We start from the raw sequence: 144,179 nt of genomic DNA, 5'->3' as shown, positions 1-144,179 counted from the left end.
ACCTGTCTGTATCCCTTGGATAAATGCCTAGTAGTGCAACTGCTGGGTCGTAGGGTAGTTCTATTTTTAGTTTTTGAGGAACCTCCACACTGTTTTCCAGAGTGGCTGCCCCAGCTTGCATTCCCATTTGCTAACTCGTTTTAAATAATAATAAAGTACGGGGCGCCTGGGTGGCGCAGTCGGTTAAGCGTCCGACTTCAGCCAGGTCACGATCTCGCGGTCCGTGAGTTCGAGCCCCGCGTCGGGCTCTGGGCTGATGGCTCGGAGCCTGGAGCCTGTTTCCGATTCTGTGTCTCCCTCTCTCTCTGCCCCTCCCCCGTTCATGCTCTGTCTCTCTCTGTCCCAAAAATAAATAAAAAACGTTGAAAAAAAATTTTTTAAATAATAATAAAGTACATGTTAACATTTTTATGAAACATCACCATATTTTTCAAAACAAAAGAGAGTAGCTTCGTTCACATTTTTTAAAATCACTTTAATATCTAGCTTAGTGGAACTCATATCATATCTCATATCTACTTCTGCATTCAGTCTTTTGCAACATCACACATCATGAAGCCTCAGTAAACACTGCACTGTACATTCATGAAAAAGAGTGAAAAAGTCAAAAAATGCTTTATTATTATGAAAAGTTTTGAGGTTCCTGGGTAGTTCGGTCGGTTGAGTGTCTGACTCTTGATTTCAGCTCAGGTCATGATCTCACAGCTTGTGAGTTCGAGCCCTGCATTGGGCTCTGCACTGACAGTGCTGAGCCTGCTTGATATTCTCTCTCTCTCTCTCTCTCCCTCTCTCTGCCCCTCCTGCACTCTTTCTCAAAATAAGTAAATAAACTTGAAAAAAGAAGCTAAACTGTCCCAGGTTTGCCTGCCACTTTAAAAGTTTCTTTTAATGTTTATTTATTTTTGACACAGAGAGAGAGAGAGAGAGAGAGAGAGAGAGAGAGAGACAGAGCATGAGCGGGGGAGGAGCAGAGAGAGAGGGAGACACAGAATCGGAAGCAGGCTCCAGGCTCTGAGTTCTCAGCACAGAGCCTGACGCAGGGTTTGAACCCACGGACTGTGAGATCGTGACCTGAGCTGAAGTTGGACGCTTAACCGACTGAGCCACCCAGGCGCCCCTGCCTGCCACTTTTATTATCCATTTGACTTCGGTCAACTAATTTAACTACTTTGTGCCTTAAATAAAATAAAGATAATAATGAGGTGGTAAACATAAGGGTATATATCTACGACATTAGTAAAATAAAATAGAACCTTGAAAGGGAGGTGTATGCAGGTGCTCAGTTTAATCTTGAACTGGAAGTTCTTTTTACTTGTATTTCCTAGTTTATATGTGAAGTTGGACATTTTTGGTATGTTTATCAGCCATTCGTATTTCTGTTTTTGACTCATTTATTAGTTTACTTTATCTCCCTTTTTGTAGAAGTAGTCTTTTTACTCTTTCATGACCTCTTTATACACCATACATATATTCTCAATTCTTTTTTTTTTTTTTCAACATTTTTTATTTTTTATTTTTAGGACAGAGAGAGACAGAGCATGAACGGGGGAGGGGCAGAGAGAGAGGGAGACACAGAATCGGAAACAGGCTCCAGGCTCCGAGCCATCAGCCCAGAGCCTGACGCGGGGCTCGAACTCACGGACCGCGAGATCGTGACCTGGCTGAAGTCGGACGCTTAACCGACTGCGCCACCCAGGCGCCCCTATTCTCAATTCTTATATGTATTGCAATTATTTTCTCCAAATCCATAATTCATTTTGTAACTTTATCTGTGGTGCATTTTTTTATCATGAAGAAGTCTTAAATTTGTATGTCAGATCTATCAGTCTTTTTCTTCCTGGCTTCTGGTTTTCATATCTTGTTACACCTAGATCAAAAGTATTCCACATTTTATTTCAGTAGTTTATATTTTAATTTTCAATATTTGGAAATGTAATACACTAAGAATTGACTTTGGAGTATTATGTGAAGAGGGGATCTAATTTCTTTCTTCAGAATGGGTAGCCAATTGTTTCAACATCATTTCTTAAATATTCTATTAATTTGCTGCCGATGAGAATGTTTTCTTTATAATACACTGATTAGTTATAACCATGTGGACTTATTTTTGGATTCTCTGTTTTGTTCCATGTGGTATTAGTCTCTTCCAGTATCCATAACATACATTTTAAATTACTTTAGCTTTACAGTAAATTGTAACATATGGTATGAAAAACTCCCCTTCATTATTCTTTCTCATAATTTTGAATTTTTCCTGAATTTTAGAATGAGCTTGTCAAATACAACCCTAACTCCCCCCAAATTGTGACTGTGATTGGAATTGTATTACATTTATATGTTAATTTGGGAGCATCGTCCTCCTTTACAATATTAAGTTATCCCGGGTGCCTAGCTGGCTCAGAGAGTGGAGCATGAGACTTGGGGTTGTGACTTTAAGCCCCACGTTGGACTGTAGTTTAATTAAAAAACAAAACAAAACAAAACACAGATTAAGTTATGCCATCCAGGATTTTAAATGGCTTTTAATTTAGTCCAATTGTTCTATGTCCTTCAGCAAATTCTTAAGATGTTCTCAACATAGGTCTTGCTACTTTTTAAAAAACATACTCTTGGGTATCAAATGGGCTATTCTGTAGAGATCTGTCTGTGATTATTGCCCTCAATCAGGATAAAAACTGTAAATAAAAGTCTACAACTGTGAATTTTCTTATGCACCATATTTTTGTTTTGCCTCATCTTGAAAAATAGAAGTTAAGGCATTCAAAGTTTATAGGATGAACAAAATACATCAAGAATTAAAGAGGATTTTTTACTGCCTAAGATAGGTGAACTGTTTGTCTACTAAACTTGTCTGATCCATTAAATTTGTCTCCTCAAGCAAGATAAAATGTTTGAGTCAAAAGTAGATTCCATGCCTCTCCCTGGGTCTTGGAAAGAGAAAAGTTAGGAGTAAAATCCTTACTTTTAATGTGTAGAATCTCAAACAATCATGTGCATCAGACTCATTTGAAGGGATTATTAAAACAGAATTTGCATTGTAGCAAGTTGCCAGGTGATGCTGATGGTGTTAGTCCAATGATTACACTTGACCTCCGCTGATGTAGTGAAATAATGCTGGGAGAGAAGTTCCAGTAGCCTTGTTGAGATAGATGCAAAAGGAGATGGTAGAGAGAGCATTAAAAGTTAGATCTTGGGGCACCTGGGTGGCTCAGTCGGTTGAGCATCTGACTTTGCCTCAGGTCATGATCTCACAGTTTGTGGGTTCGAGCCCCGCATCAGGCTCTGTGATGACCACTTGCTCAAAGCCTGGGGCCTGCTTCGGATTCTGTGTCTCCTTCTCTTTCTGCCCCTCCCCCATTCACCCTTTGTCTCACTCTGTTTCTCAAAAATAAATAAATGTAAAAAAAAAAATTTTAAGTTAGATCTCTTTCCACAGTAAGGGTTATTATGTTTGGCATTATACTCCTTTAAATTTATGATTTTTTCCTTTGGGTTTAGGTCTTATTCATATCCCATATATTTTTGTATGAAATGTTCTGGTTTTCTGGTTTTTCAATTTGCATACAATTGGTAATCTCAACTTTGAATTCTGCTGTGACCCAAACATTATGTAGTAGAGTGCTTTAAAAATTAGTAAGGTTTTAAGTCTTTTTGTCTCATTTGTTCATTCATCCATCAAATATTTATTGAGCATCATCTGAGTCACATGCTTGGGATATATCAATGAGTAAAAGAGACAAAGATTTCTACCTTGTGGAGCTTACATTAGCGGGCAGGAGATAAGCAATCCACAATAAACATAGTAAGTAAGTTATATGGCATGCCAGAAAGTGTTCAGCGTTATGGGTAAAACAAACAAATAAAAAAGAAAACACATACACACACAAAAATAGAAAAACAAAACAGAGACAGGGGAATCATGGATGCAGGTGGAGGGGGCTGCAATTTTAAATATGCTAATCAAATTAAGCCTCAGTGAGAAGGTGAAATTTGAGCAAGGACTTAAAGGAGATGAAGGAGCTAGCCAAGTGGACATGTAACAGAAGAATTCACAGTTTATAGCTTGTGCAAAAGCCCTCAAGTAGTAGCATGTCTAGAGTATCTGAAGAACAAGGAGGCCATGGGAACATGCAAAGGTAGAGAACTGGAGATGGGTCAAAAATACGAAAGGGTGAGTTCTTTATAGATTTTGGATACTAGCCCTTTGTCTGATATGTCATGTGCAAACATGTTTTCCCATTCTGTCGGTTGCCTTTTAGTTTTGTTGATTGTTTCCTTTCCAGTGCAGAAGCTTCTTATCTTCATGAGGTCCCAATAGTTTATTTTTGCTTTTAATTCCCTTGCCTTTGGAGATATGTCAAGTAAGAAATTGCTGCGGCTGAGGTCAGAGAGGTTTTTTCCTGCTTTCTCCTCTAAGGGTTTGATGGTTTCCAGTCTCACATTCACATCCTTTATCCATTTTGAGTTTATTTTTGTGAATGGTGTAAGAAAGTGGTCTAGTTTCATTCTTCTGCATGTTGCTGTCCAGTTCTCCCAGCACCCTTTGTTAAAGAGACTGTCTTTTTTCCACTGGATATTCTTTCCTGCTTTGTTAAAGGTTAGTTGGCCATACTTTTATGGGTCCAATTCTGGAGTGTCTATTCTATTCCATTAGTCTATGTGTCTGTTTTGTGCCACTACCATGCTGTTTTGACGATTACAGCTTTGTAGTGGAGGCTAAAGTCTGGAAAGCAAAATCTATAAAGAATTCACCAAACTCCACACCTGAAAAACAAATAATCCAGTGAAGAAATGGGCAGAAAGCATGAATAGACACTTCTGTAAAGAAGTCATCCAGATGGCCAACAGGCACATGAAAAGATGCTCTAAGTCACTCCTCATCAGGGAAATACAAATGAAAAGCACACTGAGATACCACCTCATGCCAGTCAGAGTGGCTAAAATGAACATATCAGGAGACTATAGATGATGGCGAGGATGTGGAGAAACGGGAACCCTCTTGCACTATTGGTGGGAATGCAAACTGGTGCAGCCGCTCTGGAAAACAGTGTGGAGGTCCCCCCCAAAATTAAAAATAGATCTACCCTATGACCCAGCAATAGCACTGCTAGGAATTTACTCAAGGAATACAGGAGTGCTGATGCATAGGGGCACTTGTACCCCAATGTTTATAGCAGCACTTTCAACAATAGCCAAATTATGGAAAGAGCCTAAATGTCCATCAACTGACGAATGGATAAGAAATTGTGCTTTATATACACAATGGAATACTACTTGGCCATGAGGAAGAATGAAATCTGGCCTTTTGTAGCAACGTGGATGGAACTGGAGAGTGTTATGCTAAATGAAATAAGTCATACAGAGAAAGATACCATCTGTTTTCACTCTTCTGTGGATCCTGAGAAACTTAACAGAAGACCATGGGGGAGGGGAAGGAAAAAAAAAAGTTAGAGAGGGAGAGAGTCAAACCATAAGAGAGTCAAAAACTGAGAATAAACTGAGGGTTAATGGGGGACGGGAGGGAGAGAGGGGTGGGTGATGGACATTGAGGAGAGCACCTGTTGGGATGAGCACTGGGTGTTGTATGGAAACCAATTTGACAATAAATTTCGTATTAAAAAAAAAACACAAAAGGGGCCAATTCGTATATGGTTTTTGTAAGCCACTGTTATGACTTTAGATTTCACTTTGAGTGAAATAGGGAGTGATTGAGGGATTCTGAGCAGATGAATGACACAATATAATTTATATTTTAAAAGTATCACAGGCTGTTATGTTCTGCATAGACTATAGGGAGCAAAAGTAGAACCAGAGAGATCAACTAATAGGCAATGGAGCAGTAATCCAGATGAGGGATGATCGGTTCCTCAAAAAATTAAAAATAGATCTACCCTATGACCCAGCAATAGCTGGGTCAATAGTGGAATCAGAGTGGGGGCAGTGGAAGAACTGAGAAGTGGTCAGACGCTGGTTCTGGTTTATCACTCTGGTTTATCAAGAAATTTCACAGAATTTCTTGATAAAATGAACGTGTGGTGTAAAAGAGGGAAATCAAGGATGACTCTAAAGTTCTTAGCCTCAGCAACATGAAAGATGGAGCTAACGACAGTGAAATGAGAATAACAACTGAACAGGTTTAGGGTTGAAGATCAGGAAATTAGTTTCAGATGTCCTCTTGACATCTAAATGGAGATATGGAGTAGACAGTTAGATATAGGAAATTGGGTATCAGGAGAAAAGTCAAGGTAAGATATCCATTCAGGAATTATCAGCAAATGTTTTTGAAAGCCATAAAACTAGATATCATCACTGAGACGTATAAAGGACCAAATCCTGGGACACTCCAATGTCAAGAGACCAGAAAGAAGCATCAGACCAGTGGAGGATACACCAGTACTATAGGGAGAAAACAGAATTTGGCATTCTGGAAATTGAGTGAAGAAAATATATCCAGAAGTAAGGAGTGACCCACTGTGTCAAATATTGCTGTTAGGTCAAATAAGGTTAGGATTGAGGATCAATCATTGGGAGATGGTGGGTATTAGTGACCTTAACAAGAGTGGTTTCGGTGATTGGGTGAAAGCCTGACTGAAATAGGCTAAGGTGAGAACTGGAAAGGAGGAATAGTATAGACAAATAAAGACTAGTATTTCAAGAAGCTGTGTTACAAAGGGGAGCAAAGAAATGGAACATAACTGTCAAGGGAGGTGGAGTCAAGAGTTTTGTACTTTTTTTTAATATAGAAGAAATAACAGAATGCTTGAATGATAGTGGAGATAATCTAATATGGAGGCAAAAATTTGTTAACAGAAGAGAGAGAAGGGAGAATTGTTGAATTAATTATCATTGAGCAGCTGAGCGGATACGATCTAGCAAATTTAAAGGGCCAGATAATGACTATTTTAGGCCTTGCGGGTCACAAATATTCTCTGTTGTATGTTCTCCTCTCATACCCAGCCATATATAAAAATGTAGAAATCGTTCTTGGCTCATGGACTATGTGAAAACAAATAGTAGGATTTGGCCCACAGGTAGTTTGCCAATCCCCGAGCTAGTACACAGGCAGAAAGGCTGATTTTAATAAGAGCATGGAGAATATGCATAGCTTTTGTATAGTCATAGGCTGAAAAGCATAGTACACGAATCCAGCTACTGGTAGGTAGACACTTAGAGTAGCAGAAGCTCTCCTGATTTCTTCAATTTTCTCCAGGAAATGGGAAACGTTATCACTAAGGGTAAGATTGAGAGCAGAAAGTGCTGAATATCTGAGGAGGAGAACTGTATAAAATAGTTGTCTACGAAAAGGAGAACTTGGATAAACTTGGAGCCAACATAATTGTATTGCCTGCCAGCATTGTGAGATCACTTGAGGATTGTGTTCATAAATTTAAAGTGAGACCTCTTCACACTGTCATTTTTCTTCCAGTCATGGTCAGCTTCCTGGGAGCAAGAGTGGAATAAACAAACACCGATTAGAGTTACAGTTTTGCCAGGTGAGTACGATGAATCAAGAGAGAATATTAAGGAATTGTCCAAAGGAGTGATCAATAATAGACCGTGAAATTTAAACAGAGGGAAAAAAGGGTGAGAGGCAGTGAAACAGTGATAGGATCAAATATATTGGAATTCCCAATGACTTGGAAGAATTGTTGGGAAGCAGGTATTTAGATGAGGTGAGCTGGAAAGAAAGAAGAAGGTGGTCATAGAGGGGGATGCATGAAATTCGGATACTGGTGAGTTTGTAGTTACTGGTAATAAGTAGGGAATGACCAAGGGAGTGGCTTAAGTGCCATGGAAAGGAAAGCTAGTCTAGATGAAATCAAAACATTAGAAAAATCATTGAGGAGTGCCTGGTTGGCTTAGTCTGTTAAGCGTCCGACTTCAGCTCAGGTCATGATCTCACAGTCCATGAGTTTGAGCCCCACGTTGGGCTCTGTGCTGACAGCTCAGAGCCTGGAGCCTGCTTCCGATTCTGTGTCTCCCTCTCTCTGCTCCATCTCTGCTCATGCTCTGTCTCTCTCTCTGTCTCAAAAATAAATAAAAACATTTAAAAAAACTTAAAAAAAAAGATCATTGATATGCATATTAAGATCACCCAGAATGGAGGAAAGAATGTTGGAGAGACTGAAAAAGATAAATCATCAAGAAATAAAGGTAACTTTTGTTGACTTGAGGTTTTATTGTTTCGAGAGTTAAGAGTAGGTTTTAAGATTTGTACCTTTGGAAGTTTCACTCAGGTTTTCTATGTAGCCAAACTTGATTAATAGTTGGAAATGCTCCATAGACATAAGACAATATGAATTTCCTACTTGTAAGATAGAAAATTACGTTCATAATTATTTTTCATTAGGTTTTTCTCAGTAAATATGGAGAGATCAGTTAGGAGGACATTGTATAGACAAAAGAATGATGGTTTAGATGAGGCTGGTGAAAGGAAACAGATGGGGGGACAGAAATTAATGAAATCAAATCATCAAGACCTAATGATGAATTGGATATGGCATATAAAGGATGGAAGCAACAAGGATGTCTTCTAGGTTTCTATAAAAAGGTGAATGATGGTCTAGCATTATCATTAAGAACAGAGATTCAGGATACCTTGGTTCAAAGTTAGCTTTACTTACAAGGTGTGTGATAGCAACACGTTATTTTGCTTCTCAGTTTCCTCACTACAGAGAGCAGGTAATAATATATGAGATTTTTGTGAGGATTAAATGAATTAATGGATGTAAAACACTTATATCAGCACTAACACATAGTGAGCCTTCAGTGAGTATGAGCTATTTTTAGCCTTTACTGAAACATTCAAAGGTCATCCATTTTGAAAGGCAAGGAATGATCTCAGCTTTGTATGTTTCAAAGCATATACTGGAAGCATACATGTGGAGGTGTTAAGTAAGTGAGCAGTTGGATAGTCAGGCCTGGAATGCAGAAAAAAAAAAAGGACTGGGCTGGAGATACAAATTAGTGTCATGTGTGTTCAGATGGTACCTATCCACAGAAACCATTGGGGTGGGTAAGATTGCCTGGAAAAAAAAAAAAAAAAAAAACAGTGAGGAGAAAGACTGATTTTTTAAAATTATTTTTTTAACGTTTATTTATTTGAGAGAGAGAAAGTGGGAGTGTCGGAAGGGCAGAGAAAGAGGGAGACAGAGAATCCCAAGCAGGCTCCACACTCAGTGTGGGGCTCGGTCTCACAACCATGATATCATGACGGGAGCCAAAATCAAAAGTCAGTCACTTAGCATACTGAGCCACCCAGGCACCCCTGATTGTTTTTTAATTGAGGTAAAACTCAATTTTAATATGACATAAAATTCACCATTTTAACCATTTTAGTATAGAATTCAGTGACTTCCCAGTACATTCACAATGTTTGCAACCACCACCACTGAATTTGAACATCATTCAACAAAGGCAGTATTACTACCATTAGGCAGTAACTCCCAATCCAATCTCTTGCTAGCCCCTTGCAAATACTAATACTGCTTTTTGTATCTATGGATTTGGCTGCTCCTGATATGTAAGTGGAATCATACCATATGTGGCTTTTTGTGCCCGGCCTCTTTCACTTAGCATGTTTTTCAAGGTTGATCCATATGCATTGGTACTTCATTTCTGTTTATGGCTGGATAATATTCCATCACATCCATATACCACAGTGTGTTTATCCACTCATCAGTTGATGGACTTTGGGGTTGTTTCTACTCTTTGGTTATTATTTGGCTACACGCATTCCTGTGCACATTTTGAACACTTATTCTCAGTTCTCTTGAGTGTGTATTTAGGAGTAGTATTGCTGGGTCATACGGTAATTCAATGTTTAAACTTTGAGGGCCCCAGAAACTGTTTTCCATGGCGGCTGCATGATTCTACATTCCCACCAGCAATTTATGAGGGTTCCAATTTCTCCACATCACTGCTAATACTTGTTTTCAAATTATAGCCATCCCAGTGGGTGTGAAGTGGTATTTTACTGTGCTTTTGATTTGTATTTTCTTAATGGCTTACATTGTTGGGCATCTTTTCATATACTTCTTGGCCATTAGAATATCTTCCTGAAAGGAATATAGTCAAATCCTTGCCTATTTTTAAATTGGGTTGTCTTTTTATTGATGACTCACAAGAGTTATTATATACTTCAGATTACAGACCCTTAACAGATATAGGACTTGCAAATATTTTCTCACATTCATTGGGTTCTTTTTCTTGATAATGTCATTTGATGCATAGAAGTTTTAAATTTTGATAAAGTCCAATTTATCTATTTTTCATTTTGTCACTTGTGCTCTTGATGTCATATCTAAGAATCCACTGCTAAATCCAAAGTCATGAAGATTTACCCAAATATTTTCTGACATTTGTACAGTTTTGCTATTACACTTAGGTCTGTAATTCATTTTGAGTTAATGTTTTTACATGGTGTGAGAAAAGGGTTCAAATTCAGTCCTTTGCATGTTGATATCCAGTTTTCTCAGCAGCATTCATTGAAAATACTATTCTTCCCTCAGTGATCTGTCTTGGCATCTTTACCAAAAATCAGCTGATCATATGTGGTGCCTGGGGGGGTCAGTTGGTTAAACATCTGACTCTTGATTTCAGCTCAGATCATGATTTCATGGTTTGTGAGATTGAGCCGTGTTGGGCTTTTTGCTGACTGCACAGAGCCTGCTTGGGATTCTCGCTCTCCCTCGCTCTCTACCCCTCCCCTGCTCATGCTGTCTCTCTCTGTCTCTCAAAATAAATCAATAAACCTAAAAAAAAAAATCAATTGACCATAGATGTATGGGTTTACTTTTGAGCTTTCAATTCTATTACATTTACATATCTATTCTTCTGCCAGGACCACACTGTTTTCATTACTATAGATTTGTAGTAAGTTTTAAAATCAGGAAGTTGAGGTGCCTGGGTGGCTCAGTCAGTTAAGCATCCAACTTGGTTTTGGCTCAGCTCATGATCTCATGGTTCATGGATTTGAGCCCCACATTGGGCTCCATGCTGGCAGCACAGAGCCTGCTTAGGATTCTGTCTCCCTCTCTCACTGTCCCTCTCCTGATCTCTCTCACTCTCTCTCTCAAAATAGACATTTAAAAACACTACAAAAAATAAAAATGAAAAAAAGAAGTCAGGAAGTATGAATACTCCAACTTTGTTCTTTTTCAAGATTATTTGGGGATCCTTTGTTATTCCATATGAATTTTAGGATCAACTTGTCAGTTTCTGCAAAAAAAAAAAAAGATGTTGGAATTTTGGTAGGTATTACAATGAATCTGCAGATCAATTTAGGGAGTATTGTCATTCTAACAATATTTGGTCTTCCAATATACAGACATAGAACTGTCTTTCCATTCATTAGGTCTTCTTGAATTTCTTTCAAAAATGTTTTGTAGTTTTCAGTGTACATTTTTTACACCTCATTTAGACTTAGTTCTTGGTATTTTATTCTTTTTGATGCTGTCAATGGAATTGTGTTCCTAATTTCATTTTTGTAATATTCATTGCAAACGTAGAAAGGCAACTGATTTTTATAGGTTGATCTTGTGATTTTGCCAAATTTGCTTATTAGCTCTAATAATATATTTTGTGGAGGGGCGCCTGGGTGGCTCAGTTGGTTAAGCGTCCAACTTCGGCTCAGGTCATGATCTTGTGGTTCGTGGGTTCTAGCCCCGCATAGGGCTCTGTGCTGACAGCTCAGAGCCTGGAGCCTGCTGTGGATTCTGTGTCTCCCTCTCTCTCTGCCCCTCCCCCCACTTACACTCTGTCTTTCTCTCTCTCTCTCAAAATTAAACATTAAAAAAAATTCTTTTTTTAAATTAAAAAATATTTTTTGTGGATTCCAGTTAGTCATGGAATAGAATCCTTTTACTATGCTGCTAAATTCACTCTTGTTGAGATCTTTGTATCTATATTCATTAGAGACATTGGTCTGTAGTTTTATTTTCTCATGGTGTCTTTGTCTGGGTTCAGTATCAGGGTAATGCTGGCCTCATAGAATGAGTTAGTGTCTCCTCTTCATCTACTTTTTTTTTTTTTTTTGCTAAGACTTTGAGTCTTCAAAGAAGACTTTGAGAAGGTGTTGTTTTTTTAAATGTTTGATAGAAGCCACCAAGGAAGCCATATGGTTCTCGGCTTTTCTTGTTGAAAGTCTTTTTGATTACTGATGCAGTCTTGTTACTTGTGGTATTATAGGTCCATTCTATTTCTAATTGAGTCAGTTCTGGTAGTTTGTTTTTAGGAATTTGTTCCATTTAGATCATCTAATTTGTTGGCATATAATTGTTAAACAATTCCATTTATTTCAAGGTTGGTAGTAGTACTAGTAGTAATAGTAGTAATGTCCCACGTTATTTCTGACTGCAGTAATCTGAATTTTCTTTTTTTCTGGTTTATTCCATTTAAAAGTTTGTTAATTTTATTGATCTTTTTAAAGAACGAACTTTTGGTTTGATTGATTCTTCTGTTTTCTGTTGTTTATTTCATTTATGTCTGTTCTAATATTTATTATTTCTTTCCTTCTGCTTGCTTTGGATTTCATTTATTTTCCTTTTTCTAATTCCTTAAGGTGGAAGGTTAGGTTATGGGTTCTAGATCTCCTTTATAAATTTAGACATTTACAACTATAAATTTCCTTCTTAGCTCTGCTTTTGCCGCATCCATGTTTTAGTGTGCACTGTTTTCTTTTTCATTCCTCTTATTTTAAAATTTCTGTTGTAGTTTCATACCATTGTGGTAAAAGAAGATAAATGATATGATTTCAATCTTTTTAAATTTATTGAGACTTATTTTATGGACCAACCTATATTCTATACCGGAGACTGTTCTGCATGCATCTGAGGTATCTTGGAATATCTCCTTCCATCCTTTCAACTCACTGGTTCTTTGGTTCTAGAGTGAGTCCCTTGTAGAGAGGATATAATTAGAACATTAAAAACATCCATTCTAAAAAAAAAAAATCCATTCTGCCTGTTAATTGGAGTTTAATGCATTTATATTCAATGTGATTAGTGATAAAGACTTACTTTGCCATTTGCTTTCTCGTATGTTGTATATCTTTTATGTTGCTCAGTGCCTCCACTACTGACTTCTTTTGTGCTAGCTATTTTCTAGTGTATCTTTTACTTCTCTCGTCATTTATTTTACTACATAATTTTTAGTCTTAATAGTTGCCCTGGGGACTATAATTAGCAACTAATAACAATATTGTTCAAATAAAAATCAACTTAGCTTCAAGGGTATAAAAAACTCTTTGCTCTTAGGGTTCATCCTATGTTATTGCCAATTACATCTTTATACACCATGTGCCCAATCATATAGATTTATAATTACTGGTTTTTGTTGTTGTTGTTGTATTTTAAGTCATACAGAAAAAAAGCTACAAACCAAAAATACATTAACTCTGACTTTTACATTACCTATATAGTCACCTTTAACAGTGCTTACTCATGTGGATTCAAGTTATTGCCTAGTGTCCTTTCATTTCAGGTTGAAAAACTCCCTTTAATATTTCTTGTAGGGAAGGTCTACTAACGACAAATTCTCTCAGTGTTTGCTTTTCCGAGACTGTCTTAACTTCTCCTTCATTTTTGAAGGATAGTTTTGCTGGATATAGAATTCTTGACTGACAGTTGTTTTTTTTTTCTTTCAGCATGTTGGATGTCATTCCACTGCCCCCTGGTTTCCATAGTTTCTGTTGAGAAATCAACTGTTAATTTTATTGAGGATCCCTTGTATGTGAGGACTTGCTTCTCTCTTGTTGCTTTCAGGATTCTCTCTTTGTCACTGGCTTGTGACAGTTTGATTACAATGTGTCTTGGTGTGAGTCTCTGAGTTTATCCTACTTGGAATTCATTGAGCTTCTTGGATATTTAAGTTCATGTCTTTCTTCAAATCTGTGAAGTTTTTGGCCATTATTTCTTCCCTTTCTCTCTCTACTCTCCTTCTGGGATGCCCATTATGCATATATTGGTATGCCTGATATTGTGCCACAGGTCTCCTATATTCATTTTTCTTCATTCTTTTTCTTTTCTGCTCCTCACGTTAGGTAGTCTTAGCTGACCTATCTTGAAGTCTGCTGAGTTCCTTAACTGACAGCTCACACATATTGTTGAATTCCTCTAGTGAATTTTTAGTTTCAGTTATTATATTTTTCAACTCCAGAAGTTCTATTTAGTTCCTTTCTGTAATTTCAACCTTTTTATCAATATTATCTATTTGGTGAGACTTCAACCTCTTTATCAATATTCTCTATTTGGTGAGACATTGCTGTCCTCATTTCGTTTAGTTCTTTGTTCATGGTTTCCTTTAGCTATTCCAGCATATTTAAAAGAGTTGGTGGAAGGTCTTTGTCTAGTAAGTCCAGTGTCTGTGCTTCCTTGGGGACAGTTTCTATTAGCTTCTTTTTTTTTTTTTTTTCCCTGTATATTGGTCACGCTTTTTTTCTTTCTTTTCTTTCCTTTTTTTTTTTTTTCCTGCCTGGTTATTTTGTGTTGAAAACTGGACACTTTGATTATTACAATGTGGCAAGTCTGGAAATCAGATTCTTCTTCCTCCCTGGAATGTTTTCGCTGTTTACTGTGGTTGCTTTTGTTTGTTTAATGACTTTTCTGAACTAACTTTATGAAGTCTGTATTCCTTATTTGTTACCACTCAAATTTCTGTTCTGTTGGTTTAGTGGTCAGCTAGTGATTCAACAGAGATTTCCTTAAGTGCCTAGAGTCAAAAAATGAAGAAAACAATTTCCAGGCTTTATCAGAGGGCTCTTTGCGTGTGTTGGAGCATGTCTTTATCACCCAAATGGGCAATTTATAAATCTTAGATTTCATTAAGCAAATCTGAGCAGATCTTGAACATTAGCCAGAGGTGAGACTTTAGGAAGTTTGCAGGGTTTTTTCTGACCATTTGCCCCAGGTAGTCTTTTAGATTCCAAGGAATATGTAGGAGCTTTTCAAAGATTTTATTCTCCAAAGTATTTCACTCTTCAGCCTTTCCTCCCAGGCCTTCTGTTGTGTCTATTGTTTGCCCCAACTCTTCCTCCTTTCCCCAACTAGCAGCAGCTAATAAATTTGCCTTTAAATGTTCTTGACAAACATCCCCTCAGTAGTCACCTTTGACTCAGGAGAGTTCCACATCAGGCAAAATAAGGGCAAGCCCTTGCCCCAGTCCTTCAGGGAGCCACCAGACACGTCAAAATAAACTACTACAATTCTCCAATAACAAGGTCCATTTTGCTACCTCTGGCACCAGGAACCTACACCAGAAATGAGGCTGTTGTCTTCAAAACTGCCACTGAACTGGGGATGAAGAAATGGGGCTAGGGTTAGTTTAAATAACACAAAGCTCTCCTAATGGGATTCTACCACCTTGTTCTTGATTAAATGTTTGCCTGGTTACTGTAACCTTTTACTAATTTCCAGTTCACATAAACTTGCTTTTGACAATTATTGCCAAATTATTTGCTGTTTATGTGGCGGGACAGGTCCCTGGAGTTCCATAATGGACATTTGTGTTGACATAACCCACAAGAGACTGATTCACGGAGAACTTCAACATTTGGTAGTGGAGTAGAAGAGGATGAATCTGCAAAAAGGAATGAGAGGGGCTGTCAGAGAAGAAGAAAGAAAACAAAGAATGTGATGCATTATAGAAGCTAAGAGAGAATGTAATGCAAACAGTAGCTATTCCTGCCAAATATTCTAAGACCAAGTAGGAAAAAGATTGGAATGTGTTCAGTGAAAACAGGTACATAGAAGTCATTTGTGACCTTAAGACTGTTTTTCAAGAAGTTTTCTTCCTTCCTTCCTTCCTTCCTTCCTTCCTTCCTTCCTTCCTTCCTTCCTTCCATCTCTATGCCCAATGTGGTGCTTGAACTTACGACTCCAAGATCAAGAGTTGCATGCTCTACCAACTGAGCCAGCCAGGCACCCAAGACTATTTTTCAACATGATACTGGTATTTTGAGAAGGGTAATTCTTTTTTTCTTTCTTTTAAAAAAAAATTTTTTTTTACATTAATTTATTTTTGAGACACAGAGCACAAATGGGGGAGGGGCAGACAGAGAATGAGACACCGAATCCAAAGCAGGCTCCAGGCCCCAAGTTGTCAGCACAGAGCCCAATGTGGGGTTTGAACCCACAAACATGAGATCATGAGCTGAGCCGAAGTCAGATGCCCAACCGACTGAGCCACCCAGGTGCCCTTCTTTTTTTCTTTTAATAATTTTTTTAAAGTTTGTTTATTTATTATTGAGAGCACAAGCTGGGGAGAGGCAGAGGGACAGAGAGCTATCAGCACAGAGCCTGAGGCGGGGCTTGAACCCACAGACTGTGAAATCATGACCTGAGCCAAAGTCAGATACTTAACTGACTGAGCCACCCAGGCACTCCAAGGAAGATAATGCTTAAAGGTGAGGGACTGTCCTACACATTGCAGTATGTTAGGTATACTTGATCCCTGATAACTAAACAGCAGTGGCATTCTTCAGCCTTAAGTGATAACCAAGAATATACAAATCAAAACCAAGAAGTACTGCCGCATATCTCCAAATGCCCCCTAGAGAATAATTAGCACTATCTCTTCAAGAACCACTGCATTATAAAACTGTATTTTGGTGATATTATGGGGGCAGATGACAGTAACCTGGAATGAAAACAGTGAGGTGCCAGAGACAAGGCTTACTGGAAGTTTAGCTCAACTGAGGAATGGGACAGTGTAGCAACTGGGATCAAGGGGGGGATGGGGCTTTTTGACATAGGATTCAGGCATGTTTTTAAAAAAATGGATACAATCCAAATAAAAGGGAGAGTTTAAACACACAAAGAAAGGGGTAATTGTTAGTGTAAAGTAACTTAAGAGGTGGAAGGAAAGCATGGGGGAAGGAAATAACCTTAGAGAAGCTTAATTCCTGTTTTGAAACAGGGACCTTAGGACGATGCAGTAGCATCCCAGCTAATTTCTCTGGCTTCTTCCTTGCCATATAGACTATTCTTAACATAGTAGCTAGCATTACTTTTCTGCTTTTAACTCTCCAATGGCTTCCCATCTCACTCAGAATAAAAGCCAACTTTCTCACAATGGCCTGTTAGATCCTTCATGATCTGCCCCTTAATCCCCCTCCTTTAACCTATTTGAATGCATTTCCTAAAACTTTTCCCTTCTGCAAAAAGGAATGAGAGGAGCTGTCAGAAGTAGAAAGAAGTAACGACTCCCCCCCCCCTCCCCCCCCCCCCCCCCCCCCCGGCTTCCTTATTGTTCTTACACACCAAACTCCTGCCTCTAGACGTTTGCTTTTGCTGTGCTGTTCCTCCTGCCAGGAATACTCCTCTCCAAACCGTCAAACAGCTTGCTCTCTCACCACCTTCGAGTCTTTGCTCAAATGTCATCTGCTCAATGACTACTCTATTGATTACTTCTTAATCAAGTCCTTCTTATAACCCTCCACTCTTCTCCATAGTATTTACTACTTTCTAAATTGCCATACCACGTATTTGTTTTATTCCCATCTTCCCCCACTAAAAGGTAAGCTGGTGAGGGGGAAGTAAAGATTTTTCTTTGTATGGCCCATTCATGTATCCCCAGCACATAGTGGGTACTCAGTAAGTTGTTAAGTAGGGAGGATGCGTGTAGGGAGATTTGCAAATTTGGAAAGATAAAATTTCTATTTGATGGCTTCAGTTTGGGAGGAAAGTGATGATGTGATCTTCTGAGAGTGTCGGGGAGGTAGTAAAGTGAGGAGGGTAGATTTGAGGAGAGTGGAAGTTTGAAAACCTGGTTAAAAGTTGAAGAGATATATAAATAGAAGATTGTCTAGATGTACTTAGGGTTCATTTGATTTTAGTGATTATGAAATTTTAGTGGAATCAGACTGCTGTATTTTCCAATAGCCTTTGACAGTGTGCAATTGCTCAGATGTTTGGTCTAATTCAGGCCGCAGTTCTGCCAGACAGAGTCAAAGGGTTTAGGGTACAGTTCTCAGTCTTGGCTGTATTTTACCATCTATCACTTGGAAGGACTTTGAAAAGTGGCTAGTTTGTAAATTCAGACCTCACATGAGTAAATAAGGACCTCTGGACCTGATAACTATTTAAACTATTATCTCTGCTTAAAAAGATACACCATTTACTAATATGGTGCTGTCCTGGAGATTTTTACTCCCCTTTACTAAGTACTGATTTTGGTTGCAGCTTTCCCAGTTTTCCACATATTTGAATGAAAGCCTTACATCACAACTCTGAGAACTCAAACGGTTCCTTTTTAGTTACATATTGCAGTTAAAATACAAACTCTCTTGGGGGCACCTGGGTGGCTCAGTTGATTAAGCATCTGACTTCAGCTCAGGTCATGATCTTGCAGTCCATTAGTTCGGGCCCCACATTGGGCTCTATGCAGACAGCTCAGAGCCTGGAGCCTGTTTCAGATTCTGTGTCTCCCTCTCTCTCTGCCCCTCCCCTGCTCATGCTCTGTCTCTGAAAAATGACTAAAACCTTAAAAAAAATTAAAAAAAAAAACTATATATATATATATATATATATAAACTCTGTAAGAGCAGAAACTAAGTTAATTTGCTTAATACTGTGTTCCCAAGACATGATACACAGGTCAATAATGTTTTTGTTTTTTTTAATGAATGAATAATAACCACCAGCAATAGGGCATGTATATGCCAGGTGCTGCTAAAGTATTTATGTAATTTCATTTATTTCTGACAAACAGCCTTATACCCTATCAAGCCAATTTTAGAGACAAGGAAGCATAATCACTGAAATTTTAGTAATTTACCTGATGTCACACTGCTTGCTAGTCAGTGAATAATGTAGCCAGAGCTTTACATTATGTCATTCTGATTCCAAAAGCCATGCTTTTAACCACTATACTATGCTGTATGGGAGGAAGGCAAGGACAGAGAAAATAGGTAAAAATTTCAGGGAATACATTCTTATTTTGTGATCCTTTAGAAATTCTAGCAAAACCGGGGCACCTGGGTGGCTAAGTTGGTTGAGCATCTGACTGTTGATTTTGGCTCAGGTCATGGTCTCACAAGTTGTGAGACTGAACCCTGTGTCAGGCTCTGTGCTGGGTGTAGAGCCTGCTTAAGATTTTCTCTTCCTCTCCCTCTGCCCCTTCCCGGCTCTCTCCCTGTCTCTCTCAAATACAACTCCCACCCCTTCAAAAAACAAAACTAAAAAAATAAATTCTAGCAAAACCTTTTTAAGTCACTTTTACAACTAGAGGCTTGAGGACTTCACTTTTTGACTCTTCATGAATAGGATCACATTAAAATCATGGTCACCTACAGCCTAATGGGCCAATAGTTCTTCCTCTCTATTGGCTGATACGTTAATCTATTGGTTGAAATATGGTTCTTTTGTGCACATACAAACTTGCAACCTCTCAATAGAGAGGAATGTAAATAGTCTAAGATTTGTTATACATGTAAATTTTCAAATGTTATCTAATACAATATTTTATCCGCATTAGGAATAAGCCAGCTTTTCTCTATTTTATTTGTGACAGCCAGACTGGATCTTATAGCCACATGTCTTTTCTTCTCAAGATGACAATACTTTGCTAGTTTCCTTTTTTAGTGTTTATTTATTTTGAGAAACAGTGAGCCCAAGCAGGGGAGGAGCAGAGAGAAAGGGAGAATCCCAAGCGGGCTCTATGCTGTCAGCACGGAGACCAATGTAGGGCTTGATTTCATGACCATGAGATCATGACCAGAGCCGATAACAAGAGTCAGATGCTCAACCAACTGAGCCACCCAGGCGCCCCTTCTATTTCTTTTAGCAATTTTGTAGGTAAATATCCTTTCATTCAACATATTTTTCTGATGTCACAGAGATATCATTATAGTGGGAGACAACCAATAAACAAAATATGTATTATATGGCAAATAGTTAAAAAAAAAGAAAAAGAGGATGACAGAGAGAGAATGGTGGGGTGCCATACACAGACTCTTCAGAGGAAAGACCTTTCTAAAAGTGAAATAGTGTGAACCACTCAGGCGGCCCAAGTTTTTTTTTAAATGATGGCAGCTATTAAAACATGTTTCTAAGTTGACAGGAATGAATCACTTAAGAGTGAAAAAAATCGTAAAGTAGACAATTCCAACAGAATTCAAGGCAAAGGTGGCCAAGTTTGCTCTTAGTAATTTTGACAGTTTATCCACAGTTACTGGAGTATAGCAGCATATTCAGATATAGAAAGGTTGGTAGATGCAATGGTGAGTAGCAGACAGCTGTTATTGATTTCTGATTTTTTTTTCTATTTCCCTGGAGAGATTAGAAGCATAATAAGGATCTACTCAGGAGGAGTGGGATTAAGAAGTTAAACAGCTGTTTAAGAGAACAGGCATAAACGTATTAAGGAAATTAGACTAAGGGTATGGGGAGAACACAAGGAGCTCAATCCGGAGTTAGCAGGGCTGTGTTTTTCTCCAGCCAAGTTCAACTGCTCCGCATACAGTGATTTAACCAGGACTGTGGATTAGAAAGATAAAATGGAAGAGAGAAGGAAAGGATTGAAGGTATTCACAAAGGGTTTATAACAATGGATAATGGAATCTAAAAATAGGCAAGGGATTTTTTAAAACATGGGTATAACATTTAGATGTACCTTTTAGTAAATAACTGATTCTTATTTTGTGAGGTAGTTCTATGAAGTCACCGTGAACACTGATCTGTTCCTAGGGGAAAACAGGGTTAGGTTCTAGAAGCACTCTGGTCACAACATTTTCATCAGTTTCTATTTAAACATCTTATATTCATTATTGATTCCTTAACACTGAACTCATCACAGTCAAGAGCACAAATAAGAAGCCTGAAAGTTTATCTAGGGCCTGTGTTTTCTCCACAAGGCACATCACATTTTGTGTCTAGGGGTACTAGACAGCACTTTAGCACTACGCTTGGAGGGGCATTTAAAACAGCAAAACCAATAAAAAGCATGAAAAGTGCAAAAACCACAAAAGTATATATATTATACGGGGCGCCTGGGTGGCACAGTCGGTTAAGCGTCCGACTTCAGCCAGGTCATGATCTCGCGGTCCGTGAGTTCGAGCCCCGCGTCAGACTCTGGGCTGATGGCTCGGAGCCTGGAGCCTGTTTCCGATTCTGTGTCTCCCTCTCTCTGCCCCTCCCCCGTTCATGCTCTGTCTCTCTCTGTCCCAAAAATAAAAAAATAAAAAAAATCTTGAAAAAAAAAATTAAAAAAAAAAAAAGTATATATATTATGAAAAGTACATTTATTTACAATATGAGAGCTGAATTAATAAGGGAGTGCTATCTTGTTCAACACAGCTGGGAATGTTACATTGTTTGCCACTGTGTGCATGCCCATGAATGCTATGCACACTGATTTGGTGGTTACAAATTTTAGTGAGTAGGCAAATTTGCAAGTATGGAATCTATGAATAATGAAAACTGTACATTGCCTTGTAGTTTCCTCCAGTTCGCGGCTTTTGATCAAACGGTATATGTCAAAGTTTCAGCACATGATTACCATCAAGAAATTAGTAATAATTTTTGCTGCCGGTTTTCAAAAAGATTCTGCAAAGGATTTATATATTTGTGTACTCTGCTAACCTGTATCTTCAGTGCATTTGTTACAAACGTGTTAGAAATTGCACATAAGACTCTAGGTTTTTAATTTTTTCCATTTCAGTCACTAGCAGTTTTGTTTTAGTTACCAATAACTCACAAGGGGTATTAAGCTTTTACTGGTCCTCACAAAAAGCAATAATCTTAACATCTGGCAGGGGGACTTGACAAATGAGGGTATGGAAGCATTTTTTCTTCAATCAATTGTGATTTCAGGGCCTCTTCCCCACTTCATTCCTTCTCTTTATTAGGCCCAGCAATAAGGATCATTGTTGGAAACCAAGTCAGCTACTTTTGGATACTGGTTTTTGGTGGGGTCTTGTTTTTTTCTGGTTTCCCGTTTTACCTTTCTCTTTTACGCAAATAAGTATATACTTCCTTTATGTTTATTACAATCTATTCGTTAAGTTAATGCTGCCTTATAAGAAATTCAGCGCAGGGGAAAAAAACCCACCTGAATATCAACCACTAACCACCCCACGCTTAATTTTGGGGGGTACACCTGACTTTTCCCCTCCCAATACGCCAATGTTGGCACTGCGCCGGTAGCGGTTTATAAAATTCAATTCGTAGCAGCTCCATTTAGCACCCCCTATGCCTTTATTCACATGCAGAACGTTCGAATGAGTTTTCTTTCACCAAAGGACTTCAAGGACAAAGAGGAACTAGAAGAGAAAAATGGGAAACACAGGTGAGGGTGGGGAGGACACTGCCGCGGACGGAAAATACTCAAGGATGAGGCGGGTCAACCCTTTTCCCCTGGAAACCATCCCGCTCCAGATCAGTTTCGGTTTTAATTCACTGCCCCAAGCCGCGCGCGCGCGCGCCCGCGCTCCCTCCTCGAACCGGGGACCTTCGCCTTACAGCCGCTGGGGCGCCCGGTCTTCCCGCATTCTGTACGACACCCCGTAACGCCTGCGTCTTTCCTCGCCCGGCAAGCTCGCTTTCCTGCACGCCTCCGGGGGTGACACTTACTTCCAGCGCGTCGACGGGCGAGCTCCGCGCAGCCCCTGCCCACCGAAGGCCGGCCGCGCGCCCGGCTTCCGGTCTGAGGCAGGTGCCCAGGCCCGGGTTCCGGCTCCCGGGAGCGGGCCAAAGGGAGCAGCGGCACGCTCCCCACCTCCCCGAGGGCGGCTGCTGTCGTTGCCAACCGAGGAAGCTCCTTGGTAACCGTCCGCCCGCCGCCTAACCGGGGAGGGGGGGGGGGGAGTCCGACCACCCCGCCGGAGCCCGAAGGGGCGGGGGCCGGCGGCCGAAGAGCTCACTCAAGGGCACCCGCCCACCCCCGCGCCTCTGGGCGCACGCGCAGCAGCCGCAGACTCCTTTATTTAGTCCGCGATGGCTTCTCTCGCGCCCCACCGTCCTCCTCCCGAAGGCGGCTCCCTCCCCGCGCATCCCGGAGCCCCCGGGAACAGCCTCGAGCGGGTCCCCGAGCGGGACTATCCCTAAACTGGAACGGCAGCGGCCAGATTTGCGTGTGAGGAAAAGAAGCGGCAACCGGAAAGACCTGCCGGGTAGCGAGGAGGCGAGCCAGGCCTCAGAGGAAGAGGAAGGCCGGGGCGGGCCGAGGTTTGCCGAAGGCGGCGTTCCGGAGCCGCGCGGGGCGGGGAGGCAGGCAGAAGGTGGGAGAGGAGGGGCGCGGCGGAAACTGCCGAGGTTTTCCGAAGGCCGCGGCGTCCGAGTTGCCCGGATGTAGTTGGTGGAGCGGCAGCGGCGGCACCAGCGGCGGCGGCGGCGGCGGCGGCAGGAGGCGGAGGAGAAGGACCAGGCAGCGGCGGCGACGGGGGGAGGAGGGGAGGAGGCGGCGGAGCAGGAGGAGGAGAAGGCGGAGGAGGCGGTAGCTCTCCGCGGGGCTGAGCCGGACGCGTCTTCTTGCCCCCTCCCCCCGGTTCGCCGCTGCCGCCGTGTAGTTGGCGCCGCTGCCCGGGCTGAGAGTGAGCGTGGTGTCGGCGGAGGGAGATGGCCCGGGAACGCCGGCGCCACTAACGGGGAGGTGCTGAGAGTCGCCGAGGGCGCGCCGGGCCCTGGTGCCGGTGCTGCCGCCCGCCCGCCGCCTGCGCGCCCGCCCGCCCGCCTCTCGCGGCCGCTCTCCCCCTCCCCCGACACACACTCACAGGCCGGGCATTGATGGTAATGTATGCGAGGAAACAGCAGAGACTCAGTGATGGGTAAATTGTCTTTTCGTTTCGGGCCGGGCCGCAGCGCGGGCGGGGGGCGGTGGCGGCGGTGGCGGCGGCGCGGGGAGGGGGGGGGGGCTGTTCCTCCTTATCTGGTGCTGGCCGAGCCGCCATTTTTGTTGTTAACCCTGATCCGGATCGGGCTGGGGAGGAGGAGCAGCCGCGCGAGCAGGCGAGGACTGAGTGAGTGTGGAGGCAGCGGAGGGCCGGGTTCGCGGCGTTTCGCCCTCGTTACCGCCTTTCAGTCGTGTGTGTGTGTGTTCGTTGCCGGTACGTTTGGTAGGTCTCCCGCGGGGAGGGGCGCTGCGGGGGGGGGGCACCCGTTTTCTTCCTCCCCGCCCGAGGTGTCTCATATCGCCGTCTCTCTTCCTGTTTTTCAGCTGTCACGACCGGAGGGGGGACTCGCAGCCTTACCAGGTACCAGCCGAGGCCGGGGTGGAGGGGTGGGTGGGGGGACGGAGGGGGAAGGGAGGAACTGCTACTCGAGCGCAGGCTTCAGAAGTCGCTACAGGCCCTTCGGTGCAACAAATCTGAAACTAGCACCGCGGGTCCCCTTAAAATTTGTGTTTGGTGCCATTAGCGCTCTCCAACAACGTTGAGTGACTTATTTTGACAGGTGACTGGAGGAAGTTCAGGGTTTGTTTTTTCTTTTTCTTTCTTTTTTTTTTTTCTTTTTTTTTTTTGGAAAAATATTCCTAGCCAGGAAGGACCTGACTCGATTATTTCAGTGTGAAGGAATCGATGGGATGAGGTGATAGGTGACTTCTGAGCAGTATTTATTTATTGTATTTGGGCACTAAAAATAACGTAATGATATTTAAATTAGGAGAGCCTAGGAAGAAATGATTAATTGATCTGCAGCTCTTAGTATGTCCTAAACTATCTCCTCCCCGTTTGAATGGTTTTGGCGCAAGGAATTGCCTTACTAGGGAGAGAGTGCTTTTCTCTTTGTACGAGTTGAGATCTTTGGATACTTGGATAATTCATTCTAATATAGATGGCTCTAGGTATGTAAGGTTCCTTTTTGTTACTGCGGTTTCTGCATATCAAATTTTTAAAAATTATAGAAGTGGGCCCTGTTTTGAGGGGGAAGAATCTCATAAACGGTAACTATCAGATGACACCAGAAGTAAATACATTCTACTTAGTACATTTAATCGCTTAAAGGGGTTTCTAAGCTGATAGTTCTGTTACTGGCTAGCCGGAGTTGTTAAAGCTCAAGTTAAAAGCCTTAGGTCCCTTGAAGTGTAAAATCGTTGTTCATTACCTTTGGATAGTCAAGAGATTAAACTCTCTTGAATCTGCTCCTCTGAAACATTGTAATTACACACTGTGAAAGACTGGTCTATTATGGTTGTCTTAAGTGTGTGTTAGAATAAAACTGAACCATTTTTCTGAGGGAGTTCCATTAAGTTATGTTAGGAAGTAGGAAGTATTGACCAATGTTTTTATACCTTAAAATTATTTTTCCACACCTGCAAGAGTTAGGTGAGTTAGGCCTGAAATGTTTTATTTGAATCAGAAAGCTGGAGAACCTGATGCTTTCTTTTTTTGTGGGTTTTCAGAAACCTGCTTCTGCTTATTTATGCCTATCAGTTGTAGAACACAAGATTACACTAGTATACAAGATCACAGACTATGGAACTAGTACATGAGTTTCTACTTTGGGCTAAACTTTGTAATTTGCAGAAAAACTTACTATGGAATTAATGTGCCAAGGTGTTTGGTTTCTGGTATTTACAGTATATTTAATGAAGTGTTTTTCTGTTTCCTTTTTTGTTTTTTTTTTTTTTAAATTTTTTTTTTTTTTAACGTTTATTTATTTTTGAGACAGAGAGAGACAGAGCATGAACGGGGGAGGGTCAGAGAGAGGGAGACACAGAATCCGAAACAGGCTCCAGGCTCTGAGCTGTCAGCACAGAGCCCGACGCGGGGCTTGAACTCACGGACCGTGAGATCATGACCTGAGCCGAAGTCGGCCGCTTAACCGACTGAGCCACCCAGGCGCCCCTTTGTTTCCTTTTTTGAACATGATTTGTATGAGGAGCCTTATCATAACTCTGGGGCATTTAAGACTTGTCTGAATAACTTAGAGGCAGAATTGAAAATGGAAATTTTAATTTTATTGATAAAAGTTCACGAAACTGAAGTTAATACACCATATGCTAAAATTGATTTGGTTTATTGTTAAGTTTAAAGTTTCAATTCTTTCTCTCTTTTTTTGGGGGGGGTGATGTTTTACAGGCACTTAAGTATTCATCGAAGAGTCACCCCAGTAGTGGTGATCACAGACATGAAAAAATGCGAGACGCCGCAGATCCTTCACCACCAAATAAAATGTTGCGGAGATCTGATAGTCCTGAAAACAAATATAGTGACAGCACAGGTCACAGTAAGGCCAAAAATGTGCATATTCACAGAGTTAGAGAGAGGGATGGTGGTGAGTAGCTTTTTTAATGAAACTTCCACATATATTTAACAATAGCTCTCTTTAAAACAATAGGTAGCAGTGATCTTTCCAGCCTGTGGACATGACCATATGGTTGTGTCATCAAAATATTTTATTTCCATCAATTAATCCCTAAACAAGTCACTATAGAAGTAAGGTGCTGATCTGACGAGCATTTTAAAATGGATACCAATGGCATGTAATAAGAGAATGCCTTTATGAATATAACCTATCAAATGCTTTATTAATGATGAGAGAAATGCAGAACATTTTTCCAAGAAAGGAATTTTCACCTTTTCAAGTAAACATTTCAGTTTATTTGGCTCAGTTTAAAATTTTTATTGCTGCTTCATTTACTTTTATAAGGAGTTCAAATGTATTTCCTACTGATACATTATGAATTTAAAAGTTCGGTAGGGTTTTTGAGATCGTTTACAGGTTTAAAAAACCACTTGTGATTATAAAATTCTTACGGGTTTTTGTTGTAAGGATTTAAAATGTTACTTTCTGTATTCTCCAGGGTCTTATTAATGTAATTTCTATGCTGTGTTCATACAAATATTCAACTTTTTAAAAGTATGCCTCATTTCTTTTGTATAGTGCTGTTACCCTTAAGTTACTACCTTACCTCATCTTAAGTTCGTTGTGGTGGGAGGCTAAGAAAAAGTAAATAAAGTAAATTCAATAACTTCAGATTTAATTTGCCCAGAATTTATCAAAAAATGCAATTTCATGTCTAAAGCATGTATTGAGCAACAAACCAATTTCACTAAGGTGATTAAAACATGGTTTTTTCCCCACTATAAAATTTCTCCTTAATAGGTAACATGTTTGATATACAAATATTCAACAGTGATTGTGCTTTTAGAAGCTACTAAGGAAACTCGAGTCCATGTGGCTTTCTGCCTCTGACTGCCAACTACCTTCTCAATACTTACTTTTAAAAAATATCCTGCATCTTCTGGTCTTCTTTTTTGCCTCTTGGGATGGAGAACTGCTTTGTTCAGTGTGCTCAGATAACTCGGAAACATGGGTCTCCTCTGTACATAGTTACTGGGTTGAGGAAATTAGCGATGTCAGAAGATGGTCAGATTGTGTTGAGATGGAAGAATTTAGATGGGTTATTGGATGGGAGGTGAATATAGTTCTGATGAACATAGCTGTAGTTCTGTGCTACTTATGCAGATAAACTATTTTTGTTTGTAAGTAACCAGTAGCAGGTGGGTTTGGTTATTAAGTGTTAGAAGTTCTTTGATGGCAAAATTACTTAAACTATTAATATTTTTAATTTCGTGGATAAATTTTCCCTAGTGTTATGTACAGCCTGAGATACTATTCTCAATCACTCTTACGTAGTGGATTTCATCTTAAACGTTAGCTCTTGGAAGGCAGGTACTGTTTGCATTGTACTGTGCTTTATTTTTCAAATTTTGGTGATTGTGACAAAATAGGATGTGGCACTTCATCTCCTTATGGATAAGTATCTTGGGTTTTCTTTTAGTGATTGTGATCTGGTTTAATGTATCATCTATTTCTAAATCCAGGAAGAAGTCAGTTTAGGTACTCTAGGAAAGTTCTGTAAATGCTTTCAAACATTTATAGTTAACTGTACCTGATAATTCCTTTATAAGTGAAATAATCCCAAGACCATTCTGTTACTTACTCAACAAACATGGGGCAACAATTGTGTTGTATTCCTGGAAGTAAAGATAAAATGTGATCCTGTCCTGGAACCAAGTTTGGAAGACTGACTCTTGTCAACTAGTGGTGGTTTTAGCTTAACTGCTTACTTTCTCTGTACTCCTTTTTTCTTCATTTTTATTTTAATTTTATTTCTTATATGAATTCCAGATACCTTTTCTAGGCTTTTAGTTTTCTTTATTTGCATCTGTTTGCTGATTCTTCCATTTGTAAGAAACTTCCTTGTTTTTCTGATAGTCATTTGCCGAGTTAGGCCCCACTTTCTGATTCGCTTTTTAGCTGCTTATCTGTCTTCCTCTGGAGACTTTAATAGAAGCTGTGTTCTGAAGTTTGGAGTGCAGATTTGGTGTCCATTCTTTTAAAGATACGAAGTCATTTTCTCATTTTAATACTTATTTTGTCATTATACATTGACTCCAGGTGTTTGCCTTGATTGCTGATACGTGTTTGAAATGGAGTTTTTCAAAGTATATAAGTATCATCTTATTACAAACATTTGTATCTTTTTAGATTTTAATTTTTAAATATACATTTATGTATCGATACCTGTACATAGATAGGTATTTGTCTATTCATTACCCAAAGTCAGATGGAAGTGAGTTGGGTTCTCTGCCCATGTGTTAAGAAACAACTTGATATAAGAACGGGTTACTGCATTGTTTATTGATTTAATATCAGATGTGTTTTCATTTTAGTGTTTTAAAAAAATCTAATGAGTTTAGTAAATACCTAATAACGTAAAAGCCTATGTGCTATGCTTTGTAACTTGCATCTTACAAAACAAACGGATGTGGAACTTACAAAATGTGTGTGTTTTTTTCCGAGATTGGATTTTACTGGCATCTATCCACATCGCAACATATTTTTTTACAGTAATTACTAGATGTCTTCTATAGCACCTTGGATTTCCTTGAAAAGTGTCAGTTCAGATGTATAAAATGACTTTAAGTAATTTACCATGAAAAGTACGAAAGCAATTATTGAGAAGGATTGTCTATTGGATTGTTTGTCCTAGAAATCCTTAGCTAAAAGACTGACTGCAACATAATATGTGCAGTTAAGAGTTAAATTCTGTCCTTTAGGATTTATTAAAGGGAATGTGGTTTATTGTAAATAAAGGGAAGTTCTGTGAGAGGATAATATTTTAACTTCGTGAATCAAGCTATTTTTTATGTATTCTGTGATTTATTTGCAAAGCAGTCTTTTGTTTAAAATGTTTTGTTTTGGGGCGCCTGGATGGTGCAGTCGGTTAAGCGTCCGACTTCAGCCAGGTCACGATCTCGTGGTCCGTGAGTTCGAGCCCCGCGTCAGGCTCTGGGCTGATGGCTCGGAGCCTGGAGCCTGTTTCCGATTCTGTGTCTCCCTCTCTCTCTGCCCCTCCCCCGTTCATGCTCTGTCTCTCTCTGTCCCAAAATAAATAAAACGTTGAAAAAAAAAATTTTAAATGTTTTGTTTAAAAATAACCAAAAACAAGAATCTTAAGGGTTTTTTTTTTTTGTTTGTTTGTTTGTTTGTTTTTTATAGCTTAGACACGTTTTAAAAGTGCAGCTGACATCCAGACCTTAGAAGTATGAGCATAAGATTCAGGTTGAATTTGTATTTTCGTGGAATTTTAAAAACACTTTCTGTTTGGTTATGAAAGTATTTTTTCTGGAGAACAAGTTTCAAATGATTATTTTACCAAGTAACTAAATTTAAGAATGATGATAGTACAGATGAGTTTAGGAGGGAAAGGTATCTTTACAAGGATTCTGGAAAGCTGTTCCACAAAACTTAAGCCTTGTGGGAGTTGTTCCATTTTTCACACTATTCCTCTCAGAATTAACTGTTAAGAAACTTACAAGATACATTTGGAATACTTTTTAGAAACCTCTTTTCTGGGGAGACAGCTCAGTTGACTGATAGCAGAATAATCTTTATTGGTTTTCTGATTTGTTGGACTTCATTGAATTTGCATAGCTTTTTAGTTAGCATTCAAATATCTTTGAGTACAAAGTAAAGTACCCTTAGTGGTTTAGTAATTATTGTTCTAAAGATTTTAAAGTTTTTAGCTGCATAGTGAAAGCTTTTATCTTGTTTTGTCATTTAGCTATATATTTGGAGATATTCAGAAATGTATTTTCATCTAATTTTCAAACGAAGGATACTATAACATTTGAAATTGTTCAGTAGAAACTATTTGGGGATAATGGGTACTTTTATAGTTTTTAAAATATACTTTAGTAACGTTTGAAGCTTTACATGTTGGATGATAGACTGGTACTTGTGTAACATGGCCTTATAGTTACTCAGATAACTTTGTTTTGAATAGAAAGGAAGTATGCTTTGCATTTATAATGCTAGAAAGTATTATAAAAATAAACAGTTTAATTTGATCCTCATGTTGCTCTTGGGAGGTAGAACAGATAGCATCCCTGTTTTACAGTTCTACAAATGAGGGAAAATTTACTTGTATAAAATTGAATAGTGGACTCTAGAAATTGGTCCTCTATACTCTGGTAAATTGTTCACACTCTCAGATGAAACATTTAAGCATATTGAAAGCTTATTTGGTGGGTGTTTACTATAGCACAAATTAATTTAAAGTCAGTTTGCTTGTATCCTCTTAATGCTTTCACCCAGCATCCCCTGTGGTTACATCATACCTAATTTAGTACATTATCAAAACCATGACATTGACATTGGTACAATATATGTGTGTAGTTCTAGACCAAGTTATCAAGTCAGTGTTTTAGTTTTAGAAAGAGTTTCAATGTGAAAGTTGACCAGAGTTTTTGCTTTGATATTTAAAGGCTGTCTTGATTGAACAAAATGTTTTTTAGTTGTGTAAGATATATTTAAAGTTTTTGGTGTAACATATTTAGGATTTTTGGTCCATAATTCACAGGAAACTTATTCTAGATTGTCTCTGTTAAGCATCTGCTTCTTGTCTTCTGTTGTGCAGAATAGTTGTGGTGTATGTAGTTTATCATGTTATGCTTGAAAGAGTAAAGATAACAATGAGCTGGGGCATCTTTACAGGGTTTCTGTAAGTGGGACTCACATTCTATAAGTGGGACTATTCCGCTTCTGGGATTCTGTCCTAAGAACTGGAGATAACTCTTTGTTAATCATTTCAAAACCAGTTACTTAGGTCTTGCAAATGTATCCTAAGAAGAGTTTCCTTTCCATTTATGATTTATGTGATAAATCATAATTTTGAAAGCTCTTTTACATTGTTTCTCATCTCATTCTTTAACAACTCTTTGTGAAACAGGCTGATGAGGATTATTCCTGTTTAAGTGGTTGTTCTTAGAAATATAATTTGAAGATCAAGCTAAGGTTTCATATAGTGCTAAAAACTTGCTTTCCAGTTTCAATAATTAATAGTAGCCTAAATATTTCACTTGGATTGCACTTATAACCAGTTTTTAGTACTTAAGATGCAACCATTATACTCCTAGCTACTATCTTCTCTTACCGGGACTGTGTAAGAGCCTGCTGAATGGTGTTCTTTTTGCTTCACACAATCATTTCCCCCCACAGTCCAGAGTGGTCCACTAAAATACTGGTCAGTTCACATCACTCGTGCTCAGAACCCTCCAGTGACTCTCTGTTACTTACAAGGCCTATATGAAAATACTCTGTGTAATCTGGTGTCTGAGTTTCTTCAGCCTCTTCACCTACCACTCTTCCCCCTTGTTTGTGCTTCTCCATTCTGGCCTTACAGGAAGAAGTTCGTTCTTATCTCAAGGATACTGCATGTTATGCTCCTCCTCTCTGGGACATTCATCTTTCTATATGTCCTCCTGGTGCACTTTCACTCAATAATGTGCTTAAATGGCACCCTCTCCCAGAGGCCTTCCCTAGTGTTTGTTCCTGGTCGTTCTGAAACAGCCATCCCCAGCACTGTTTATCCTTTTCATTGCTTTGTTCCCTGCTCGTATTTAACATGACTTGATGTTATTTATTTATAGTCATTCTGCTATAACATGACCTGTGTTCCTGAAAGGTTTCATGCTATGCAAAATAGCACCACAGGACCTACGGGAAAAATGTGGTTAGGGGCACATTAAAAGATAGAAACCTAACAAATCCTAGCATAACATTAAATGGTTAAGGAGTCCATTAATAGTGTAGTACATATGGTACTTTGACAAAGACCTGGAGTTAGCTTGTGGAAGTGGGCATCTTTTGAAAGGGTTGCAGATTGTGAGTTATTGTGAATTGATGGGAAGAGGGTTACCTGAAATAACCCTTGTAAAGTTGTAACACAAATTGTGGATGGATAAGAAAGACTCCTACTGGCAGGATGAACCGAGGTAGCTGGCAGATGTTTGGGGTGTGCTTGTGAATTCCTGTGTAGCTTGGTTCAGCTGGGTGCAGTTAGTGTTTTTCATAGGTGAAACCACTCAGAAGTGGGAAATTTGTTATGCTCAAATAATTTCCTGATTTATCAATAGTGCTGGGACAAATTTGTGTTTTCAAAATAAGTGTTAATAGCAGAACTAACTGTATTTTAGTTTATTTTTGCTTATCTTCTGTGGAATACGCTCTAGAACAGAGAGTGAGTTTGTTTTGTTAACTTGTATTCCTATTGCTTAGAACAGTGCCTGACACCTTATAACACCTTATAACATTTCAGTAAATGGGTAGATAGTAGTGGGATTGTCAGCATAATTTAAGGGAAATGAATATTCTAGTTTTCTGAAACAGTGCTTCTCAAACTTCAATGTGTATAGTAATCACCTTGGGATCTTGCTAAAATGCATATTCTAGTTAAGTAGTGCTGGAGTTGGTTCCAAGGCTCTGTCTTTTTAACAAGATCCCACATGGTGCCCCTGTTGCTGGCTGCATGTGAGTAATGGATCTACAGCAGCTCTGTCCAGTGGAAGAAAATTGTGAGCCACAAATGCAAACCCCACGTATAGGTTTCTAATAGTCATAATGAGGTGAAAGTAAAGTACGATTAATTTTAGTATATTTTATAAACTAATTTGTCCAGAATACTACTATTTCAACATGTATTTGATATTTTGAAAACACTTAAGATTCTTTACATTCCTATTTTTGTGTGAAGTCTTTGAAATCCAGTATTTTACACCTGTAGCACATTTCAGTTTGGACTAGCCACATTTCACGTGCTTACTTGCCACATGTGATTATTGGCTACTGAATTGGACAACACATATTCTCCATATTCTGGAGAATATGATCATTCTGTTGAATGATCTAGCTTCACACATACTCCTGTTTCTCTAAAGAAATTTTTCTTTTTTTTTAATTTTTTTTTTTTTTTTTAACGTTTATTTATTTTTGAGACCGAGAGACAGAGCATGAACAGGGGAGGGGCAGAGAGAGAGGGAGACACAGAATCTGAAACAGGCTCCAGGCTCTGAGCTGTCAGCACAGAGCCCGACGCGGGACCGTGAGATCATGACCGGAGCTGAAGTCGGCTGCTTAACCGACCAAGCCACCCAGGCGCCCCACTAAAGAAATTTTTCATATGCCTGATGATTGAAATATGTAAAATGCAAGGTATGGTTAGAGTTGATGAATCCTTGAGCCATAGAGTGCTCCTGTACTGAAATTTTTCTCTGTTAGGACCCGTTTGTGATAGAAGAATTAGGAAATGTGGAGAATGGGGGAAAATAAAATTGCCTTAAATGCTGTCACTTGGAGTTAATCAGTTTTCACAGTATACATTTTTATGTCCTAAAATGTCAGTAGGGTTCCACAGGTAGCTTTTCCAGAATTTTTATTAAAATGGTTTCATATTCCATATTCTGTTATGCCCTTTTTGGGGGCTTGTATTTAAGATTTGTGTAGTGGATTCAGTGGACACTTGGTGTTGATGGTATCAGTCTCAGAGGACTGATCAGGAATACTTACACTACATACTCTGAATTTTTGTGTCCTCTTCCCCTAGGATTGTTGTGCCTATTATGTATCTAAAACACTTCCAAGCAGTTAGGTGAGTGCCTTGACTGTGGCACCCTAAATGATTAGGTTTACACGTATTCCTGTCACTAAGTTAGTGGTAGATCAGCAGGTGTAGGTCTCAGGCTACTGCTTTCTTTAGAGTCAGGAAGGAAAACACTAGATATTTTAGTTGCCGACTGAGGAGCCTGGCAAGTGAGAGCCGTGTCGGGGGCAGGGTGACACGACACGGCAATTCTAACTTGGTACCTGCTCCTACCCAGGACTTTGCAGTTTAAGGTTTTTAGGATAGATGTAAGGATAATTTCCCCCAGATATTGCTGCTTATTAGAATCACCTGAGAAACTTAAATCTGCAAGTTCCTTGACTGCCTCTGAATTACTATAAATCAGAGCAGTTTCTAGGATGTAGCCTAGAAAACTGAATTTTTAAATAAACATGAATTTATTTATGAAGTGCAGGTCTAGAGAGAGTACATGTAAGAGGAGGAGGAACTCTGAGCGAGATTCAGGAATCTAGAAGTTAGAGTGCTTATTTGCCAAATCATAACGTTAACGTGTTACCTTGAGTTTTAAAGAATTTTCTTCTCTTTAATCTTTCCTAATTTATAAATAGTACAATTTCTTTGTAGTTATACGTTAAATACCTAACCTAGTGTTCTGCGGCACATACATCTGATGCCCTACTGTAGAATTCCTGCTGGACAGTAGACAAGTTTCTAACCAGTATCAGTGACTGGGCAGGCTGCTAAGCTACTGGGGTGGTACCAGGAGCCACTATCACTGCGTGAGGTAAAACTGTCCTTGATACTCCATGTCCTCTGCCGGCACCCACCCACGCCGTCCCTGTGCGTTCACGTTGTGGTGAGACCGTTGAATGGTGAACTTCGTTTAGTTTTTGTTTGAGAAATAGGTTTCGCCTGTTGGCGTACTCTGGCTGACTTCAGTTGTTCATAAACCGTTTTCTTAAAATTGACTTTTGGGAATAAGTGCATTTTAAAAGAAACTTAGGATCTGAGTGTGGCTGGTATATTTACTTAGTGTTAGTCTTTTGTTTAATCTTTCGTTACTTTTGAATCGTGTGACAGTATACCAGAAGAGCGTGACATATGTTGGCTTCTTCTGAAAGATTCTGACCTGTGCTGTCTGAATAGAGTTAGTTGTTTTTAGCCAAAATGCAACGCTAGCAAAATGCGGTATTTTGAAATATTTTGGCTCATATGGGAGCCAAATATGGGAGAGCCTCATATGGGAGAGGATCATGGTAAAGTTTCTTCACCTAATATACTGCCTGTTGCCTTTTCTGTGGTGGTTTGGTCCAGTTTCTTTTATGCCGTTTTTTTGGTTTCCTCTCAGGGTTTTAAAGCATTTGTATATATAGTATCGTATGCATACATATCCGAGTCTCATTTATCATGGGACGTTTAAACTATTAAAAATGTTAAAGTCACAAAGCAGAGCTATACTTTGTACACCTTAATTTTATATTTTTGTATAATTATGATAGTTCCTCTTTTCTATAACTGCTAAATGTCAATGTTGATTATTTTGAAGAAAGAGGAAAAAGTGCTTAGCCCCTCAGTCTCCCCTTTGATTTGGGCCAGTTTTATTACTACCTTGAAAAGGAGTGGGTGAGTCCCTGACACTGACTCATAATTTTGGGATGTTCTTGATGTCTTGGGAAGAACAGGTTTCAGAATGCAGCAGTCATTTTAGTATTTCTGTGTTTAAATCCATTAGTGGATTTTCATTGCCATAGTTCGTGGAAAGACTTCAGTATGGTCAGTCTAGAGCAGAACTACTGGAGCTGTGACTCCTAACTGTTCAAAACTTGACTTTGTCAGCCCATGTTATTAGCACAGTGGGGGGATTATATACTGTTCACTAGTTTGTCCCCCCCATGCCCTTGTACATTGGCACATTATACATTTAGGATTTGAAATTGTCCTTTGCTGATTTGGGGGCACATTAGCTAAGTTTTGGTTATATAAAGCCTTATGTTACTAGCATTGCTTGTCGTACTGTAGATTTGAGGTAATTAGGATTTGGGTTAAGATAGTGGAAGTAGAATTTAAAGAGAATTGCGGTCCGTATGAACACTTTGGACGTCAAAATGGTTAGAAATGCTAAAGAACAGCTCAAGCTCGAACCTGATAGTCTGGGTGAATCCAAGAAACAACTAGTTTTATTCATATAGGAGTGAGGCCTAGAAAGTTAGATTTTGGACATGTGTTATTGGGTTACTTTGGTTGCTTTTATGGCCTTTTCTGGAATTTTACTAATATGGGAAACATCAAAATGTCAGTCACGTGGACACTTCTCATTTCTCTTTTGATAAGGTAGAATGGGTTGAGTTAAAAACACCTTAAATTTCCTAATTTATTTTTTAAATGTTTGTTTGAGAGAGAGCATGTGTGCACGAGTTGGGGAGGGGCAGAGCAGGAGAGCCAGAATTCCAAGTAGTACAGAGCCTGTCTTGGACCCACGGACTGTGAGATCATGACCAGAGCTGTGATCAAGAAGAGTTGGCGCTTAAGTGAGCCACCCAGGTCCCCCCACATTTTCTATTTTAAAACAGGTTTACTTAATTTTTACAGAATCAGTAGGACTGTATCCAAAGAGAAAGGCCTGTGCAAGGTTGCCATTATATGTAGTTTGTGCTAATTATATGTTTTGTTTCTTCATTAAAATTAGAACAGCAGTGTTGATGAAATGATGTACATTTCAGCTGCTTCCCCTCACTGTAGTTTTATATTAGGTTAATTTGTATAATGTTGCTATTTCTGTAAGTAAAAAAAAGAATCCTCAATTTCATGTGGTTCCACTTAAGTTATTATAGGTTTATAGCATATTTTACTGCTTATTAGGGCAGTCCTCATGTTTTCAAAAATATCAGGATATACTTAAATATATTTTCCTGCCTGGATAATCTTTTTATTTTTTGTTTTTATTTTTTAATTTTATATTTATTGCCAAAGATGGGTATCCAGATAATACTCATTGTGTTGATGGGGCATCTGGGTGGCTCTGTTGGTTAAGCATCTGACTCTTAATTTTGGCTCAGATCGTGATCTCACAGTTCTGAGGTCAAGCCCTGCATCTGGCTCCATGCTGATCATGGAGCCTGCTTGGGATTCATATTCTCTCTCTCTCTCTCTCTCTCTCTCTCTCTCTCACTCACTCACTCTCTTTTTCTCTCTCTTTCTCTCTCTCTCTCTCCCCTTTTCCCACCCCCCAAATAAATAAATGAACTTAAAGACCAGAAAAACCCGAAAAACAAATAATGTTTATTGTGTTGACAATGAACATCCTTGTCCATGACTTTAATGGGCATACTTCTATAGTTTCACCTGTAAGAGTACTTTTAGTTTTTTTGTGGGTATTTTACCAAATAAGACGGTTTCTTTTTCCTAGTTTGCCAAAGTATTTGTCAGGAATGGACCTTGAATCTCCTGCTTTTCTGCAGCCGTTAAGAGAGATGATTTTGTTTTTTTCTTCAGTTCATTAATATAATAAACTACAGTATGTTTCTTCATGTTGAAGCACCTTTTCTTGGTCATGATCTTCATGGTTTTGACGTGCTAGTGTTCCCCCCCCCCCCCCATGTTTGTTTATTTTTGAGAGAGAGAGAGACAGAGCACAAGCAGGGGAGGGGCAGAGAGAGAGGGAGACTCAGAATCTGAAGCAGGCTCCAGGCTCCCAGGTGTCAGCACAGAACCTGACACGGAGCTCGAACTCTGGAACTGTGAGATCGTGACCTGAGCAGAAGTCGGATGTGTAACCAACTGAGCCACCCAGCTGCCCTGACGTGCTAGTTTTTATTTTATTTTTTAATTTTGTGTCCCATTTCTTTATGTCCAGAAGTGAGAGGAGAAGCACTGTTTAAAATAGGTGAGAAATATTTTTTTTCTGTGTCTTGAAGCAGCTTAATAATTGGAATTACCTGTTTATGAAAGTTGTAGTTGAATTCTGCTATAAAATTCTGCTCTTAATGCCTTAATGAGTGGTAGAACTTTAGCTCTTCTCACGTTTTTTGTGCAGTTATTGATTTCCTTTCCCCCCCCCCCCCCCGCTTCCTTTAATATTTTATTAGAAAATGTATTGATACAAAGTTTAAAATTTGTATCTAACAACAGTTTCTCTTTTTTTTTGTATTAACATTGTATCCTGTACTTTTCAAGAGTCAGACTTAACCAAAGACTCTTTTCTTATATTGGTATTTTTAAACAAGCTACAGAGAAAGAACTCTTGTTTTCTATTTTTATTTTGTTTTTTATTGGATTCTTCTTTGGCCTTAATTTCTTCAGTTGAATCAGTTGGATAGTTTATTTTGATGTTTTGTTTATTGAAAACATTTAAACTTGTAAATTTTCTCAACTTGACTGCTTTGTTCATACTGCATAGGTTTTGATGCAGAGTGATTGCATTTTTATTCATATCTCGATGTGATTCCAGTTTTGTCTTTTTTCTGTTTTTTAGCCCAAGTATTTGGGAGTGTGTTTTAAAAATGTTTAATGCTGGGGCACCTGGACGGCTCAGTTCGTTGAGTTTTTGGCTCAGGTCATGATCCTGGAGTAGTGGGATGGAACCCTGTGTCATGCTCTGGGCTGAGCATGGAGCCTGCTTGAGATTCTCTCTCCCCCCCTTCTCTCCCTTGGCCCTTCTCCTGAGGGCATGTTCGCCCTTGCTGTCTCTCCCTCTCTCTCTTTCTCTGTCTGTCTCAAATCAAATGTTTAATGAATTTTATAAACCAGTATTTTAAAAATTACTATTTAACTTTCTGCTAAATTCTAATTTTCTTGGCCTGTTGGAATTATTTTTTCCTTACCTCAGGATAATTATTTTAAGTATTTTGTGGATGTTTGAAAATAATCTTCTTTTTGGTACAAAGGACTGTCAGATCAAGTTCTTTAGTTGTGTAACACCTAACTACATAATATCAGTCCTTAGTAATTTTAATTTTGATCTGTTTTCTGACTGGTGAGAAAGTTTTCTGTTATGATAGTTGATTTCACTTCTCATTTTTTAAAAAACATTTTTTGCCTTACATGTTCTATATGTTTGCATGGAGATTTATAACTGATATTTTTTATGAGTGGTAATCTGAAGCTTTGCATGTCTTCATTTTGTCTTTATACAAGAAGAATGATCTTTTGGCTAGATTAAAAAATACAAATCTTTTGTTTTTTTTTTTTTTCTTTTCTGAAGATACTTCTAAATTGGCGATTACCATTCATTGTTGCAGATGAGAAGTCTGATCTCAAATCTGGTTGTTATCTATAGGTAGTTTTCCATTGTGATGTGTGTCTTTTACTTTAATTCTCCTACCCCCCAGCTTGGGAGCCTTTAAGATTTTTCTTTTTCTTCATCCTAAAATGTAAAACTTCACCAGTCTTCTCTTGTAAGTGGGGTCTTTTTTCATACTTCTGCTTATGGCTCTTTTAGTCTAAAGAGAGCCCTTAGAGTTGTTCCTTACTCCTACTGCTACTTTCCCCCTCTTTTTTAAAATTGTTTCTGACTCCTCACCTTTTGGAATTCTTGTTATATGTTTTTTGGTTATATTCTACTTCCCTCTTTTCTGATAAACAGTAGATATTTGGATACTTTTTTTTTTTTCAAATGTCTATTTTTACTTTTTTGAGAGAGAGTGATCGGGGCAGTAGCAGAGAGAGAAGGAGACAAAGAATCAGAAGTGGGCTCCAGGCTTCAAGGTGTCAGCACAGAGTCTGACCCAGGACTCAAGCTTACAAACCACAAGATCATGACCTGGGCCGAAGCTGGATGCTTAACCAGCTAAGCCACCCAGGCACGCCAATTATTCAGATGCTTTTTGAGTGAGAATACATTGCACTCCCGTGGCATATTTCAGCACACTAATTATATTTAAAGATGTGTTCATATCATCTACCTATTGAAAGTTCTGTTTTGCACAATCTACTTTTTTTTATAGCTTTTAATTTTATGAATCTGATTCAATAGAAGTAGTCTGGGAATTTAAATTATATTTTCGTTTTTTTTCCATGTCAAATGTTTCCTCTGTTTGAGTTTAGTGCATCTCTTCCACGTTATTGGGCTCCATGAATTTTTTTTTTCTTTTTTTAATTATTTTTTTTTTTAATATTTATACTTGAGAGAGAGAGAGCGCGCGAGCGTGCGCGCATGAGCGGGGGAAGGGCAGAGAGAGATAGGCAGACAACAGAATCTGAAGCTGGCTCCAGGCTCCAAGCTGTCAACACAGAGCCTGATGCGGGGCTTGAACTCATGGACCACAAGACCATGACCTGAGCCGAAGTCAGACTAAGCTTAACTGACTGAGCCACCCAGGCGCTCCCCGAATTCCATGGATGTTTGCTGTTTATAGTTGAGTGTTCACATTTGGAAATGAGAATCTAGGTTAGCCACTGTTCAGTAGAATATGTGGTTGAAACGTTTGATGTTTGAGCTATCTATATGGTAGCCACTAGCCACATGTGCTCGTGGAACATTTGAAATGTGACTAGTGCCACTGTGAACTTCAGGTTTTAGTGTTACTTAAATTTAAATTTAGCCCATTGCCCATATGCTGTTTCTCTCTCACTTGAGGTTTTTTAAAAAATTTTTTTGCAACTGCTTATGATCTCTTTGTTTAACAAGTCCACTGAAAACCTTTCAGTCCATTAGTTTTTTGAAGTTTTCTCTTTCTTTATAATATTTCTTGATGTTGGTTTTCCTTTCTCTGTTGCTGTTTTCATCTCATTGCCTGCACTGAACGGTTATTATTCCCTGACACGTTCTGTCCTTGCTGCTTCTCATTCTGTAAATCCTACCCTTTGGTGTCCAGGCCCACATGTCTTTTTTGCTTATTAGGCATGTTTCAATATTTACCATAGTTACTTTCCTAAAATCTCTCCCTAAATTGATTATTCCCCGGTTAATGCTTAGGAATGCATCCTTGATTTCCTTTTTTTTCCTCCTGTGGGGAATTCTCCACCTCTTTATCTTCTTGAAGTATTGCAGCATCCTTTTAACAGATCTTTTGTCTCATTCCTATGCATTGCTGTCTGAGTAAAAATTTTAGACTATAATTTTAAACATATATTGCCTTCATTAACCCTTAGAAGTCTTCATTAATATTGTATTGCCAACACGATTGCCTGTGTATATGGCTTTCCTCCTTTGTCATGTACTTATCTGGGAAATCTGTCTGGTGTACATAGGGGACACTGAAACGAAAAGGGAACAGTTATGTTCATGCCAGAAATCTAACTAGCATCTCAGAGTAGATGTTTTGCTTGTAAATATAGCTTGAAAATTTGAAGAATTTAAAATCTAAGTCATCCTTGCCAAGAGTCCAAATTTCTGTCTCTTCTCAACCTACTGCCTCTCTCTCTACTACTGTCATGTAAATTTATTTACCCAGTCCTAGAACATCAAATGCTGTTGTCCTTCTGTACATTTTCACAGCCAAAACTGTCCTCTCCTATCCCATTTTTTTTTCTCTTGGTAATCCTTCAAGATTCCAGCTCTTTATTGTATGGAGACTTGCCTGAACCTTTTTATATTACAGTTTTTGTTTTTTTTTTTATGGGGAGGTTAATTGTTTGCATATGTGGTTTGCCTGCTATACCGTAAGCTCCTAGAAGGGAGAAACCGTTTTAATTTTTATTGTATCAAGGCCTGGCATATAAATGTATATGCTCAGTAATGTTAAATTAATGTCTGGTATGACATTTGACATGTCTAACACATGTCAGAAATAGGTAAGTGGTAGTAATCTTCAGGGAATTACTTGGGTTCAAGTGAGTTAATTTTTCAAGTGCAGTTGAGTAAAATAGTAAGAATTTACTATTATAGAATTCCTAAAGTGGTTGAACTTGCTTTTGTACTATTTGTGAAGAAAGCAAATAGTTTATTCAGATCTTGAGGAAAATATATGAAGTTTTAGTTATAAATTTAAAAACAAATTGTAATTGATGTGCTAATTCCATCACAATACTGCCAATCCCTTAAGTAGCCCTGATTTTTAGACTGGTACCAGTAGCTTTATTCTATAAATACATATATATATAATATATATATTCTATAAATATTCTATATAAATATATTCTATAAATACATATATATAATTAGAATAAAATGACATTTTAAAGCACTTTTTAAGTTTATTTTTTTAAACTTTTTAAAAAGTTATTTTGAGAGAGAGAGCGTGCACATGTGCAAGTGAGCACGGAGGGTCAGGGAGCGAGGGAAAGGGAATCCCAAGCAGGTTCTACACTGTGAACACAGAGCCTGATGCAGGGATCGATGCCATGAACTGTGAGATCGTGATCTGAGCTAAAATCAAGAGTCAGATGCTTAACCTGCTGAGCCACCAATGTGCCCTGACATTTTAAATGCTACAGACTTTTTACTAATTTTTAACTGTTCTTTTCCTAAAGCATAGTCTCTTTTCCAAATATAACCCTATATTTGAATATTCAGTTTTTCGAGCTTTATTGAAATTAAGAATTTCCCCAGAAATTCTCATATGTGGTGCTCCATTTCTCAAGGGTAAACCCTTGAGAATTACTGCTCTAGTTCTTTTTAATTAGTGATTCATTGTGTTGTGATTTTTATTCCTAAAATGATTAAAATGTTAAGATCATTTTGGATCAGGAAAAAAAGAGTGCCGCTATAACGTGGCATATTTGGGCTCATGAATTTGTGCCTCTTGACAATAAAACTATGACTTTTAAAAAGTAAACTCTTTGAAAGAATATAAGCTATTCTAGTCCAGCAGTGGCTCAGTTGAAGTCTTTTGGGGTTGAATACATATTTTGTTGAAAATCCAAGAGCCACAGTAGCAGATCATTCTTAATTTCTCTTTAATAACTCATTTTGTTTTTGATATGAAACATTAGCCAGTATTCCTTCTACCATATTTACCAGTATTTTAATTGAATTACTCACTTTTTTTTAACCCATCTCCAATGTTTGAAGAATTAGCTTAAGATATTTGAGTGAATATATTATAGGCTTTGAAATGGTTTCTCGAGGAGGAGTGATAAATGGTTTGAGAAGTGACACTGGAGAGTCTTAAGGTGAATACTTTGAAGGTTTCTACTTTTTTTGTATGTGAGTATTCTAATTTTTTTTTAATCACATATTTGTCCCTTTTCCAATTTTTTCTTTGTCTTTAGTCTTAAAGGATGTGTGTGGTTTTTAAAAGCTGTCTTGCTTTGAGGAGCACCTAGGTTACTCAGTCGATTCAGTGTCCAACTTGGGCTCAGGTCATGCATGATCTCACGGTTCATGAGTTCAAGCCCCGTTTCAGGGTCTGTACTGACGTCTCAGAGCCTGGAGCCTGCTTCAGATTCTGTGTTTCCCTCTCTCTCTCTGCCCCTCCCCGGCTCATGCTCTGTCTCTGTCTCTCAAAAATAAATAATCATTAAAAAATATAAAAGCTATCTTGCTTTGAAAAGCGCTGATTTATTTTTGTAGATGTTGGAATGGTGTGTCATAAGATTTTTCCTCTAGGCTCAGAATTGATCAAATTAAGTGGAGAAAGTCCATTTGCTGGGCAGAGTGGTACTTAAGTTTTGATTTGTGAGCCCTGTTTTGTTTTATTTTGGTTTTTTTTGTAAACATATTGTAACGCTTTCAGTTTCACTAAGATAAGTATCAATGGAGGAAGGCAGGGAGGCATATAGAGAACTTGCATTATGTGCAGTGTTATTTCCAAAGACTCTTACTGGTTAGCCTTTGAATATACGTGTCAAAATCATCATGTTAAGGAACTACTACGAAATAAAATTTACAACGTAAAGTTGTCGGATCACAGAGCCAGAACTCTGAATATTGACTGGATTCTAATTGTCTTATAAGAAAAGTACCTTTTAGGGACACCTGGGTGGTTCAGTCAGCTAAGTGTTCAACTTTGGCTCAAGTCATGATCTTGTGGTCTGTGAGTTCGAACTCTGCATAGGGCTCTGTGCTGACAGCTCAGAGCCTAGAACCTGCTTTGATTCTTTGTGTGTGTCTCTCTCTACCTCCCACGCACTTTATCTCTCTCACTCTCTCAAAAATGTTTAAAAAAATTTTTTTTAAAGAAAAGTTCCTCTTGGGGTTTGGATATATTTTCGGGATGCTGTGCTGCTAGAGATAGATCATTGTTAACTTGATAACAAGAATTAAGGTGGAAACGTGTAAAGCGGAAACAGATACCCATATCTTGAGATACGGGTTGTAGTTGTGTTTTTTGTGTTTTACTGGTTATTAGCTTTTTTAACCATGGGCAAATCATGTTCATATAACTTCTTGGCTACCGCTTTTTTTTTTTCCCTTCCCCTTTTTATAACAAGGTTGGATTGATAATCTCCAAGGTCCTTTCCAAATAAATGGCTTGAGATGTGTGCATGAGAATTTTCTGATTTTTGTGCTTTAATTTATTTATTTATTTTGAAAGAGAACTCACTTGCACACACACACACACACACACACAGGAGAGGGGCAGAGAGAGAGAAGCCCAAGCAGGCTCTGCACTTTTGGTGCAGAGCCTGATGCAGGGTGTGAACTCAAGAACCATGAGATTATGACCTGAGTTGAAGTCAGGTGCTTAACTGACTGAGCTACCCAGGTGCCCCCTGCATTTATGAAGTTTAAATTGAGAAACAAGATTGACATTTTTGAAGACTAGTATAAACAGAAGTCCTAGAGTTTTTACTGTATATGCTATATATAATATAGAAATCAGATTTTGTTTATATAAAAAGTGGTTTAGTTTTTAACCTTGTCAATATAAGCTTCTAGTTTATTAAGTCTTAAGTTGCCCACCAAATTCAGAATTCATTTTTTACTTTAAGTATTTACTTATTTTGACTTTCCAGAGTATTAAACATTTTAAACTTAATCTACTGGTCTAACACCAGTTTCTTGTGGGTTTACTTTTAAAAAAAGTGAAAGATAATATTTGCATGTTCTAGAAGTTCTTTTGTAGTCTTTGTATTTTAAAAGTGGAGCCTTTCTGGTTTTTATTTAACGGGTGAGAAATGGGTATTATAAAACAGGCATTATATAGTTACATAATGCCATTTAACATTGTGGGAAGAGTCCTTACAGATTTAAAATATAAAATTTTAATTTTTACATTTAAAATTTTACATTTAAAATCTGTAAGTGATGGGCCCCCGAGTGGCTCAGTTGGTTAAGTATCTGACTCCTGATCTCAGCTCAGGTCTTCATCTCAAGGTTTTGAGTTCAGGCCCCTGTTCTGGGCTCTTTACTGGTCCTGAAGCCTACTTAAAAATATATATAAAGTTTGTAAGTGAAGTGTAAATGTTAATTCCTAAATTTGGCAATTTATTTCCAGTGAAAATTGAGAGTCAATATTTCTAATGTTGTGTATGTTTCTGTAGCTGGGGAATGGAATGAGCACTGAGGCTTGGGTGAAGCATCCTGGGTGTGCATTTGTATGGTTGTATGAGCTTCAGTTCTCTTTGCATCTTGGTTTCCTTTCCTTTCCTTTGCTTAGCCCTTGATTTTCTTAATGCCCTTATCCTCCCTTATCCCCAATATCCAGTTTTTGAGTCTCTTAGATCGAGCCTCTGAAATAGCTTTTGAATCTATTCATTTTTTTCTCGGACCCTGATCCTGTTTTGCCTGAACTAAAGACATGGGATACTGCCCCTTCCTTCCCTGCTAGTTCATTCTCCCCAGCACAGCCAGAATCACCTTTTAAGGAAAGTACATTTGCTCTTTCTTTATGTAAAAAATCTTTCAGTGTCTTCCACCCCCTTAAGATAAGGTACAAATGTTTCACTGAACAGCTTGCTATATCTCTTTCTCATTTTCTTGCTTTCTTACATGCTTCAGTTCTTTGAGGATAATGAGTTCTGTCACACATGGGTACTTCACACATGCCGTTTCCTCCTAGGATATTGTCTCTCCTCCACCTCCTTTAGCCTAGTTAATTCCTTCCTGTTTTTTAGGGTTCAACTTAGAAGTTACTTCCTCTAATCTCCAGTCCTCAGTCTCGGTTAGTTAGCACATCTGTTACCACATGTAACACCTTATTTCTGGTGATTGTATGGTAGTGTCCAAAGCTTGGCCTCTCATTTTCCCCTCCCAAGCCTGCTTTTCCCACAGTCTGCTGTATATTGTTAAATAGAAAATACAGCCTCTCAGTTGCTCAGGCCAATAATCTTGAGCCTCCTAAACCAGTCTTTCTGCTTTCCTACTTTCTAGCTCTTCAGTTTATTCTCCATGCAGCAATCATATCAAGTTACCCCTTTGCTCAAAACCTTCTCACATGTCCTTACAATGGCCTACAGGCCCGGTGTGATTTGTTACTCTCTCCATTGTTACCTCTGACTTTATGTCTCTAGCTTTTACTTTTCATTTGTTTGGCTTTAACCACAATGACCTTGTAGTTCCTTGAGCGTTCTATGCACATTCCTGCCTCACAGTCTATCTTTGCTTTCTTTTTTATTGGATATCTCAGATGTCTTCTGTCATTTAGGTAGTTTGAAAATGACATACAAAATGTGGATTAAGAATACGTATCCGAGTAATAACACTGAATTGAATGGAATTATCAAAAGGATTACAGTGACATCTGTGGTACCGTGGTTCTTACCCAGGCCAGCAACAGATTGTTCAAATGCTGGGTTTCTCATGAATCTTTTTTTCTCCTGCCAGAGGAGTAAATCTCTAATCTTAAAGACTAAATTCAGTGTGGTAATTTAGAGTCTATAGTTTTTTTCTTTTTAACAAAAAGTGAATATACACTATCAAATATATTCCCAGTAACCTTAACAAGCCTTTGATATTCTTCAGAATACTTTAGTGTATTTTGGAGAAACCTATATTCATTATGTTTTTAGAGAAACGTTATGGCTTTTTTTCCCTTTCAAAGAGTCACTCGGAGTGTTTAAAAATGCCACTCATTCCCACTCAACGACTACCTGAATCAGAACTTCTAGGTGATGAAACCTGGATGTCTGCATGTTGGGGCACGTAAAAATTTGACAACCAGTACTTCGTGCTATAGGAATGGTAGAGTTACAATGGAATAGAGGAATTAAGGATTCCAGGACATGGTCAGTGGCAGAAAGTTTGGGGTAGACTTTTAATTTACAACTTGTCGGTGTTCCTGTGCCTTCTGATTCTGAATGACATTTTGTTACTTGAGGGTTACACTAGAGAACCTTGAGGAATACTCTTTGATTCAAATCAAAGAAACATCATGAACAGTTTGGTAAAGAGAGTTTATACAACTCCTTCTTTCTAGGGAAATGCCTGTTTTGTCTTAGTGCTTTGGTTGCATCAACAAATTTTAGGTGTGTGTTATACGAATTGGGAACTGTTTTTATATTAGCACTCAGTTTTTAGCCTGAATGTGAGTGGGTTATTTTGGGTTGAGGATGGCTATTTTTTCCTATGTGCTAGCAGTAGTTCTGTTATGTGAAAACTTTGTTGCTTTAATCCTTTTAGTGTATAACAGTGTTAAGTTGGAGATTCTCCTAAACGTTTGGGACTGGCAGTTGCATACTTTGGTTATATTTCTGTGAATGCTGCTTAAGTCAAAATTATTTAACTTGAAACAGTCTTTTTCTAGTAAAAACAGGTGGTTATACCCTAAGGTGTTTGGAAATTAGCTTTGAGTATCTGTGTAATTGACTTATAGGCATAATTTAAAGCATTTTCAGTGCTGGTGTAAATCCTATTGAGGCAATATAACAACAGCATTATAAAATTGTATTAATGTCATTTAGTATTATTGTTACCTATGTGAAGGATACGAAATTTAGAAAGCTCAGTCTTTAGAGAGAAAACTTTACCTCTGTGAAATTACTCATTTTTTTCCCTGCTGCCACTTTAACTTTCTTCTCCAGTGTTATGTGCAGCAGTCTACTTTTATAAAAATAAATTGTAAAAAATTTTTTGTGAGTGGACCAACCTATGTAAGTTAGGAATTTTTATTTTTCTTGGTCTTCATTATTGCACTCCATTGTGTTAAAAGACTGTAGTTAGGGGCGCCTGGGTGGCGCAGTCGGTTAAGCGTCCGACTTCAGCCAGGTCACGATCTCGCGGTCTGTGAGTTCGAGCCCCGCGTCACGCTCTGGGCTGATGGCTCAGAGCCTGGAGCCTCTTTCCAATTCTGTGTGTCTCCCTCTCTCTCTGCCCCTTCCCCGTTCATGCTCTGTCTCTCTCTGTCCCAAAAATAAATTAAAAACGTTGAAAAAAAAATTAAAAAAAAAAAAAAACCAAAAAACTGTAGTTATATTAATGAAAGCACATAAAAAATAACTGAATTTGCTTCAGAATCAATAAAACATGGCAAATTCAAGAACTTCATGGAATCCCAAGGTAGGACTGTCCCAAGGATTAAAAAGACGCTGCCAAGAGTGGAGCATAATATTTATGCATTGCAGGCTTCTTAGTTGATGAAATTGGTAGGCACCTAGAAGTCAAAGGTTGACCAGAAAAGAAGTTAGAAGATTTCAAGGAATTGTAAATTGAATCTGTAGTAGTGCATTGGTACAGATCAACGAACATGAATTTGTTACTGTAACAAATGGAATATGTAATTGTAAGAAAATACTGGGGAAAGTGATATTTTCTATAAGATACTGATATAGCAGGTAGAAATAAATTGGACGTCTACCATGTTAGAGAGTTCGAGAAAAGTGCTGCCTCATAGAAAAAGCTGAAGAAGAGGAAATAAAAATAATCTAGGGAAGTGTAGGGGTTGTTAATAAATGTTGAAAGTAAGGATTGCTGTATAGAAATGAGGAAGGTAGGATGCCTGGGTAGCTGAGTAAGTTAAATGTCCGTCTTCAGCTCAGGTCACGATCTTGCAGTTCAGGAGTTCGAGCCCTGCTTCGGGCTCTGCTTACAGCCTGGAGCCTGCTTCGGATTCTGTGTCTCCCTCTCTCTCTGCCCCTCTCCCGTTCATGCTCTGTCTTTCTCTGTCTCAAAAATAAGTAAACATTAAAAAAATATATATATTTTTTAAAAAAATGAGGAAGGTAGGCATATGACTGTGAGGGGAAGAAGTATGTTCCAGGCAGAGGATAGTAAATGGCAAGGGCTTCACATGAGAATGTGTTTGGAATATTTGTTTGAACAAGATAGCTACAGATGTTTTTAGGGTGAGGGTGATAGAAGCTCAAGAGAGGTGAGGCAAGGGCCAGATCAAGCAGGGTCTTGTAGGCTTTTGAAAGGATTTGGGGTTTTACTCAGATGAACCATTGGAGGATATTGAGTGACTTAATCTGTAGGAACAAGACAGACAGTATTGCATTAGGACAGTATTGCATTAGTGGAAAGAGACCATAGTGGCTTTGGATTTGGATGAAACAGTAGAAGTGGTGTGATTCTGGATGTATTTTGAAAGAATCAACAGATAAACTAGAAGAATGACTCCCAAGAGTTTTCGCTTAAGCATTTGGAAGCTGGAATTGTCCTTTATTGCACTGAAGAAGACTATAGAACGAAAGGTTTGGGGGTTGGATAGAATTGCGAGTTTTGTGGTTTTGGGTTGCCTTAAATCTGAGAATCTTGTTCAGACATCAAAGGAGTAGGCAGATGGCTGGGTCTGGAATTTAAGGAGGAGATTGGGTTTGAGTCCTCGGCATATAGAGTGAATTTAAAAACTAGGAGACTAGATTTCACCCAGACTAGAAAATGAGTAATGATGAGGGTTCTGCAGCCTTTCTTTTCCGTAAAGGACCTAGATAAGTAAATATTTTTGACTTTGCAACCATATGGTCTCTTACAAATACTCTGCTCTACCAGTGTAGTGCAGTACGCTATGATATCGTACAAAGGAATGAGTGCGGTCCGATGGCCAGATTTGATTAGCAAAAAGTTTGCACACCTCTGCCATCAACAAATTAAGATATAGCTGCAAATTTATCTGGTGGTGCCACCGTGTTTAGAAGTCAGGGACTCTCCATGTTTAGAAGTCAGAGAGTGACTAGGAAAGGAGATGGGGAAGGAACAGCCAGTGGAGTAAAAGAGAACCTTAGAGACAGTATCTCCTGGAAGCCAAGTGAAGAAAGTGTTACATGATGTTTATGATGACTTCTGTCTAGGTCTGTCAGTAGGTTGGGTAACGTGAGAACTGGTGTCCTAGAGGGTATTGACCTCCAGCAGTTTCAGTGGGCTTGGGGGAATGAAGACCTGATTGGAGTGTGTTTAAGAGCATAGAAGAGGTGAAGACATTGATGAACACAGGAGTTTTGCTATAAAAGAGTAGAGAACAGAGGTATGGCTAGAGTAGGATGTGTGGGTTAAAGGAAAGGGTTTTCCTTCCTTCTTCCCCCCCCCCCCCCCACTTCCTGCCTTCTCCTCTTCCCCGCTCCGTCCCTCTCTCTTTTTTTGAAGAGTCATTAAAATATACTGATAGGCTGATGGAACCGATCTAGTAGTGGAAGAACTTGCAGAGGGACTATTGCTGGAGCAGTGTTGAGATTTAGTATACAAAATAAAGGGTTGACCTGAGATAGGAGCATTAACTATTCATTGATAATAAATAAAGAGGACAGCCTATTAGTATTTGAGTGTATATACTGATTGTTCTTTGTCATTTAATTATAGCTGGAGAGATCACTATAGCACCATTTTTTAAGTAAATCCTAGGAAGATTTATTTGAAACTATAGTTGCTAAATTGGTTGGTGTTCTTAATGCTTTCAAACTGCATCCTTTGCCATTGGTGTTCTGCAAAAGTACCTTGCCAGGTCACTGTTAGCAAGGGAAGAGAGACCAATTCTATTTGTATCTGTTTTATATATCTCTTCTGGGTAAGATTTGTTTTTGGAAAAAGATTCTTCTTTAAAGGTTTTGAAAACCACTTGTCAAAATATTTTATATTTTGTTAATATGAAGTGATAAATGTCAGAGTTAAAAGAGGGCCGCCTGGGTGGCTCAGTTGGTTAAGTGTCGGACTTCAGCTCAGGTCCATTATCTCAGGGTTCATGGGTTCGAGCCCTGTGTCAGACTCTGTGCTGACAGCTCGGAGCCTGGAGCCTGCTTCAGATTGTGTCTTCCCCCACTCCTCTCTCTGCCCCTCCTCCACTCACAATCTGTCTCTCTCAAAACTAAATAAATGTTTAAAAATATTTTAAAAAAAGTAATGGAAGGTGATGATCTACTGCACCTCTTCAGAACTCTATGCTCCCCACTTAATTGAAGAAATACATCATTAAAAATAAAGGAAGCCTCTTGTGTAACTGCCCTTTTTCAATCATAGTATCCTCTGGATGTCACACTCTCAACCTTGTCCTGCTCCTTTCCTAGAATTACCCTGATTTTGGTATTTGTTGTTCCCAAGAATTTGTCTTCTTTTGATTTTGTGTCACCTAAAATGTACTTTTATAAATTTTCTTTTGACAGAAATGAAAAGTTCACCTTTATCTTATTTATTTTTTAAATTAAAAAAATTTTTTTAATGTTTATTTTTGAGAGAGAGGACAGAGAGTGCAAGCAGGGAACGGGCAGAGAAGGAGACAGAGAATCCGAAGCAGGCTGCAGGCTCCAGGCTCTGAGCTCAGCACAGATCCTGATACGGGGCTCAAACTCTGGAGTTGTGAGATCAGAACCTGAGCTGAAGTTGGATGCTTCAAGGACTGAGCCCCCTAGGCGCCACTAAACTACTGTTTTTAAAAACACTTATATTTAAAAGTAAACTTCTCAGGGCTTTGTGCTGACAGCTTGGATCCTGGAGTCTGCTTCAGATTCTGTGTCTCCCTCTCTACCCCTCCCCCACTCATGCTGGCTTGTTCTCTCTCTCTCTCAAATATAAATAAACATTAAAAAAACTGAAAAAACAGTAGTTCAAAACAGTGTGTATTAGGTAGGGTATGTGGATGTATGTGTGTTTTAATGAGATTTGACCCTAGATTGCAAAACTTAAATTTTTTCGTTAGGGGGGATGGTGAGTGAAATACTTTCTGGCTTTCTCTGCTAGACTATTGCATCAGAATCTTTTGTCGGTGGGGTGGTTGGGGAAGGGTTAACATTGAGACGACAGGAGAACAGAAAACAAGAACTGATCATGATACACGATATATTGCAGACATTTGAGATGCGTTGTTTTGTTTTTGTTTGTTTGTTTGTTTATTTATTTATTTTGAGAGTGTGAGTGGGGGAGGGCAGAGAGAATCCCAAGCAGACGCCACGCTCAGTGCTGAGCCCGACCCTGGGGTCAATCTCCCCATTGTGAGATCATGACCTGAGCCAAAATCGAGTCAGACACTAAACCCACTAAGCCATCTAGGCAGTCCGAGTTCTGTTTTCTAGTAGATTTTCTAGATGTTTTCCCCCCAAGCTCCTTAAAGACCATGACATCAGTTGAAAATCTGATTCAAATAGAGTGATCTCACCTTTTATAGCATGCTCTTTTGTCTGGTACGTGTTGTCCTTGCATATAATAGATGCTGAATAATATGATTTAATGAGAAAATAATGTTATGGTTAATAGTAGTTTTTGAATTTGAATATAACTTAATATACTTTTAGGAGATAAAGGTAACAAAAGTTAATAAAATTGACAATATTTAGGCATTTTCTGTTCCTTATTTGAAGGGGTCAGACTAATTGAATATTGGTTTTCCTATACCATAGGATAGGAAAAAGTTTAGTGGGGATAGTCAATTATGTTAATACCAGTGAGTTAGTGACATTGTGGTACAAGGAAAAGAAATAAAATTTAACATTAGGGCAAAGGACTCTAACCTATGTTTGTCTTCCCCTTATTAACTCTGTAGCCTTGGGCTCATTATTTAAAATTTTTCTCTGGATTTTGAACTGTAAAGTAGGTATTTTTACTACCCCTCTCAAAGACTTGTTTGAGGATTAAATGGAATAATGTACCTGACATCTGTAACAGTCCCTAACGTGTACAAGGTAATCAAAACATGTTACCTTGGTTTTTTTTCTGTTTTGTGATACTTTCTGTTTTGAGTAAAAATCTATTTGATTTAGGCACAAAAAGCCATATTCTTTCAGCATTACCCTTTGTAAGTAATCTCTTATTCCTCTCTACTTGTACCTAATATTTCTGTCTTCATTTTTGGCTTCTGCCCAAGCTTAGTTGTGTTCTAGAAGGTAGAACACATGAGATTTTGGATTTCAACAAAAAAAGGGAATGTTTAATGTGGCACTGTTTTTTATTGAAAATATTTCTTGAAATTTAATTCTTAAAATGCTGTATTTTATAGCTTTAATCAGTTAGGTTTCAGAATTTTACAGCGAGCTTGAGCTGAACTGTCTGAAGTCTTTTTGATTACCTTCTACTTTTAAAAGTTTATGGCAATATAATGATAGCAACACAAGAGACTTCTCTATTTTTAAGAATTACAGTAAAACCTTATTTGACTAAAATAAAGTCTTTGTGAAATGACATCAAATATAGAAGTGTAAAAAAGGAAAGGATGGTGTGAAGTTCATTGATGTGATTGGCTGGTGTCGGTGTTGTCTCTGCAAGGCAAGATGATTTATGTGAAGGTGATAGAATGAGAACATGGAGGTTAGACAAGTGAACAGGGTGATTAAATGTGAAACAGACTTTGTGGAGATGAGGAGGTTTAGTGGGGATAGTGAGGAGCAATGATGAAAGTCACCTTCCAACAAGAATGGCTTTATGATTAGGGACTGTGAGAGAAGAAAGCCACAATGTCCCCTCTACTTGTCATCAACAAGCAGGATATAGAAGGAGCTGTCACACTTGGGTTTAAATCCCAGCTGTTTGTTTTTAGCTGGTTTCCTTTTTTAAAAAAATCTTTTAATTATGAGGTAATTGTAGATTTGCTTGCAACTGTAAAAAATACTACAGACAGGCCCCGTGTACTTTTTATCTAGTTTGCATGCATGCAGATAATATCTTCTGTAACTATAGTATACTATCATTAGCAGGAATTTGACATTGTTACAGTTGTAGGTGTGGAAAACTTTTCCTTTCCCTTCTGAGGTTCTTTGGCTGGTCTAACAATTAAATTGGCATCAAACCGATAAATAGGAGAAAACAATTTGATTTCCTATTTACAAGAGCCCCAAACAGGGACTCATGAGTCCATCAGTTGAGGCACATACGATGTCTTGAGTCAAGGAATGGGATGGGGCCTGGGGCTTCATAGGGGCGGAAGGTAATTCACAGGATGATAAAAGCAGATGTTTGTAATTAGAAGTTTGCCCTGCCATACAAATAGGTCTTTTAGTTTAAAAAGTTATCTCAGGTAATTAGGAAGCTCGTACCAGAAAAAGACTATCTAAATTCTTTTAGGTAGTTATGGGAGAGGGAGAACTTTTTCATGAGTCTGTAGGGTCTTAATTTTCTTTAGCTCAAAAATATCCACATGCTGAAGTGGCATATTTTTGGGTGACGTATTCTGCTCTCCTTCACAGTCTCCTGTGGCCGTATTCAGATTTTTACCAATTTTACATGCATTGCATATGTGTGTTTCATGCAATTTTATCACATGAGTAGATTAACATGACTGCTGTCACAGTCAAGATACAGAACAGCTCATCACAGTAATTTCTTGTGCTTTTTATAGCCACATCCACTTCCCTCCTTCCACTCAACCTCTAGCAAGCTAACTGCTCTCAATCATTACGATTTTGCTGTTTGAAGAGTATTATATAAATGGAATCACAGTATGTATGTAACCTTTTAAGATTAAATTTTTTAACTCCTCATAATTCCCTTGAGAACCAAGGGGCTGTGTATCAGTGATGCATTTCTTTTGTATTGCTGAGTGGTATTCTATGGTATGGTGAACCTCAGTTTGTTTAACCGTTCACTTGGGTGGTTTGCAGTTTTGGGCTCTTACCAACATAGCGGTGTGTTCACGTACAGACTTTTGTGTGAAATAACTTTTCTTTGTTGCAGATAGCTAAGGTACAATTGCTGGATCATATGGTAGGTTAGCTATTTATTTAACTCTTATTTTTTTTAATGTTTGTTTATTTTTGAGAGAGACAGACACCGTGAGCAGGGGAGGGGCAGAGAGAGAGGGAGACACAGAATTCGAAGCAGGCTCCAGGCTCTGAGCTGTCAGCACAGAGCCTGACATGGGCTCAAACTCACGAACTGTGAGATATGACCTGAGCTGCAGTTGGAAGCTTAACCGACTGAGCCACCCAGGTTGCCTTAGCTGCTTAGTTTTTTAATGACAACTATAAGTAGAAAAATTTTCACTTAATGGTCATCAGTCATCAAAGTGTATTATTATAATTACTGTTGCCAGAATTTAATCCTCGTGTATTGTCCTCTCTGTAATTATATTCTTCTGTAAGTCATGATACAAATACCTGCATGTTTTTTAGGAAAGCCTTTAATCACTGGATGCTAATTTGATGTTTCAATATTTATATCTAATGTAGAGTGATATTAAATGTATCAGATTTGCTTTCTTCTGTTTTACTTAGAATGTAATATAAGCAACTCTCCTGGGTAACTTGTACTTTCATATTTGGTCATTATACTTATTGGAACAAATAACACTATTCATTTAATAGATTTAAAGCAATTTTTAACCTGTCAAACTCGAGCTGTTATATTTTCACAGAGGTACATATTGCTGCTACTCTGTTTTTAAGACATTTAAAAATTGTGTTCAAAAAGCAGTCACATACTCTAGAGTCAGACGTAGCACGGTGCCAATACCTACTAAACTGCAGTTGTCAAAAAACACACCGTAATATAAAATACAGTCAGCAGTAAAATTACTGGATGTTATTTAATCTGCCTTGGAAGATTTAGGAGACTTAAAGAGGTTGTAGTGTATGTTGTAGCCTTTGGCACGCGTCTGTCAATCACCTGGGAAGCTCAAACGAACTTGAAAATTCTCGTTCTTAAAAGTGGTGGTATGGGACTAGAAATCCCATAGTTTCTTTTGATACATAGTTAAGTCTGTGAAACTAAACAGAACTCCAGGGAAGAATGATTTCTGTTTTATTCTGTTAGTGTCTTGTACCATCTTTGGTATTTGCTCTTCAGTGTTTGTCAAATGTGAGTACTGTGTGCAGCAGGGTGAGGGGTGTAGCCAAGTGCTTTTATGAAATAAAATTCCAACAAAGGAAACATTTAAAGTCTATTTTGAGTAAATTAATATTTGCTGTATAATGTCATTTGGCATAAAAGTTTTCAAAATAATCAGTAATCATAAGTGGCTGTTGATTCCAGATGTTAAGCAGGTGCGTTTAGCTGCATTTAGTGCACACTGCTATCTTAGCAGTACAGCTTCTCTCCGTTTGAGATTTGTTATTAGTTCGATTTTTCTTACGATTGTTAGTCTGTGTTAATCTAACCCCATCTTTCCCCAGGTTATGAGTACTTTAATTTTTGAATTCTTAAATATTTGATAATGTCCTACTGTTGTTCATTATAAATGACGTCTTGGTTAGAAAGGTAGTTTTCTGGGTCACATCCATTTTCTTCTTTTAGCACAAGACATTATCACTTTGTATTCTAGCATTTAAGGTTTCTGTGGAGAAGTATGAGGTCAGCTCTTTTTTGTTTGTTTTATAAGTGACCTGCTTCTGCTGCCTGGATGCTTTAAGAATTCTTTCTTCATGCTTAAAATTCAGCAGCTTTACCAGACTGTGAAGGAAGATAACGCGTCAGTTTTATCGGTTTTTTATTTTTCCTCCTGTATGGTGACCCCCTTCAGTCTCCAGAATGAGATCTTCCTGTATTTCAGGAAAGCTTTTTTTTTTTTTTTTTTTTTTTTTAAATACTTCAGTGTCCTGTTTTCTGTTCTCTTCTTCAGGACCCTCCAGTTTTATGTATGTTGGCTTCATTTTTCATCTGTGGCATTTTATCTCTAAGTGCTAGCATCCCTGTTGTTTTGTCTTCTGTGCTTTGTGTTATTTTTCAGGTCTGTGTACCTCCTTATGGATGACATCACTTTCAGCAATGTTGATTCTTTCATTACCTCAAATGTTGTATTTGTTTCTTTGATGATTGCATCCTTAAGTTTTTCCTCTTATTTCTTCCAGCTCCCCCACCCCTTTATGGTTTCCTTTTGTTTCTTGTTTTGCTTTTGTTTCATAAAATTCCTGTTCTTTGTACTCTGAGATAGAACAGAATTTGTCTAAAAGTTAACTTCTTTCAAAGTTTTTTCTTCACCCTACTGATGGTATATACCATTACTTTGGTCTGTGCATAGGTTCTGTGTAGGGTGGTTTCTGTGTACTTGAGTGAATTTGAGTATGTGTGTGTGTGTGTGTGTGTGTGTGTGTGTGTGTGTAAATTGTGATTCATTTCTCTTCGATTCTGTTTCTTATTCTCCTGGACACTACATTAATTATATCCTTAGAAACTGTTTTTTTATCAAATGCTTGGCGATTAAGGAAAGGGGTATGGGAAGTGTCTTTTGGGAGGAGAGTCATGGAAAGGAGTGTCATGAGAAGGCAGTTCATTTGTTTTTTTTCTCAACCCACACTGTATGTGATTAACTCTCTCTTCAGAGCTCACTTTTGGGGTCAGTGCAAAGGTTTAGCGTGGCAGGGCCCTCCTTCCTGTGTCAGGTTGTTCTGTACTTAATTGGGCCAAAAAGTCAACAAATGGGCCAAGTGACCTTTCTCTCCCAGCTCTTCTGCCTGCTGTAGTTTTCAAAATATATATCCTAACAGACTTTAGAGGAACTGGGTATTGGTCTTTAGCACTTTTCTGTACTGAATATGGATTTGATTTTAATTTTCTCTTGAAACCATCTGTCAGTGCCAGTTTGTTGGGTTGTGACCATTCCATTGTTGGATTTGATTAAATTTTCGCCCCCCCCCCCCTCCGATTTTGATAGGTTTTATAGAGGGCAAATATAGAAACTTGTTCATGTGGTCATCCTTCTGAAAGTCTGTCTTTAATGTAATTTTCATTACCAAGTTTTTGTGCTACGTAAATCATTTAATTGTTGAAATATATTTATCATTTGAATCATTGAATTACAGGCTTTTAAAATCAATTTGGAAGTAGTCTCTTAAGATGACTCTTCATGGTTCTTTTCAGTGTTAAGGTATTGCTAACTCCATTTTTGTATGGGTTGGGAATTCTGACATCTAGGTAAGTGGTCACTAGAAGACACAAATATTTCTCTGATTGGGTATTAGGGTATTTGCATGCTATGTGGAGTATAATGTTGCCATTAGAAACAGTGATGTAGAACCACTTTTTTATTGAGTGAAAGTGTTTCTGGATATTTAGGGGAAAATCCACACATTAAATAAGTAGTATGCTTCTGTGTTTGGGTATATATGTACATGTAGGAAAAAAATCTAAGAGGATAGAGTTATTTTTCCTGATTTTTTTTTTTAAGATTATGAGTATAGTTAGTATTAATACCTGTTTCAGATAAGTTATTGCAATTTTTAAAAAGGTAAAAAAAAAAAGTCTTGATTGGGAGTGTTCTTGGTATTAAAACGTATTACTTGGTGATAAATGATCATTATGTATAAAGATCACCCCTTCTTGAAGTTTATCTTCTTCATACTAAGGAAACTACCTATTCCTGCAGTTGGTAATTTGTTGTTAAAAGTCTGTTTGAAATTTATCAAATGCTCTCTCAATCTGTTTTTGTTTGTTTTTTTTTTTTTTTTTAACGTTTATTTATTTTTGAGAGAGAGAGACAGAGCATGAACAGGGGAGGGTCAGAGAGAGAGGGAGACACAGAATCCCAAGCAGGCTCCAGGCTCTGAGCCATCAGCCCAGAGCCCGACGTGGGGCTCGAACTCAAAGACTGCGAGATCATGACCTGAGTTGAAGTCGGACGCTTAACCGACTGAGCCACCCAGGCGCCCCTCTCAATCTGTTTTTAAAAATCGGTGCATTCAAGATTTATATTCATGCAAGTTCGATATTCAGATATTGTGCTTTCCTGGCCTGAGGTGCATATATAGTTGTGAATTCTAACTTGTGTAACGCCCTATGGTTCTTGTTGTCTTTGTTAGAATTTTGTAATGGGTTTCTTTTATGATTGAGTCTGTTTCTGGAACACATGATACATTATAGGAATTCTTTTTCCTTGAAAGTTTGAAACAGTTCCTAAATCAACCTCTGTAATCTAAGTCTGGCTAGAGCTGTTATTGGACAGGGAGAGGGGTGAGAGATGGAACAATGAGACTGAAGGGAGAGTGAAGAGATCTGTAACATTTATCCAAAAAATTTTGCCATAAAATGGATACGTCGGTTAAACATTATCAGCAAACGTGATCTGTTGAACAACTCCTCTTCTAATTATTGAGCTTCTGTTTTTATTTTTAAAATCCCTCATAGTAAGCAGCATTTGCATCTATGTTTATAAAACTGGTTTAGGCAATGTGTCAGTGTTTACTTTTCCCTTTAATAGACACCCATTTCGCAGTTGGAGAACACCTAGACACAGTGTCCAATGTTACATTACCAGTAGCTGTATGTAAAACTTCAGCCCTGTCTCAACGCGAAAGCAGGATGACTTAGCAACAGAAACCAATGGGAGTTTTGGAATAAATGCTGTCTGTTTATGCGTCTCCACTAGGAGCCATGGAAGAGCAATATTAAAAATGTCTTACCTGGGCTCCTGGGTGGCTCAGTCAGTTAAGCCATGACTCTTGGTCTCGGCCCAGGTCATCTACCGGTTCGTGAGTTTGCACCCTGCATCGGGCTCTGCGCAGTCTCGAGCCTGCTTGGGATTCTCTCTCTCCCTGCCCCTCCCCTGTGCAACATGCTCTTTCACTCTGTCTCAAAATAAGTAATAAACTTTTAAAAGAGAGATATCCTAACTTAAAAAAAAAGTTCTACATGTAAGGGAAAACCCAATGTTTTCTTTGAGGTTACTCTTCTGTAATGTGCTGCCTTTTTCTTTTAATACCTCATAATTTTGGGAAAGCACTTTTCCAATTAATATAATGGTGTACAGGGAGGAGGGTAGAATAATTTTTTACTAATATGTACTAATTATACAGTTTTAGTGGGTGTTGGCAGGTAGTGAAGGTCATCTTAACACTTTTTTGCTGTGTCATATTAGTTACGTTTAACAAGTGAAGTTTATATACTTATATATAACCCACAGGATTTGTTACTACTACCTAGCTTTTTGATAGCTAATATATAGAATTTATCTGTATCATTCCTTTTGTTTGTTTTATTTATTTTTAAGAGCGAGAGAGAGAGAGACAAAGTGTGAGCCGGGAAGGGGCAGAGAGTGAGGGAGACACAGAATCCGAAGCAGGCTCCAGGCTCTGAGCTGTCAGCCAGATCCCGTCACGGGGCTTGAACCCATGAACTGCGAGATCATGACCTGGGCCGAAGTTGGATGCTTAACTGACTGAGCCATTCAGGATTCTGGGTCATTACTTTTTAAATGATACTGTATGGAGGCTAGAGGTTCCAAGGGTGGGACTGAGCATGTCTTCAACCCCTTATACTCCCATCACAATAAGAGAGTATCCTGCTGTACATATCGGGCTTTCATTCGTGCATGTGTTTTATTTTAGTCTACTGACAGACCCAAGCGCTGTTACAGGTATTCTAGCTGTGACATGAGAGGCAAAGTCCCTGTGTTCAGGGAGCTTTTCTCTCCTAGTAGAAGAGACAGACAATATGAAATAGACAAACAGGATAATTTCATATTGTGGTCTGTGCTATAAAGGAAATAGTGATTTGACATGGTAATGGAATGTGACAGGAGGTGGTCAGGTAAAGGCTCTTTTAGGGGGTAACTTGTGAATTGACATTTGCAGGAAGAGCAGCAAGCCATGTAAGGAAAGAATTCGGTGGCTTAAAGTTGGGAAAATATTAGGCAACTATTTCTTTGAAAGAATTTTCTTCTTTAATCTTTTGTGTTATTCTTAAAGATAAATACTCTTAAGTCTCCTTTTTTCATGGTGTACCTATTACTGTTCAAAAGCATTGGGGGGAGAAAACCAAAATACTCAAAAGCAAGTAACAGTTCTTAATATTTTGAGAGTTCCTTGTCTGAGAGATAAACTCTGTTTTTCCCTTAGTTTTGCTTCCAAGGTCCTTCAGTAGTTTTTTCTTAATTTAGCTTTACACCCCTTTTAGCTCATCTATAGAAAGTTTATGTTCCTATCCCACTAATTTTAGTGGGAATCGTTATTGCTCTCTGAACCCTTGTCATCCTGTGCTTTCCTTACGCCATTTCTCATACTGTTTTTCGTGACTGAAGTTTATTCTTCATTTCGTTTTATCCAGTTAAATCTTTTGTTAGATGATCTTTGTAATTTCCTTTACTATCTTAATATAAACTGAGAGTTACAAGTGTGTGAAACATATGAGAGCGTGGCACATACTTGAGGATTCCTTTGTTTTCATTTTTCGACCATTTCTAGATTGAAGAATACCATGAGGCTTCCAAAGTTGAAACTGATTACTTTGCTCAATTGATTATAGTCAGGAGGTAATTACTTGGAGACACATAGGCATGACAGGACCTGCCTCTCTTTCGCCGTGTTTGCTGTACTCTCTCTAAAGGCATCAGCTTGGGAAAGGATAGTTTCCAACTACATAGTCTCCTACCCACCTATTCAGAATCTTAGGATAATTTGGTTAAGTTTCCTAAAACTCAATTTTTTTCATGCTAACCTATGCTATATTCTTTTCTCTTTCAAAGGAATGCGTTCCTTATTTTGGCTAGCCACATTGTTAATATAAATACAAGAAAACAGAACAATGTGAGTTGTAATCTAATTACACTCCATACAAATAGCTGTTAAGGAGAGATATGTGCTATGAGAGGGGGCTTGTTTTAGGTTGGAGGATTAGGAAGGGCATTTTTTTTTTTTTAATTTTTTTTTTTTTCAACGTTTTTAATTTATTTTTGGACAGAGAGAGACAGAGCGTGAACGGGGGAGGGGCAGAGAGAGAGGGAGACACAGAATCGGAAACAGGCTCCAGGCTCCGAGCCATCAGCCCAGAGCCTGACGCGGGGCTTGAACTCACGGACCGTGAGATCGTGACCTGGCTGAAGTCAGACGCTTAACCGACTGCGCCACCCAGGCGCCCCAGGAAGGGCATTTCTAAGGATGTGGCTTTTAAGCTGAGACCGAAGAAATGGATGACCAAGAGATAGGCAGATAAAGAATGGGAGATAGAGGTGAGATAGAATGTATGAAGGATCTAGGGTAGGAAAGAACTGGCATGTATTCAAAAACTTGAAAGTGGCCAGGATAGCTCAGGTGTAGAGGGCAAGGTGTGGTTAGTGCTGCAGAATAAGGCTGGAAGGGTAAGTAGGGCCAGAGATGTTGAATGGCTTCCCACTGTAACCATTAAAATTCAAGACACCTGTCATGATTGAAGATACAGGCTTGAAAGATTACTTCGACTGCTCTGTAGAGACTGTTTTCAAATGGAGACCAGAATGAAAGTGGGAGAGCAGTTTGAATATTACAGTGAACCCAGTGAATTTCTACTGGAATTAATAAGAATGAAGAGATCCTTACTTCAAGATTAGTTCTACATCAGCCCTGTCTTGCTGTTTGCTCTGTGTCATACTGAATCAAGTGCTTGAGATCATTGAAGAGTCCAGAGTCCTGTGTTGATAGTTTTTCTAAACAAGTAGAAGTAATTCTGCACACTGTCCAACCAGTATCTTATTTGACAAGTGAAGATAATTATAGAAGGTGGGTGACCTCCTCACTTTTATTTAGTAAGGCAGAGGCAAAGTCTGGACTGAAGCCTATATTTACCTGCTTGAGTGCTGTTTTCCCCACATGGTTCTCAATTTTAAATGTCTTTTTAAAAATTGAGGTATAGGGGCGCCGGGGTGGCTGAGTCGGTTGAGCATCCAACTTCAGCTCAGGTCATGATCTCACGGTCCATGAGTTTGAGCCCCGTGTCGGGCTCTGTGCTGTCAGTTCAGAGCCTGGAGCTTGCTTCGGATTCTGTGTCTCCCTCTCTCTCTGCCCCTCCCCGACTCACGCTCTGTCTCTTTATCAAAAGATGAATAAACGTTAAAAATTGAGGTATAATTCGCATACCCACAATCACCACCACCGCCACCCCACCAGTAGCAGTCACTCCCCATTTCTTCCCCTCCCTGCCCACTCCCCAACCACTGATCTGCTTTCTGTCTGGAGAGAGTTTTCTGTTGTGGACGTTTCATATAAATGGATTACATGTGGTCTTTTGTGATTGGCCTCTTTCACTTAACCTAGTGTTTTCATGGATCACGTATGATGTGTCATGTGTCAGTACTTAATTCCCTCCCCCCCACCTACCCAGGTTAAAGTTTCTTTACTTCAGTAATTCTTAGATCCTTTAAAGTACATTTAAGTTTTCTATGAGAGAATATCATATACAACTTTTTCCAGATTTACATGACCATGTGACATTTTGTATTCAAAGCATCTCATAGAATTAGAGTTTAAGAAATGATGAATTCAGGGTTTCTGTCTAAGCTAGACAAGTCAAAGTCACATTTAAGTTACGGCAGATTTTTTTTTTTTTTTTTTTTTTTTTTTTTGGGTAAGTTTTATTGGTGTGTAATCCACCTCCTGTACAGTTGACTAATTTAAAGGGTGCAGTTCAGTGGTTTTTAGTATACTCCCAGTTGTGCAACCATCACCACCACCCGTTTTAGAACAATGTCATTACCCAAAAAGAAACCCAATAGCTTTCACCTTGCCCTCAGTTTTAGGCAGCCTTTATGTCTCTATAGATGTGCCGATTGTGGATGTTTCATCCTAGTGGAATCCTACAAGGTACAGCCTTTTGTGACTGGCTTCTTGGATTTAGCATAACATTTTCAGTTCATCCATGTTACACGTTGTGGCGGTACTTGTTCATTTTCATTGTCGGATAATATTCTGTATCTTATTTATCTGTCAATCAAGTAGACATCTTGTTTGTTCCTATCTTTTTTTGTTTGTTTTATTTTTGAGAGAGACAGTGCACAAGCATGGGAGGGGCAGAGAGAGAGGGAGACACAGAATCTGAAGCAGGCTCCAGGCTCTGAGCTGTCAGCACTGAGCCTGATACGGGGCTTGAACTCAAGAACTATGAGAGCATGACCTGACTGAAATTGGAGGCTTAACCGACTGAGCCATCCAGGCGCCCCTGGTTTGTTCCTATCTTTTGGCTGTTATGGACTCTGAACATTTGTGGACACATGTTTTCATTTCTCTTGGATATATACCTAGAAGTAGAATTACTGGGTCATATAGTTCTGTGTTAAAAAGAACTATTTAAAAGGTTTAAAAGTGTTTAACCTTTTAAGGAAATGCCAGACTGTTTTCCAAAGCAGCTTAGTATTTTATATTTTCAACACCAGTGTGTATGAGGATTTTGGTTTCTCTACATCCTCCTCAACACTTGTCCATCTTTTTTGACTATAGCTATCCTCATGGATGTGAAGTGGTGTTTCATTGCAGCTTTGCTTTGCATTTCCCTAATAGCTAATGTTGGTGACCATCTTTTCATGTGCTTTTTGGTCATTTGTATGTCTTTGGAGAAATGTTTGTTATCTTTTAGTCATTTAAAAAGTACTGTTTGGGGACGCCTGGGTGGCTCAGTCGGTTAAACGTCCGACTTCGGCTCAGGTCATGATCTCATGGTTGGTGTGTTTGAGCCCCGCCTGCGTCGGGCTCTGTGCTGACAGCTCAGAGCCTGGAGCCTGCTTCAGATTCTGTGTCTCCCTCTCTCTCTGCCCCTCCCATGCTCATGCTGTCTCTCTCTCTCAATAATAAATGTTTAGGGGCGCCTGGGTGGCGCAGTCGGTTAAGCGTCCGACTTCAGCCAGGTCACGATCTCGCGGTCTGTGAGTTCGAGCCCCGCGTCAGGCTCTGGGCTGATGGCTCGGAGCCTGGAGCCTGTTTCCGATTCTGTGTCTCCCTCTCTCTCTGCCCCTCCCCCATTCATGCTCTGTCTCTCTCTGTCCCAAAAATAAATAAAAAACGTTGAAAAAAAAAAATTAAAAAAAAAAATGTTTAAAAAAATTTTTAAATAAAGTACTGTTTGTCTTTTATTGAGTTGTAAGAGTTCCTACTAGTAGATCTAGGTAAATGTCCTTTGCATATATATGATTTGCAAATATGTTCTCCCATTCTGTGGATTGACTTTTCACTTCCTTGATGGTGTCCTTTGAAGCACAAAAGCTTTAAATTTTGGCAGAGTTTAATTTATATTTTTTCTTTTTTCACTTGTACTTTTGGCGATGATTTGAGCTTACATTTACTTATAAGAGTTTTAGTTTCATCTCTTACATTTAGGTCTGTGATTCATTTTGTATTATATGTATGTATAGTGTATAATGTATGTATGGGGTGAGGAAGGAGTCCAACTCAACTTTATTCTTTTGCATGTACACCTTCCCTTAAAATACGTTGTGAAATTCCATTTCTAGTCTGTAGGTGAATATAAATATGTTACCTACACGTTAGAGTAAGAAAGATGTGGGTAGTTCTTTTTTTTTTTTTTTTTTAATATGAAATTTATTGTCAGATTGGTTTCCATACAACACCCAGTGCTCATCCCATCAGGTGCCCTCCTCAACACCCATCACTCACCCTTCCCTCCCTCCCTCCCTCCCTCCTTCCCACGCACCCCTCATCAACCCTCAGTTTGTTCTCAGCTTTTAAGAGTCTCTTATGTTTTTGGCTCCCTCCCTCTCTAACTTTTTTTTTTTCCCTTCCCCTCTCCCATGGTCTTCTGGTAAGTTTCTCAGGATCCTTACCATCCTTACCATAAGAGTGAAAACATATGGTATCTGTCTTTCTCTGTATGACTTACTTCACTTAGCATAACACTCTCCAGTCCATCCACGTTGCTACAAAAGGCCATATCTCATTCTTTTCTCATTGCCACATAGTATTTCATTGTGTATATAAACCACAATTTCTTTATCCATTCATCAGTTGATGGACATTTCGGCTCTTTCCATAATTTGGCTATTGTTGAAAGTGCTGCTATAAACATTGGGGTACAACTCAACTTTGTTCTTTTGCATGTACACCTTCCCTTAAAATATGTTGTAAAATTCCATTTCTAGACTGTAGGTAAATATAAATAATATGTTACCTACACATGTTAGAGTAAGAAAGATGTGGGTAGTTCTAAAGGAAGTATGTAATACATACTTTTCACAAAGTAGTTTGTATCACTGCAGAAAAATAGGTAGCATATTCATTTGGGATAAACATAAAGGATAGCAGTACTGCTTTTAAAACAAGCTTTATTAATGAAATTCAGTGAAAGCTGCATCTTTCATTTATCTCTGCTAGTTTAATTTTTGGTCCTTACTCTTAACAAAGGAATCTCTTTGATATCATTTGTTTGTGATAGATACAACAGCAGGTATATTGTATGACGTTGTTGGTGATGAAGTTTTTCAAAGTGATGAGCATCTTGGTAAGAGTTTGAAACAGAACTAAGTACTGTACAGTACAATCTAAATTTCTAGAAAAATTTGCATATTGTGTTAAGCAGAATTAGGTTCTAGGTTTAGCTAATTATAAGCTAATTTTTTAGATGGGACAGATCTTTGAGAAATGGCCTCTGTACACTAGACATCTCTGGCCCTCTTTCACTAATTGTCAGTGGGTACCTTCATCTAGAACGGTGCTGTCCAGTGAGCCATGTATGCAGTTTTATTCTACCAGCCAACATCTGACATTAATTTTAATCATATATACTATTTAACCCAACATATCGAAAACAGGTCATTATGTAATCCATATGAAAATATTAATTGTGCTATTTTATATTCTTTTTGTATTGAGTCTTTGAATCCAGTGTGTGTTTTGTACGTACGGCGGATTTCCATTTAGAGTAGCCACATTTCAAGTGCTCAACAGCTGTGTGTGGCCTAGTGAACTATCACTTGTATAACACAGATCTCGAAGGAGTAACTCAACTACAGGGGACTGTCCAGTGCAAGCCTGTTGTCGACACATTATCTTATTCATTTCCACCCTCACCGAGAAACGAGAAACGTAGTCTGATTACATTTTGCTTTTCCACCACCATTGAGCTCGTGTACAAGTAGTAAATTGGAGAATGACACCAATATAAACTGAAACTGTGTTCGTTCATATGTGAAATTTTTTTTTTCTAGGCAGGGAGAATCAGAATAGCAGGAGTAGGTTATGACCTTCAAATAGAAAGGATAAAGCCCTCAACCAGCTGCTGTACAGGCAAGACCCCTAAAGTCAAGTCTCCTCCCCCAGCCTTCATGGCTCCCTGTCTGTGGCAAGTTGCACCTTCTTCTCTGTCCATTTTAACTGTAGCCTCAATGCTCAGAACTTCACTTCTCTGTTCTCCGCCTCAGCAAGCTGCATTTCTTTCCTAATTTTTTTTGCGTTTTTAATATCCCCTGAAACAATCTACAACTGTGCTGAGCTGCTTGCCTGTGCTATTCAAGTTTTTGTTTATGCTCTGGTTGTAATAAAGTTGCATAATTTTGAGTGATTTGCTCTTATTCTATTTTTCCCATAAGACTTATTTTTAGTGTGAGTTTGCAGAATTTAAGGGTTTTCAGGAAAATATTTGTCATGTTATGGTAAAATTACTCATTATAGGTGTGGCTTTCTTTGTAAAATCTCCTTATTTTTAACTGTTTGTGGCCTCTTTGAACTGTTCAAAGGAAGACTGAAGACAGTGGAAGGCAGTAGAGCATTTAAAATAAAAGTGTGGCCCGGATACTGACCATATTAAAACCCTCTTATGAAAAATTTATGTCTTGGGGGTCTCATCCCATATACCATGAATCAGAATCTTTGTGACGTTCAACCTTGAAATCTATATTTTTTTAATATACTAAAGTTTGAGATCTGCTGAACCTTATTCAGGCATACTTACTATCTGCTTTTATTAGTTTGAATAGCAGTTTAGGGTGGTTGAAATCTTGCATTTAGCATTCTAGGTATACCTTACCCATTCCAGTTATTTGTTGAAGGCATTAAGACTTAATTTCTAAGTCTGAGGATCTGATAACGGTTGTTCTGAATAAGGATACAAATCCTGTGATATTTATCCCTGAGTAGAATGAAAACTGTTGTTTCACTTTTTGAAAAGCTAGTTGCATTTCCCAGCCTTGTTTGATCATATAGAAGTTTATACCTGCTGTTTTTCCTCTACGCAGGCGCCCCTACTTTATCTTAGATTAACGCCCAATCTAGCAATATTTTTAGTATTGTAGGTCTCACAGTCATTGTTACAATTAAAAGAGAAACAGTAGCCATAGGTAATACTTAAATGGTTGGCTCTCACTGTGTTCTGATAAAACTATTGATGAAAACTTACATACAGCAGGTTGTATTTTGCTGATACCTGGATTCTAGTCTGACATTAGCATCTAATCATGTTGGTACATCTCTGTTTCATTTCTGCCTTTGGTTAAGCATAGACCTATAACCCCTTTATTCCACTCCCCACCCTACCTTTAAACCTAAATCTCAGTAATATCCTTTTCTTAGAGGTCTTTAAGACTTGCTTCACCAGTCCTCACTTTTAATTTTTTAACACTATCATTTAAAGTCGATTTTATCCCGCTTATCCATAAATACTACCTTTCTCAGATTTTTTAAGTAGTGAGCCCTTTTTTGGTAATATACAGAGAGCATTGGGGAGCCTGGGTGGCTCAGTTGGTTAAGCATCTGACTTCAGCTCAGGTCATGATCTCACTGATAGTGAGTTCGAGCCCCTCATCGGGCTCTGTGCTGTCAGTTCAGAGCCTGGAGCCTGCTTCAGATTCTGTGTCTCCCCCTCTCTCTGCCCCTCCTCCATTCACACTCTGTCTCTCTCAAAAATAAATAAACGTTAAAGAAATTTTGTTTTTAAATATACAGAGACCATAAAGGGTACCAGACCATATAAACAGCTTTTGCTTCTATTATTTTCCTGGGCCAGACAGCATCCGTGAGACTGTCTTTAACCGGCTTTATATATATATTTATATATTATATTAATTATTATATATATGTGTGTGTATGTGTATACGCATTTTTTTCCTCACCAGCATATAATCTTCCTTTGTGCCCTTGAATAGTCACTGGATATAGTATTAAAATTCTGAGTTCAAGGTTTATGCATCTTTGGATATATTGCCATCCACAAATCACTTATTTTTTCTCTCAGTCTTAGATTCTGCAACCTACTAATAAAAATTTGTGTTCTGGGGAACCTAGGTGGCTCTGTCGGTTGACTGTCCGACTTCAGCTTGGTTCATGCGTTCAAACCCTGCATTGGGCTTTGCTGTCAGTGTGGAGCCGACATCACATCCTCTGTCCCCCTTTCTGTGTACCTTCCCTGCTTGCTTGCTCGCTCTCTTTCAAAAACAAATACACATTAAAAAACAATGGAAAACTTGTGTTCTTACTCTGAAACACACAAACTCATTGTAGGGCAGTATACAAAAATTCATGTGAATTTTTAAGATAAAAGATTTAGAAGAAATTTTGTGATGTAGCACTTTTTGTATAGGTATGGCAAATGTAGCTCTGAAAATCATAACCGCCATCCCCATTAACTCTGATGCTGGGTGTGTATCATCACTATACTTTTCTACTTGGGTGTTACTTCAGTTTGGAAAGAACTACGTGGAGAAATGAAGACTCAAATGGCATACCCCCCAAAACTGCATTAGAAGATAATATAAATTGTAGCTTTTATTATAGAGAGTTAGTTTTAACTTAATATAATCATGTTATTCAGAAGCAAATCTGCCCTGCCTTAAGTTCTTAAGCACACCCTTCTGGCTAGAATGTACGGATTTATTGCCTACCATATCATATCATGCTTTTTATAAAAACCTCTTTTACTTAGTTTTGAATTCTGTTTAAGAATGTCAGTTTATTTTTAGTCTCTTACTAAAATATCTGTGTCTTAATCTTGCTTCTCACTTCTAAGTTTCAGTTGTTTTGCTAAGTGGTCTAGATAAATCTGTTTCACAGGATGTAGACTCTAATCCCTATTGAAAAAGCTCCTGTCTCTGAAAGTGCCTTCTCTCTTAACAGCTGATTGAGTTTTCTCTTCTCTCTCAAGTCTTAGACTGGTGTGCCTCTGTACTTGGCGTTTTTGGCGATTATGTTATGCCCTCTGAAAACACATACATCAGGCCTGAAAGCTCTCTGATACCATCTGTGTCAGACTTGTGGAAAGTACACTGTTTCTTCAGAGGCAAGGGCTTAGCTAATTGGGCGGTTGTCAATTTTTGAATTTTTGTTGATAGTAAGAATAACATTAAAGTGGAGTAGATTCATGGATTTTAACCTCATGGGAGGCTCAGTCAGTAGACCTCATTCCTAATATAGCTTATGTTTGTTTTTTTGAAGTTTGTTTATTTTGAGAGAGACTGAGATAGCACAGGTGGGGGAGGGACAGAGACAGGGTGAGAGAGAGCATCCCAAGCAGGCTCAGCGCTGTCACCGTGGAGCCAGACAGGGCTCACATTCACAAAACCCAGGAAACCGTGAGATCCTGACCTGAGCTGAAACCAAGTCAGATGCTTAACCAGCTGAGCCACGCAGGCAGTCCAAATATACCTTAACGTTTATAGAGTACTTCACTTAGCATGTCTTTTCAACAAATCTTTAATTTGGGTCTTTTATTTTATAGATTTAAGCATAGATTCTCTTGCTTACAAATAAATACAAGTAAATGTCAGGGCATCTAACACAGGCTTCTTAAAGGATTATTCTAGGATTCTTTTCAGTCTTTAAAATTGGCCTTGATTTTCTTTATTTTCAACATACCTTTGGAAATTTCAATGGGAATCTCTACTAGGGATGTATAAATATGACATTCCAAGTGTGTATTATTCTGCTTTTTATTTGTAAACCTGACTTTAAAATAAGAGTTCTAAAGAGTGCAAATTTTGGCATAGATCTGGTTTTCTTAAAAACCTGGGAGTATTGCCTTTTCTTTGTAACTGAGTGTGTTGGGACTTGGTGATTGTCTAAGAGGCTCACAGGACCCAGTGTGTAATTACTACCCTGGCTATGACCTATTATCGTGAAAAGATACAAAGCATAGTCAGCTAAGGGAAAAGATATGCAGAGTAAAGCCTGGAGGAGACCAGGTCCGGGCCTCCAAGAGTCTTCTTCCAGTAGAGTCAGAGAAGACCTACTTCTTCATTCCTTCAGCAGTGAATTGTGACAATACATGTGAAATGTTGACCACACGGGAGGCTTATTAGAGAATTAGTACCCAAGATTTTTACTGGATTTGGCTTGTCGTTACATAGGCACCTCTCCCTAGCACGTACCAAAAATCTGGATTCCCAATAGGAAAGCATATGTTAAGCATAAACCATATTGCATGCACAAACAGCTTAGAGCCAGTGAGCAACTGTCAGCTGTTGTGGGAACTCTCCAGAAATCTAGGTTCCCACATGTGAGCCAAAGGCCAACTGTGTAAGCGGGCTTTTCTAAGGATAGCAGTCTTAGCCCGGCTCTGTAACTTTTCTGCACACTGAATTAATCTTGACTGATTTCGTCTTGATTGTGTTTTATGTTGTTTATTGAAGAATGTTTAGCCAACTGTATTAAAGTTTAGGGTGTTTTATCTAAACACATGCCATAATGGGGCGCCTGGGTGGCGCAGTCGGTTAAGCGTCCGACTTCAGCCAGGTCACGATCTCGCGGTCCGTGAGTTCGAGCCCCGCGTCACGCTCTGGGCTGATGGCTCGGAGCCTGGAGCCTGTTTCCGATTCTGTGTCTCCCTCTCTCTCTGCCCCTCCCCCGCTCATGCTCTGTCTCTCTCTGTCCCAAAAATAAATAAAAAATGTTGAAAAAAAAATTAAAAAAAAAAAAAAAAACACATGCCATACAGCAAGAAAAAAATTAAAAACAAGTAGGTGAAGAAGTCATCAAGCAGTAGCCTTGTTGAGAAATTTCCTGTTATACCACCTCCGTTTTGCCAGGTTCTTAAGTAACCCTCTTTTGTCACTTCACTAGCTTTTTTGGGTCTTTGGATCTGCTTCTGGCATCCCTTGCAAACTGGCCCTTATCCAAGGTTAAGTGTTGGTCATTGCCTTTGCTCTTGCCATATTCTTACTTCATTCCAAGCTCATAGTGCTTGTTTTTATTATCATGCAAGGTAAAGTTAGAGTCTCCTACCTTTCACTTCTAATGGAGGAGACTTCTAGATCCCCTTCTGAATTCCTGGTTCTGTGTAGATCTGCTGACCACTTCCACTTGGGTATCTTAAAACTTTATAGTCCCCTTCTGTCCCCAGTTCACTTTCTTATCCACCTAGTTTCCTCTGCTGATATAGTTAATTCTTAATTATTTCTACTAATAACAACTCTGGTTCTAAGTGCTAATTCCTAGACCAGTCATCCATTTAAATTACTCTTCCCACTTTTTTGTTCATTATAGGGTACCCTCCATACCATTGACAGTGTAGTTGTTTTTCTTTTTTTTTTTTTTTTTTTAACAAAAGTTGAATTATGGTACCTTGTTGCTGAAAAATAAACATGTGGAATGAAATTTGAAATACTAGCAATTAGACTTTTATGATGAGCCTTTTCATATCCTTACCAGCGTTTTTACAAGTCTATGTTTTTATACCTTGGCTTTAAAATTTGTTGTTGTTTTTTGTTTGTTTGTTTGTTCTGGTTTTTTTTTGTTTTTTACTATTTATTTATGTTTGAGAGTGAGAGCAAGAGGGGAGAGGCAGAGAGAGGGGGAGACACAGCATCCGAAGCACTTCCAGGCTCTGAGCTGTCAGCACAGAGCCCAACGCAGGGCTAGAACTCATGACTCATGAGATCATAACCTGAGCCGAAGTTGGACGCTTAACTGACTGAGCCACCCCGGCCGGTGCCCCTCTCTTTTTTTTTTTTTTTTTTTTTTTTAAAGACCGTGAACACTTATCTCTGATGGTCTCTGAGATGTGTGGTTTATTCATAAAACTTATGAATTACTTTAAAAACCATTCTTAGGTAGAGTTGGTCCTGTTATTAGGGGACTTGATAACATTTCACCATCTTGAAAGGGAAGTACTTTCCCTAAGATTTAGTTTTCTTGATATTGTTTTAGTTAAAAAAATTGGCAGAACTCTTTAAAATAAAGTTGTAGGAGCTATTTAAGAAATTGAAAAATAGGGGCGCCTGGGTGGCTTGTCAGTTAAGCATCTGACTCTTGATTTCGGCTCAGGTCATGATCTTGCGGTTCTTGAATTTGAGCCCTACATCCCCACATCGGGCTCTGTGCTCACAGTGTGAAGCCTGCTTCTCCCTCTCTCTGCCCCTCCCTCTCTCTGCCCCTCCCTCCACTTGTGCGTGTACTCTCTCAGTAATACGTAAATGTTCAAAAATATTTTTAAAAAGAAATTTAAAAATAATTGCAAAAACATATTGGATATTTGTGACTTTTAGTTGTGTATCGCTTGAAATTTTGTGACTTTTTTCTTTATGTGTGGTTGTGTTTCTGTCTTTCCCTAATATAACTTATTTAAAAAAAAACACAAAAACAAGTTGCCAGAAATGATGTAGATTAGGTTTTGCTCATCTAAATATAGTTAACATTTTTCCTTAGGCTGTCAGCCATGTAAGATACATGCTCTTCAAGCCACATCTTTAGTTGGCTCACAAATGCTTAATATTGCAAGAAGTATGAATATGTATATATTCCTGATGCTTATGTAAAATGATTTCGGGTTACACGGTGATCTGTAGTATGGTAGAAACCAGTTGAAATTAAACATGAAATACGATTTATAATTCACTTTGCTCTTTATTTCTTTTAAGGGACCAGTTACTCTCCACAAGAAAATTCACACAACCACAGTGCTCTTCATAGTTCAAATTCACATTCTTCTAATCCAAGCAATAATCCAAGCAAAACTTCAGACACAGTAAGTATATAAACATGCTCACTTTTGGTTTTGGGTTTTTTCTGTTTGTTTCATTTATTGCCCTACCCACCTCCACTCTCCACCCCTTCAACCAAGTCTGTTGTTGTTGTTGTTGTTGTTGTTGTTAAATCTAATGTCTTTTTTTTTTTTTTTTAAGTAAATGTTGACCTTTTTAAAAATGTATTTGAAGTAATGAGTTTACCTTTTAGTAGAATTGAGAATACTTGGGAGACACCATTTTGATATTTCTTCACTTTTTTACTGTACAGAGCAAAATCTACCGTTGCAATATCTGAGATATAAAGATCTATAGGTTATGAAACTTCTATACTTAGGTAAAGTGGTTTAACTTGAGCTTGTTCTCCTTCTATAATATGTACACATCTTACAACATCTGTTAAGAGCATCTCCTGGGTTACACACTGTACTAAACACTAGTGATGTGAAGATTCCTGTCCTCAAGGGAATTTAAGTCAGGAATTTTAGATATTTCTAAACTGAAGTAATAACTCAGCTTGCGTTTTTTAAAGTCAGGGTTCAAATGAAAGTTGTAACAAGTCCATTTTACAAAAGTTGCCAAGCATATGCTAGGTTGTAGCTATATAGTACTAAGAAAATGTGGCCCATCCTAAAAGAACTTTTGGACCTGTGGTGAAAACTGAAGAGTGAACAGTTAAAACAGTGTGCGTTAGGGGTGCCTGGGTGGCTCAGTCGGTTGGGCGTCCGACTTCGGCTCAGGTCGTGATCTCGCAGTCTGTGAGTTCGGGTCCCGCAACAGGCTTTGTGTGGACAGCTCAGAGCCTGGAGCCTGCTTTGGATTCTGTGTCTCCCTCTCTCTCTGCCCCTCCCCTGCTCACAGTCTGTCTCTTTCTGTCTCTGAGAAATGAATAAACCTTAAAAAAAAATTTTTTTTAAACAGTGTGAGTTAAAGTTGCTTTGGGAGCACTCAGAAGGAGAACTCCCAGCTTGGATGAGAGTAAGATATTAAAGTACAAGTAACACTGTTGAGCAGATTGAATAGAACTTAGCCAGTTGAAGAGGTCTGGAATTTGTGTGCTATGCAAAGGGAACAGCATCTACAAAGACAGTGAAGTGTGAGATAGCCCAGTGTATCTGGAGAACGGCAAGGATTTGGTAGTGTGAAAGAATGGCAAGAGTTCAGGTTACAGATGTGAGTGGGAGCCAGATCACAAAAAAATAATATATCTTACCAAGGAATATGAATTTTATAGAAAGGCAGTGGAGAGCTATTGAAGCATAGAATTGGTGAGGTAACCTCATACTTGCAATTTACAAAATTCTATCCGGTAGTACCTTGGAAAATCTAGGAAGGAAAGAACAACTAGAAGACTGTAGAAGTGGAGGTTGAATCCAACAGATTTTGCTTTGGTGATCATCATGACTTAATCAGCATTGAAAGGTGCTTGGGATTGATTATTTCTTGTCCCTTGTTGAAGCAGTGTGGATAGTACATTTCTGCAGAAAGTCGAAACATAAATGGTAGTATTTTCATAAAGGTAGATTTAGAATGGTTTTAAATATTGTATTAGTCAGGGTCCAGGTAGGAGAACAAAACAATACTGGATATTTCAGCACAGAAAATTTAATAGTGCAAAGAATTTTATATATAGGATTAAGCAGATACTGCATGCTTTTGAGGACTGAAGAAACAAAAAGGAACATTCGGCTATTGCATCTATAGTAATCACCATTAGGGCCAGAGTACAGTAAGAAGACGTTGTGGTTATTAGAACCTAGTAGTTTAGAGGAGGAGTCCTGCAGAGATCTGGCTAGAACCTCAGTGGTATGAAGCTAGTTCTGGTTTCAGACAGCAGAGAGCCAGAAACTGGAGCCAGCTGTGGCTGCTAGGCTTCTCCTTTCTCCTGCCTTTCAGTCCTGTTCCAGTGCCTACTGTTGGCAGAATCTAACGGGAAGCCAGGTGACTAAATAGAATGTAATTTGCAGTATCACAGAACAGCATAGAAGTGTTGGGGTGCCTGGGTGGCTCAGTCGGTTGAGCCATCCGACTTCAGCTCAGGTCATGATCTCACAGCTCGTGAGTTCGAGCCCTGCGTCAGGCTCTGTGCTGACAGCTCGGAGCCTGGAGCCTGCTTCGGATTCTGTGTCTCCCTCTCTCTCTGCCCCTTGCCCGCTCATGCTCTCTCTCTCTGTCAAAAATAAATAAACGTAAAAAAAAAAAAAAAAAAAAAAATTTAGGAGCGTGGTGTCGAGACTGAGACAACAGCTTGGTAAACCTTAAGCGGTGTCTACCAAACTACTTGTGAGGAGTCATTTCCATTAAGGTGTATAGTCAGGATTTTAGGATGAATCTTTTTTGTGGAAAATGGCTCCATTAATTTACAAAGTAACAAGCAATAACTTAAAGTTCCATTTATCACTCACAATTCTGATTTGGTACTTGCTGACAGAGTGGCAGGCCATGTGGACATTAGTTTAAACAGAATCTTTATTCAAGGAAAACTCATTCTGGTTATTTTGATTTCCAAGATGACAATGAGCAATCAGAGAAGTTTCATCAACCCAAGTCATGTTAGGGGATTTCATTATGTGGGTGGATGCTGAATACTGTACTGAAATGGAATGAATTAAGTGTTACATGTTTTCAGAATCAGGATTTCCCTTTTGGTAAATTTCAACTATAGGTATATAATTAATCTCCAAGTAGGTGTCTTTTTTATTATAATGTACCCAGTGGGCATGACACATGTTTTATAAAGTATAAATTTAATCTTACCTGAGAAGTTAGCTTTTGAAACTTCTGCATGTTAGTTAGTTGTAAACTGACTTTCTCTTCAAATCACTTCTAATGGAAGTTTTTGAGTAGAAAATAAAACATAAAATTAGTCTTTAGTATTTTCATAATGGAAGAAAAGATGAATATTAGGTAATTTAGGTCAACACAATATGGAATAACTTTTTAAAAAAGTAGTTCTTTTTTCTCTTCGAAGTTTTCACGTTTTAAATCTGTCTTTGAAAATCTTATTTAGTTATCTACAAAGACATTTTATTGTTGGGTGATTTATATTTATAAACTGTTGAAAATCAAATTGAAGTTGTCTTATTTTTTCAGTATTAGATTAAGATGCTCACATGTCCTGTGATGATGAACATTTATTGTGGTTTAACACAGAACCGAGCCCATGGTAACTAGGAAAAGCTTTTTGAATGCGTCCTCCTTCCTGGTCTAAATCATAATAGGATTTACCTCATGTAGATTATTTTAGATTAGTTACGTGTATTTGTGATTTTTAAGAGGCCTCTAAATTGCTTCATTTAGGAAGAAAAATTATTCCCATTTAAATACATAAATGGTATCTTCCCTTCTGCCTGTCCACCAATTTTGATTTGCTAGGGATTCAGTCCTAGTTTGAATTCAGTCCTAGATGACTTTGCATTTATATATCAGCTCTACTGTTATGGCTTAAGTATCTTCTACATATTTTGGAGCTTTTCAGTTCGAGGCCCTCAGGATCTAGTTTCTGTAATCAGCCTTGCCCAAAGATACTCATCTTAATTTAAAAAAAAATTTTTTTTTAACGTTTTTATTTATTTTTGAGACAGAGAGAGACAGAGCATGAACAGGGGAGGGGCAGAGAGAGAGGGAGACACAGAATCCGAAACAGGCTCCAGGCTCTGAGCTGTCAGCACAGAGCCCGACGCGGGGCTCGAACTCACGGACCGTGAGATCATGACCTGAGCTGAAGTCGGATGCTTAACCGACCGAGCCACCCAGGCGCCCCACAGCTTAATTTTTTAAAAATTAGAAATTTATCAGAGAATTCTTAGGACTCCATGAAATTCTTTGTTACAGTAAATGCCATCTTCGATGTTGTTGTTCAGTGAACTGTTCCTTAATAACCATTCATAGGTTAATTCCAAGATTAACCATTTCTTTCCCATGGTCTCACTTGGGCAAGAAGTAGTGGGATTCTGTATTCCAAGAAAGACAGTAGAAAGGGATATGCTTTTTTAAAAAGAGAAAAGCAGTGTTTGTGTAAGAGGTAAAAGACATTTTGAATTGGAGAACAGATGGTGCCTATGGAGTACTAACTGTTTAGTACTATTCGTTAAGAGCAGTTGTTTTCATTCTTTCTCAAGATCTTTCTACATTCATGAGTTTTGAGAGCCTTTGTTTATCTTCTATCAGTATTTGCCATATTAAAAATTAAAACTTGATAAATATGAAAGATAATTTTTAAATTGGTCAATTGTAAATCCTTTATATGTTAGCGTATGTAATGTTTTTATGAAAAATAACTACAAAACAAAAAAATAGAATCGAATTATCTCTTTAACACTTGTCTTAATAGAAGATACCTAGAACTTCACATCTGCTCTGCATTCAATCTCCCATGGTTGGGTTCCTGCAGCTTGGTACTTGTAGGCTACTTCTGGAAACTACAAGGATTGAGAGTTAACTTCCCACTGGTATCAGAAGTTTGGAGGCACATGGGTGATTTCCAGTAGCTTCATTTTTGGGGAGCGTACTCCCAAGAGCATAAATGAGGCAGAATCTGCAATATTTTTTCATCTACCCTCAAAATTATTGTGACCTATTTAGAATTGGAGTTGATTTGGTGGAAATAATGGGCATCCAGAAACATAGGTGTTGACCCTTTTTTCTGTCACAATTAGTTTTGTGACCTATGGACAACTTGTAAGTTCGTTCTCTAGGCTTATTTCCTACTTGGTGAAATTAAAGCAGGGCATGAGAGTTTGTTCCTCAAGCTTTAAAATTGTTCACTTTACACCGGTGAGCCCAGAAGAAGTGTGGACTACCAAAGTATGACATTGTTTCATTTTGATCTCAAAGCTCCTTTGAGAAAATAGTCAACTTCACTAGAAGTACACTTGGAAACCTATCCGATTTCCTGGGGCCAGCGCAGGCACTTAGACTTCGTACTTTTTGAGATCAGTTCCATGGAAATGGGGCCTCCTTTCAGACTTTTCTAATTTCTTTATAATTTAACAGTATCTATAAAATACCTAGAGAATGTGAGAATTTTTGAAAGGCTGGTTTTTGTTACAGGGAAATGAGTGATGCTGCTGACCCTGTGTATTAGACAAGGTTTAGCTAACACTTGGCCCATCTCATGGATTTTGAAGGTGAAACAAATTTATAGCACAAGGCTGTGTTTACATTTTTTTTTAAATTTTGTGCCCTTTTTTTTTTCCACTAAGTAAGTTAATATAGGCAGGGTGTTCTCTCTTACATTGTATGTGAGTACTGTTGTGCCATAATGAGTTTAGAACTGCTGCACTGTCCTGTCATCAAATCAGTCAGTTGAGTGGGTTTTCTAAAACACTCGCCCTCCCTCTGCCGTGTGACAGGATTTCAGCAATTAAAATTACAATAATGGGGAACTTTTTGTAATGCTTTTCTTCAGTCAAGATGTGTTAATTTTGCATTTCTTATTCTGTGCCTAATCTAATGTAATCTGTTTAATTTTATAGGATTTTCTATTGTTATTTTTGATGGTTTTCAGTAGACCAAGGTCTCCTAAGATATATATATATATATACACAGAGAATTACATTCTAGATCAAGATCCCTTTGTGGTCTTTTTCCATATATATGCTTTGAAAACCTTTGGCATTCTTAATATTGATTGATTAGCATTAACATTTTCTAACTTGTAAAAATGTATTTTTAAGCCTTACGATTCTGCAGATGACTGGTCTGAGCATATTAGCTCTTCTGGGAAAAAATACTACTACAATTGTCGAACAGAAGTTTCACAATGGGAAAAACCAAAAGAGTGGCTTGAAAGGTATTTGCTCTTATTGAAAAATATTTCTTCTTGATTCTACAAGTTAATATCTTAGAACATTCTGAGTTTAGATTTCTTATAGTGAAACTCCTCGTTCTCCTCTTTAGTTATAGGAGTTGGCCCATTGTGTTTTCTATAATTTCTCTTAAAATAAAAAAAATAACTTGGACAGATAAGCAGCTGTCCCCAAGGACTTTGTAAACAGTATATTTAATTATAATTTTATATCATCCTATATTTATGTGTCTTATAATTTGTAATAGAGATCTTTATCATTCTTAAAGGATAATATGTTTCCTTCATATATGTAGAATTAATATTGAAGAGTTTTGGTTGTAGGGTTAATGGCATATAAATAATTGCTATAATATTGCCATCACTGAGAAACATTAATGTTCTGTTAGCTATGTCTCTCTCATCTTCCACACCACTTGATAGTATGGCTGTGTTCAGTTCTTTTATTTTCCATATACCATTTTGTTTTGACCATTTGTTGAGAAGTGGCACATGTAAACTCATTGTACTTGATATTATTTTTATGGGTTTATCCATGTTTTATTTTTAGAGAACAGAGACAAAAAGAAGCAAACAAGATGGCAGTTAATAGCTTCCCAAAAGATAGGGATTACAGAAGGGAGGTGATGCAAGCAACAGCCACTAGTGGGTTTGCCAGTGGAAGTAAGTATTAATTATTTTCTTTGCAACAGTAAAATGTTTGATTCACTCCTGTAGATCCTGTATTTATCTCTGTATGCATAACTGTTTACATATGTAAACTAAAATAATAGTAACATACAGGGTTTCTTTTATGTCAGATCTGTCCCCTTAACCTCCACCATTTTGATTGCTGAAAAGAAAAAGGGTGCACAGAGGAATAGTACATCTATGTATTCATCACTACTCATAATAGCTATCATGCAGCCGAATTGGTGAGAAATAAAATTTCATAATGTGGACTGACTGCTTTTTAAGGCAGGAGTTTTGTGTTTTTTCACCTTTCCTGAATTGTGTCCTATTAAACTGGACAGTGAAATCCCTTCCAAAACTCAGTGTTTCCATCTAATTATTGATTTGTGGCCACACACAGATCTTGACATCCAAATATCGGTGCTTTGTGTTTATCAGGGAGTAACTTTTTTTATCCTCATAGCTGGATACTGATTTTGTCATAATCCTAGATCTGTATAACGTCTCCATAATGTGGGCATACCTTAATATTTTTTGAGGTCAGATTATGTCTAAGTGGGACAGTATGAGTCCTGTACTTTTATTTCTTAATTCAAATTGAGTTTGAATTTGAAGCTTTTTACTAGTGGTAGTCTATTCCCAGTGGCTTCCCTTGCCTGGAATAGAATTTAAATGCCACTGTAGAATTTTTAGGCTCTTTGTCAAATTTGAAATTTTGAGAAGAATCTTAAAAAGATGTGTTCTGGAAATTCTTGGACTTAAGCATTTGAATCTTCCTCCTGTAACTTATGTAGGGGATGTGTTTGGTCTCAGCAGAGGATGCTGATTTTTTGATGGGAAAAACTTTAAGGTGAAACAGATAGTTAACAGTTCTTCAGCACTGAATGTTTAATTTGCATTCCTTGGAACATTTAATTTTTTTATATTCGTGAAATTGTACTTAATTCTCAGAAAACAATGACTTAAAGTACTGAAGTAAAATTAAAACTATTGTATTTTGAGACAGAAGGCTTGGGTTCTAGGTCCATTTCACTTACTACCTTAAGTAACTGACTTCTGGCAAACAATCAAAAATGAGATAAAGGGTTTTCTTTCCAGGTTAAAAAAAAATAGCACCCTGCTTATGGGCCTTCTGAACAAACTGCAGAAAAAGGGATATTAGGAGGTATGGAGAAGGAGTGGCAAATGGGTGTAAAAATAATAACTTTATTAAGGTATTGGGGCAGGCCTCTCAGTGGCTCATGGTTCCCGGATAGGAAAACAGAGCGTAGTGTGTCTGCTTTATTCTTTCCAAAATACTCTTATCAGTTAAGTCTCTCTTCCTCCCTTGAGGGTAGAGTACATGAGAGAAGTAGTTAAAGATCTGATGCAAATAATGATGGAAGTGAAAATGTTATTTTTTTGTCTTTTTAATAAACCACCTTTAAGGAAATAAAATCAGTTTTTAAATTGTGTGCATCTTTTTCTTTCAAAGATGAAATAGTTTTTTCCTTTTTTTCATAACTTCACAAGTGAGGCATGTTTATTGTTAAAAAATTAGAGGGGTCAGTTTTAAATTCCGTCAGCCAGGAACATTTGGGGTTATACTTTTTTTCTATATGCTTACAAATGTTTATAAAAACTACATATATATGTGTGTGTGTGTGTGTGTGTGTGTGTGTGTGTGTGTGTGTGTGTATATATATATATGAGATGATATGTTACTGCTTTTAGTCTTTTCTTTTGTTAATTAGTATTTCAAGGAAATGTTTCTTTGTCAGTTTATAAATCCATATGTGTTAAATTGGCTGCATGGTTTTCCATTTTTGGTTGTGCCCTCGTATATAAATAAGATACTTAGGTGGTTTTTTGCCTTTTCCTAATGTCAACAGTGCTGCGATTCCTATTATTACTTCCTCAGCCAAATTCCTCGAAGTGCAAATGATGAGTCAGTAGGTCTGACTTTGTGTTGAAATAGAGTCATGAGTCACACCTTTTCAGTTTTAAGTAATGTTTGAGAAAAACCTTGACTTTCTCCTTTTATTTTTCCTTAATTGATCAACTGATTTGTACTTAAGTGTGGTAGTAATGAAGTCATTATGCCATTTCAGTGCTTAACTTGGTCTATCCAAAAAATGTTGGCAACTTTCCCATATGTCCAGTGCATTGGTGTTCATATAGGATAAGGCCTAAAGCTTTGTAGTTCATAAATGCCGATAAAATGTGTGGGGCGAGGCGGGGCAAGATTGAAAGGTTTTATGTGTAAAGACATCAAGGTAGAAAATAGATTTGTTTTTTGCACTATAGCAAATAATGTTATCCAGAACTTGACATTGAAAACTTTCTGGATAAAATTTTTAATTTGACATTATTGCTGCTAGGTTTTCATTGTCTTTAATCTGTGCCTCATAGAATGATTGCTCTGTGCTTAGAGAAACCTTAATTTGGGGTTTCTCAACAGTAGCACCGATGACATTTTGGCTTGGGAGATTCTTTGTTGTGGGACGCCGTCCTCCATACCTGTATACTGTGCCTGGCCTCTACTTGCTGGGTACCAGTAGCACACCTCCTCTCTCCCCAGTCGTGACAACCAAAAATGTCTGCAGACATTTGCCAAATGTCTTTGTTGTGGGGGGTGTGCAAGCAGAGTCATTGCGTTAACTGTGTTTTGTCTAGAGTTGTGAATAATAGAAAGTTGTTGCAGCTGCTACTTCCTTAGCTCCTGTAATCCTGCTGCCATTTTTTTCCCTAAAGCTTACAAGTGAAGAAGTATCAGCTTTAATTTTCATCTGAATGCATTTGCTTGTTGTACTTTGACTCCAGTCATACAGAACTGAAAGGGACTTTTATTGGTGTCCAGGAAAAAAAAGTTCTTGGTAATCAAGTGACATGATTAGGGGGAATTGGGCATGGTGTTATTTGTTTTATCTGTCCCGAAAAGTTTCTATTGTAGCGGTATTCTTCCCAGGAAGACATCCTAGAAGAAAATTTCTTAAGTTTCGTGTGCTGCATGCAAGTTGATGGTTTAATGATGAGTTAATATCATGCAACAGATGTTTGTATTCTGCTCTGATAGCTCAATCTGTGTGTTCATTTCTTTTTTTCTTTTTTTTTTTGCTAAGGTTCATATACGTGTAACTTATAACATTGAATTTCATTTATTAAGTCAAAAGACTTTGTGTTTTCGTACAACTGAAGGTTTTTTTGGCAGTACCCAGTACATTTTGTTTAGTGTAACACGTAGGAGTTGTGCACTGAAGATTTGGAAACTGACTTGTAGTTTCAGTATACTTCCTTCTTTGCACTGTCTTGATCTCTAGACTCAGAGGAACCACGAATTGGAAAAAAACTAAAATATTCAACAGGGAGGGCATCCTTTGGTAATGTTATCATTGCATATGTGCTTGAATCTTAAGATGTTTCTCTACTTGAAAGTTGCTTAATTTTTTAGTTATAAATTAGACTATTAGAATTTTGGCTATAGAATTTTTGATAAATCCAAATTTTGTTATGATTGTTGAAATTTTCCTTGTACTCTTTTTTGGAAGTAGAATATTTCTGAGGTTTCAATATTTTTGTGACTTTAAATCGGAAGGAGATGTTTTTAATAGAACTGGTAAATAGCGAGTAGAATTTTCTGACTGTGCTGCCAGATGTAGGCTTTGTATTTTCAGGTAGCATTATCTATAACTTGAGTTTATAACTAAATGGTATTGTTAGCATTATTAAAAATATGAACTGATTTATGTTTTGAAAGCACAGTACATCATAAATTCAGCCATCCCAAAATAAGGTCATTTAAGCCCTAGCACAAACTACTTTAGAGACCACTAGTTAGCTACTTTACTATTCAGAACAGTCAGGCTAATAAAGCTGATATTCCTTTGCCGTTGAACCACTGTGGATAATTCAATTATTAGAACCTGTGGTCCATATTTTAAAGGAATGGACCATTTCCCTTTTCTATTTTAAAATATTTAAAAGGGTTTTCATTTGAGTAAAATGTTATAACTCCATATATTTATTTTTTCCATGTTTTGTGTGAACTGTGGTGTGGTTCTAAAGAATCGCCCGAAACTAGTAGCCCACTTGAAGTCTGAGTATAGATTAATGCTTAATTACAATTGAGCTAAAATTTCTCTCTTTCAGTATTCGGATTTTTATATATGCTAGTGGTAAAACTGCAGATACTAACTGGGCTTGCAGTTTTATATCAAGATACAAGTACAGGTATGTTGCTAAATTAGCTGATGTTAAAGACAGGATTCTAACGTAATCTTTTTTCTTCCCCCTTCCGTCATTCCAACATCTCTTTTTTCGAACTGTGAACTAAAGTGGAAGACAAGCATTCCAGTGATGCCAGTAGTTTGCTCCCACAGAATATTTTGTCTCAAACAAGCAGACACAATGACAGAGACTACAGACTGCCAAGAGCAGAGACTCACAGTAGTTCTACGCCAGTACAGCACCCCATCAAACCAGTGGTTCATCCAACTGCTACCCCAAGCACTCTTCCTTCTAGTCCATTTACGCTACAGTCTGATCACCAGCCAAAGAAATCATTTGATGCTAATGGAGCATCTACTTTATCAAAACTGCCTACACCCACATCTTCTGTCCCTGCACAGAAAACAGAAAGAAAAGGTATGCCATTATTACCAGATGATGCACGTTGAACTATAGTTTCTGAGTTTTTGATTATATTACATTATCTCCATTAGCTTGAATAAGACTCTTTAAAAGTCTTTTAGAATGTTACTGCATAGATTTAGGTCTAGAGTTAGCCATATTGAGCTTTTTCTTTTAATTTTTAATTATTGAAGCTTTTGCACTGTTTTTTGCCTTCGACACTTTGAAGTCACGTGCTTAATTTATAACAGTAATGGTTTAAATAACTTCTCAAAGTCAAAGGACTGTCCCTTCATATTTGTATAATTTTCAGTTTTTGTAATAATTGTCATGATGGTTTAGTTCAGATATGGTTTCAATTTTCTGTTAATTAAAATTTAATATGAATATAATATGAATAGACATTGTAAAGCTTGTTATTTCTGCATACCGTGCAACTGTTGGTTTTAATTTGTGAATTAGAAAACTGTGTCATGGGCCATAAGATAGAGTCTTAATGTCTGAATTAGAACTTTAACCTGAAGAGTAGAAGTTAAACTTTGCAACCCAAATTGTGTTTTTATACAACTCAGTGCTGATAACCGTAGCTTGTTAAAAGAGTTAAGAGAAAAATTGTGGCAACAACCACTTGGGAGGTAACACACAACAGAAGCAGAGCGATGAGATAATTATATCTGCGTGGACCACAGTTCTACTAAACTTCACACGTAATAACGCGTTTTAAGACATAAAGGCAATTAAAAGGCATTAAGGAAGTAAATTATGGGCAAGACCCATTAGCAGACTAATTGGCAGATTAGCATCAGTAACTAGTGAGAAACTTTTAAACGTCCTATGAGTTTGGGAGATGCTACATGGATCTGATGAGTCTTTAAGCTTTTAATCTATTACCCGATTCGGTATTTCACATTAATTTGTTGACCAAGGGTTCTCATAGTTCGGTTTCTTTTGCTTCTTGTTTCCTTTTATGCATGTTACTTGAATTTCTCTTGTAGTAGTGGTTACATATTAAGCCACAGACTTTTATCGTATAGTCTTTTTAATACATTAAACCTTAAGCAGGTTGTTCTAAATGTCAGATTCCCCTAAGATGGTTTGTACCAGAATTCATACGTGTAAGTCCTATTTACCTTGATGTAGAATTAAGTTGGTGAAGAGAATTCTTGAGAGATGAAATCTGAATTAATGCAGTAATTGTTAATGTGATAGAACTTTCTAAAGGATGTTAATGGTTTATAATTTTGAGTATTTGGTCACAGAAATTTTATTTTAAAATCCTGTGAGTTAAAATCCTGTGGCCTTTAAAAAGTCTTTGTCTCATTTCCTCTCTCGTTCATTTAACACTTACTTCTTAGCTCTTACCTCCCTTTTGAAATTCTTTCTTTCCTTAGCTTCTGGGATACTGCCACTCTTCAATTTACTAATTCTCTTTGCCCTCCTTAAATATTGGTATCGTTCAGCCTTTTCCTGTGGTTTGTTCTTTTTTTCTTGCTCAGCATGTTCTCTTTTGCTGAACAGTTGTTCTTGTGGCTGCTTTGTCTACAGAGGTGACTCCCAAATCTTTATTTCTAACTCCTACTGCATATATGTGTCCCAGATTCCTCCCTTTCCCCACAATTTATTCTTAGGTTCTCAGTGAGTAACTACACTATTCTCCCAGCTATTCCTTGTTCTTCAACAAGGTTCATCTGCACCTACCCTTACCTGTCTATTGACAAATCCTGGATTCTGCCTTCTGTATCTTATGTGTGTGTGTGTGTGTGTGTATCTCCTTTCTCTGGTTATTGTTACTACCGTTATTGAAACTCAGGGCATCTCTTTTGAAATAACTATATGATAACCGCTCTGCTTCCTTCTACCCAGACTTATGGTGGCATCATCATAAAATTTAGGTTGGATTGTGTTAACTTCTTTGTTTAAAATTTTCTAATAGTTTTCCATTATCCACAGGATAAAGTCCATACTTTTTAGTAAGATGATCAGAGCAAGTACTTGATAGTCTGGTTGCCGCCTGTCTGACTGGCTTGATCTCCACCATTCCCCATGATTCATCTTTTGCAAACTTGTGCATTTCTTAGGGCATGTTATATTCTTTCATATTTTGAGCCTTTGCTTAAAAGAAGGACATGTTTGTTCTTCCGTTCCATCCTGTTGAACTCAGTACTCTTTCTTTAAGAGCCAGCTCTAATGTCGTTGGGTTCTCAATGTCCGTTAACCTCTCCCAGTCTCTGTGTTTCCCAAACATCAGGTGCTTTTATTTATTACAGCACTTACACATTTTAATTTTAGTTCCTTTAATTAAACTGTTTAGGGTTAGATGTTAATTGCATGTTGAACTTGTTTCACCTTCTGCCCTCTCCCTCCATGCTATAAGCACCATTCCTGACAAACTTTTTAAACATCATTAAAAATTAACTGTGTACCAGGTTTAGGGCCAAGTGTTTACCATACAATTTAGTTTATTCCTTAAAACGTAATTATACGGGAAGGTGGTGTATCTCTTAGCTAAGAAGAGCCTGAATGTTGCCACCTGGTGTTAGAGGCAGCTTCGCCATTGTTTCCATTAAAACTGTAGGTAATGAAAGACACAAATCTATATTAATTTGGACTCCGGTAACTCAAAATTCCTGACAAATCGTAGATATTATAGGAAGAACCTTGATTACTTTGGAATTGACTATTGATAGAGGGAAAATCGTATAATCTTTGCAGGTACTCCTTGCCTCCGAATTGAAGACAATATTCTTATATGACTGTTTGGATCTTTTCAGATTGTTTAGCACTTAGTATAAATTTGTGAACTGCTCATAAATTTGAAATAAATTTTTTTTCCTCAATGGAGACATCCATGTTATTTAAGTTAAGCTTCCTATTGACTCTTGTCATCAATACAGTAATTTCCTTGTTTGGATTTGCCCTAACAAATAAATTTATATTGAGAGGTTGATGGTTCTGGTAAGATCAGACTCTTTGGACTCTCGGTAATAAGTGCTGATAGTATAGCTAAGCTCTATCTAGGGATATCAGTGGTAGGGTGCTGAATTAAGTAATACAAGAGTAAGGTCTTTGTTTTGTTTACCACTGCTCCGTCTCTAGTTCTTGAGAAAATAATAGGCAGTCAGTAAATATTTGTTGTGGGTGGATAAATACCTGAAAGAAGGGTAATGAGTGTGTTAAAGGTTGGGGAAACACCTGCAGTGGTCATGTTTTAAAAAATGTATTTGCAGAAATAAAGTATTCTCTATTTGTTGTGAATCTAATTAAAAGATACCAGCAATAGATTTAGATGCCAAAATGCCAGTGTGCCTTTTGAGAAAAAGAGCCCAAGACAAATTCAAATGCTTGCTTGAGAAGCCAGAGTGTGGAGAATCTGAAGCTCCCGTTTTATAGGGAACAATCCTGGTGTTCAGTAGAGTGAAACAAGGTCGTGTATCTTCTTTTAGATCTGTATCTGTTGCTAGGGTAACATTTGAACATCTGCTGGCAAGATTACTCTCCTGAACGACCGTATAACAAAGTAACAGAGATAGTGATGTGCTTAAAAACCTAAAATTTGATTTTTATCGGTTGGTACCCCATTGACCATTCTAAATCGGTCCTAACTCTGCCCTCCCTTCTGGATTTGTGACATGACAAAATGGGCAAGAGACCTTTGCTTTGGCCAAATTAACTGCCAGTCCAGAGGAGTTTAATGACCTTAATTATGAAGTTTCTTATGTAGTAATTTAGAGTTTTGATTTATTAGCATAGATAAGCTTGAAAAGTAAAGCAAAATGGCCACAGAAGCAGATCTATTCAGTGATTTACAAGATAGCTTTCAGGAGATTAGCATATCTAACCATTTACTTGGTTCCACACTCTTAATCTAATGGGAGGGGAGATTAGTCCTTCATTAACATGAGGTGTGAGTTAGGCACTTGGAATAAATTTCCCTTTTGTGTTTTGATGGTATCTGTAGTCGGTGTGAAACCGGAATGAACCTGAAGACTTCAGTTGGTCATTCACCAGCTGTAGTGGGCCACCTTCAGCCCTGAGTTGCTTTGCTTTATAATAATTTTTGGGATTAATAACTATTCATGAAAATTAATAAGATTGGCCATAGAGTTACTCAAATTTTGTTGAATAACTGAATACATTAGTGGAAGAATTTAGTCTGTTTTAATCAATAAGTTTAAAATGATGTTAGTCAACCTAAGATGGCACTTTGAACAGTGGGGCAGGAGAAATGCAGTACCTGTGATGAAAGAATATTAGAAAATACAGTTTTAATTTGAGAGGTAGGGGAGGACTTTTTAAATCAAGACCCAAAATGCATTTGCCTTTGAAAAAAACGTTGATAGATTTGAACACGTAAGACAAATGAGCAATGGATATGAACAGGCAATTATAGAAGAGGAATTTAAAATTGCCAGCCTTGGCTTACTGTTATAAAAAAATTAACTTAATGGATCAGAGACCTTAAACCTAGGAGCTAAAACTATAAAACTCTCAGAAGAAAACAGGTGAAAATCTTTAGGACATTGGATTTGGTGGTGATTTCTTAACTATGATACAAAAAGCACAGGCAGCAAAATAAAATAAATTGAACTTCATCAAAATTAAAAACTTGTGCATCAGAGGACACTCTAGAGTGAAAAGACAATCCACAGAATGAGAGGAAGTAAATTGTAAATCATATGTCTGATACAGAATTAATGTCCAGAATATATGAAATCCTGTAACTGAACAATTAAATGAAACAACTTGGTTCAAATATGGGCAAAGGATTCGAATAGATGTTTCTCCAAGGAAGATGTTCTAGTGGCTAGTCAGTAAGCTGAAAAGGCATTCAGCATGGTGAAATACATAGTTCACACCCATAGGATGACTACTATAAAAACAGCAATGAAAATAAGTGTTTTTGAGGTTGTGGAAAAAATTAGACCCCATGTACATTTCCTGTAAGATTGCAAAATGATGCAGCTCCTTTGGGATACAGTGTTTCCTCGAAAAAACAAAACTTGGAATTACCATAGGATCAGCCAATTCTGTGCTTAGTTACATAGCCAAGAGAAGTGAAAGGGAATCAAACAGGTATTAATACATGGACGTTGTTCTCACCAGTATTCTTTACAGTAGCCAAAAGGTGGAAACAGTCCAAGTGTCCATCAGCTGAAACAGGATAAACAAAATGTGTGACACATGCAGCGTTACCCTGAAAAAGGAAGGAATTTATGACACATGCTGCAACATGGATGAACCTTGAAGACCTTATGCTAAGTGAAATAAGCCAGACCCAAAAGGACAAATACTTGTGATTCCGCTTCTATGTGGTACTCAGAATGAGCAAATTCAGAGACAGAAAGTAGAATAGTGACTTCCAGGGAGCAGGATGGTGAGGAATCCTTGTTTAATTGGTTACAGAATTTCTGTTTGGAGAGATGGAAAAGTTCTAGAGATGAATAGTGGTGATGTTTACATTGCACAACAATGTATATACTTAATGCCACTGAATTGTAAACCTAGAAATGGTTAAAGTGGTACATTTTATATTGTATGTATTTTAACAGCATAAAAATTTTCAAGAGAAAGCTTTGTCAATACAAATTGGAGAGTAAAATGAGATTTTTCATCCTTAAGATTAGTGACAGTTAGGGGCGCCTGGGTGGCGCAGTCGGTTAAGCGTCCGACTTCAGCCAGGTCACGATCTCGCGGTCCGTGAGTTCGAGCCCCGCGTCAGGCTCTGGGCTGATGGCTCGGAGCCTGGAGCCTGCTTGGGATTCTGTGTCTCCCTCTCTCTCTGCCCCTCCCCCGTTCATGCTCTGTCTCTCTCTGTCCCAAAAATAAATAAAAAAACGTTGAAAAAAAAATTAAAAAAAAAAAAAAGATTAGTGACAGTTAACAGTTGAATGTGGGGAAGCACAATCGGTGGGAATATATAAGTTGGTTATTGCAGGAGTCATTTTAATAAAATCTTTTAAAAGTTTTAAAATGTTTATCCTTTATATCTGTTAGCCTAAAGATTTTCTCAGTTGAATAAAAAAGCAAGTTGCAAAAATATATCCTAATATATTTCACATCAACACCATACTTAAGTACCTTAGTGGATGGATAGATGATTTAAAGTATTCATGAGTTATCAAAGTAAAAATAAATGAAAGTCACAGATTATATTGCTGTCAACAAGCTACTTTACAGTTTTGTTTTGTTTTCTTATTCTACTACGTTTGAATACTTTGTTTCCTTTGCAACTTCTCCATGTTGTAATTTTCAGTGTCACACCACTACTACAAAATAGGACAAAACAGACTGCCCTTGTTGCATCGGTGGTTTGTACTTGTTTGCATGTCCTGGTGGAGTGGCATTACAGCAACTGTCCAGACATCATAGGAGATTAATGTTTAGAAATGCAATATAGTACCTTTTACTCTTTAAGTGCCGTATCTGTTTAGATCTTACTGTGTAGTTCAAAAAGGAATTACTTGGCATACCAGCAAAATGTAGGTCAGAAATAGATTTTGACTTTGGTTTATGCTCTTGGATATTTTGAATGGGTGCCTAGAATTAGAAGAGGTGAATGTTACTTTTAACCTTAACAACTCAGAGTGTAGTAACAGATTTCTGTGTGATTTGTATGTGCAGTTTAGTCTTTAGTAGGTTTCGCCCCCTACTGGTAAGCGTTGGAAATATAAATGAATAATTCATATTTACAGGCATAAAGGGAAAGAAAAAGGTTTTGTCAGTGCATATATACAGAAGTTAAAATCAGAGGATAACATACTTATTTTAAGGCTCATATTAAAGTGAATAATTGGTTAGAGATCTGTAAATCATAGAAATATCAGATGGGAAAGTGACTGAAGTTTAAAACAGCTTTGGGAAGAGACTAAAAAAACGCTCAAAGGAACCTAGGTTGGTTTGAATGCTTGGGAAAGTTTGCTTTTAAAGGAATGAGACCAGGCTGATATTCTTTAAAAGTGAAAGCCTATAGGAATGGCTTTGTAATGCAAAATAGTTTTTATTTATGTTTGATACACACTTGTAATGAGCATGTTATTAAGTATATCAGCCTTACTTCCTAACAGATTAGATTCCACATTAAAAGGTCTCATAGAAATGTTAATTACAATTAAATACCTGAGGGCACCTGGCTGGCTCAGTTGGAAGAGCTTGCAATTCTTGATCTCAGGGTTGTAAGTTCAAGCCCTAAATGAGGTGTAGAGATTACTTAGATAAAACTTAAGAAAATTAAACGTCTATATAGAAAAAACTATATTTTGGAGGTTTTTAAAAATAGACCTACTCTATGACCCAGCAATAGCACTGCTAGGAATTTACCCAAGGGATACAGGAGTACTGATGCATAGGGGCACTTGTACCCCAATGTTTATAGCAGCACTCTCAACAATAGCCAAATTATGGAAAGAGCCTAAATGTCCATCAACTGACGAATGGGTAAAGAAATTGTGGTTTATATGCACAATGGAATACTACGTGGCAATGAGAAAGAATGAAATATGGCCTTTTGTAGCAACATGGATGAAACTGGAGAGTGTGATGCTAAGTGAAATAAGCCATACAGAGAAAGACAGATACCATATGGTTTCACTCTTATGTGGATCCTGAGAAACTTAACAGAAACCCATGGGGGAGGGGAAGGAAGAAAAAAAAAAAAGAGGTTAGAGTGGGAGAGAGCCTAAGCATAAGAGACTGTTAAAAACTGAGAACAAACTGAGGGTTGATGGGGGGTGGGAGGGAGGGGAGGGTAGGTGATGGGTATTGAAGAGAGCATCTTTTGGGATGAGCACTGGGTGTTGTATGGAAACCAATTTGACAATAAATTTCATATATTAATAGTGAGAAAAAAAACTATACTTGATGACTGTTCCAAATAGTTTTGTTTCCTTTCTTATATTTTTTTAAAAAAGGGATTGAGTATAAGATATTTTTGAGAGACACAGAGAGAGTGCGCACGAGAGAGAGAGAATCCCAGGAGGGGCAGAGGGAGAGAGAGAGAGAGAGAGAAAGAGAAGTGGGGCTTGTGTTCCTTCTACCTGAAGGGGAACATGAGCTCACACCATGTGGGACTCAAACTCATGAACTGTGAGATCATGACCTGAACCGAAGTCTGATGCTTAACGACTGAGCCAGCCTGGTGCCCGAATGTAAGATTATTTAAAATAAGTTTAAATAAGTTAAATTTACCTCTAAGACTGTATACTGTTAATCCCTGTTTTGAAAATAGCATAAAGTAAGCCGTTAATTGGCTGTTTGGAGACCTTAGGCTTTCCACCCCATTATCATAAGTTCTACACCTAGAGGTTAAGAGGGAGAGGGAGAGCACATGTATGTGAACCTGGGCCTTAATGACAAGAATCAGGCACCCATTCAACAAACACTTGTTGATGCCACCTTGTTGCCAAGTCCTATTTTTGTACCAGGGCTACAGAAGTAAATACAACAAAATTCCTCTCTTGAAGGAGTTCAAGTTCTAGTAGGAGGGAAACATAAAGATAATAAACTATATAATAGAAGATGCTGAGTAATATGATAGATCTGTGTTAGGACAGTCAGAACTCAGAGGAAAGGTACCCAACCAATACCTTTTGTGATATTTAAAAAAAAATTTTTTTTAATGTTTATTTTAGAGAGAGAGAGACAGAGCACGAGTGGGGGAGGAGCAGAGAGAAAGGGAGACAGAGTCAGAAGCAGGCTCCAGGCTCTGAGCTGTTAGCACAGAGCCCGACGTGGGGCCCAAACTCACGAACCACAAGATCATGACCTGAGCTGAATTCGGACGCTCAACCGACTGAGCCACCCAGGCGCCCCACCTTTTGTGATATTTTAATGATAAAACTAAGACTGCCTTTTGGGGTAGCGTATTTATATTAATAAGCTCCATTATTTTCAGTTATACATGTAGATTGAGGCAACTAATATTTTAAATGTATAACGTAACATGCTTTGGAAGGGCGTTTGCATGGGTATGTGTCTTAGGGTGGAGCTATTATTTAAAATAGCATGGAAATATTTATATGAGGAATCTAAAAATATAAAACCAAGCTTATAGATACAGAGACCAGATTGGTGGTTGCCAGGGGGGAAATGAGTAAAGGAAGTCAAAAGGTATAAACTTCCAGTTATAAAATGGAAGCATGGGGACAATAATGTGTAGCATGGCAACTATAGTTATTAATACAGTTAATATTTGAAAGTTGTGCATATTTGAAAGTTGCCAAGACAATCAATCTTGAAAGTTCTCATCACAAGAAAAATAATTTCGTAATTGATCATTTCACAATATATATGGATAAAGATTGTTGAACACCTGAAACTAATACAGTATTGTATGTCAATTATACTTCAATTAAAAAAAACAATCGTATACTGAAGACCTGCCTTGAAAAAAAAGATTTAGTTTCCCTGCCTTGCATCTTATCCTTAACTCTATTCACTCCTGTGTGTTTGTGGTATGCTTTTTTAATTTTGTTTTGCTTTTGTTTCCTTTGGTTTTTAAAGTTAAAAGGAACCTCGGAAGTTCTCTAATCTATTTTTTCAAAATCAGCAAGGATGTCAGAATCACCCATAGAATTCTCACAAGTTCAACATATGCTCGGGCCTCCCCAGGTTCAGTAGGAGTGGAGCCCAAGTATCTAGGTTTTTGTTTTGTTTTAATTTTGTTTCAGCTTTATAGATGATTCTGATCAGCATTTTGTTGAAAACTAATATTCAAAATCAAACCTTTTAATAGAAAAATCCTGGCCTTTCGATCGAGATGTGACTTGTTTAAGGGTCTCTTAGGTATTTAGTAGTACCAGCTAGTTTTATACTGCTCATCAGTAATCTTCCACAAAACTTCAAAAGAAATTTATTCTTATGGTAAATAAACATTAAAACTAGGAGGTAAGGATATTTATGTTTTGTTACTTTATTTCTTTATAGTGATGTGTATTAGTTTTCTATCTTGGGAGTGTTTCCTTTTCTTGGATTAAAGGGTAACACTGAAAAGTTTTTAAGTTGTGTTGATTTTTTAAAGTCTGGATAGATTTAACAGCATCAGAATACAGTTGGAGACCGTTTTTACCTTCTTTAGTCATAATATCACTGTTCACGAGTTCGAGCCCCGCCTTAGGCTCTGTGCTGACAGCTCAGAGCCTGGAGCCTGCTTCGGATTCTGTGTCTGCCTCTCCTTGTGTCTCTCTCTCTCTTTCTCAAAAACAAATAAACATTGAAAACATTCTTTAAACATTAACTAGGAATGGCCCTAAGGGGGGGTGTACCTGGGTGGCTTAGTTGGTTTAAGATCCTACTCTAGATTTCAGCTCAGGTCATGATCTCAGGGTTGTGAGATCCTGCCCCTTGTTGGGCTCCCTAATGACCTGGAGTCTGCTTGGGATTCTCTCTCCCCTCTCTTTCTGTGCCTCCCACACTCTCACATGTGCTTGTTCATGGGCCCTCTCTCTCAAACTTAAAAAAAAAAAATTTGCCCCTCAGCAATATGTTGACTAAGCTGACCCTTGTGGAATATGATCTGGAGAAAACTGTTACCATAGTCTTTACCCCAGAAAATGTAATAACTGACAGCATGTTTTCACAGAGAAAACCTTACTTCATTCAAGTTTCTGTATATTTGTGAATCCAGAACAGCAGGGTTAGACATGATAAGCGGTCTGCTAGGCTTAATAACCCTCCTTTAGAATGTGTGCCTTACAAAAATTAAAATGTCTTATACTTTATGAATTGGTCGTATTCATTGATCAGCATAGCCTTGAAATGTATTTATAGCAGTTATGAGGTCCATACTTGAGAGAGCTATTGCCCCTGGTTGTGTTTTACTATTACAGTGGTGGTGTAAAAAGGCTGATAGAGGAGTCCCTTTTCAGTAAGTAAGTTGCTAGTAATTCTCAACTTCTTTGGGGACATGAAGATTAAAGAATGTTTAGTTCTAAGAATTGGAAATGAGGATTTACAGTTACTAGGTAGCAGTGTAATATTCCTGAAACTTTTATGCCTCGTAATAGTCTTAATTTGGGTTGTACAATGTATATATGAGCTTGAAAATCATCTTCAAGAAATGGGTGTGTATGGGAAACTAAAGATACTTAAGCAAATCTTCATATTTAGTCTTTAGGCCAGTATTGTAGGAGCGTGTATGAATATCTTGAATAGTTGAGTCTTAATGTTTTTTACCCAGGTGTCCTCTAACTCATTTTTTCGTCCATTAAAATTACTGTATTAGTAAAATTCCATGATATGAAAATAGTTTATGTTCATCTTTCTGTTGGTAGACATTTAGTTTGTTTCTAGTTTTGTGCTAAAATGAGAACAAGCATAGTACTATTATAAATATTGTTGAATATTTCTCCCCAATTTACATACATCAGTTTCTCTAAGGGTATTCTTCCTAAAGGGAATTACTGAGTCATCAAGTGTGTGCATCTCCACATTTCCTAGATAATGCCCAATTATTCTGCAGTGTGGGTACATCAATTTAGTGTCCATCAGAAATGTTCCTGTTATTCCTTTTCAACATTTGATATTGTCAGATTTTCAAATTTTTGTCAGTCTGGTAAGCATAAAAGGATATCCTGTTGATTTGCATTTTCCTGAATATCAGTGAAGTCGATTACCCCATGTTTTCTAAAGCCATTCAAGTTCCTTCTGTGAAATGTCTTTTTATTTCAGGTCTTCTGTTCATTTTTCTATCATGTGGTTTCTTTCTTGATTTCTAGGTAAAGTACTTCGGTTATCAATACTTTGAATGCAATTGGTTTGTTTTTTGTAATTTTCTGTATCTAGATCTCAAAGATACTTTCCTATTTTCCTTTACTAGTTCTAAAGACTTAAATATGTATACAGAAGCTTGATCTTCCTTAAATTGGTTTTAAATGTAAGTTTTTATACTGGCAAGACACATCTCACTAGCTATGTTCTTTTTCTTCACGAATTTTGTGGCTGTACCAGCCCTTGTCTTTTTTAAGTAAGTTAATAGAATCATCTTGTCAAATGCTGCTAAAAATGCTATTGGGGTTTTGATTGCAATTACGTTGAATCTATATACATAATTTGCATGGACTGCTTTCAGATGATGATAATTTTCCATGAATGTTTTTATATTTTGTGTGTGTGTTTATTTTAAATACTGAATATAGTGTACCGGGATCCTTTTTATTGCCCACAGTTTAAATGCTACAAATAGAAATAGCTAGTTGCCTTATATATTATAAAAGTATGTAATCGTAAAACTCAATTGTTAAGTATAAAAGTTCAAAGTAGGGAGTCTCCTCATTCATCTGTCCTTCCCCTATTCTGGAGGTGCTCATCATGGTGCCAATCTTGATTTGTATTCAGGCCATTGTGTTTATTAGGAGGGTTGTTACTGTGGTCATAAACATTTTCATCTTAAATTTAAGTTCAGGAGAATTACATTGTCCGTTTATCCTAATGGAAGCTTATTTAACGGTGTCGTTAATTCATAACTCTTTGAAACAGCATTACCAGTAAACAGAGCGTGGTGGTACTTTCAGAATCAGACATGAATGTGGCTGAATCACTGCTTTATACCAGGTGTTGTGATTTCAACAAGTTCCATAATCTCTCTTTTTTAGTTTTCTCACCTATGAAGTTGGGATATAAAAATGCCCTCCCTCATTATTCTAATCAGTCAAATATTTACTGAGCCCCCTCTGTGCTACCTTGGAAAGATTAAATGAGGTTACTTGAGTTAGGTGTTTGACGCAGGAAAGTTGTTTTTTTGCTGTCGGTTCCAGTTTTCTCTATTCAAGTAACTTTTTTCAGCCTTGTTATCTCCTTTTTACCCAGAGTCTACGCCAGGAGACAAATCTGTATCACATTCTTGCACAACTCCTTCCACATCTTCTGCCTCTGGACTGAATCCCACGTCTGCACCTCCAACATCAGCTTCAGCAATCCCGGTTTCTCCTGTTCCACAGTCCCCAATACCTCCATTACTCCAGGACCCAAACCTTCTTAGACAGTTGCTTCCTGCTTTGCAAGCCACACTGCAACTTAATAATTCTAATGTGGACATATCCAAAATAAATGAAGGTAAATTTTCATAGTCAAAACTTTTTAAAAATTCATTTGCATTGGTCTTTGTTTCATTTTGAAATTCACATTTGAACTTCATTTGCTAGGATTTATATCCCCCATAATCCAAGGCCTTTGGTATTGTAATTGCATTAGCAATATTTGGATTTTTTCTGCATATTATTTAAGACTTGCTGTGTACCTGGTAGTTAGTGGAGATGAGCTGTTCTGTGTTTGCGTAATGTGTATGGTGAGGTTTTTTTTGTTTTTTTTAAAGTAAAAACAGCATTTCCAAAAACTGATATGAAAATACTTGAATTCTAGAATTTCAAAAAAATTCTTGAATTTCAAAAAAACCTCTTGTATAGGAGTACATTACTTGGGATATTAAGCTAATTAATGAAAGTAGGAATTCAGGTAGTTCCTTATAATACTTGAAAAAAATTTGAGGTGAGAAATAACATTTTTCTTGTTTTTCTAGTTAATTGCAGTATTCCAACTTTGCTTGTCAGCATGCTACTTAAAGTATTTAGGTAGTCACCTCAAAGAAGTCTGAATAAAAATGGATGTAGTTTTAATTCACAAACCATTCAAACAGTCCTAAAGGCATTGCAAAATTTTCTGTTTAGAATAGTCAATTTTGACTTGTGTCCATTGTTGTCCCAGAATATATTTAATAGTAGTGTTAAGTGGTTAATTTCTTCCTTTATCTTAAACATGTAGCTATTTCAGGCTAGTTGGTCAATAATCTTCTGTCTTTATTGTACTTTTCTGTATTTTGATTTTATTGTGTGATAGGTAACTGTGTTATTAGGGATTGTGGGGCTTTTCAACAGTTTGAAGAAATGATAGCGTAAAAAAAATGCCAACAATAAAAAATCTTGTATGTCGAAAATACATGGTATTCCTAAATTACCTAGCTTTTTAATGTCTGCCTTTAAAAGATTGTTGGAGAGCGTATCAGTGCAGGATTTGAATGGTCAGCTTGTCTAATAAAGCATTTACGTGATATAGCTACCATTTATTTATCCAGTTAATTCCAAGTAACATACTGAGCACTTTAGCAGTGGATGAACAGGTTTCTGGTTATATAATCAAATTCCCGGGAACATGCTTTACTGTTTTTATCAAGTCTTGGAGGAGTTTCTTTAACTGAACACCTAAATTTTAGTGTGAAGGAAACTACTGTTTTCCTTTGCTATAAACTGATTGTTTCTTTTCTTCTGTCTTGTCATTTCACATTTCTAGATCCATTTTATTACTCCTATCTTCTAGAGTTCTAAGTTTGAAACACTGTAGTTTTCTGTGGGTTCTTTTGAGTTTTCAAGTTACTACTAATGCCATAAATGCTTCTGTGTTTTTATTTTAATTTAAGGTATAATATGTTTTTAGTTCTTACAGCAGCTGTGACACAAGCCTCATTGCAGTCTATAATTCATAAGTTTCTTACTGCTGGACCATCTGCTTTCAACATAACTTCTTTGATTTCTCAAGCTGCTCAGCTCTCTACACAAGGTATTCATATTCTTAGGTATCACGAGAATTGCATATTAACTTGGAGGAGGGTTTCATAGCAAATTTTTCTTTAGTCTTTGAAGAAGTTAGCTATAATAATGATTTGGGTTTTTTTTAACACCAGTATATACAGTATTTTTACTTACTGATTCTTTTTGAGATGAGGCAAGCTTTGACATTTGTTTTGCAGTATTGCCATTAAACCTGTAATATATATTTAATTCAGAATTTAAGTTGCCAGTGAAATATTTTACTCCAAAGATAAATGTAAACTGATGCCCTCAATCTTTGTGAGACACTGAATGTATTTTGAGTTGACGTTTGGTTTCAGCTTTGATGGTAGATGGGTTTTGACCAGAGGATACAGAAATGCTCAAGTCTTGTCTTGAATCAGCCATTTCTCTTCTCTGTGGAGGTATTCAATGGAGAGGGACATACATAGGAAAAAAGAGAAGTGAAAGGGTCACTTTGACTTGTCCCCCGACCCCAGGTCTAAAAATTGATAAACTGAGCAGGAATACTTGTTCTGAAATTGAAATGTAATAGTGAAAAGACTTCTATTCCTCTGGTTAGCCTCATGAAGCAGGAGATACAGGGGGATAACTCAGGCTTACGTGTAGAATAAGAAAGAGGAAATAAGGATGGTGAGGGTGCCTTCCCATGTAAGAACAGGTTCAGGCTTACCTTCTTGCTCCAGCCTAAGAAAGGGGTTAGGGGAGGCACACATTAGGTGTGCCTGTCTAATCCACGGCTAATGTAGTCCATGTGGCCCCAGTGAGTACTTCAGGTTCTTGACTTTCTCGGGTAAGTGTTAAGTGTTCTCTTTGGGGGGCAGGGGGCCTGTGAAGAGATGGAAAGACCTCTTCACATACATTGCAGAGGTTTTGGTTTCTTTGAAATTAATTGCTTCACTTTTTTACAGCCCAGCCATCTAATCAGTCTCCAATGTCTTTAACTTCTGATGCATCATCCCCAAGATCGTATGTGTCTCCAAGAATAAGCACACCTCAAACTAACACAGTCCCTATCAAACCTTTGATTAGTACTCCTCCTGTTTCATCACAGCCAAAGGTATGTCGCTTTTGAGGGAAATTTGGAAAAGAAACCACTCACTTTTGGAAAAACCAACTTAATGTTTTAGAATCTGTAGTGTCGAAAAAGCTCTCTTTGAGAATGTAGGCAGTGGTGGAATGAATGAGGGGTGAGAACAGATGCAGGTTAGACTTGGTAAACTGAGGGCTAGATTAGGGAATTTCATCTGTGCTTCCTCTTTACACACTGATTCTGTTCTCTTACTCGCTTTGGGATTTCTGACCTGGAGAGTGGGATAAAGAAGGATATGCTAATTGTCTTAATGTTTGTAGAATTGTTTAACTCTAAAAGGTAGGAGAGAACATGTTTTCCAGTGGCTCCTCCTACCCCATACTTTTATTTCAGAGTCTGTTTCTGTGCTAATGCCTTTAACGTATATATTTAACGTCACATGAGAATCAACGACTGTTTGGTTCATTTAATAGATAAGAAAACTAAGCCTTCAGTTAAATCTAGTTTTTTGTGATGGACTCAGAATTTGAGACCTAGGTCTTTCTGAACACAGAACCCATTTTACTAAGCTATACTGCCTGTGTTTGTCCAGGAGAAATTTTCTCTAGATGGCTCCTCAGGGCACAGTTAGAAAGTTGCTGGTCTGTTCCTTTTGGAATATATTTAACAACAACAGTGCTGCACCCCAATTTTGTACTACATCATTTGAGTCTTGCCTACAGATTCATAAGTAAATCCCAGTCCATGCTCATTCTTGGCTTTGTAGTCCTACTACCAGCAACACATTAAGAGATTTGGAAGTTGGTATGTACAAATTGCATTTGTTTTTTCTTAATGGTAAATTTAGGAAATTCTTTTTAGTTGTTGTAAAAAGCGGGCTGTTTTCAGTCCTTGATGGAAGTTTTTACTGAAATAAAATCATAAGCAGAAGCCTAAAAATAAAAGTGCCTTGATCCATAACTTGAAATTGATGGTAGGCCAGCTTAGGTCTTCCTGTTGGCTTATCCCTTCCTTTTTCAGTCCTTTATGCATGTTTTAAGGTCAATCTGGATTGAGTTTTTAAAATTCTGACTTAAACTTGTTAGTTTATTGTGCAGTTTCTTATTGTTTGCCTGTATTTTCATGGGAGAATTGTGAGTTTCAGCTAAAGAGACCTTATTCTTAGGCCTTATCCTTAGAGCTTAAAACTTAACTTCAGGGTGGTGTCTTAAGAGTATAGTAAATGATGACTGAAAGGGAAGTAAGTGGTAGTGTTAGTTTTATAGTCAGTTATAAAATTAGCTTTTCAAATCCCTTAAGCATATGGCTATCAATTTTTTGCATTCAAAAACTTTTTCGGGGTGCCTGGGTGGCTCAGTTGGTTAAGCGGTCGACTTCAGCTCAGGTCATGATCTCCCGGTTCGTGAATTCAGATTCTGTGTGTCCCTTTCTCTCTGACCCTCCCCCACGCGCGCGCACGCTCTCTCTCTCTTTCTCTCTCTCTCTTTCTCTCTCTCTCTTTCTCTCTCTCTTTCTCTCTCTCTTTCTCTCTCTCTCTCTCTCTTTCTCTCTCTCTCTCTCAAAAATAAACATTAAAACAAAATTAAAAAAAAAACTTTTTCAAGTTTTTTTTTTTTGTTTTGTTTTTTTTTTTTTTTAAGTGGACATTGGGTATTCTATAGATCTTCTAAAAATGGTCTTTATAAAAGGACATGTTCTTTTACATTCAGAAGTTTACCAGGCTATCCACAGATTTGTTTTGGAGAAAATGAATCAAAAAAAGAAAAGAAAAAAATAACTGCTATCGGAGGATGTGACTTAATCACAAATGGCTGTTGTTGCCTTTGCGCCTTAATTTGGGGCTTATGTTTAAAACTACTTGTTTTCCCTCTCGGTGGCATCTGAACCTGCATATTGCCACTGACAATTATGGACCTCTTCTTGTTCCACCTCTACAGGGTAGCATCTCTTTGAAGACCACTCCAGTTGAATTTTGCATGGGCCATACCTATACCAATATATAGGCCAATCTATACATTCTCTGCACATGTCGTTGAAATTTGAGCCAGCTGTATTTATGTGATGTGTTAACATTAATTTTTCTTGGTCTATAAGTAACAGTAAATCAGAAAAGCTATTTTAGCATATTGGAAAGAAAACTTTCCACAACAGTAGGCACAACATTAGGAGAACTAGTTTCTTAGACTATTGTGCTAAGAAAGTAGTCTTTTTTTAAATAATTTTTTTAAATGTTTATTTATTTTTGAGAGAGAAGAGGGGGAAGGAGCAGAGAGAGAAAGCGGGGGAGACAGAATGCAAAGGAGGCTCCAGGCTCCGAGCTGTCAGCACAGAGCCCGATGCGGGACTCGAACTGACGAACCGCAAGATCATGACCTGAGCCGAAGTTGGACACTAAACCAAATGAACCCCCAGGCACCCAGAAAGTAGTCTTAACGGCCTTGGGCCGTTTTATGAAGAAATTAGATCCTGGTCTCAGAACTAGACTGTCTTCTAACTACATGAACTTGGGGAACTTACTTGAGTTCACTTCTTTAAATCTCCAGATTTTTCACAGTTTAAGATTTTTCAACCAGATTTGGAGGGGTGTGTGGATTTGGGGGCCTTAAATTACCATGATTTATACTATTAAATATGTCTGTATCGCTAATACTAATTTTATTATGAAACAGAATTAGGACAGTTTGTGTTATCTTAAACAAATTACTAAAGACTAGAAACAATAGGTACTTTTCGTTGATAGTGCTTTTGCTTTTATTTAGTTTCCATGGTATTTGTCTTATGTGATAGAAGGATATCTCACCAGATTTTGACATTTCAGGTTAGTACTCCAGTAGTTAAGCAAGGACCGGTTTCACAATCGGCCACACAGCAGCCTGTAACTGCTGACAAGCAGCAAGGTCATGAACCTGTCTCTCCTCGAAGTCTTCAGCGCTCAAAGTAAGTTGATAGGTGTTGAAACATTTTTTCCTTAATATTGCATGCTGCATTGTTTGAATGTTATAAATATATATGTGTAATAGAACTTGATCTTGGAAGAATCCATGGATAGCCTTTGTTTTGTGCATTGTAAGATTTATAAAGGGAAATCTTATTACAACTAGGTGATTTATCTCTAGTATTGAAGCTGGGTCATTCTTGAAGAAAGTGATTCCTTTCTTTAGAATTTTACTTAGTGGAATATGATGGGATTAACAATATGTGATACTTGTATAAAGAGGGCACGTGAGTGTAAATACTTTACTTGTTGGAAATGACATCATTTTTAACCTCATAGCAGTTTTAGATTTTGAGTGTATTGACAAAGCCAAAAATGTTACATCTAAGACCTGGGCCAGTATTTATTTCCCAACTGGTCTGTGTCCGGTTTTCCTGATAGCTTTAACTCTGACCCCTATGTGGATTGCTTGTCAGATAGGGCTATGTTGTGTTGTCACTTTCTTTGTTAATTAACAAATACAACTTTAAATGATTTTCATTTGATTGATTTTCCTATTTTTATTTCTTGCTATGAGGTGGCAAAATAATTCAACTGTTGTTTTTATTGTTGTTTTCTAAACAAGCATTTCAGAACTTATACATCCAAATGAGAGTTGTTCCCTTCAAAATAATCACCTTGGGAAGCTGTCTTCTTACTCCAGCAATGTTGCCATTGCTCAGAACATTTTTGGGAAACTCTTCTTTTAAATTGTCTTTAGAGGCGGCAGTATTATTTTAAATATCCTCAGTGATGAAAACTCTTCATCCTTTGGGAGATTTAGTTTTTGGAAATAACTGAAATTCATTCAGAGCCAAGTCTGGTGAAGCAGGTAGGAAATCAACTTGGGTGACTAAATTTTTGGTTCTCACCACCATATCCCCAAACCCTAGCCCAAACCATACAGTTTTAAAAGAAGATAACCAATCTCAGAGTGTTACCTTTTTGGTCTTATTTTGCCACTAAACTCCTTCATTGCTCTCCAATAAAATGCCTGTATTTTGCTTCACATTATCTACCCTCTGATTATTTCGTTCTGATGTTAAACAAAGGCAATCGATTTTTTTCCCCTCCATATCTACATGTATGTAAAATAGAATATTCACCTGTTCCTTGTATCTACAACGGTTAAAACTGGACCGTTTCTAACGTTCTTATTAGCGTCTCTGGTATACGAAATCAACGGTTTCTGTTGTCAAATTTAGAGAGCAGTGGTAGTTTAAATTTAACTGACATTAGTGTTAAAAGGGCTCTTTTTTCCCCCTAAAGTGTGGAGAGGAATACACGATATAAATACAGTTTGGATTTTAAATTCTATTTATTTGATGTTCAAATAACAAATTTTTCTTAGGAATTTGGATATCTGTAAATTAGTAGAAGGTATTGACACTTTCTAGGATACCTACTTTTTTAAACATACTACACATTCAACTTTGTTTTCTCTTCCAGTAGCCAGAGAAGTCCATCACCTGGTCCAAATCATACTTCTAGTAGTAATGCATCAAATGCAACAGTTGTACCACAGAATTCATCTGCTCGACCTACATGTTCATTAACACCTACGCTAGCAGCACACTTCAATGAAAATCTCATAAAACATGTTCAAGGATGGCCTGCAGATCATGCAGAGAAGCAGGTATGTTGCATGATTCACAGAAGATGTTTTACCTTTGGGTGAGTGACGAAAATACAACTTCTACTTTTAGAAAATCTAATCCAGATCACTGAATTTAAGCTACATTTTAAAATAACTGATTTCTAATTAGATTGTCTGTAGTCATTTTATAAAATATTTGATAAATAACTGTAGGGTATTTATGAGGTGACTTTTTATCCTATTAAAATAATTACTGTTACAGCTACCGTTATCAGATACTCAGCAGTTAGCACCTGTGCTGAGTCCTTTATTTTTCTCCACTTCTCAAAACTGTTAACCAGTGCAGGTAAGGAGTTTTCCCATTTTACCAATGAGTCCCTTACGAGCAAATAAATTCTATATCAAGGTCACCCAGTTAAATCATGATGGAGCTCACATCAAAGCCATGGTGTTTTTTCCACTCAGCTGGCCACTCTGATATTTAGAACCCGTTCATGTAGTTAGTCTTCCGTCGTTCTCTCCACTAGACTAGCAACTAGAAGTGAGGCAACAGTTTTGCTTTGTAGTGAGGGACCTTTGGACAGTGCAGGTAACTGCCACTGGCTTCTCCCTTTGAGCAGATCACTGACTGTCTGAAATTTTCTCTCAGTTCACAGAGATAATGTTGTGTGTCTTATGACACAAGAAAACAGTGAGGCCCTTTTATCAGTGTTACACCTGAACTTTACTCGAGCTGACTCGGCATCTTTTTATTAACCACAAATCACGAGATCTATCCTAGTGCTGTGCGTTATTGAAATTGGAAATACTGTTTTCTCAAGCAGTTGAAGGGGAAATCTTTGAAAAGTACTTTCCACCATTAGCGATGGGTTTTCTTTTTTTTAATTTAATTTAATTCAATTCAATTCAATTTTATTTTTATTACTATTTTTTAAATGTTTATTTTCAAGAGAGAGAGCACAAGTGGGGGAGGGGCAGAGAGAGAGGTGTGGATTTAAAGGAAAAGAATTAGGGGCGGCTGGGTAGCTCAGTCAGTTAAGCGTTCCACTCTTGATTTTGGCTCAGGTCATGATCTCCTGGTTTTGTGAGATCGAGGCCTGTGGCAGCACGACATGGAGAGCCTGCTTGGGATTCTCTCTGCCCGTGCCCTGCTTGCACACGCACCCTTTCTCTCTCAATAAGTAAGATAAACTTTTAAAAAAATAAAAGGATTAGTTTGTAATCTCGGTTTAAAGTTCTACTCAGCAGTTTGACGTTTTTTTGGTATGTGATTGTGACATATTTTCCACGATTTGTATTTCTTTAACTATAGGCATCAAGATTGCGAGAAGAAGCCCATAATATGGGAAGTGTTCACATGTCAGAAATTTGTACTGAATTAAAAAATTTAAGATCTTTAGTCCGAGTATGTGAAATTCAAGCAACTTTGCGAGAGCAAAGGTAAGTTTTTCACTGAAAGCCATTTTTGTGTGAGCGTTGTATATCTTCACGTGAAGAATATAAACCACATCTCACTTCTGAAATTTAAAGTTCCTTCTGCTATATCATGTTCCATAATACTGTAACTGCATTTTTATAGTTTAACAGTATTCCTGGTGAATGGTAATGGCATCTAGATTTTAATTCTCTAACCCATGGTAAATGCTGTGATAGACTTCTTTTCCCCTTATGTTAAGACTCTGTAAGGTACAGTAAGTTTTAAAAAAATAAGATGTTTGTGTGCCTGGGTGGCTCAGTTGGCTAAGCGTTCGACTCTTGATTTCGGCCCAGGTCATGATCCCCATGGTTGTGAGATGAAGCTTCACAGTGGCACTCCCCATTGAGCATGGACCTCGCCTAAGATTCTCCCTCTCCTCTTTCTGTCCCTCCCCGACTTGTGCTTGCACGCTTTTTCTCTTTCTCAAAAAAGAAAAAAGAAGTGAAATGTTGCAACACTGCATGTTAAGTATACAGGAATTTTTTTAAAAATAAAAATATTTTTTAAAAGTGAAATGTTGGCAGCAGCTGATTACAAAGGGTCTCTTCTTTAATTGAGCGTGGGATTCTGAGGATGCTTGTTTCAGCTGAAATTTCAAATCGTTATTTACATGGTGTTTGGAGCATCTGCGGATCCCTTGGGAATTACAGTAAGACTATAGTTGTCCCAACAAGTATATCTATTTTCTGAATTGTTTTCACTTAAACTCTTCCTGTCTCCTATTTCTTAATCTAGTATCATACTCCAGTAAGGATACCTACATCCCAATAAATAGTATAGATATTTTTTAAATGCCGATTACAGAATGAAGGACAAACTTTTAATGGCTTCACATCCTGTCTGTGTAAGTCACTGGTTTATAGGTAGAGTTACTCTTAACATGAAACCACAGATATTTAGTAAACACTAAGTTGGAGTTTATCCTCAACTTGGAAAAGTAACGCATCTTGCAGTCACTAAAGCATCTGGAGGTACATTTTGAATATCACTTGAGAGTTGTGTACTCCAGGGTTGCTCTGAAAGTACTTCTAATAGACACAAAGCTTGACTTCATTTTGGCTTGGTAAGATAGACGGTTTGACTTGCAGGAACTTGCAGCCTCAACCGTTGACACAAGTGTACACGGGTAAATACCAGCCCGTCCCTCTTATGATCATGCCTAGTCCACTGCTACGGGCGGTAAATGGCCCACTTCACAGAAGAGAGGGCCAGAAGGGGAACAGTTTCACGAAGCTCCTGGAAATCTAGTTGCCCGTGGAGTTGGTGTTTTACTAACATTTATTTTAAATATTATGTGTCACTTGGACTGTGACGTGGCTCCGTTTTTAAGGGTCTGTATTTATGTTGGGAATTGTTCTTCACAATGATTAGCCTCCTGCACCTAGTTAATTCTAGGCTTACTGGATTGTGGCCCAGAAGTCATGCAGTCTAGGTTTATCTCCTATTTAATCTCCGCTGCCTTTTGTGTGTGGGTCTCTGATGATACAGTAAACAAAGTACATTTTATAAGTCGGTCTTGATATCGGGGCACCTGGCTGGCTCAGTCAGTTAAGCACCCGACTCTTGGTTTCCGCTCAGGTCGTGATCTCCTGGTTCGTGAGTACAAGCCCCGCATCAGGCTCTGTGCTGACAGTGCAGAGCCTGCTTGGGATTCTCTCTTTCTGCCCATCCCCCACTCGTGCACACACGCTCGCACTCTCGCTCTCAAAATAAACTTAAAAAAAATTTTTGTTAATCTTTATATTCAAATTAATTGGAATTTTTAGGAAACTAGGAACATTCTAACTTTTGTCATCATAATACTTTAATACGTATCATATACTCACTGGTCATTTTGTGTTAACAAACCCATATTTAATTACTTAGTCTGAACTGCGGTTACTCATTTTATCTTTTTTTAAGATAATATCTGTAGTTAAAAATGTGGTTTTTGGTAACATTTGTATGAATTACATGAGTTCTAATGCCTTCTTTTATTTTTCAGGATACTATTTTTGAGACAACAAATTAAGGAACTCGAAAAGCTAAAAAATCAGAATTCCTTCATGGTGTGAAGATGTGAATTAATTGCACATGGTTTTGCGTACAGGAACTGTAAATCTCTATTGCCCGATCTTAACATTTTTGAGCTGCATTTAAGTAGACTTTGGACCGTTAAGCTGGGCAAAGGAAATGACAAGGGGATGGGGTCTGTGAGAGTCAATTCAGGGGAAAGATACAAGATTGATTTGTAAAACCCTTGAAATGTAGATTTCTTGTAGATGTATTCTTCACGTTGTAAATATGTTTTGTAGAGTGAAGCCATGGGAAGCCATGTGTAACAGAGCTTAGACATCCAAAACTAATCAATGCTGAGGTGGCTAAATACCTAGCCTTTTACATGTAAACCTGTCTGCAAAATTAGCTTTTTTAAAAAAAATTTTGGGGGGTTAATTTATCATTCAGAAATCTTGCATTTTCAAAAATTCAGTGCAAGCGCCAGGCGATCTGTGTCTGAGGATACGATTTTGAACCATATGGGCGGTGTACAAAATATCATGAAACAACTGTTTCCACACTTGCACCTGATCAAGAGCAGTGCTTCTCCATTTGTTTTGCAGAGAAATGTTTTTCATTTCCTCAGTGTGTTCCATTTCCCTCTGAAATCCTTGATCTGATTTTATCCATTTTTTTTTTTAAGGCTCCTCTTTTTCTCCTTTCTTAAGGCACTGTTGCTATGGCACTTTTCTATAACCTTTTCATTCCCGTGTACAGTAGCTTAAAATTGCAGTGATTGAGCATAACCCACTTGTTTGTATAAATTATTGAAATCCATTTGCACCCTGTAAGAATGGACTTAAAAGTACTGCCGGGCATGTGTGCTGAAAGTACATTGATTGCTCAACTAGAAAGAAATGGCCCAATGAACATGGTTGTGGGAGGGGAAAGAGGAAACAGAGCTAGTCAGATGTGAATTGTATCTGTTGTAATAAACATGTTAAAACAAACAAAAATTGTTACTTTTCTTTTCCTTCGGTCAATGCATATTAGAAATCGAACTACCTGGGGATTCTTTATCAGAACTATTCTTGTTGAATGTTTATACTTAATTGAAATAATTCCTTAAGGGGTTCTGTTTAAAGCATATTAACAGGAAATTGTGTATAAGATATTTAATGAACTAAGAAATTCAACAAGAATGATTAAGTCACTTCCCAAGTGGTTGTCATTTGTTATAAACCCTGGTTTAACCTGTCTTGCTATTATGACATTTCATTTTGAAGGATGTTTGTGTTGTAGCTAACTGTTCAAGTCTGGTGCTGACTGCTGTTCTTAGCCATCACAAAACGCTAAATTTGTGTCATTGGAGCTTCCTTCTGTTACCTGGAAATGGTGGGAAAGCTCAGCTTTGTATATTGTTTCCTAAAGTATATTAAAATAAAAAAAGAAACTATTGCTACTATAAAATTACCTTGGCTTTTTTTTTTTTTTCCTTTTCTAAAATATTGGTCACATGGCCTTAGCATGACACTGCCAGTATTCTATCAAATCACAAGGGTTTCTTTGTGCAGAAAATTTAATTTCAATTTCAAAAATCTTAACCGATTTAGAGACTTTTTTCCTATTGAGGCAGATGTATTTATGTGCTTTCAGAACTGCCAGCACCAAGGGCTTATTTTGTGATGTTAGACATGTTGTTGCATTCTGGGATACGAAAATTCCAAAATTGCTCTTGTGCTTCAAGCATATTTAAAGTGTAGAAGATAATGCTCAAACCTTGCAGTAAACTTTAAAAAAGTAAACTGTAAGTGATAGTATGGATGATACTTTCTAAAATACATAAATGTTCCAGTGTAATTAAGAGGAATCACAATCTTCTACTGGAAACTGATTTTTTGTTGTTGTTGTTGTTGTAACTTGAGCTTCCTTTTAAAAATGTAAGAAAAGACGACTGTCAAATTATATCCTCATGGAATGTTCATACCTGTAAGATTGTTAACATTTGCTGGGCTTGATTAGTGCATGTAAATGAAACTCCAAAGGGCAATGTTAAGCGAGAACTCTTAACTGATGGAGTCCTGTATCTTTCCTGGAAAGAAGTGAGCAGTTTGTGATGTAGTAGGCAAATGTTTCCTGGTCAGATGGCAATTTGACTTGTGGTTTAAGGTAAATTGGAATTTTATTTGCTAATAGTTTATGGATCTATGTCACCTTATTCATTTGCTTTGAAAAAATGTTTACATCCCTAAATGAATTGCTTATATATATATATATATATATATATATATATATATATATATATATAGGAGAAGATGCCTAATATGAAATTTCCTGGTGAATTTTTAAACAATTAAAATTTTTGTGGAAATATTTTTACAATATTTGATTCACTTATTATTCTGTAGTAAATTATCTCAATCATTGCGTTTAATACATTGTGTCCAGCTACAAACCTTCTTGAGATAACCAGGGAGTATTTCTTAAGATAGGCATGATACCCAAGAATATTCTTCATACAGTCGGCCTGTTGCCATGGCTTGGAACACGTATCTCATTTTGATGGGCACCTTGGCTCAGATAATTTGAAAATAGGAATGCAAAGAGTCCCTAGGAAACCTCAGGGTTTTTATTTTAAAAGGACATTAGCAGTCTTCTATTCAAACCTTAAAAACTGGTGTCGTAATAAAACGTATTTTGTGAAGGTGAGTCTGTTAGGAAGTCTTTGCCCTGAAGAACCAGATTTCCTACTTTTACATTGTTTTCTGTTTAACTAGTTTGACTAATTTTTCATTTTAAACCTTGGACTATGACTCCAGATTTTAAGCACACTGAAAACTCCATTCTTCAGCTCTTTTTAAAGATCTGATGCTTCTTTTAATAACCCAAACGAATGGTTTTATCTTCTCAATTTTATATACATTTCACACTTCTGAAACCTTGGAAAGGAGGTGCTTAAAACTTTGCAAAGTGAATTGTTAACCCATTTCCAACAATCTATTGTTTAAACATAACTAGCTTTAAGGGATTATTTCAAAGGGGGGGGGGCACAAAGTAATTTATTCTGCAAACCGGAACTATTGTAGTTGAGGACTTAAAGCTACTGTATTTAGATGTGGGTTTTGAATATACGGATTTCTTTTCAATACCTGTATATATGGCTATATTCTTGTATTTGTACTGAAGTGTACAAAATGACACTCAAAGTAATAAATATGTTTTGACTATATTGTGCAGTTATTTCAGAACAGTCTTTTGAAGGTCTTAGTCTTAGAATGCATAATTTGCATTTGAGTAAGAAAATACCAAATTACTGCAAAAGTTGTACTACGATTCAGTAGTTTCCATATAATTTAATTGCACTATTGTGATGAAAAATTTAGCTTAATCTTTGAGGTCTTGAGATCCTCTTCTAATTTGCTGTACCCTTTTTTCCTGACCTCTGAGTTTTGGGAGTGCCCTGAAAGTACAGTCTGCCTAGGCGATCTCATCTTGGCCCTTGGCTCTGAGAATCCCGATCTTCGGTCAGTTTCATCCACATTAACCTCCAGTCTTGAACCCTTCAGCTCCAAACAGCAGTCAGTGTAGATACTTGCCTCAACGTGGCAAATTCTCAAAAAAAAAACCAAAAAAACAAAAGCCTTGTGCCTCAGACTTCACTCCCTAGTGTCCCCATTTTCAGTAATTGATCCCGTCATTCCCCATTGCTTGAGACCCAAACGGACGAAGCATCCTTTGTCTAGCACCCTGTATTTAATCCATCAAACCTGGTTTCCAAAATATATTTTGGATCTGAGCGCTCATTACCTCCATGTTTACAACTCTATTCCAACCCACGATCATCTATGAACCAACCAGACTGCTGGCATGATCGCCTACTCTGCTTACCACCACCACCACCACACGCACCCAGTCTGTTCTCTATGCCAGAGAGAAATGAGAAGCATGTATCATTCTGGTCAATGACTTCACATACAACAAAGTCCAAACCTCTCCCTGTAGCTTGTGCTCAAGGCCCTGAATACCCACTAGATTCTCCCTCTCACTGCAGTCTCACCTCAGGGTTTTTAAAATACCTGGCTGGAAAGCTCTGTTCTTGGAGACTTGTACAGCTTGCCGCCCATTCAGTCTCTTCTCGAAGGACACACACAAGCCTGTTCTGACCTCCCATCTAAAAGAACACCGTCACTGTTCATTCATTTTCTTCGAGAGAACAGTGTCTGATATGTAGGAAGTACCCCAGAAATACTTGTTGAAAGGTATTAAGAAAAAGGGCTGTGGAAAAAATCAACTTACAATTTGTAAAGAAACTTTTTCTTCAAGGGTTTTGATTTTGGTCCTTACACCTTGGGAGATAGGCATGAAACAGCAACTAGCTTTTTTTCATTTCTCTTTCTTCTTTTCTTCTTCCCTACCTTCCTTTCTTTCCTTTACTGCAACTTACTATTGGTTACCAAAACCTAAGTCCGTACCTGTTTTTATTGTGAAATGTGGTCTCTAGACGTTTAATCAATGGAACCAGTAATTATTAGAGGCCCCTCAAGATAGGGATGCTTTCACAGGCCTGTTTGGTTCGGATGACGCCTTTACATCCAAGGAAACCGTTCCGACTTTTTAGGACAAGGGTGTAGGCAGAAAACACTTGACCACACTCTAAAATGTGTCACAGAACATCTGTACCACGTGTATATATCCTACAGGAAAATGGCTGGGGTGTGGGAATGGCCTGCCTTTATGACAGGTGGGAAGATTTAAGATTGACAGGCCCTTGACACCATTGTATGCACTTTATAAACAGGATCTTTTTCCTTTTTTAAGGTGGGTACCATCGCTTAGTTTGATCATCCTGTATGGCTGTGTTAGCATCACAATACGTTTCCTTATCCCTTTTAGGTAGTTACAGGATTATTACCTTGGATGTGAAAGGCAGAATGCAAGGACAAAATCGGGTCTTTTGTGTTTTGTCTACCTCCCAAACCTAGAAAGGTCAGCACATAGTGGCTGCTCAGAATTTTTGTATGAATCAGTGAGTGAAATACACATTTTAAGTATTTTCTCTGTTAAGTTTGCTCAAACTTGTATTTAATTTTTAGGCATAATGTTTTCAAAAATATTTTTTAAATTAGAAGTTTGTTACTAGAGGGGGCTCCTAGGTGGCTCAGTCGGTTGAGCGCCGAGCCCTTGATTTCAGCTCAGGTCGTGATCTCACGGTTCATGATCTCAAGCCCCACATCAGGCTCTGCACTAACAATGCGGAGGCTGCTTGCGATTCTCTCTGCCCTTCCCCCACTCACACTTTCTCTCTCTCTCTCTCTCTCTCAAAAATACATAAACTTAAAAAAACTATTAGGGGCGCCTGCCTGGCTCAGTCAGTGGAGCATGTGATTCTTGATCTTGGGGGTAAATTCAAGCCCCATGTTGGTTGTAGAGATTAGTTAAAAATAAAGTCTTGAAATTATTGACTAGAGCTTTGAATAGAGTCACTCTGAAGCTTCGACAAGCCTCTTGCCTAATGTTTTTTTTCATTGATGCCTTGAATATCATCTTAACAACTAAAACTGTTAAAATGAGAAAATTTTACCATGGTTGGACATGAGCTCTAATTTTTAAGACACCAGTGCAGTCTCAGGCCACATCTCTCTATGCCAGTTTCAGAAGCCCAAAACTTCCAAAGATACCATGTAAAAACACTGACAACGGAATTGGAGGAGAAGATAGCTGATGAAATTTCACCCAACGCTTAACAAAAGTATTTAAAGAGGCAAAATATTTCTCCACAAACATCAAAACAATGAAAGAAACAAAACTTCTATGATCTTTGAAAGGTGATGGAGAGAACGGAAAATAGAAAATTTTGGTATAATTTACCACGTTAAATGATCCCCAAATTAGTGAGGGTTCAGTCAGAAAATAGAGGTCACCTTAGTTATTTCAAAAGAGAGTTTGAAACTAATGGCGAATGAAAACAAGGCAGCCTTATTGGAGGAAATGTCAGGAGAGACCTGGGAAGATAGAGGGAAGGGAGGGAGGGAACAGGATCCAAGGAAAAGACAGAACTTCTGACCAAATGCCATGTGAAGCAGAGGGAGGGAGAAACCCAGACTTTCCCTCTTTTTGTCCTCTAGTTCTTCTACGTTGGCAGAACTTACTCAGAAGCAAGAGGACGAGAGAGCTTGGGACAGTCCCTGCCATGCTGAGAAGGGTAGAGAATGAAGGGAGAAAAATGAATCTGAGGGCAAACCCCCAGCATAACCTCTGACCCTACCAGCAGACAAAGGGAAGAAAGAATGTCAATTCAAGCCACCTTTCCTGACAATAATGGAGGCACGTCTATGAAGTTCTAAGAAATGTGTAAGAAAATGTATTGGGACCCAAATATTGTATTTAGTGAGCTGTTCAAATATAAAAGCAACAGTGACTCCCAAACGTGAAAGGGTCAAAGACTGTTATTGAACTCTGGAGTCCTTGAAGAAAACAACTGACAAAAGCTAAGAGATGAGTGGTGAATGGTGATAAAAAAATTACTGATGACACAGAAGCAATTTACATATGCAACCTCAGAATAATGGGAAAAGTACATGAATTCAGTAAAATGTGGCAATGTTGAAATAAAACGGGAAATGGTCAGAAGATGTGAGGAAATAGAAGTGCCTTCATTTTTGTTTTAGTCAGAAAGTCCAAAGTTGATCAAGAAATAAAGTGGCACCAAGGTACACCAGGTTCTCACTCTAGTGACATTCCATTTAAGTGAAGGCAGAACAATAAGTTGAAAACGCAAATGCATGCAAAAAAAAAAAAAAATCGGAATTCAATACATAATGCATGATAAATGCAAAAATAATTGTGAAGAATATAAAACAAGGCACTAAATTAGAGACCCACAAGGGAGGGATTGTTAGCGATTTTAGATCATGCGTTTAGGAAAACCCTTAAAGACCTCTTAAGGCATGACTTTTGAGTTAAGATCTGAGGAGTGAGAACAAGCCAGCCATGTGAAGCTTACTGTGTTGTGCTTAATAAGTGTCAATGGCTGAAGGGACCCCCCCCCAAAAAAATGTATTTATAAAATGGAATATTATTCAGCCATAAAAAAGAAAGAAATCCTACCATTTGCAACAACATGGGTGAACTTTGAGGGCATTATGCTGAGTGAAATAGGTCAGAGAAAGACAAATACTGTATGGTATCGCTTTTATGTAGAATCTAAAAAAGCTGAACCCCTAGAAATAGATGAGACTGGTGATTGCCAGGGACTGAGGGGTGAGGAAATTTGGGAGATGTTGATCAGAGTTGCAATTATCAGATGAATAAGGTCCAGGCATCTAATGTGTAATATAGTGACCGTAGTTAATATTGTAGTGAATACTTGGAAGTTTCTAAGAAATTAAATATTCTAACTACCAAAAAACAAAACACACACACACACACACACACACACACACACACACACAAACTAAACCCAAAATCATGTGAGACGAATCTTATTATGGTAGTGCAGTATATACATGTCTCAAATCATCATATTGTGCACCTGAAACTTGCACAATATTATACATCAACTATTTCTCAGTAAAACTGGGAGAGGGGAAGATATGCGTAAGCCTGTGTGAAAAAACTTTAGGGGTGCCTGGGTGGCTCAGTCAGTTAAGGATCTGACTCTTGATTTTGGCTCAGGTCATGATCTCAAGGTCATGAGATTGAGCCCCATGTCAGGCTCTGTGCTGGGCTGGAGGCTGCTTGAGATTCTCTCTCCCTATCTCTATGCCCTCTCCCTATCAATCAATCAATCAATCAATAAAATTTTTTAAATGTCAAAATCCTCAATATATTCAACGTAATTTCAATAAAGTACCAACTTTTTTTTGGTGGGAATTTGATAGAATGATATCTATGTTCACCTGGAAAAATCAACGTACAAATTATTGGAAATAATTTTTTTCTTTTTTTTTCCTTTTTTTAATGTTTATTTATTTTCGAGAGAGACAGAGTGTGAGCGGGGAGGGGCAGAGAGAGAGAGGGAGACACAGAATCCGAAGCAGGCTCCAGGCTCCGAGCTGTCAGCACAGAGCCCGACGCGGGGCTCGAACTCACGAACCGCGAGATCATGACCTGAGCCGAAGTTGGACGCTTCATCGACGCAGCCACCCAGATGCCCCAAAGCTTTTCCAGTTTTGCACACAATATGAATTCCCTGAGAAGTCTTGTGACAAAAAAGTGCAGGTGAGGGTAGAGAGAAGCTTGCTTACAAAATCCTCTCTCCCTGCCTTTGTGTCCTTCGGTTGTTTATCCAGTTATGTATAGAAGTTGCCAAGATGTGCAAACATTTGCTTTAGCTAAATATTATGGTCACAACAAGAATTTTTCAAGTGACCGGAGTGATTAGCTTCAGTATCGATGGCCAACTCTGGGTGCCATCGGCTTGGTCAGGCCCTTCGAATCCGCCTTCCGCCTGTACCCTTCCCCCTCCTCCACACCCTACAGAAAAAGACACCAACTTACACTTTCGGGGCCTTCATTCAGCCCCTTCGTTTGTTGTTCTTTTCCACTTTGTTTTTGATTCCTTTTGCTAGGCTCTAACGTTTCCTGGTTGAGCATAAAAATGGAAAAGAAAGGGTGACTCAGTTGGCTCAGTCTGGCTCTCCGTTTCGGCTCAGGTTGTGATCTCACTTCTTGGGATTGAGCCCCGCGTCCGTCTCTGTGCTGACCGAGCAGAGCCTGCTTGGGGTTCTCTCCTTCTCTCTCTCTCTCTCTCCCTCTCTCTCTGTCCCTCTCCCACTTGCACTCTCTCTCTCTCTCTCTCTCTCTCAAAAATAAATAAAGTTAAAAAAAAAAAAAAAAGATCCGGGCAACAACAGATGCTGGCGAGGATGTGGAGAAAGAGGATACCTTTTGCAGTGTTGGTGGGAATGCAAGCTGGTGCAGCCACTCTGGAAAACAGTATGGAGGTTCCCCAAAAAATTAACGATAGAACTACCCTGCGACCCAGCAGTTGCACTACTAGGCGTCCACGGGATACAGGTGTGCTGTTTCGAAGGGACACATGCACCCCCATGTTTATAGCAGCACTGTCGACAATAGCCAAAGTATGGAAAGAGCCCAAATGTCCATCGAGGGATGAATGGATAAAGCAGACGTGGTATATATATATATATACAATGGAGTATTACTCGGCAATCAAAAAGAATGAAATCTTGCCATTTGCAACTACGTGGATGGAACTGGAGGGTATTATGCTAAGTGAAATTAGTCAGAGAAAGACGAAAATCATATGACTTCACTCATATGAGAACTTTAAGAGACAAAACAGATGAACATAAGGGAAGGGAAACAAAAATATTATAACAACAGGGAGGGGGACAAAACAGAAGAGACTCATAAATACGGAGAACAAAGTGAGGGTTACTGGAGGGGGTGTGAGAGCAGGAATGGGCTAAATGGGTAAGGGGCACTAAGGAATCTACTGAAATCATTGTTGCACTATCTGCTGACTAATTTGGATGTAAATTAAAAAAAAAAAGATTAACAGGAGAAAACCAAATTTTAATTTTGTAAGTATGGGAGCCTGTAAAGACGGGAGATTCCGAGGGCAGTCTGGTAATTGAGGCTTATCTAACATCCGGAATTAAGGCAAAGGGTGGGGGTCCCCCCCACCTACGGAGGGAAGGTGACATGTTTGGAAAGCAAAGTTTGCCCTGTGGGGCAGGTAAGTTTATTAAGAAAAAGACATCTCTCTGGTAAGGCCATCTTCCAGGTCTAGGTCTCCTTTCTCATGTAAATTTACGTCGTTGAGCGCTGCTAAAAGGCTGTCCCTGGATCTGCTGGGTTTCGATTCCCTTTAGCTCGAACTAACCTTCAGGCCCAAGCGACGTATTCTGGGGTAGCAAATTTCGCTCCACTTAATTGACCACAGTATGCAACTCTTCCGTCGCACGCTGTGTCAGGTCAACTTGGGTTGGGTTGGGCTGGAACCACTGAGGTTTATCAAGTAGAGGAAAATTCCTTATGTCCAAGAAGGTTTGATGCTACCCCCGGGGGGTGTAGGCTGGAATCCAGTCCCACAAGACTCAGTTTGCCCGTGAGCCCTCCCCAGCCTCTAGAAATTCTACTCACTACTCACCTGGAAGGGCGCGCATGCGCGTGGGCCACATTCCTAGATTTGGATATTAACCCGTGAGCCCTGCCTAATCTCTCTCCTCCCACTCCCAGTGATGCTTGTGACTTTATATTGGAAGACCGTCACACATACAAAAAGTTACCACCGTCTGGATTCAATACCTGGGCTCTCTTTTGTCCCCCGGATCAGTTTCAAAGCCAGACGCAGACGCTGCGGCACTTACCCCTACGCCCTTCAATGTGAGTCTCCTAAGAGCGAGCCTGTTATCCTACATAACCAGGACACCGTTGTCACAAGGACAGGTACAATTTCATGGAACTGGGGGTTAAGGAAAATTAGGGGAATAGAGGTCAAAGCAGGGCCGACTTGGCTTCCCACTGTAGAAGCGAGCTTTTAGAATCATTCTTCCCAAGCAGACTCGCAAGTGTTACAAGGAGCGTGTTTCTTTTGCAGTCCGAAAAGCAAACCGAAACAAAGACAAGGGGGAATCAGGGCCGGTAGCTTCTGTGTCTGGTGGCCGCTCTGGGTGCTTCGCGGGCCTGGGCACGCCTGCTGCCGCCACCAGGTGGCGGTGTTGGGCTGCCGTCAGCCAGCTCACCCCAACTGGTGAGCTAGCCCCCCAAGAAACTTTAGGTAGGGAGCAAGAGAACGGTTACGTTTTCAAAGTCAATGTTAGAACCGCAGGCAGACCCTGAAGAGGCAGGAAGGGGGAAAATGACAGAGAACTTATTTTAATGAACGCACTTCGGGGCTCAGTCGGTTAGGCATCAGACTTCGGTTCCGGTCATGATCTCAGGGTTCGTGGAATCGAGCCCCGCGTCAGGCTCTGTGCCGAAAGCTCAGAGCCTGGAGCCTGCTTCAGAGTCTGCGTCTCGCTCTCTCTCTCTGCTTCTCCCCTGCTTGTGCTCTCTGTCTCCCTAAGTATAATACCTGGCATAAAGCAGACGACTTTATAAATAAGTGAATATTTAGTGAATACATAAAGGAAACAAGCAAACCGATTTTTTTTTTTTAAGTATTTTGTGGGCGTTCAGCACTGTGTTAGCCACAAGCAATTGGTAAGTTTCTCAGTCTATGGAAAGGAAAAAAAAAAAAATCTTCCCCTAAAACTAAGGATGTTCCAGGAGTGACCCCAGAAGCTGCCTCATCTGTGCCTCTGGGCCCGCGAGAACTGAGAGCATTTGTGGTATGAGGGGGCAGCTGGGTTCTTCTGTCCTGATGTGCCGAAGGCTGCTCTGGACAGGGGTCCCCAGTACCTGCCGAACTGCAAAGCAAGGCTTGTGAAATAAGAGAAAATAAAAAAGCAGGGCACCTGGGTGGCTCAGTTGGTTAAGCGTCCCACTGTAGATTTCAGCTCCGGTCATGATCTCACGGTTTGTGAGTTCAAGCTCCGCGTTGGGCTCTGTGCTAACAGCTCAGAGCCTGGAGCCTGTTTCAGATTCTGTGCCTCCCTCTCTCTCTGACCCTCCCCTGTTCATGCTCTGTCTCTCTCTGTCTCAAAAATAAACAAACTTGAAAAAAACTTCCAGAAAAGAGAGAGACAGAGACAGAGACAGAGAGAGAATCCCAAGCCGGCTCCTCACTGTCAGCGTAGAGCCAGACATGGGGCTCGAACCCACGAACCGTGAGATCATGCCCGGAGCCGAAATCAAGGGTCGGACGCTTAACCGACTGAGCCACTCAGGCGCCCCTCGATGACATTTTTATAACCCGAAATTACAGGCTGTTTGGGGGAACTATTTTGAACTCAGGGCTTTGTGCTGCTTTTCCATAGGATGCAGACCTTTCCAGCAACTTCCCTCTGGCTGTCCTGCTGAAGAGCTAAATAAGTGTTTGGGAGCAGCACCTCTTCTCCTGGGGAAGGGCACCCCTCCAGTGGTCCCGGGGTGCTCCCTGACGGAGGTGGGGTGCTGGAATGTGGGAGGGAGGCCTCCCTTGGGTCTTCCCGGCTCTGGGGGCCGAGCTCTGCCCTGGCTTCTCTTGCTGCAAACGTTGGTGGGTGGAGTCGCCTTGGCCGTAGGCTGGGGGTGCCAGGCCGGCGGGTCCTCCGTGTGCGGTGTGGCCAGGGACCAGTGGATGCGGATGAAACCAGCAGAAGCGGTCCTAGCCGCCCCTCCTGCCTCGGGCCGCCTCGCCCCTGCCCATCGCTCTGGAGATTCTACCTGAAGTCTGAGACGGTGGACCCCAAATTACCTCTGCAGCTGGGGACCTGCCTTCCCACCTGTGCTTTGAGTAGAAGAGGCCGTTTCTGGGGCAGATACGATGCAGGGTTTTCCACACGAAAGTTAAGGTCTGGTCAAGTAAAACAGATGGGGTTCGTGTTGTGCAGGACACGTCCGACTTCCCTCTTCCCTTACTCCCCGTCTCCCAACCTCTGCCAACAGTTCTGCCCCTCACCGCTCCGAAAAACCAGAGTCCTCAAGGCAGGTGGCACAGGGGGAAAGAACAGTAGCCCCGGACGCCAGGAGCTCAGAAAGGCTAAGGGGAAGGCAGGGCGGGCCAGTTAGCTGCAGGGTCTCCAGTTTTCTGTGCTGGTCAGACCCTTCCCAGACCGGACGGCACGCAGCATTGAACTCTGCAAGACGGGAGCGATCCCCGGAGCTAGAAGAGAGGTCAAGGGCCAGCCACAGTGGTGATTAACGTGGTAGCAACGGAATTGGAATGATTAACGCAATGAAAAGGGTCAGACCACATCCCACGGTGGTCTTCTGATACCTGAAGGGGTGTCACCGGCCGTGCTCCACTGTTCTTTGTCCTAAGGATGATCAGACAGGAAACGGAGTTCAAAAATTCTGTAAAATGTGTAGGTCTGATGAGAGGGAGACCTTCTGGGTCGTGAAGGTCATTAGGCCCAAGAAGGGATGTAGAGGGACGTAGCACCTCCTTGGGGTCAGCCCAAGGGCCAGGCCCGATTTCCGTGTGTCCTGTTGAATGGAGGGCCTGTCTCTGGCTCTATTTGAGTTAACAATGAAATGGGTTTAGGGGGCGGGTGGGGGGGGGGGGGGAGGGAAGAAGAGCGTGTGGAAACTGACAGGCAGGTGAGAAATGTGTGTGAAATGGCAAAACGAGTCAACCCTGACACCTGTCACTTGGAGGAGAAGTCAGAAATATTACCTTTTGGGGCACCCGGGTTGTTCAGTCGGTTAAGTGTCCGAGTTCGGCTCAGGTCTTGATCTCACGGTTCGTGGGTTCAAGCCCCGCGTCGGGCTCTGTGCTGACAGCTCAGAGCCTGGAGCCTGCTTTGGATTCTGTGTCTCCCTCTCTCTCTGCTCCTCCCTGACTTTCACATACTCTCTCTCAAAAATCAATAGACATTAAAAAAATTTAAAAAAAAAGAAATATGACTCAAAAAAAATTTTTTAACCTTTTTTTTCATTTTCAAGTGACAGAGAGAGACAGAGCATGAGCAGGGGAGGGACAGAAAGAGAGGGGGAGACACAGAATCCAAAGCAGGCTCCAGGTTCTGAGCTGTCAGCACAGAGCACGACACGGGGCTCGAACTCACGAACCGTGAGATCATGACCTGAGCCGAAGTCCGACACTCAACCGACTGAGCCACCCAGACGCCCCAGAAATACTACTTTTGTGATGATACTGTACTTAGAAACTACTTGTGCCTTGGCAAATAATTATCACCGGTGACCCTTGAGCAGCATAGTTGTTGAGGCCCTATCTTCCTTCCAGAAGCATAGGCCCATCCCCGAAGCCTGTATGCGCCTGACGAATACTAGCTCAGGCCTCAGTTGTGGAGTCCTCACTCTGGCAGACCTTCTGCTGACGTCAGACGAGGAGTCCTGCTCAAGCAAAGCTACACGATCGGGTCTTGGGATGGTTTATTTATCTAGAAAACCGAATCAGGCTTGGACCTAAAGCCAAAAAACTGTGACGTACCTAGACGGGAGCTGGGGAAAACACATCCTTCTAGTTTTCACAACCTTATTGTCACATCTCCTCATTTAGAGTTTATTTAGGATGGTGACCGCCACTCCAGCCTTCTCATACTTACTGTTTGCATAGCGTATCTTTTTTCATCCATTTGCTTTCTGTTCATATGTGCTTGTATATTTAAATGGCATGTCTAAGTAGTTAACCCAGATATATACATAATACATACATATGTAAAATCTTTATCTGACAAAGCTTGCCCTTTATTTTTTTGAAGTTTATTTATTTATTTTACGAGAGAGAGTTCAAGTGGGAAAGAGGCAGAGAGAGGAGAGAGAGAATCCCAAGCAGGCTCTGTGCTGAGAGAGCTGACTCGGGGCTCGCTCGATCTCACGAACCATGAGATCGTGACCTCAGCTGAAACCAAGAGCCGGCCGCTTAACCAACGGAGCCACCCAGGCACCCCAGAGCTTGCCTTTCAGTTGGAGTGTTTAATTCATTAATGCCTAATGTAATTATTGATACATTTGGGTTTGGATCTATTGTTGCATGACTTTTCTCTTGGTCTACTCTGTTCTCTTTATTTGTCTTTTTCACCTCCCCACTCCTTTTTCTTTTTTTAAAGGTTTTGTTTGTTTGTTTGTTTTTTAAGCAATCTCTACACCCAGCATGGGGCTCGAACCTACAACCCGGAGACCAAGAGTCACACGCCCCACCGACTGAGGCAGCCAGGCACCTCCTCTCCTCACTCTCTTTTTAATATCACCGCCATGTCTCACGTATGCAGCCTGGGTCTCTCTCTCTTGAACTCCAGACTCTGAAATTCAATTCTCTACTCGACACCTGTGTTTGCATATACAACAGGCATCTCAAACTTAACATACCACACCCAAGCTCCTGACAGTCCCCTCCCTAACTCTCCCGGGGGGTCCCCCTCTAGGACAATGGCAGCTCTCTCCAGTTCTTCCAGCCAAACTTTGGGGTCTTACTTGGCCCTTCTCCTTCTCTCACACCCCACGTTCAACACATGCACATCCTGTCAGTCTTGTCGTTAAAGTATCTCCAGAATCCACTACATTCCACAGCCACTCCGGTTCCACCAGCCTCTATCATCCCAGACCAAGTGCCATTACCTGCGCCATAACAATGGTCTCCAACTGGTCTCCCTGAAGTCCATTTTCAACATGGCAGCCAGAAGGATTCTTTTTAAAGCCACGTTAAGTCACTTCACTCCTCTGTTAAAAGCCTGCAATGCCCTTCATTTTCTTAGAGGAAAAAGGGAAGGGCTTATGATGACCTGTAAGACTGCTCCCCATTATTTTTCTGTTCTTCTCTCTTTTTCACTCTTTCCCTTGTTCCCTCCATTCTAGCCACCTTCGCTGTTCCTGTACCTCGGCGTATTGCAACTTTTTTTCATTATTGCCCCCGTCAGGGGCAAAAGGGAAATGTCTTTTTTTTAAGACATTTTTCCTAATCAACCCTACCCTCACCCCATGACATTTTAATACCACGGACATACAGGCACATCTTGTTTTCTTGTGTTTCGCAGCTACTGCAGCTTTTACACATCGGAGGTTCATGGCAGCCCTGTGTCGAGCTTCTACAGCATTTGCTCGCTTCGTGCCTCTGTGTCGCATTTTGGGAATTCTCACAATACTGCAAACTTTTTCATTGCTACGATATTTGTTGTGACGATCTGCGATCAGTGATCACGGCTTGCTGAAAGTTCAGACGATGGCTAGCATTTTTTAGCAATGAAGTAATTTTTAATGAGCCCATACGCGTTGTTTTTTAGACGCAATGCTGTTGCACTCTTAACAGACGACACGATAGTGTAAACGTAACTTTGATGTGCTCTGGGAAGCAAAAAATTCATTTGACTAGCTTTATTGAGATAAATATTCCCTTTATTGTGGTTGGTCTGGAACCGAACCCACAATCTCTCTGAGGTATGACTGTACTATATACATGTTTACTTAACTTACTTAAAATAACTTAACTTACTTAAAATCACTTAAAAAGTTAAAGTAACTTAACTTACTTAAAATCACTATCTGGCCCGTTTCTGTGCTCGCCTGCCTGCCTGCCTTCTTTCCTTCCTTCCTATTTTCTTTTTCTTTTTCTTTTTCTTTTTCTCTTTCTCTTTCTCTTTCTCTTTCTCTTTTTCTTTCTTTCTTTCTTTCTTTCTTTCTTTCTTTCTTTCTTTCTTCTTTCTTTCTTTCTTTCTTTCTTTCTTTCTTTCTTTCTTTCTTTCTTTCTTTCTTTCTTTCAGATTTTGCTTTTTTTTAGTAATCTCTACACCCAACGTGGGACTCAAACTTACAACCCCAAGATCAACAGTCGCATGCTCTATGGATGGATGGCTGGAGCCAGTCAGGCACCCCTGTATCTGTGCTTTATACATTAAAAGAGTAAGATTTTCAGGGTGCCTGAGGGGCTCAGTCGGTTGGACGACTAACTTCGGCTCAGGTCACGACCTCACAGTTCGTGGGTTTAAGACCAGCATCAGGCTCTGTGCTAACAGCTCAGAGCCTGGAGCTTGCTTTGGATTCTGTGTCTTCCTCTCTCTAGGCCCCTCCCCCTCCCCTGCTCGCATTTTGTCTCAAAAGTAAATAAACATTAAAAAAATTTTTTTTTAAAGAATTAGATTTTCATCATCCTCCCAAGAATGACTTTTCACCCCCTTAGGAGGATGTCTCCCCTGTTGGGAATGCATACTTTCACTATTTGCATATAATTCTACCTCAGGACCTTTGTACTTACTACCATCTGGCACCTTTATATGTTCCTTGGCTGTTTTTTGTTGTCTGTCTGCCTTCATGAGAATGTAAGTCCCAGGAGATATTTGTGTTCCTTGAGGCATCCCAGATGCCTGGTTCCTGGCACACAGCCCGTGACCATTCATATCTGTTGAGGACCCACACGCTGAGCTCACTTGTGCACACCTGCCTTGCTTTTGTGTGACTTCGTCTGCCATGTCATCTTTTCTCCCTTGTCATCAACCAGGTCCTGTCCTTGCTTTAAAACTCGAATCAACGGGCGCCTGGGTGTTTCAGTAAGTTGAGTGAGCATCCGACTTCAGCTCAGGTCATGATCTTACTGTTTGTGAGTTCGAGCCCCACGTCGGGCTCTGTGCTGACAGCTCGGAGCCTGGAGCCTGCTTCGGATTCTGTGTCTCCCTCTCTCTGCGCCCCTCCCCCACTTGTACTCTCTCTCTCTCTCTCTCTCTCTCTCTCTCTCTCAAAAATAAATAAACATTAAAAAAAATAAAACAATCAAATAAATAAATGAAACTCAAATCAAGCAGCAACTCCTTCCTGGCTGCTTTTCTGGCTTGATGTCCTCAAGAGTATTATAAAGTTCTTTATACCCCACACTCCTGGCAGGAGATATAGAATTAGAATGAATTACTGAACTTTTTTCTCTTTGGTCTCATCTGCCTCAAAACGATTCGGGGCACCTCCTTGGGCACTCACTATGAACACTACCTTTTAGCCTCCAGAGGCGTTTGGTTATTCCTAAAATCACATATGTTTGTGTGCCATTGGAAGACTGTGTGTGTGGACGTGGGGGGTGCTTCTGAGTTGGGCGTGTGGACACGAAGGAAGGAGAGAAAACCATTTAGTCTTTAGGCTGATTAACACTGTCTAAGTATGCTTTGGGTACATTCAATTGGCCTTGTGCTACTGGAAATAAAGAATATATTTTTTTGTTGTTGCTGGTTTTCATTGCATTAGATCATGTGGTTTTAACCCAGGGGCCTCAGGAAGTGCATAGTAAATTTGAGCCCTCGATCAAATAAAACAAGTGTGCTTAAACTGCGTTATGGTTGTGCCACAAATGCTAAAAGTTCAAGTTGACATTCCAGCCCGAGATCCTAATGTTATTAGTGAGGAGCCCGGGACGGGGGTGGGGGCGGGGGGGGGGGGTGGGGGCGGGGAGCAGAGAGGGTATCCGACTTCAACACACGCGGTGACGTTTGTGGCTCCACAAGAAATTGAACTTGGTGATAACCTCACTCCTTTGCGTTTATCCATTTTCTCGCGTGTTCAGAGGTCAGGTCTGGGTAGGACAGCGAGTGTCCGTATGTTTTGCCAAGTAGATCTTTTGTTGGGTGGGCATCTGAGAGGAGGGACAGGCTTTAGGGAAAATCACTATCCGGCCCTCCAGCCCCCCCCCCCCCCCAGCTCTCCAGTGCTGACGGACTGAGGGTGGGGAGGGGCTGTCCTGTAGCAGGAGTGGGGCCTGCAGCCCACTACCCCTGCCCCCCCCCCCCCCCCCCCCAGGCTGGCAGCGTTTGGCCTTGTCTGTGTTCTGTTTGTCAGCAACCCGGGGAACGTGAGCAGTGAGCGTGCAGCATCTCAATTCAAAGAGCAAGCACCATCAGGGACACCTGGCTGGCTCAGTTCATGCAGGTGACTCTTGATCTTGGGGCCATGAGTGTGAGCCCCCCGTTGGGCCTGGAGATTACTTGTATTTTTTAAAGTTTGTTCATTTTTTTAGAGAGAGCGAGAGAAAGCGGAGAAGGGGCAGAGAGAGGAGAGAGAGAGGATCCAAAGCAGGCACCACGCTGTCAGTACAGAACCTGACGTGTGCCCTACTCACCAACCCCGAGATCATGACTCGAGCCGAAATCAAGAGTCAGACGCTCAACTGACTGAACCGCCCAGGTGCCCTATGGAGATTACTTAAAAAAATAAAATAAAATAAAAAGGCAAATAGGGGCGCCTGGGTGGCTCAGCCGGTTAAGCACCCAGCTTCGGCTCAGGTCACGATCTCACGGTTCGTGAGTTCAAGCCCCGAGTCGGGCCCTGTGCTGACAGCTCAGAGCCTGGAGCCTGCTTCCGATTCTCTGTTTCCCTCTCTCTGCCCCTCCCCCGCTCGTACTCTGTCTCTCCCTTTCAAAAATAAACGTCAAAAACATTTAAAAAAGAGTAAATAATATTAAAATGTTGCCTATGGAACATACCAAGCCCCAGCACACAAGCCCCAAACGGAACCACATCTGGAGAGCCAGACTTTTCGGGCAGCGGTGGCAGCCTTTGGGTGTAATTACGAGAAGGAGAAGTCTGTGTTCAGGGTCTTCTCCGGTATCCTTCTTTCGATCTCATTCTCCCGTCCGTGGTCTGTCCTCGGGTTTCAGTCCCTTAGCCTTCTGGGAACTAATCTTCACAGCTCACCAAACAGAGTCTGCAGTGATGTTTTAGTTTTAATCCTTGCAACATTCCTAGGAGGTGGGAATTATCGTGACCTCTGTTTCATCGGTGAGAAAGCAGGAGCAGAGGAGACGCTGAGTCAGGTGACATATTTTGGCATCAAAATCATAGATCATGTAACTTCCTAGATCATATAACCCAGGCAACGTGTAGATTCTGGCCAAGAACCTCAAATCCTAAGATTTTCCCTTATCAGGTCACCAAAGTAGTAACGATAGCCAAATGCATTGAGGGCTCACTCTGGATGGTCATTTATGCGATGTGCCTTACATATAATGTCTCATTTTTTCCTCCCAATAACCTCGTGAAATGGTTATTTAATTGCCATATTTATTTATTTTTATTTATTTATTTTGAGAGAGAGAGAGAGAGAAAGGAAGAGGAGAAGAGAGAGAATCCCAAGCGGGCTCCTCACCGGCCGCGCAGAGCCCGATGCAGGGCTCGAACTCACAAATTGCGAGATCATGACCTGCGCCAAAACCGAGAGTCGAATGCTTAGCCGGCTGAGCCACCCAGGTGCCCCTTTATTCCCATCTATAAAATGAGAAAATGGAGGCTTAGGAAGATTTAAAGACTTCAACCAGGTGTCTTCTGAACAAATCGATCCATTAAATCCACTGTAATTTAAAAAGAAGTAGCGGGTAAAAGGGCGCCTGGGTGGCTCGGTCTGTTGAGCATCGGACTTCGGCTCAGGTCACGATCTTGTGGTTTGTGGGTTCGAGCCCCGCCTCGGGCTCGGTGCGGACAGCTCAGAGCCTGGAGCCTGTTTCCTGTTTTGGATTCTGCGTCTCCTTCCCTCTCTGCCCCTCCCCCACTCACACTGTGTCTCTCTGTCTCTCAAAAATGAATAAACGAGAAGCAGTGGGGAGAAGGAAGTGGGGGGAAGAGATAAAGGGGAGGGGAGGGGGGCGGGAGAGGGAGGACGGTGAAAGAGACAGAGGAGGAGGAGTCTACAAGAGCCACAGACCCAGTCCTGGCTTGGCCAGCGTACCAATGGGTGTTTGAGTCCAGAGCGTGGCCAGCGGCCGCCTCCACAGCCAGCGGCCGCCTCCCCAGGCCACGGCCGCCTCCCCAGGCCACGGCCTCCATCGGCCCCGAGGGAAAAAGTGTTAGGTGGATGTGGGGTCAGGAGGTTTGTGGGCGGAAAAGCATTACTGAGCCGTTATCTCAGATGCCAGTAGTTTGTATCTCGGACCAATGTAATAGTGGAGGAAGGGGCATGACTCCCACCTAGTTTAGCTGGAAAGGTAGTCGCTTGCGTGGGGCAAGTCCAAGCCAGGAAGATCCCAAGGGAGAGACCAGCTGACCATTCTGGGTGGCTCTCAGTTTGCTAAAAACCCTTCTGCCAACTTAGGAAAGTTGGCAAAGCTCTCTTAAGTTTTTTGTTTTTGTTTTTTTTTTAAGGTTTATTTATTTCTGAGACAGAGAGAGACAGAGCATGAACGGAGGAGGGGCAGAGAGAGAGGGAGACACAGACTCGGAAGCAGGCTCCAGGCTCTGAGCTGTCCGCGCAGAGCCCGACGTGGGGCTCGAGCTCACGGACTGCGAGATCATGACCTGAGCCGAAGTCGGTCACCTAACCAACTGAGCCACCCAGGCGCCCCAAGACTCTCTTAAGTTTTTATTAAAAACTTTGTAATGCATGCTTTGCCCCTCCCCCTATTGCCAGCACTGCTCACTTCCAAGTGCAGACAAATCCGGCCTTTGTCCTTGCTCTGCACAGCCATTGCCGCTCTCCCAGGCCCATCTCCTTCCAGCCGGTGCTGGGAGACTAATCATCCAAAATTCGTGGAGGCCAGCAGGCCAACAATATTTTTCCATCCCTCTGTCCTTAGACACCTGTCTCAAGGGATCCGGTTTTGGTGGACCAGGTTTTGGGTGTAAGAGCAGAAAGCCCAACTCGGTGCCCTGCGGCTTGGGAGCTCCCCACTGGGCAGCACCTACTCCCCGTGTCCCCCCCACCTCCCAGTATCACTGACGAGGGGTGCAGGCCCCTGCTCTGGGCTGAGGCTCTCGGGGTAGGTGAGCAAGGTTTTTAATCTCTCTTGCAAAAGCTCTGTTCTAAGAGTCACTGTTTGACAAAACGATAAGCACAGTCGAATCGGTGTAAGAGTCCGTGTGTCCTCCAGGGGAAGCATTTAACAGGATACGCGGGGGTTTTCGTTCCTTTACCCTAAGGAGGTTGGACTTCCCCAGAGCTGCACTGGAGTGTTCAGCAGGAAAGACTCTTCTCAGGCAGCGCTCCCACGACGGGTGATGGAGAATGAGCCTGATGAACCACTTCAGTCACGTTGTTCGGGAAGCTCATCATTGTTGACGGTGAAGGGGTGCGGCCTCGTTCCGTCCGCTTGCAGCCATCACTCTATACTACCAGACTGCCAACTCTCTCCGAGGACTTGCCGTGAACTGCATTAACTAACGACAGAAAGGAATCCAGCAAGTGATCAGACGTTCTAAAATCAAAACTGAGAGCTAAGTGCTGAAAGCGGCCTTGTGTCCGTCTTATCCGGGGAGTCCTCGTCTAGGACGCTGGGTTGTGCAGAAAAATTATCTGGTACAACTAATGGCGGTGACTGAAATACGATGCAAATTCATTCACCGTTTCCCTAGACTGTTGGAAAGCCACACTGAGCGAGAGTCAGGGCCTTCGGCTCAGGTTTCTGCTGCGTTATGGCAACGGAGCAGGAGAAAACAGCTTTCTGAATCATCTGGCTTTGCGTGTGTTAAAGCGATACCTAATTAGCACTTCAAGGAAGTGATTATTTGGGTAGAAACAGTGCCCCAATTACCCAAAAGAGTACACTCATGGGCAGCTTGGTGAAGCGTGAAGAACAGAGAAGACTCGAAAGCTTTCGATGAACCGTCCTGAGTCCCCCTTCCGCTGCTCTTGGGCTGTGTGATACTGATCAAACACATGACCACTTGGAACTGCGGGTTCAGCCTCTGAAACAGGATGGTAACATCTTCCTTATCCGGATCACGGGATTGCCAGGAGGAACAAAAGAAGTAAAGCCAAAGCTCTTTGGCTTTGTAACGGTTACCGTTACATCCTTCTCCATGGGGTTAACTCTAGGAAACAGGTTGTAGGTTATTTAGGGACCTGTCAACAGGGGTCAGTTTGGGTGTCTGTCTGAAAGAGCCTCCCTCTTGGCTGGCAGGGCAGGTCAAGCTCTCTGAGCCGTAGTCAGTCTGTCATTTGGAGCCTCGGTTCTTTGGTGCTTCCGTTACAGGGCTCAGCCAGAGGTTCCCGAAGTGTGGTCTCCTATCAGCAGCCACCTGGGAACTTAGTAGAAATGCAAATTCTCAGGCCCTACCTCAGCGTTTCTGAATCAGGAACTCTGGGGGAGGAACCCACGAATCTGTTTTAACAAGCCTTCCAGATGATTCTTCTGCTTGCTCAAGTTTGAGAACCATTGAACTAGGTCTTAGAGCTTCTGCAGAAACCAAGAACAAGGGCCCCTTTAACAGCCTGTTACTCATCCTTCACAATGTGAGCGGGCAGGACAAAGGAGGCTTAGAATTCCAGACCCAGGAGGGACGTGAGACGCCATTTGTCCGGTTGGCTCATTCCATAGCTGAGGATTCTGCAGCCCCGAGGGGTCAAGCGAGATCTGACCCCAAACCAGGCCGAGAGGTGATGTCAAGACGACTCAGTCCGGTGCTCTTCTCCTCCGTCCCATTTCCCTCTTGCGTCCAGATCACAAATGCCATGCAGTTGCTACTCAAAGAAGGGGGTCCAGCACAGAGAAGCAAAGTCAGGTGGAGAAGCTCGGCTTGGTTAGACCCACTTACCTCCAGCCCAGAGGGCAGGACTCCAGGGGAAGTCATGGCTGCCTTCCTTGCTCCCGGTCTGGAAGATGAAGTTATCTGTAGGTTCTTCGTAATTGGTGGCTCTCCCGTCCATTGTCCTCAAAACACAAATGAGGTATGGACTTTGGAGGCCCTGAGGTGTCTCTTCCAATGGAAGCCACTTCCCTGATTGGTGTGAAAATTCTGGCTGGTAGGAAGGCTGGGATTCCTAGATGTTTCTGCTTATGCGCTTAACGAGCACTGAGGGTGAAGGTCAGGGATCCCATAGAAGATTTCCGCAGAGGATGGCCAAGTTCTGAGCAGAAGGGGCCTGCAGATACAATCAAGCCATCGGGGAAAGCAATCACTGACAGCTGCCTAGGCAGGTTGGTTCCTGCAGCAAAGACTGACGCCCAAGAATGACCCCAAAGCTCATTCCCAGAAATCCTCTCTTCAGGCTCATAGGACCTGAGAGAGGTTTGGGAGCGGCAGTGATTCAACCCACTTATAAACAGCCTTTGTTCTCAGCAGTCAAATGCCTCCTTTTCTCTCTTTCTTTCTCTCCTCCTTTTCTCAGTCTCCTTCAAATTACTCCATTTGGCAAGAGGTGATTTTACCTTATAATATGGCTGAAATGTTTCTATGGAATCTCAGCTCAGAACGCTAACAAATTTCCTTCCGTATCTTTTTTTTTTTTTTAACTTTTTTTTTTTTTTCAACGTTTTTTATTTATTTTTGGGACAGAGAGAGACAGAGCATGAACGGGGGAGGGCAGAGGGGCAGAGAGAGGGAGACACAGAATCAGAAACAGGCTCCAGGCTCCGAGCCATCAGCCCAGAGCCTGACGCGGGGCTCGAACTCACGGACCGCGAGATCGTGACCTGGCTGAAGTCGGACGCTTAACCGACTGCGCCACCCAGGCGCCCCCCTTCTGTATCTTTGTTCAAGGAGAAACTGACCCCGATTTACCAGTGAATGCAATGGCCCCTCACACCTTCCCACCTTTTGGATGGGCCAGAAGGTCGTGCCCTGAGCCCTGAGTCTCAGTGCAGCTGGTGTGACCTTGGAGAGCCACGTAGCCTTCTCTTGGTTTCTTCCGCTGTAAAATCAGAGACGGAAGTGATCATTTTCATGATTTAATATAAACAGTGGCTGGCGTGGCTTCATGCAGCTCTTAGTACCCAGAGGAACTGTTTGGTTAATTTCAGCAGTCGAGACTGGCAACTCGTGTAGAGTTGGAGACTGAATTATCCTGTTAGACCCTTGGCTTTGATCTTGACCCAAATGAGAGTCAGATTTTCATGCCCCATGGCGGGGAAGAGTCGGGTAGCTCCAGACTTCGATACAATACTGCCATGCTTGGTTCTGGGGGAAACGTCCATCACCCATCTTTTGGTGGAATACAGATCAGGAGGGGAGGGGATTTTCGTTTAACTCATCTGCGTGGAGGGTTTCTGTCTGTTTGCTTTTTAAAGCTGGAGCTGGCCAAAAAAAGTCTGTGGATTTGTAGAAACAATGCACACATTTAGACTTTAGAGATTAGGAGTCATGCTCTGTGGTGGTTCTGTTCAGTTAACACAGTTCCATTGGAAAATGTTAGAAACCAAGGAATGAACCAAAGTCTTTGAGAGTATGGACTCCTCTGCGGGGAGAGTCCTGGCTTGCCGGTGGGTGACACAGGCAAGGGTGTTTTGTTTAGAACAGTGGTCACTGTTGTTGTCCACGGCTTACCTGGAGTTGCAACCACCACCTTCTCCTGGCCTTACACACAGAGAGAAGCCTGTTCATTGTTGTCCAAAGCCCTAAGAAGATTCTGGAAATAGGGCTCACAGCCCTCTTACTGAGGTCACCACATGACACTGAGACACAGTTATTAAAATATTGACTCGGAATCTTCCCCTCGGTGACCTCGCTACTTGCCCCGACAGCAAATCACAGCTCCTGTCTTCCCAGCTGGGCGCTGCTTCCCTCTCACCACAAGGGGGCGAGAAAGACACGCCACCGGCCAGCTCCCTATCGCCCCCCCTCCCCGGGGGGATGTCCACCCGACAGGGGAACCGACTCTGGGCTGCAAGGACCAATGCAATACACTCTCCGAAAAATAAAAGTGACAACAGATGTGCATAATGTAGTGCTGGCTTGGGGAAAAAGGGTTACCCTGGTGGGAGTTTTGTTTTTTTTTAACCCATTTTTTTCCTCCAGAAAAGAACACATTAGTTTAGGTCACTTTAAGGATACATGGGTAAGAATTCAAATGCGTGATAAAAGAGAGGGTCTGGTGATGGGGAACAGAGGCCCTGTTCCCAGAGCTGTTACTCTTGCTTCAGGACCATGTGATGTGCAGGACATCTGGGAAGGATACTGGGGAGGACAATGCTTTCAAGAGAAGCGAGCCACTAGGCTAAGTTATGGTGAATCTATTCCTGGTTTCAGAGTCCAGTTCCAGGCACACCTCGAGGGGTACTTACCAAGGAACTTAAAATACTGTGCTAGCAAAAGCTGAGAAAATAAATCTACAATTACATCATGAAGAAAGACAGGAGACCTACGTGGGTTCTTTCTTTCTCCTTCCTCTTTTTTTTTTTTTTTTTGGTCTGGAATGAGGATATGATATGAAATCACTTACGAGGAAGGTTGCAAAGGCCTGGCGAGCACAATTTGTCTTTATTCCCATTGAAAGTCAAATCTGTCCAGCAGTCAACTGAAAGAAGATGGGCAGAAGGCATTGTTCAGACACTTGTCAGGAAAGGGATATAGAATGCCTTTTGGTGACACAGGCAGTACAGGGTGGGGAGAATCTGAATCAGTTGAAAGTGGTTTTTGAGATTTTCTCCTTGGTCTTGCACGGATCCCAGCCTTGAATTAAGACCATCTATATTTACGTAGCTGTCCTCACGTGGGCCATCTGCCCTTTGGAGGCTATCATTTCCTGCCTGTGAATCAGTCTTGTTAACGTTAGTAAGGGCTGGGTCTCAGGACTGTGACTAGCTCATACTAGGCTCATTTTGTACATTAGAAAGAGGCACCCCCTCAAGCAGTCACAGCCAGCTTCGGGGTACACAGCCAAGTCTGAGAGTCACAGCTGAGCCTCAGCCCTCCCTCCCCCCCAACACCCCCCCCACCCCCATCAGGGGGACAGCCTCAGTCTTGAACAGCTCTGGGCAGCCCGAGTTCACTCTTAGGTCCTTACTCTTTAGATGAGTTCCAGCGCCCCGCATTTTTCCTACTTCTGGAAAATGACACAGCGTCGTCGTCTTTAATATTCGAGCTGTAGCTGTAATTAGAGCATCTCAGTGTTGCAAGGGACGTCAAAGTGTCACCTGCTCCAACAATTACTTCACACCCCCATCCCGGGACTTCATCTCCGCACTTGGGAACCACACGGTCTCTTCAGGATGCCTCGTCTGCCTCCGGGTGGCATTATTGCTAGGAAGTTCTTCCTTATTTGAACTCTCCCTGGCGACTTCTGGCGGGTGTAGCTGGCACCCCCTGGTCCTTGTTACGCCCTCTGCGATTATACAAGCAAGTCTCTCTCTCTTTTCAATCACTGAAAAGTCTTCCCTTCACATTTATCGTTCGATGTGGTATTAAGTGCTATTACTTACCTGATTGCTCTCCTTCATCAAAGGCCTTTTAAGGTGCTACACTGTGCCTTGAGCTCAGGCGTTTCGAAATGGTCGGATCAGTGCAGCCTCCAGTACAACAGTCATCCCTTGGAGCTGGGCTTTTTAACATGTATCGGCACCAAGTTGCCCTGCCAGAACCTTGTGTTATTATTCACATCTGTTTTGAAGACACAACACTTCTAAAGGACCGATGGGTCACCTAGCTGCCTTGTGAAGGCCTCCTCAAAGCATTTCTTGAAAAGCAGTAATTTTTTTTTTTAACGTTTATTTATTTTTGAGACAGAGAGAGACAGAGCACGAATGGGGGAGGGGCAGAGAGAGAGGGAGACACAGAATCCGAAGCAGGCTCCAGGCTCTGAGCCATCAGCCCAGAGCCCGACACGGGGCTGCGAGATCGTGACCTGAGCTGAAGTCGGACGTTTAACCGACTGAGCCACCCAGGCGCCCCATTGAAAAGCAGTAATTTTTATTTGACTTGCTGGAGGAGGTAATGTCACTTGCTGTGTTCCACCCTGATTTCATTTTTGAAGCTGTCTTGCACGGAACCTCGAGATGGTCTGCGAGACCATTCTCCTGGTCGTGTCCGATCAGTGACAAAACAGCTCTAGCGAGATGTAACGATGTTTGGCCCCAACCACACCCTATGTTCATCTGGTTTGTTTCCCACGTGGCTTATCTTCGAGACCCCACTTAAGTTCCGGGGTGATGCTGGTAGTAATGATGGGATCAAAGCGAGATGATGAGGACAGAGTTGTTTCCGGCCCTACCGACCCTAGCCTGGGGGGAATCTGCCCAGACCAGAAGGGTTTGCCACCCCTCCCCCTCCCCCCCCACACAGCCCCCCTTTTACTATTGGGACAAGTCCGTGTCGCTGGACTAGTCACAAGTGAGAGAGGCGGCAGGGCCAGGCCGAGGACCCGGCCGGTGAGTCAGGCAGGGGAGCGCGGCCGGGCGGCGCGCACCTGAACTCGAGCGCGGCCCCGGGCGGGGCAGCGGCAGAGCCACGCGGGCGGGCGGGCGGGGAAGGGCCCGGGGAGCCCCGCGGGCGTGGACTCGGCGCGGGAGGAGCCGAGCGCCGGTGCGGGTGCGTCCGGGTCGGGGCTGGGTGATGTAAAACAGAGCGGGGCTGCTTGGCGCCTCGGCCCCATTACCTCCAATTATAATAATTGGTGCCTCTCTGCCGCGTTTGCTTTCCCCCCAGGGAGCTCGGCTGCGTCTCCCGGTTTCTCCGCCTCGCTCTCCCGCTCCCGGCCCCGTCCGTCCGGCTTGGTCCGCCACCCCCAGCCTCGCCCTCCCCTCTATCCATCTGCCCTTCCTGGACAGTGTCCCCGCGGGGCCGGGGGTGGGGGGTGCCCCCTGGAGCCGACACGGAGTCCCATTGATTGGCCCGAAATGGAGCTGCTGCTGCTGCTGTGCTCTTGCTTCTTTCTACGGAAGCTTCAGAGGGCCTCGTAGGCCCAGGTACCTCAGCTTCCATCCCAAGAAACTGGGAACCAGGGCAAATGGGCGGGGCCTGGAGTTAACCCCCCCACCCCCCACCCCCCGCCCCAACCCCCTGGATCTGTCAATGTGGAAGATTCCCCCTTGGCCACCGCCCATCCCCATCACCCTCTGCCTTTATCTCCTGACTCTTGCCGGACTTGGGCTGAGTGTTGGAAACAAGAAGATTTTAGACCTGACGGGGCTTTTGTTTGTACATTACCTCTGACAAAATAAATAAATAAATACATAAATAAGTAAATAAATAAAATCAAAACACGGATTCTTTTCTCTGCATGACCTACATCAATCAGGGGCCGGAACTCACCTATGTCCAGGAAAACTGTGCTGGTCTCCACAGGATGATTTCAAGGATTAGGACAAAAGGAATGTCAGCCGCACCCCTCCCCCCCCCCTTTCCTCCCCTCTTTCTACAAAACTTTGTTAAAATTAGATAGTCACCTAAAAGAAGGATGGCAGGATTGGAAGCATTTGGAGGACAGGAGCCTCTTCAGCAACCTTGCTGATGATGCATAAAAAAAGAGTATGGCTCATGGGACAGTTCATGGCAAATACCTCCATAACCAATCAGGATTTTACTGGGAAATGCTTCTCTCTGACAGTGAGGAAGCAACATCAGAGTTCTTTGAAAAATGCAATTGACTTGGAGACGGATAATCTTTCAAAGGAGCCCAGTTACAGGGTAGAAGATACTTTTTGTGTTTTCCCGATGACGAGGGGCATGAATTAGGGCTCCTCCTTTAGTGAGCAGCTACGTTTCTCGTATAACGACAACTTAGCCGACCAATTTGTCTCTGCTGATTCTTAGACTAGCAGCCGTAGTGAGAGCTAACCTGTGTTGGCCAAGATCCATGCTGTGTTTACAGAGATATCACCACCCTGCCAAGACTGGACTGGCAGTGCCCTCATTTCTACTTCAGATTTCCAGCTCCGGGGAGAAGAGCATCCTGAAACCAGCTGAAAAGTCCCGACGCTACCGTAAACGTGTTCGAATGAGTGAAAAATAGATTTGGATAAACTCGTTGTTTCCAAGGAAAATCACTGAACGTTTCTGTAGCGTTTCACGGCTAACATGATGGGATCGCAAGTTACTCCCTCAGCAATCTCTGAGACAGCCAGGCCACCTAGCACTCCGGTCCTCGTTTTCTAGGACAGGAAACAGGGCCACAGAGGGAGCAGGTGAGTTGCTGGTGATAACACCCTGAACGGTGGAGCATGGGTACCAATTCAGGTCTCCGTCTCCCAGGGGATTGTTGTTTCCTCGTCCACAACGTTCTATCATTTCCATTCAGAATTCACTCGTTGACATTAATTCAGTAAAAAATGAAATTTATTCTGGATGACACTGTGAAGGGCATCAAAGGGAATAGAAAGCAGAGTAGAGGTATTTTCCGGTCTTTATTTATAATCTCTTCGAGGAGCCAGAATGAAAAGAGAAGTATAGTAACTATTGTAACCATGCTGCTTCTCTAGAAAACTCTTATTATATTCCTGTGATTTTATGAGGAAAAGCTAAGCGGTATGATGTGGAGCGGGGAGAGGGGGAGGACTGTAAGGAAGCAAATGACTATTCTGGCTGTTTAGTTGAGAGTTGATACGTTTTGTTCACCTATTACGTATAGACTGCAACACCATTTGCTCATAGACATGTCGGCACCTTGGCCTTGAATATCCAAACTATATGTATGGGATAAGCCAGGTGATTCAATTCACCCCAACGACCCATCTTTCTCAGGAAACTGAAAAGCTCTTTCAGTTGCCGCAGTCAACTAAAAAGACGGGATATTCAAGATTGTTGTATATTAAACATAATCCAAGAGTTAAAGATGGTCCTTCTGCCCTTGTTTGGAAAGGTGCTGAGTCTTAGGCTCTATAGATGGTCTGCCTTCATTTGGTAACATGGTTATTTTATCTATCTATCATCTATCTATCTATCTATCTATCATTTTTAAGCAGGCTTCATGTCCAGCACGGAGCCCAGTGCAGAGTTTGAACTCATGATGGTGAGATCAAGAACTGAGCGGAGATCAAGAGTTGGTCGCTTAACCCACCAAGCCACCCAGGTGCCCCATGAAGTTTATTTTTGATGACAGCAAAACACTCAAGTGGCAAATTCACACTAAAATAATCACTTAAAGGAACTCACTCATACTTTTTTATAGCAAGTTAAACTTTATATGTGTGTATCATATCTACAATATAAGCAGGTATATGTTATGCTTTATGTTGCCAGCCTGTCCACCCACCCTTCCTGCTCTTCCTGGCCCACAACCTTGATGAGGGGCAGCAGACACATTTTATATCAGCCAGGAGCGCTACCCTAGCCGAACAGACTGCAAAGTGCACATTTTGGTTTCTCCGTAAGCTGAACAGCAGCCTGTGTAACTTGCATGTCAGATTCACTTAGGAGCTGGAAATCCAGAAGCCAGAGGGCAGAGGTGGTGTGCCACAGGGACAGAAGGAGCATTGCATCTGTGTAAGGGATGCTTACGACTGGCGGGGGGAAAACACCACGCAAGCAGAAGTTACGAGAGACTAAAAACTAGAGCTAACGAAAGGATGCCGGCTCGCCAGTAGAGAGGTGGGAAGAGACAACCCTGAGAAAATGAGACCCAAATCTTCTCATTTCCCATTCCATGGACACTGGCTTCCCAGCAAGATAAGTAATGCTTATCAATTACCAATTAGCTGTATCCCTACAATAAGCCTATTGTATCTGTACAAGAAACCCCTCCTGAATCAACTAATCTTAAGTAGGTCTCTCTTTCTTTTCATTAAGCAAGTCTGACTGAACAGCGTACTCTAAATGTGCATATTTCAAATGATGTCTTTGAGATGCCTGGCTAAATATATAGGTAGGTGACATGAAACTAGGAATGGGACAGTGGAGAGTTATTTGCATTTAAACAAATTCACAGCAGAATCAGAACTTGTTTGTTAGGTGGCCAGGTGGAACAAAGGAAGATTATTGGATATGGGGGTGAATGCATTATAAGTTCTTCCCTGAATATCAGGGAGGACAAGAATTCTGTTCAAGCAAAAGTCTAAATGGTTGGCTGTCTAATGAAAATATCAAAGCTGAATTCAGGTTTGAATGTGAATGTTTAAAAAAATTGTTTTTAATGTTTACTTAGTTTTGAGTGAGCGAGCGAGAGAGAGAGAGAGAGAGAGAGAGAGACAATGCGAGCAGGGGAGGGGCAGAGAGAGAGGGAGACACAGAATTTGAAGCAGGCTCCAGGCTCTGAGATCAGCATAGAGCCTGATGCAGGGCTTGAACTCACCAATGGCAAGATCATGACCTGAGCCGAAGTCAGACACTTAACCGACTGAGCCACCCAGGTGCCCCTGAATGTGAACATTAAAAAAAAATTCAAAAGAACATAAGCAAAGTACTGTCAGTTAAGGAGATAGAACTCAACAATACTGTTCACTGCATTACTGAACAGCATTAAGGGTCAAGAATGTTCCTCCAATTAAGTAGCAATTTGTTTAAGGTAATTTCTCTGTTTAAAAAAATTTTTTTTTAACATTTATTCATTTTTGAGAGACAGAGCACAGACAGGGGTGGGGCAGAGAGAGAGGGAGACACAGAATCCAAAGCAGGCTCCAGGCCCTAAGCTATCAGGGTAGAGCCTGACACAGGGCTCAAACTCATGAACCCTGAGATCATGACCTGAGCTGAAGTCAGATGCTTAACCAACTGAGCCACCCAGGTGCCCTGGTAATTTCTCTGTTTTAAAGGACTGACTTACCATTTTAGTTGTAAGAACCAAAGGGGGGGAAAAAACCTGGTTATTTGACATCGGGTAGGCAAAACTAGCAGGCTATTGAATAATTTCTAAAAGTTTTACTGGCTTAATTACATTAACATAAATGAATAGAACAAAGGCTATGGCTTATGGTCAAGGATCATACACAATATATTTGATGCTATTGGATTATAAATAATACTCATGGTTAACTTCATAAGGTAATGTTCTTTAACCAGGGATATTTCTTACTGTATTCTAAACATAGTTGCTTTCACAATTCTTAAGAAAACTGGGGCACCTGGGGGACTCAGTCGGTTGAGGATCTGACTCTTGATTTTGGCTCAGGTCATGATCCCGGGATCATGGGATCAAGCTTTGCATAGGGCTCTGCACTGCTTATGATTCTCTCGCTCTTGGGGTGCCTGGGTGGCTCAGTGGGTTAAGCATCTGACTTCAGCTCAGGTCATGATCTTGCAGTTGGTGGGTTTGAGCCCAGTGTCAGACGCTGTGTTTGAGCCTGCTTCAGATTCTGTGTCTCCCTCTCTCTCTGTCCTTCCACTGCTCACACTCTCTCTCTCTCTCTCTCTCAAAGATAAACATTAAAAAATTAAAAAAAAAAAAAAAAAAAGATTCTCTCTGTCTTTCCCTTTGCCCCCTCCCCTGCTCACACAGTCTCTCTAAAATATAAATAAATAAATAAATAAATAAATAAATAAATAAATAAAATTCTTAAGAAAACCTTAACTCCACAGACACTGCAAGGTTTATTTGTAAGACCCCATAGTGTTTTTGCTAGCTTGCAGGAAGATGGGCATTTCAGAATGTGGCCTTAAGTCTTTTTTCTATCACACTACCTCCTGGACTCTGCAGTCAGTTCATTTTGGAAAAAAGGGGGGGAAAAAAGCAAAAAAACGAAAACAAAAACACTTCACTAGACAGCCATTCCTGTAGGCTGGGCTAATCACTCACCTTTGACTTCATTCCAATGAAAGTAAACTTGAGTTCTGAACTCCTAACTTCTACTGAGAACAAATGACTTTTTTAAAAAGCTGCTACTGGGAATTCGAAGTGTTATCTAACCTCTGTGGATTGTTAGTTGGTAGAAGAAATGTTAGATTCTATCCCTAGACTGTAAGAGTTGTTTGTATGCTAGCCAGGGACATGAACACAACGGTTTCTCTCCGAACAAAATGTACCAAGAGTTATTTTTCATCTGCATTGTGAAGAGAGAGTCATTACTGAAAATGGGGATCACATATAACCTTGGAAAACAATGGCATTATTTGAGTAAGCAGAGACTGGTATTTATAGCTGCGTTAACAAAACGGGTTGAACATACACCACCCTTTTTTTTTTTTTTTTACTATTTATAGAAAAAATAAAATTTAGAAAGTTATTCTGTGGTGTAGAACTACCATACAAATGTGTCATAGCAGCATGTTGTGATTATATACTTATATATAATATATATAATGTACATAATACGTATCCATATGTCTGCGGATAAAACGTATCTAGAACACTCTTTGAAGGTAATAATAGTAAACTATTATAACTTTTAATATTATTGTTAGGTCTAGAATCAGCTTTCTGTTCTCAGGCATGCATAGCTGATTCCAGCTTATATTTTCGTAATTCCCTTCATAAGAGTGAAAAGAATTTTGGCCACTGAGTTCATTTCTTAATTTAAATTTCCAAAAGACATTAGCTTTTACTATTTTCTCTTCTCCTTACCGACCTATGTGTAGGAAAGTAATAACTGAATTATTCATAAAATGCAAGTAAAATTCTATAGAGAAGCAATTTGCTTAAGTCTTAAATTGAATTAACATTGTTACCTATTCTCTCAACTATGAATATGGCCTTATAATTGACATATTATCCATAAAATAATTTTTACTTTCCACATTGATTCAAACACTCTTGTTCACTTAGTTGAAAAGTCCACGTCTGCTCCAAAACCATTAGATAAAGCGCAGACTTGTTTTTCTTAAAACTAATTTCTGGCCATTTAAAAAGCCTGCCCATTAAACTAATAATAAAAACAAAAGAGCTGAAATCATTGTCTGAAGAATGGATCATACATTCTTACTCTGTGTTTGAAACAAAAAAAGTAGATATCCTGGAATGATGAAAGTCACAATGAATTCAATAAAATACAAGTATCATAGTTCACACCTTCAGGTTGAAAGTAAAAGAACCTTAAGTAAAAAGGGGAACTTACAGGGGCACCTGGGTGGCTCAGTCAGTTAGGCATCTGACTTCAGCTCAGGTGATGATCTCACTGCTTGTGGGTTTAAGCCCCTTGTCGAGTTCTGTGCTGATAGTTTGGAGCCTGGAGACTGCTTCGGATTCTGTGTCTCCCTCTCTCTCTGCCCCTCCCCCACCTCACTCTGTCTCTCTCTCTCCCTCAAAAATAAATAAATTTTTTAAAAAAGGGGGAGAGGGGGACTTACCAAGGTGCCTGAGTTAACCTTAATATGGAACCTAAGGACCCGAAGTGACACCATGTGACTGTGAATCCATTTGGACTTACATCTTTGTCATTTTTCTTTTTCTTTGCACACAGGTGGATTCAGAATTTGTATGTCTCCTGTGAATTGGCCTCTACAGATTGACCAGTATCTCTGGCCAAAGATGGAGGAGAGAGAACTTAATTGGCCCAACTGGGATCATGTGACTACCTATGGCTAGAGGGACAGAGGCCCCTGGTCTGGCTGCCAATGCCCACTACAGAGAAATCGGATGTTCTTTGAAAGGCACTCAGAAAGCGTTCGCTACAATAGAACTTTCATCAACACATCCCCCAGACTGCCTTCCATTAAACAAGTATTTATTTGCATTACAGGTAAATCTAGTTATTTCCTGGTGCATCTCTGCCCACTCCTTGCTTCACATTTTATGCTCCAACAACAAAGAATTGCTCGCAGTCCCAACTCCCTATCCCCTACTTACCACCTATATCCCCCAATGCAGTCAATAAATTTCATGCCTAAGTTCCCATGGTCCTCTATGCTTGTAATGGTCTCCTTGCAACTCTCTTTGTTCTTTAGGAGTCATGCCTGATGTCACTGCTTCCAGCAGACCTCGTGGACTTCTTTAACTTCCTGTCTAGTTATCTCTTCTTTCTTTATGCAGCATAACATTGTGCACATAAATCTCTATCATCGCCCCACTCCATTGTTAGTGATTTACTGTTTAGGTTCTGACATCTTTATAACCCCAAACACTGAGCCTGGCCTATAGTGGGCGCTTCAAGATAGTTGAATGAATATACTCTAAAAGCTTCCTTTTAGCTAATGATGGACTCTTCTAGAGTTAAAAAAAGAGTGCGTCCTTAAGTGAAAAGTACTGTCTCGTGAACCCCTTAGAACTGTTAACTTGTCAAAGCAGCAGATGTCAGGCAGTTCTAATCAGACTCCTCAGGAGCAAGGGTCAACCCACCATTTGAGAAATGCCTGCAGTTTACCTGGTGCTCCAGCCAGGCTAATTTCCCCCTAAAACTTCTCCCATCTTTTTTAGATGCAATTTTGATCTAGTGAAGTAATGGACAGCGCATCAACTTATGAAATTATTTTATTTTTTCTGCATATAAACATTATTTTTTAATTGCAACTTCATTAACTGTATCCTGTATCCTCTGTGAACTTTCAATAACTTTAATTTACAAGGTTCACCTTGATTTTCGGTCCTCCAGACATGTACATTTTTTTCTTAGTCTTCAAGGTCGTTTCTGTACAATAGTCCTAAAGGGTTTGACTTTACATCTCCCACCTTAGAATTAAATGCTTTTTTCCTCCTCCCCCTCCCCCCGCTGCCTTGACATTTTTATCAGGTAGGGAAATGTTGGCTGATCCTAAAAGGAAATTTCGCAAATGGTTGACTTGTTAATCTCAGGTTATGGGAGGAAGGGATACAAGAGCATTCCCTCGGATCAAGAGTTTTAAGTTGAATTTCACCTCCTAAAAACCAAAACAAAACAAACCAACAAAAACAAACCAAACCA

At 39.7% G+C, this 144,179-nt stretch overlaps 1 protein-coding gene across 11 annotated transcripts; it reads left to right on the top strand.

Moving 5' to 3' along the window:
* Positions 1–22,697: 22,697 nt before the first annotated feature.
* WAC (WW domain containing adaptor with coiled-coil) lies at positions 22,698–111,520 on the top strand. Of its 11 annotated transcripts, none has more exons than XM_058681597.1 (14): positions 22,698–22,759; positions 24,151–24,187; positions 26,015–26,210; positions 73,485–73,591; positions 79,268–79,383; positions 79,949–80,061; positions 84,385–84,693; positions 97,456–97,725; positions 99,100–99,222; positions 100,145–100,293; positions 103,085–103,203; positions 104,690–104,876; positions 106,150–106,277; positions 108,299–111,520. In XM_058681597.1, exons 3-14 carry the CDS (start codon positions 26,072–26,074, stop codon positions 108,366–108,368), a joined length of 1,830 nt encoding a protein of 609 aa, XP_058537580.1. In that variant the 5' UTR covers positions 22,698–22,759; positions 24,151–24,187; positions 26,015–26,071; the 3' UTR covers positions 108,369–111,520. The 11 variants fall into 11 exon arrangements, with proteins under 11 accessions (XP_058537580.1, XP_058537582.1, XP_058537578.1 ...); XM_058681599.1 differs by lacking the exon at positions 22,698–22,759 and adding an exon at positions 22,853–23,162 and having other exon boundaries at positions 24,151–24,188; positions 25,998–26,210; XM_058681595.1 differs by lacking the exon at positions 22,698–22,759 and adding an exon at positions 23,069–23,162.
* Positions 111,521–144,179: the final 32,659 nt, after the last annotated feature.

Source organism: Neofelis nebulosa, chromosome 8 (genome assembly GCF_028018385.1).
Source record: "Neofelis nebulosa isolate mNeoNeb1 chromosome 8, mNeoNeb1.pri, whole genome shotgun sequence".
Classification (NCBI taxonomy): Eukaryota; Metazoa; Chordata; class Mammalia; order Carnivora; family Felidae; genus Neofelis; species Neofelis nebulosa.
This window is presented reverse-complemented; position numbering and strand designations above follow the sequence as displayed.

Excerpts from the sequence above, each read along its gene's own strand:
- WAC (XM_058681591.1), top strand. The coding sequence starts at position 23,721 with ATGGTAATGTATGCGAGGAAACAGCAGAGACTCAGTGATGG. Across the intron at positions 24,189-25,997 it reads GGACTCGCAGCCTTACCAGG|GGGGTGATGTTTTACAGGCA; the intron begins TACCAGCCGAGG and ends CTTTTTTTGGGG. Across the intron at positions 79,384-79,948 it reads CCAAAAGAGTGGCTTGAAAG|AGAACAGAGACAAAAAGAAG; the intron begins GTATTTGCTCTT and ends TTTTATTTTTAG.